This window comes from Dasypus novemcinctus, chromosome 10 (genome assembly GCF_030445035.2).
Source record: "Dasypus novemcinctus isolate mDasNov1 chromosome 10, mDasNov1.1.hap2, whole genome shotgun sequence".
In the NCBI taxonomy this organism is placed as follows: Eukaryota; Metazoa; Chordata; class Mammalia; order Cingulata; family Dasypodidae; genus Dasypus; species Dasypus novemcinctus.
This window is the reverse complement of record NC_080682.1, coordinates 100,559,342-100,703,520: the sequence shown is the minus strand read 5'-3', so window position 1 is coordinate 100,703,520 and position 144,179 is coordinate 100,559,342. Positions and strand designations below refer to the sequence as shown.

Below are 144,179 nucleotides of genomic sequence, written 5' to 3'. Positions count from 1 at the left end.
AGAGAGGGAAAAAAACAAAAAAAAAATAAAGGAGATTAGAGGAAGACTGAGTTGGACTACGGATGTTTAATGCATGTAGAAGTTTTAATTTGCTTTAATGTAAAAGTGTGGAAATGTATAAAGTAGATGGTAACAAATAGTAACAGCTAGTTTATAAATGGGATGTGACTGAAAATAGTAGTCTAAGTAAATAAATGCCAATTGATAGACTGATAGAGTATAGCCTAGGAACTGAATAGCACAGTAAACCAAGAGGTGGATGAGAATTGTGGTTGATGGTACAGATGCAAGGGTGTTCTTTGTGAGCTAAAGCAAATGTATATCACTACTATGGGGTGGTGTGAATGTGGAGGAGCATGGGAACAATACAATTGGAGTGACCTATGGACTATGGTCAGCAGTAATAATGTAATATGCTTGCATCTATGCCAAAGCTGTACTGTGTTGATAATGGGGCAGTACGGAGAATGTACACTATCTGACTGTGGTAACAATCAGATGATATTATTTTATCTGTAAATGTTCCACCACAGTGTAGTATGTTGGTAGATGAAAGCTGTTTGGGAATTCTGCACATGTGCATGATTGTTTTATAAGTTTGCAACTTCAGTCATAAAAAATATGTTTAAAAAATAATAATAGGGTGGGTTGGGGGAAAAATACACCAAATGGGAGATGAGGACTATAATTGGTAGTAAGATTTTGACAATATTCTTTGACAATCTGTAACAAATGTCTCACGACAATGCAAGGTATTGGTGAAGGGTTGATGTATGGGACCCATGTATGATGTTATGTGTTTGCTCTGTAAGTCCACAACTTTTACTATACAATTATTGTTTATGTATGTTCATATGTAAATGATATATTGATAATAATAATAATAGGGTGGGTTGGGGGAAATACTTTGATTAATAACAATAGTTTGACAATGCTCTTTAATCATTAGTTTAAAATGTTTAACAACAATGCAAGGTATTATTGATAGAGTGAGTTATGAGAGTCATATATGATGTTATGTGTGTTTGTTTTGTAAGTTCACAACTATTACTATACACTTATTGTTTATATGTGAGAAAAATAAGTTCATATTTTGTTCTCTCTGATTCCTTAGAGGCCTGAAACTCTGATTCAAAAATTCTATTTAAGCAATGGTTAAGAGCTAGAAAACTTACAAAGAACAGATATGAAGACTGATCAGTAGCCATGCATTTGTCAGGAGTTATGCTTCCAGTGTGACACCACTCACAAGAAGATTCTTCAGGTCCAATATGCTTACTTCTAGAGAAGGAACAAATAAATTAGATAAACTTAAGATCTGTAGGTAGGCAAAGATGCATCACATTAGAAAGCTGACAAGGTTGACTTGATTGAAGTGATTATACTTAAGAGTGGTTTGCCCATGTATTTCAGGAGTTGAGGAATGTTTCAACACAAGAGAGCTCAATCTTTGTGGAGGAGAAGAGAGGGCACTATCAGAGCAGCATATTTCCTCTGGAAGGAGCAGACCAAGGGTAAATAAAATGTTTCACAGGTAGAGCCATGAATAATTTCTACAACATATAATTAACTACAACTGGAGGATTCAGATAGGCAAATGGAGCTGGTTGAGAAAATTGAACAGGTTTAGGTATAGTGGAGATGAGGGAGTGTGAAAACAGGAAGGATAGTAACTCCTGGTGAAATAGTGAAGTTTTACTTTTATTCTGGATCTTATAAGGGTTACTGAAATATAGTGTAAATGAAAATGAAAGACAGATTTGATAAGGTCCAAAAATCAGATAAGGAGTCAAATGGCTCATCTAACAAAAGATCTTCTCCAATGATGCCAGACACTGGGTGGAGGTGGTAGACTGATCTAAGCAGAAAAATCCTCAATGAGTGATCTTCTTCTACAAGCATCAATAGGCCCTCAGTGAAAAGGAAGGATAAAGAGATGGTGAGATCTTCATTTGCTGCTGAAACAGCCAGTCATGAGCTTTTGACAAGGATGCAAGAATAAAGTCCTGGAAGAAGTAAGGGGTAACCCCAAATTTACCTTCTTTGCTTTGAGGTGCACAGGAAATGGAATAACAATCAGTCACAATAAATGAGGACTTAGGGTAAAAATTTCCTTTCAGATAGAGTCTTTTTCAGTCATAAGATAAAAATTAGAGAGAATTCTTGGAGTGTTTACTATTTTTATTTACATAGTATAAGAGTTCCAAAACTCAGGGGTGTAGAATTTAAACTTAGAGTGCCTGAATATAGTACGTTTGCTTTTAATCAATAACTATGTAAATCTTAGGTAAATTGCTTAGCTTCTATGAGTCTCAGTTTTCTGATCTGAAAAGTGGGTATTAACAAAATTTCATATTTCATAAGGTTTTGCTGATAATAAATAAAAAGGAGAAGGAAAAGAATAGGAAGGAGGGCTAGATAGCCAGAGGAGCCAAGTATGGTAGCACAAGGCAATAAGGGGATGAGAACATGAGATAAGACAGGAGTTAGTGGTGGTGCTAGGTAGAGATTTAATTCTATAACAGGGAATTACAGGTATTAAAGCATTTTGATTTTAATTTTGGTGTCAGACAATCCATTGTTTGCTAAGTCAGACACCTAGGCAGTCTGAGTTGCCCAAGTGGTAACTAGCCAAGTTTCAGAATGCACATGAGGCTATGTATCTCGAGGGGATTCCATCATTTAGCTGTACATTCACAATTCCTCCAGGCAGTCACAGAAATATCTCATGTGTTAGAAAACATAGAAAACAATTCTCTCAATGGTCCAGTCTCAGGGAGGGTGTGATGGGAGGTTAAGGGTTGGATGGGTTGAGGCTCAGAGATGGAGTAAGTTTATGGGTGGAATGAGAGATATGATGACTTCAGGATGAGAAGAAGAATGTGGTAAAACTCTGGAAAGGAGCAAAACTCGGGGATGAGTATCAAAGACTGAGTGAGAATGATGGACAAGATTGTTGCTATGGGGGGAGAAGTGGAGTGAGGAGGGTGGGGGCTATATGAGGGCCTCATATTTTTTAATGTAATATTTAAAAAATACATAAAGACAAAAAAATCAGCAAAAAAAAATTTAAAAAAAAGACTGAGTGAGAAAAAGAAAATAGAGGTTTAAGGATAATGCCGTCAAAGACAAATCTAGTAGTATTGGGACTGGCATTCAGAATCAGGTAAATGTGGGCCCACACATCCGTGCACATAATCCTTGTGGTATACCACTTCTCTCATAGAAAAGAACAGAAGTGCACGCTGGTCTGATTTCAAAGCCTGAATTCTGGCTTTACTGCTTGTAAGCTAGAGGGCTTTGGGGCAGATCTAGCAATATCAAGCCATCACCAGCTAGCAGAGCCGCAAGAGTCTGAAACAGCAATGTATTTCTACTTCAGGAGTATGACCAGGAGATGTGGAAGATACCTTCATTGTTTTAGGGCCATACTAACTGGCTGTGCTAATAACTGAAATGTAGATACACTATGTGTGGTAGTTAGGTCCTGGTCTAAATGCATGTATCTATTTGCTAGTCCCTTAAGGGTATGCTGGTTTTGTGCATAAGCCCACTGCTGGAAGGCACCAAAATGCAGTTGGATTGGTTAATAGTCCTCACAATCTTGTATAATATGAAATAAGTCAGAATATTTGATAGGGATGCCTAGTGCCTTAACCAGCCACTACCCTGTGGCAGATCCTCTACGGTCCCTCTTTTTTGGGTAGCCATAGGGCTGCTTTTTCATCACTTTTAGAGCTGGCTAACTTTAACTTTGGGTTCCAAGTGTCATACAGGTACTTAAGTGTTAGGGAACTATTAGGCTATACATAAAGAGTAAATCATTTCAGAATTTAGAAATAGAGATAAGAGCTCAGGAAAAAAAAAATGTGACTGCTGCAAGAGCTTACAATCTATGCCCCATTTTCCTTAAATGAAGCTTTTCCTAGAGATCACAAACTACAATTTACAGTAGAAGTTTTGTTTCATTTTACTTTCATACTTTTACCATGATTATGTTAAACAGGTATTTTATTGCAGCAGTACAGGAGCAAAACTACTTTCTCAATTATTTTATGAAAACCTAAGATTCTCAATGGAATCAGGATTATCTTTCCCCACCACCCTCTTAATAAGCAGATTAAGGTGGCCTCTGACAGATTCTTCTGTTATGATATTACTTTTTGTTGTCAAAATCATTTTTAGATTTTTACTAAATAATGGCTTTCTGGAATTAGCCTTTATAGTGAAATACTTTAGTTTAGAAAATGCTTTTACAAACTTCCCATAACCAACCATAACCACATAGACTAGTTATGTCAACTTTAAATAAGTTTATTAAATCACAGTCAGCAACCAATGAAATTTACTTTCACAGGACTTTTAATACTTTTCACATCCATTCAAGATTTGCCCCACGTATTTTTGCTTTCATGAAAACCAGTCATTTTATCTTGAGAAGATACGGTCTCTTAAATAAGCTTATCAAATTTTTAGGCATGAATTTCCTTTTATTTAGATCCATATTCATTTAAGTCTAGTCTTACACTTCAGTATTTCACTTTAGGACAGATCTACATTTTCTTCTTTAACTTAATTTCATTAAACACAAACATCTAATATATATAATGTTAATTTATTTTATTAGTATCCTATAAACCTAGGGAGATTATATCTACATCAAATAAAATAGAAACAATTGTAGTTTATACAAGAAATGTTTTATTCCTCCACAGGAGGCAAAAATTTCTTTTTTATAATATCTTAATATTGTGGACAATCTCAAAAGCATACCGATTGCTAGGCTATGAACTAAATTATACTTATTTAATTTGTTTTAATCATAATTTAGAAAAATCTTTCCAGAGCTTTCAAGGATTTTTTCTTTACTTAATATAATTTGGCAATTGGATGATTAATTACTCTCAATGCAAAGCAGTTAAAAGGTTTAAATGGGGAATTACAGGACAAGCTATGCAAACCAAGGTTTATTCTGTAACATTTCCTGTATCCCCATAATTATTTTAGTATATTTTTCTTTATTTTTAAAGAAGCTTTAGATTACACAAATTTTAAATTTAAAAAAATAGGGAATTCCCATAGATCTCACCTATTCCCCTCCCACACTTTCCCCCATTAACATCTTTCATTGGTGTGGCATATTTTTTGCAATTGTTAAGCTTTGCTACTATATATTGAAGCATTGCTACTAACCATGATTTATAGTTTACACTATGGTTTATACATTGCACTGCACAACTTTATAGGTTTTGACAAAATGTGCAAAGCTTGTATCTGTCATTGCAATGTCATGTAGAACAATTCCAAAGTCCCCCAAATGCCCCATGTTACAGCTATTCTTCCCTCTCCCTCCTCTCAGAAGCTCTGGTGAAAAGTCTTTATATCAATGTTATAAGTTCTTCTATTATTAGTACTAGAATAATAATAAGTCTATTTTAGTCCATATTTGCATCCCCACCCTTACAATTGTTCACTCCTCACATTTGGGGATTTTGAGCTGGTGATGCCTACTCTGCTTCCGTTTGAGAGGAAACTGAGATCTCATGGGGCAGGTGGAACTGTCTTGCTTGTAGTTGTAGAGACTCATTTTTTTGACATAGGCATTGTCCATTATCATCATCCTTTTGCTAGTTATCCTGGGTGAGACCAATGAACTGGAGAGTAGGTGTTGGCTGCAACTCTGCTGAGATTTAGGGCTAAACTGGCATATGAACAGCTGGAAGATTTAAGTCTCTGGGACATATATTTAAAGGGCATAGTGCTAATTATAGGTTCAAATAAAAGAGGCAGAACCATGTTTAGGAAAATTACAAATGAGTCTAACTCTGATATGTTGGGGAGATAGGATACCATATATTCCAAGGTAGGCCCACTGATAGGGTGGTGATTTCCTGTAAACTACAATATAAACTATAATCCATGTGGTGCAGCAGTGCTCCAAAAAGTATTCAACAAATGCAATGATGTGCCACAATGATGAAAGAGGCTGTTGATGGGGGAGGAGTAGGGGAGTGGGGCATGGGGGATATGGGAACCTCTTATACTTTTTAATATATTTTTTGTGATCTATGTATCTTTAAAAAAAGGACAATTTAACTAAAAAAGAGAAAAGAAAAAAGAGAACATAGAATGAAAAAAAGCAATATCAGAGGGAAAAATCAAAGAAAGGAAATAAATGAACTAAGGAGAAAAAGGAGAAAAGAAGGAAAAGAAAAACAAAGGAAGCAAAGAAAAAACAAAACAAAATAAAAACACTTATATTATTCAGCCAAAGGTGTCCTGATGTAAAGTACCAGAAATATGTTGGCTTTTATGAAGAGTATTTATTTGGAGTAAAAGTTTACAGTTGGGAAGCATCTGTGGCTCAATCAAATGAGCTCCCATCTACCATAAGGGAGGCCCTTGGTTCGCGACCTCCTTGTGAAGGCAGGCTCGCCTGCATGCTGCAGAGCACTCTCTCCAGCCCACAGATGCCACAGAGAGCCGACTCAGCAAGGTGATGCAACAACACAAAAAAGAAGGGAGACAAGTGAGAACAGAGAAGAGCCTGCAGCGAATGGACACAGAGAGCAGACAAGTTAGGCACAAGGGGGAAGGGGAAATAAAATAAATAAATACAGACACAGAAAAACGTACAGCAAATGGACACAGACAGCAGATAGCACACAAAAGCCACAAGGGGGTGGATAATAATAAAAAAAAAGCTTACAGTTACAAGGCCCTAAAGAGTCCAACTCAAAAGTTGGTTTCTCAGCAAAGTCAGTTGCTTCTTGTTGAAGCAAGATAGTTGCTGATCTCTGCAAGGGTCCAGCCTTCTCTCTCAGTACAGGCTGGCATAGGGTTTATCTCTCTTTCCAGGGCTGCAGTTTCAAAATTCTGTCCTCTTTTTTGTCACAATAAGGTTCTCTCCTCTGGAATCTTGGAGCTCTTTCTTCCTGTGTATCTTCTTCTGTGTCTTCTTGAGTGAGTGCCCATTTATATCAGCCCACCAAGAGGCAGGCAGGGACTTAGCCTGAGTAACACCCCACTGACTTGGTCAGATCAAAGCCCCAATCTTAACATAATTTAATCAAAGACATCTAGGTTGCATCTAATACAGTAAAAGGGGATCACACCCACCCAGAGAAACAGATAAGTTTACAAACATAGTCTCTCCTTTTGGAATTCATAAATAATCTCAAACTGCCATAAGAGTGAAAACAGACTTCCCTCTTAGGCCACTAAAAATGGTCTCAGGCTTTCAGGGCTTGTCATTCACCCTGCAGAGCTGTCCTCCACAGAGAGGGCAACTGGTTTTAGAGAATGAAATAAACAAATAAATAAAAAGTAAAATAAATAAATAAATAAAATCTCAGTCTATAATTCCCTGTCACAAGGTACTGGCTGGGTGCCTGACAACTCACTGGATCACTCTCAATTTCTTCTCTTCAGGACTGGTTTGTCATCTTAAAGTTCCTGGAATGTCTCTCCCTGCCCCCTATCCCTCAGGCTTGTTAGTTTTTTTTTAGGAGTTATCAGATTGAACCAGGGATCTCGTATATGTGAGGCAGGCATTCAACCACTGAGCTATACCCACTCCACCAGTTGGATGAGCTTCCGAAGGCTTTGTCTGCCTCTCCCTACCTTCCTTTCCCTCAGGAAAGTGTACTTCTAACAGTTTTCTGGCTGTCTTTTCTGGCTTCCCTCTCTGCTGGACTGTTTGACTCCTGTTAGCCCACCCTCTCACTGACACAGTTCCTCTCTCTCCCAGTGTGGATGGGTGTGACAGCCTACCTGATCAGCTCCCCCTTCCCCTCTCCCAGAAGCAGTTTAAATACTGGCTGGCATCTTATTTTTCCCCTCTCTTCTGCCCACCCTATCTCCCCTCCCCCCTTTCCCCTGTATTCCTTTGAGTTTGCTGGATGCTGGCCACACAATTGTTTGCCCTCCAGCTCCCCACAGAGTTGTCTCCTTCACCTTCCACTTGCTGGTCTGCCTATAGCTGAGATACAAAGTGGGCTCTGCTGTCCAAACTCACCGAGGAAGAAACCACTCTCTGCCCTGCTCTGGACTCTTCCTCCTCCCTAGGAGGAGGACCTCCTTTCCCCTCTCAGTTCGCTGCAGTGAGCCAGGAGTTTGACAGAGGCTATTTGCCCAGAGGGTGGGGGATGTGTGCTGTTCCCTGTCACAGGGGCAAGTAACTCATGGTTTTCATTTTGGCCTCTTAGTCTCTCTGTTCCTCTCCCTCCTATATGATGCATAGCACTCTCCTGGTCTGCAGATACCCAAAGCAGCTCTTTCAGACAGCTTTTGCCCTTCCTCCATTGTTTTTGTGAGAGAGTTGAGCCCTGCCTACCTACTTCCAGGCCTAGTAGACAGAGTTCTAAGCTAAACTTATATTTCCCTATCTTATCATACCTAGCCTTTCCTCCATAGCTCTCTCAAAGAGAAGGCCCTGGGGGAAGGATAGGTCAAGGAGTTTAGGAAAAACTTTTTTCTATATTCAGACTTTTACATGACTGTATTAGTCAGCCAAAGGGATGCTGATGCAAAATACCAGAAACTGGTTGCTTTTTATAAAGGTTATTTAGTAGAACTTACAGATACCAAGCCATGAAGCATAAGTTACTTCCCTCACCAAAGTCTATTTTCACGTGTTGAAGCAAGATGGCTACTGATGTCTACAAGGGTTCAGGCTTCCTGGGTTCCTCCCTTCCAGGGTCTTGCTTCTCTCTGGGGGCAAGGCTCCTTTCTTCCCAGGGCTTGCTACTTCCTGGGCTCAGGCTTCCTCTTTTCCTGGGGCTGGCTTCTCTTTCCTCTGTGAGTTTACTTCCCAGGGCTCCAGTTTAAGGCTTCACCATCAAACTTCAACATCAAAAACCCTCAAATCTGTCCTTTGCCATGCCTTTTGTCTGTGAGTGCCCACCCACCAAGCGGTGAGTACTTAAAGCCCTAATGATGTGACCCAATCAAAGTTCTAATCATAACTTAATCACACCCAGGTACAGACCAGATTACAAACATAATCCAGTATCTATTTTTGGAATTCATAACTATATCAAACTGCTACAATGACCTTTCCATCCTGCTTGACTTTTCTAGATTGAAGTGCCAAGATTACTCACTTACAAATATGTATGTTTGAACAAGCATATAGGCACAAATAGTCACACAGAAAGAAAAATATAAAATTCAGTAATTTGACTTAATTCTCACTCTTTTGACATGGATTGTCTTCTGGTTTTCCATCATTCCAGGCCTAAAAAATGTTATCTGGGCATCATTTGGTTAACAGATTTTTAAGCAAGGGCTTTTAAGCAAGGTATATATATTCAAGAGGCTATGCTTTAAATGTTTTGGTTTTAATTCAGTTTAGGCATCCCTCCTCCCAGGCACTTTCTTTTCAGTTTTCTGTCCAATGCTGCCCAGCTGTCCTTGGGGCTTTCTAATTATTTTTTTTTGTCTTTATTTTTTTAATATTACATTAAAAAAATATGAGGTCCCCATATACCTCCCACCCCCCTCACCCCACTCCTCCCCCCATAACAACAATCTCCTCCATCATCATGAGACATTCAGTGCATTTGGACACTGAATGAGACATTCTGAGCACCGCTGCACTTCATGGTCAATGGTCCACAGCAAAGCCCACACTCTCCCACAGTCCACCCAGTGGGCCATGGGAGGACATACAATGTCCAGTAACTGTCCCTGCAGCACCACCCAAGACAACTCCAAGTCCTGAAAACACCCCCACATGTCATCTCTTCCTCCCACTCCCTACCTCCAGCAGCCACCATGGCCACTTTCTCTCCCATCCCCTTGAGAGGTGGGCTAAGGGGCTATATCCTTTTGTTCTAACTCTGCTCTAATTGACTTTAGCAGTGCTCTTTTAAAAATGAGACTTGTTTTTCTTATACCAAGGACATGAAAAAGTACAAGAAGCTGTTTTGATAAAACAGACTTTCTGCTTTGTATACCAATTATTCAGGAGAAACATTTTATGAATGTTTGATATGATGGTGATGAATGGCACAATCCAAGAAATCAAAAATACATCGGAAGCACATAATAGCAGATTTGAACAGACAGAGGAAAGAATCAGCAATGTGGATGGCAGTACAGCTGAAATCAGACAAATAGTAGAACAGATAGATAAAAAGAAAAAATCCAGCAGGGACTTAGGGATTTGGATGACAACATGAAATGCAAAACATGCATTATAGGTGCCCCAAAGGGACAAGAGAAGGGAAAGGGGACAGAAAGAGTGTTGGAGAAAATAATGGCTGAAAATTTCCTGACTCTAATGAAGGACATGGATATACATGTCAAGGAAGTGCAGCACAATATAACTCCCAACAGGCCTACACCAAGACATATACTTGGCAACTTGTCCAATGCTCATGACAAAGAGAGAATACTGAAAGCAGTAAGAGAAAAGAGATTCAACACATACAAGGGGAGCTCTATATGGTTACGTGCTGATTTCTCATCTGAAACCATGGAGGCAAGAAGACTGTGGTATGACATAGTTAAGGTGTTAAGAAAAAAAGTTCCAGTCAAGAATTCTCTATCCAAAAAAGTTGGCATTCAAAAAGGATGAATAGTTCAAAATATTCACAGATAAACAGAAATTATGAGAGTTTGTCAATAGGAAACCTGTTCTTCAAGAAATGCTAAAGGGAGTTCTGCATGTTCAAAGGAAAAAACAGGAGAGAGAGAATTGGAGGAGATTGTAAGAAGAACTAAAAAGATAAAAAGTGAAAAAAAAACAACATATGGCATAAATAAGTGTAAAGAATATGGCCAATGTAAGTAATTCCTTGACAGTAATAACAATGAATGTTAATGGATTAAACTCTCCAATCAAGAGACACAGATTGAAGAATGGATAAGGATATATTATCCATCTATATGCTGTCCACAAAAAAATGGATCTTAGACCCAGGGACACAAGAAGGCTGAAAGTGAATAGTTAGAAAACAATTTTACATGCAAACAATAACCAAAAAAGGGTGGAAGTAGCTATAGACAAAATAAACTTTAAATGCAAAACTGTTGTAAGAGACAAAGAAGGCCACTATATATCAATAAAAGGGGCAATCTATCAAGAAGAAAGAACAGTCACAAACATTTATGCATCTAACCAGGGCACCTCAAAATACATGAGGCAAACACTGAGAAAGCGAAGTGGAAAAATAGATGCCTCTACAATGACGGTGAGGGAATTGAGTACACCATTATCACCATTAGACAGGACACCTCAACAGAGAATCAGTAAAGAAATAAAGATCTTGAATAATACATTAGAGGATATGGACTTAATAAACATATACAGAACATTACACCCAAATATAGTGGGATATACACTCTTTTCAAGTGCACATGGATAATTCTCCAGGATAGACCACATACTTAGCCACAGAACAACTCTCAATGAATTCAGAAAGATTGAAATTCTACAAACTAATTTCTCTAACCACAATGGAATTGAGCTGGAAATCATCAAGGGGCAGAGAAGCAGATTAGGTACAAAGATATGGAAGTTAAATAACACACTCTTAGATAATCAGTGGATCAAGGAGGAAATTTTGAAAGAAATCAGTAACTATAGTGAAATGAATGAAAATGAGAATGCAACATATGAAATCATATTGGATGCAGCAAAAGCAGAGCTGATAGGGAAATCTATAAACATAAATGCCTATATTTAAAAAGTAGAGTGAATGACAGATACAGGCCATTATATATCCACCATAGCCTACAGAATTGAGTGAGACAGAGTATAAACTACCATGTACACTATAATCCACGCTTAGTGACAATGCTCCAAAATGTGTTCATCAATTGCATTGAATGTACCACACTAATGAAAGAAGTTGTTAATGTGGGGAAAATTGGGAGGTGTGGGGAGTGAGGGATATGGGAATCTCATAACTTTTTATGTAACATTTTATATAATCTAAGAAACTTTTAAAATAAGAAAAAAATATCTTAAAAAAAGAAGAGCTAGCTGAAGTCAAAGACCTAACTGCACACCTGGAGGAATTAGAAAAAAACAGTAAACTAAAACCAAAGTTAATAGAAAGAAGAAAATAACAAAGATTAGAGCAGAGCTACATAAAATTGAAAATACGAAAGCACCAGAATAAAAAAAACTAAACCAAAAATTGACTCTTTGAGAATATTAATAAAGTTGACAAATCCTTAGGTAGACTAACAAAGAAAAAAAGAGACAAGATGCAAATACATAAAATTTTAAAAAAGGAAGGGGATATCATGACTGATTCCTCAGAAATGAAGAGTATCATAAGAGAATACAATGGAAAATTTTATGCCAGCAAGATGAATAATTTAGAGGAAATGGAAAATTTTTTAGAAACACACAAGTAGCCTATGTTGATGAAGGAAGAAAGTGATGAATTCAACAGAATGATCATGAGTTAAGAGACTGAATTAGTTATCCAAACCCCCCCAACTAAGAAGAGTCCAGGACCAGATAGCTTCACAGGTGAATTCTGCCAAATATTCCAGAAAAAACTAACACCTCTACTGCTTAAACTCTTCCAAGAAAATAGAAGTGGAGGGAACTCTGCCTAATTCATTCTATGATGCCACCATGACCGTAATACCAAGCCAAACAAATACACTGCAAGAAAGTAACACTATAGACCAATCTTTCTAAAGAAACTAGACGCTAAATTTCTCAACAAAATACTTGCTAACTGTATTCAACAACATAGCAGATGAATTATATGCCGTGACCAGGTGAGTTTCATCCCTGGTATGCAAGAATGTTCCAACATAAGAAAATCAATCAATGTAATACACCACATAAACAGATGGAAAGAAAAAAAAACAACACATGATCATCTCTATAAATGCAGAGAAAGCATTTGACAAAATATAGCACCCTTTCCTGATAAAAAAACACTTCAAAAGGTAGTCATAGAAGAAAACTTCCATAACATGGTAAAGGGTATATATGAAAAACCCACAGCTAACATCATATTCAATGATAAAACCCTGAAAGTTTTCCCTATAAGAACTGGCACAAGACAAGATGCCCACTGTCACCACTCTTGTTGTGTTAGAAGTACTTGCTCAGAGCCTTAGGCAAGAAAAAGATAAAAGTCATCCAAATTGAAAAGGAGGAAGTCAAATTTCACTATTTACAGATGGCATGATTCTATACCTTGAAAGCCCTGAAAAATCTACAACAAAGCTTCTAGAGCTTATCAATGAATTCAGTAAAGAGACAGGTAATAAGATGAATATGCAAAAATCAATAGTATTTCTGTACACCAATAATGAGCAATCTGAGGAGGAAATAAAACAACAACAACAACTCATTTACAACAACTAAAGGAATCAAATACCTAGGAATAAATTTAACTAGCCATGTTAATGATTTGTGTGCAGAAAATTACACAACACTGCTAAAAGGAATTCAAAGAAGACCCAAATAAATGGAATAATATTCTGGCTCATGGATAGGAAGACTAAATATCATTACAATGTCTATTCTACCCAAACTGACTTACAGATCTAATGCAATCCCAATAAAAATTACAAGAGCATTTTTAAATTAAATTGGAAAAACTAACTATGAAATTTATTTGGAAGGGTAAAGGGCCCTGAATAACCAAAAACATCTTGAAAAAGAAAAATGAAATTGGAGGAAACATACTCCCTGACTTGAAAACATACCACATAGCTACAGTGGTCAAAACTGCATGGTACTGGCACAAGGATAGACATACTGACCAATGAAATCAAACTGAGAGTTCTGGTATAGATCCTCACATATGAAGTCAACTGATATTTGACAAGACCGCCAAGCCCACTCAACTGTGTGAGAATGGCCTCTTCAAAAAATGGTGCTTGGAGAACTGGATATTCTTATGCAAAAGTTTAAGAAAGGAACACCAAATTATACCTTATACAAAAATTAACTCAAGATGGGTCAAAGATCTAAATATAAGAGCCAAGATCATAAAGATCTTGGGAGATAACATAATGAAGCATCTACAAGATCTTGTATTAGGATATGGTTTTATGAACTTTATGCCCAAAGCATGAGCAACATAAGAAAAATTATATAAATAGGACTTCCTCAAAATTAAAAACATTTGCACCTCAAAGGAGTTTGTTATGGAAGTGAAAAGGCAGCCTCCTCAATGGGAGAAAATATTTGGTAACAATATATCTGATGGGTGCCTAATATCCAGCATATATAAAGAAATCTTGCACTTCAAAAATAAAGTGACAAACAGCCCATATAAAAAAAATGGGCAAGTGATTTTAGTAGACAATTCTTCAAAGAAGAAATACAAATGACTGAAAAGCACATGAAAAGATGTTCAACATCACTAGCTATTAGGGAAACACAAATAAAAACCACAATGAGATATCATCTTACATCCAGTAGACTGGAGGCAATTAAAAAAAAACAGAGGGCTACAAGTGTTGGAGAGGATGTGGAGGGGAGGGAACCATTATACACTGCTAGTGGGAATGCAGAATGGTGCAACTATTGTGGAGGATAGTCTGGTAGTTTCTCAGGAAGCTAAATATAGAACATCCATTGGATCCAGCAATCCCATTACTGAGTATATATACAGAAGAATTGAAAGCAGGGACAGGAACAGATATATGCACACCAGTGTTCATACTGGCATTATTCACAATTGCCAAAATTTGGAAACAACCCAGATGTCCATCAACAGATGAAAGGATAAGCAAACTCTAGTATAGATATGCAATGGAACATTGCTCAGCTGTAAGAAAGAATATAGTATTAACACATGGGTTAACATGGATGAATCTTGAAGGTCTTATGTTGAGTGAAGCTAGCCAGGCACTGAAGAACAAATATCACATGCCCTCACTGATATGAATTAAGTAAATTGAGCAGGCTCACAGAGCTAGAGTCTGGAGGATAAGTTTACAGGAGACAAAAAGGGAATAGAGGTTTGTGAGCCAATGCCCAAATGGGCAAAATGTGTGATAAGGTAGGCATGACAGTGGTGCTGTGATGTAATTTGGGTTATTGGGCTATTGGGCAGAGCTGGTTTGTGAGGGGGGTAGGGTGGGGATTTGCACTGTCCATGGAAGTGGGGAGAGCATCAGGGGAGGGAGCAGATGACCTCTAGATATTTGCAGGTAGGTGGTTGACACTACAACATTGGAAATCTTCTTTTGGCAGATACAGCAGGGAGGTTGTGATGGTTTGTCTAATTTGTCAACTTGGCCAGCTAATTGTTCCCAGTTTTTGGTCAAGCAAGCACTGGGATAATTGTAATATAAGGACATTTATGGGCATTAGTCATCAGTGAGTTTACTGCATAGATGACTAATTACATCTATGATCAACTTGGGAGATTGCCATCAGCAATGAGTGATGTTTTATCCAATCAGTTGAATGCCTGAAGTGATTTCAGCATTCAGAGAGAATTTCCCAGCTTGTCTTTCTCCTGGAACTCATCAAGGACCTTCATCTCCTGGAACTCATCTCCTGGAACTCATCAAGGACCTTCATTGAATTTTCTTTGGAGCCCCTGATTTGCAACTTCCCTGTGGAACATGGATTTGTGCATCCCCGTGGTAACATGAGAGAATCTTAGAAATCTCATACTATTTGCAGATTATCTCCTGTTGATTCTGTTTCCCAAAAGAAAAGAGGGTTACTGGTTTGGGTTGTTGGATGGGAGTGGGGGGGGGGGGGCGAGCATTTGGAACAGGGTGTACCTGGGGCAGACTTCTAGGGAGGATGTGAGTGTTCATCCTGTCAAAGTTGTACTTTATTTATTTTTAAAACTATCATTATTATTTCATTTTCTTATTCATTTTATCCAGTTATTTTGTTGGCTTCATTTTGAATAAAGTTTTGGATCACAGAAAGGTTACAACTGTGGCAGGGGAGGATCATTGGTGTCAGGTGTCAGTGATGGAGAATGTGCGGGAAGAGTTTCACCTGGGCCATATCTATAAGGCATATGAATGAGTTCAAATGATCATGGGGCATTGTCACGGTGGGTGGAGGTCCACACACTAACTGAAAGAATATTGAATTCCCATCCTTGGGAGTTCTGCCACATTCTCTAATGGACAGCAAGAACCCCTGAATACAGGGTCTGTGACTAGTGAAAGAGGATGGACCTTTCACTATCAAGGATGGCCCTTGATATTGATAAGTGTACTTATGAAATTTTACTCTTGAAATTGAAACTTAGCCTAGTCTTATTGGTTGCCTAAGAGTTACCTCCTGAATGCCTCCTTGTTGCTCAAATGTGGCTTCTTTCTAAGTCAAACAGCATATAAATGCATTACCTTCCTCCCCTACCCCCACCCCGGCATGGGACATGACTCCTGGGAATGAGCCTCCTTAGCACAGAAGGATTACTGGCAATGCAACTGGAAAAAGACCTTTACCAAAAGGGGGAAGGAATAAAGACAAATGAGTTTATATGACTAAGAGACTTCAAAGTGAGTTGGAAGGTCATTCCAGAAGTTACACTTATGCATATCTCAGCTGGATCTCATTGACTGCCACAGTAAATATTGCCTCAAAGAGCAGGGCTCCTGAGGGCTCTGTAGACTTCCAGACACTATAAACGACTGACAACTCAGGAATTTGGCACCTTGCCAGTGGGCCCTACCTTGAAATTTATACTCCCCAATGCGATAGAGTTGGATTCAATGTCGTTTCCCTACATATGCCTCTTCTGCCCTTCTATTTGAACCTATAGTCAATACTAGAGTTGAGGTTTATGTCCAAGAGAATTAAATCTTTGGGCTTCCCATGTGCCAGTTGGGCCCTGAATCTCAACAGAGTTGCAAAACCTACTCTCCAGTTCATTGGACTCACCCAGGACAATGAACAAGGAAATGATGATGGACAATAACCATCCCAAGGAACACAGAGAGTCTAAAACTGTAAGCAAGCTAGTCCCATCCATATGCCCATTGAGATCTAAGCCTCCTCTCAATTAGAGGTGGAGTGGGCATCACCATCCCAGAATCCTCAGGATTAGGGGATAGACTTATTGGGATTCTAGCAATGGAAGAATTTTATCGTTGATATGGAGGCAGCGGCTACCAAAGATTCTGAGGGGAGGGAGAGGGGAAAAATATGGGAGCATTTTCAGGACATTAGAATTGTCCTAAATGATATTGCAATGACAGATACCAGCCTTTATATATCTTTTCATGAGTACAAAATTGTGCAGAAGAAAGATAAAATTATAATGTAAATTATAATCCATACTTAGTGGCAATACTCCAATAAGTGTCCATCAATTGTAACAAATGTACCACACTAATGAAGGATGTTTTTAATGTGGGAAAGTATAGGAAGGGTAGGGAATGGGGCATATGGGAATCCCTTACATTTTTTATGTAACATTTATTAACCTAAGTATCTCTTTAAAAATGTTTTAAAAACCCTATTAGGTAAATGTCATGTTTGCAGTGTGGTGGGAATGAGGAAAAGTTTAGGAAAATACAATTAATGTAACCTATCGACTATAGGTAACAGCAATAGTGTAATATTTTTGCATCAATGCCAAAGATGTACAGTGTTAATTATAGGTGATTATGGAAAATATATGCCAAATGTATGCTGTGGACCATAGATATTGGTAATAGTCTGTGATGTTATGTCATAATCTGTAACAAATATTCCACAATGCTGTAGTGTGTTGGTGAAGAGCTGTTGTATGGGAATTCTACACATGTGCATGATTGATTTGTAAGTTCCCAAATTCTGTAATTTATATATATATATATGCAGCTAAAAAATAAAATAAAATAAATCTTAAAAAATACATATTAAAATAAAAAATATTTATAATACCAACTCCAAAGAGACAGGTATTATCCCCATTTTACATTTGAAGAAACATATTGTAACAGAGTTGAAATACCATGCTCAAGGTCACACAGTGAGTACTTGGTTTAGTGGGCTTGCAAATCCAAACCTTGGGAGCATCAAAGACCATGTCTTGCTACATGTCCTGAAGTCTGATGTTCCACAGACCCACGAGCATCTGATTATGGTACACCAAGAGATAAAATATGTCTCTTTAGTTTTGCCTTCTCTCCTATCTAAGGAATGAGATATGAGATTGGGAAGGGTTTGGAGTTCAGAACAAGTCATTCAGGTCGTAATGTAAACTAGACTAGAAAAAACTCGGCATCTAATTTTTATGGAATAGCCATTTGTTCATTTTTAAAGTTAATTTAGAACCTCCAAATACTGTAAGGAGATCATAGTTTGCTGGAAATTTATAGCCAGGCTAAGCAGTAGTCCGTAGTGTCTGAGACCAAGATATTTATTCCTCCCTCCCCTAGGGACCATTAATATATATTTGGCATCCTGAGAATAGCAGCAAAGTTCAGTGAGGCCAAATATAGGGAATTAAAGCAGGGCTTGGGCTCCAGGGATCCTGACTCAATTAAAAGTTCTGCTCTTCTTCTCAGTCCCCTCTGGATGAACCTTGACATGATAGGGAGAGGTGTGGTCAGATTGAGATTCCATTCCCATCCTTCAGGGACAAATCCTGCCATTTTCTTTCCATATTAAGGGAAATAGGAGGTCGAGAGTCCAGATCGAATTCCCTAGACCCCTGAGAGAAAGCTTATAAGTGCCAGGCCTCACACGCATTTGCAGAGCCCCAAGCTCTTATTCCCTAACACTACTCAACTCAGATAATAGCATCTTATAAAGGGGAATTTAGAAGAGGTACAGGGGGTCATCAGGAGGGGTTCCCACCTACAAGGGTGAACATTCTTGGGACCTTTGAGCTAAGTTAGATCCTTTTCCTCTAAGTCTCCAAGACTGAGAGAACTTTCTTGGAAGGAAATTTACGGTGGAGTCCACACAGAATCTTACATCCAGCAGGCTGAAGAGGCCTCTAATTCACCAGTTCCAGTACAAGATCTTTTGAGATCCAGGTAACTGTGCTGAGCACTGAGCTTACAGGAGAGCACAAGGCAGGTATGATCTCTACCCTTATGGAAATTACATTCTGTTTGGGGAAACAAGCATATGTGTGTAAAAGCTGGCATTTTGAGCACTGTAAATGTAGTCCAGAGGCAGGGTGCTCAGACTAAGGACAAGGCAGGCTGTCCTAAGAAGATATTTAAGCAATGACAAAGAAGATGACTAAGGATTAATCTGGTAAGCAAGATAGGGAGATGGTTCCCCTAAACAAGAGCTGCATAGGCCTTCTTACATTGCATTTAAGGTGTGAGGGGTGCCTCCAAACAGGGACGCCTAAGTCAAAGAGATAGTCTTGCAGTCTTAGAATCTGAGGGAAATGAGATGAGTGTCAGCAAAGATGACCCCAAATCTCAGCCCAGTCCCCACTAGCAGCTGAAATGCATCTCGCCAGTCTGGGGGGAAGTTTTCAGTTTCACGTTATAGCATGGCCTGGAGATGAAGATAAATATATATAGGGAAAACAGTTCTGTGTGTTGGAAAGCAAAGTAAGGGACAAGGGATCAAAGTCAAATCAATCTTCTCCAGGGATCCAGCCAGTACAGAGGAACAAAGACATTTTACTTGGCCCTAACAAGGTCTGTGACGTATGAGAGGTCTGTTTTTTTCACAAGAAATCACCTCTTCTCATGCCCATACTGAAAAATGGTATACATTTAGCTTCACCTGTGCATTCAAGCCTGTGAGCCCCTCCTACAATGTGGCATTAATGCTCAACCCAGAAGGGAACCACTGCGCACAGGGCTTTATTAATGGTGGGCCTCAGAGGGCATGGGAAAGGAAGATAGGCTGCCTCTCAATAATGATAACTAACACAAGAGCGAAATCATGGAAGCAGAAGAAAAATTCACTTGGCAAGTCCTGCTGATCTCTTCTTTCAAGGACTCTTCCTTTTCAGGAATAAAGCAAAACTATTATTCTCAACATGATTGCTTTGTGACAGCTTTGCTTAGTCAACCTCTTCCTCAAATTATGAAAGCCATTTGATTAGGGATAGGGGTGAAGTAGTTAAGCCTCCACCCTCTTATTATAAATCTAAAAATTGGGGAAAATACCATCTAACCTTTGCTTGCCATGTGATTTTAGCTTTTATGTCGTTATGTCTTTAGGTCTGTGAGGTTTCCAACTTTTAGATTATATGCCCTTAGAGATATTTGGGCTGAGGGAGCAGCTTGGACAAAGACAATAGTAGGTAAAGATTATAGACCTGTGGGACCCTGTGTGGTATATCCATGAAAGAACAAGTTTCACAAAGGGAAAACTGAGGAGCTTTAAAGGAGGGACTACTACAGAGACACTGGCAGGGTTAAAGAAACCAACAATGGATGATGAAGCACCCGGGACTGACATCAGCAAGCAGCTGCTATCTACAGAAGGCCTGACCAGGCAAGGGAAGGCACGGTCACCAGAACATGAGTCAGGGTATTCTTCAGGAGATGTGGTCTTTGGTAGAAGACAGAAACATTGCCAAGTATGCCTAGCAGTAAAATAACTGGGGAATAAATACCTGATCTCTTTCATCCCCTCTTCTTATCACCTTGCATTGGCTGAGCCCACCTGGAAACCAGAGGCCAGGGTAATCAGGGAGATGCAGCCCATACAGTCAGCCTCCAGGGCACAGAGCAGGGATATGGAAGGGCAAAATGGAATGACCAGAACAGAAGGTTAAGGAAGCCAAGACAGGCTCCTACCAGCTAAGCCCTCCACACCATACTACTTGGTCACTTTAATCACAGGCTGGTTCTTACGAACTCCTTTCCATCCCTTGACCTGGCCTTTTTACAGCAGCTGCCAATAATCTCTCTATGCCTATTGAGGAAATTTGTGAGAACTTAGGTGGATAAGGAGATCAGCTCATGGGGAAATCTTCTGCAGGATAAAGTCACTATAGCAAGCTTATATAGGCAGTCATCCTCTCAGCACCATGGCTCCCTGAAGAGATACTTTCTTTTTTCTTTTTTAATTATTCATTTTTAAAAATTTATTGAATTATATCACTCACACATAAGCATATATAAACAATAAGTGTACAGTAATAGTTGTGAACTTATAAAACAAACATACTTAGCATCATACAGTACTCTCATAACTGACACTGCTCTTTAGTCATTAGGGTGAGTTATGGAGAGATATTCCAAAGTTCCTTGGAGTTTAATGGATATATATATATATTTTACAGTAGCCTTACCAACTGAATAAAAAGACCTAACTGCTTAATAAGTGTCATACACTGTTAAATATTTAAATGAGATAATGCAATGTCTAAGCCACAGATGACTTGCTTAAATTTGTGAAATGAGGTTAATTTTATTTAACTAATGGGATAAAGTAATTTGCATACACTCCCACTACCGGGATCTGAAACCAGCTATGGAAAATTCCAGAACCTAAATTACTGATTACCGTACTATATTCAACCTAAATAGGCTTAATATTTAGAAGACAAAGCTTCTTACATGCTCTTACCTTCCTTTACATTCCCCTACTATACACAGGGAATACATGCTAGCATAATTCTTTAGATCCTAAAAAATACCCAACAAAACTGTTTCTGTGTCTTTTTTTTTTTTAATGTGCATCTCCCCTCTAGCCAGTCACTTCAGACTCTGAGTGAGCAAAGACATTTCTTCTTCGACCAAATATTCATCTAGGTTTCATACCTTTCTGCAACGAATAGTATGTTCTCTCTAGAGAATAATCCTCTCTGGCTTCTAGAATTTTAACCTTATATTCAGCCTCCAGGAAGGGAGAAAGCCTTTGCAAGACTGCTTTTGGGCATCAGACACATAAACTGAGATTCAATCATCAGCTTTTGCCTTTCAATAATCAATTTGATTCCACCTTCTAGAAGTTCATCTTTTTCACCAGTCCACTTCTCTGCCTCATGTTTTTGGCCTGAAGTTTAAATATAATTTCATCCAACAGTTAAGGCTGGCTCCAAGCTTAAGCCTTGATTTACCACAGAGTATATGTAGCCCCCAGGAATTGTTCTGTCCCTATATCTCTCCAATTCAGTAGGTCTCCTCTTCTTTCATAGAGTCCTCATTTGATGAAACCTTCCAACAGGCTCCTGAGAGATCCTCATAGCCTACCTGTAGAGGTAAGTTACTGAGTAGATCAAACTCCATCATTGATGCAAGAGCATTACTCTTTGAGGGTCATACGGCAAAATGATACTAATACATTTCATTCAAATATTTATTTTAGCTTATGCATGGTAAAATTATGGGCAAAATAAAATAGTAATAACATGACAGTATATGCCAAGAAAAGGAGTATTTGTATAGTATCTTACTTACTCAATGATCCTGTGACCTAAGAGTAAAATATTCTTTTCTTTCAGATAAGTTCTACTGTATTTTGGGACACAAGTGACAGTATTCATTTGTAAATAGCCATGTTCACTTTTCATAACGTCTGCTTGGTACCCAGCTCCTTCTGGCTCACTGGCATCCCAGGGCTGGAGTCCCTACACATCTGGCTCTCCATCCCCTTTGGCTCCATGTACCTGGTGGCTGTGGTGGGGAATGTGACCATTCTGGCCATGGTAAGGGTGGAGCGCAGCCTGCACCAGCCCATGTACTTCTTCCTGTGCATGTTGGCTGTCATTGACTTGGTCCTGTCAACCTCCACTATGCCCAAACTGCTGGGAATCTTCTGGTTTGGTGCTGGTGAGATTGGCCTGAATGCCTGCTTGGCTCAGATGTTCCTCATCCACTGCTTTGCCACTGTTGAATCAGGCATCTTCCTTGCCATGGCTTTTGATCGATATGTGGCCATCTGTGACCCACTACGCCACACCTCGGTTCTCACCCATGCAGTGGTGGGTCGTTTGGGGCTGGCTGCCTTGCTCCGGGGGGTATTCTACATTGGACCTCTGCCCCTGATGATCCGCCTGTGGTTACCCCTTTACAAAACCCATAAAATCTCCCACTCCTACTGTGAACATATGGCTGTGGTTACCTTGGCATGTGGTGATAGCAGAATCAACAATATCTATGGGTTGAGCGTTGGCTTTCTGGTGCTGATCTTGGACTCATTGGCTATTTCTGCCTCCTATGTGATGATTTTCAGGGCCGTGATGGGACTGGCCACTCCTGAAGCTAGGCTTAAAACCTTGGGGACATGCAGTTCTCACATCTGTGCCATCCTGATTTTCTATGTTCCAATTGCTGTTTCTTCTCTCATTCACCGATTTGGTCACCATGTGCCTCCTCCAGTCCACACCTTGCTGGCCAACTTCTATCTCCTCATTCCTCCAATCCTCAATCCAATTGTTTATGCTGTTCGTACCAAGCAGATCCAAGAGAGGCTTCTCCGAATCCTCAAGATAGAGGCTAAGGGCAGATGACACTACTTTTTTCCCTCGCAAGTATGTGCATGGAGAAGAAGGTGTTTAAATATGGTGGACTACTTCCCCCAACTGAGAACTTCAAGCAGTTCAAGATGCTAAAGACTGTGGTCTCCAAATTTTAGTTCCAAAGGAATGATAAAAAAAAGTATACGAGTCCGAATTTGAAGGGGAGAAGATATATCTAATATGTTTTATATCTAAGCATTTTTATTAAAGGATATTTGAGCCCTAAGGAAAGTAAATCAAGAATATTAACAACAACATCAGAAATACAAAAAAACAGGTAATGTGTTTTTTTGTTTTGTTTTTTGTCTTTATTTTTTTAATGTTACATTAAAAAATATGAGATTCCCACATACCCCCCACCCCTCTCAACCCCCTCCTCTCCTCATAACAACAACCTCCTCAATCATCATGAGACTTTCATTGCATTTGGTGAGTACATCTCTGAGCACTGCTGCACCTCATGGTCAATGGTCCACATCATAGCCCACACTTTCCCACAGTCCACCCAATGGGCCATGGGAGGACATACAATGTCCAGTAACTGTCCCTGCAGCACCACCAGATACTGTTTGAGTATATCCATCTATCTCAATATAATCATGTGATTCTTAAGACATCCTGCCATCCTCTGAGGTGGGTATTACTGTCCATATTTGACACATGAAGAAATAGGATAGACCACTTTTGTTTTGTAAGCTGCATAAAAGTTATTTAAGCTGTCCAGCTCAAATGTTTTGGTTGGGGTTTATAATACATTAGAGTTATATACTTTTCCCCGAGAAGTCTGTTTTCTATGCATACTTTAATGGGTAAATACTAAAAACTGGGTAGTTTTATCAAAATTACCTTTGCTACCACAAAATCTCTTTACAAGTTAAGCCCTTAACAGTTGGGATGCAGCCTAAACATATAATTTTCTTCAAGAAAGAGACTAATCAGCAAGTAGGAGGATACCAGTAATGTAAAAGAAAATAGCCTGGAGGAAATATTAATAGCTAATAAAAGATAATGATATAATATATCCATGCTCCAGCACTGCCCTTGTATTTTCCCTACAGGCCTGCTCCCATCAACTGGCCTAAAGCATGTGAGGGCTCCATGGAAAGAAAAATCTTCCCTTCCCACAGAAACCTCTCAGAACCCTGATCCATCTGTAGGATCCCTGCTCATGATGTGCTGTGTTCTTAAAATGGATCAGCCCAAAATAAGGTAAAGTTAAAAATTGTAGAATTTACAGAGATTAACACTGACTTTGTTTCCAAATTAAATATTAGCTCAAAACCTAGGATGAGGTTTACATAAAGCACTTAGCTACTCTTGATTGAAAGCTAATGGTGTAATTCTCACAACCATACACCATAAGTTAGTAAGTACTATGTCCACCTTGCAAATGTGGAAACCAAGTTTCCCAGAAGTGATAAGAGAACTGCCCACAGTCACTCAGTTTATAAGGGGTAAAACCCATAATTAAGTCCACTTAAATTTTTTTAAAACTTTAAAACTCTTAACCTTCCTGATCTTCATTTTCCTCCATTGTGAAAGAGGAATAAAAGGGCTCTTCCCCAAGGTCTGAGGTCTAACCTGTTGTGCATTTAAAATAACCAACTCAGCAGATATTTGCTGTACCTATTGTTCTCAAAACTCTGAGTGCAAAGATCAACAAAGCAGGCTTTTCTCATGGTGTCCTCTTCCACAAAAGGATGACAAAGATTAGAACTAGATTCAAGCCAAGTCTGATTGCAAACAGTATCCTCATTCCCAGAGTTCCCCACCGAATAAGGAACTAATCTAGGAACCAAGCCTTACAGGGACTTTTCAGCTATTAGGCATTTCCTCTTCCATAAACTACATAGGCAAAAATATGTTCATTATGCTAGGTTTCAGGTACACAATGAGCTGTATCATTTGGGCATGATATAAAAATAGTCAAGTACAGAGGAAAGAGCACCACATAGGAATCAGAATAAATGACTTCCAATTTTCTTTGGCTATTCCTATTAATGGAAATTGCCCTGCAATGTTGATCATTAGGGTCCCAATTATATATATATTCCTTTTCACATTATCTCCAATTCTTACTTCATCACTCCAGGATGGTTTTTAGATTCCTTAATTCTATGTCTCTCTGAGTTTGGAGGGGTCACATGTTTTTCTATGAATGGAAAACAACTATAAGCCAATTCCTCTATTTCACCCATCCCAGCCATGATTGGAGACCAGAGGAAGATGTTACGTATCAGTGCCAAATATATGATCACTAGATATCATGGTCCTCTCTGAAGGAGTGAGAAAAAGGGCAAGATCCAAGACTTAGAATTACCTCTAAAATGATTTTAAAATATCGTCTAACCATCAGGTTAAAATCCGGGGAGAGAGAAAGCTTGCAATTCTCCTTCAGGATGAAAGTTTACATTTTTCTGAATCCCAAAGAAACAGTGCTATCTGAGTAAGATACAGAATAAGACTCAGTTGATAGCACTGTTTCTTTGGGATTCAGGCCAGCAGGTAAATGCTTCTTGTCTTCATTCTCCAAAGATTGTAAAGAATGGTCATGGAATGTCATATTCCCTTAATTATAATCTTTCATGTATTTTAACTTAAATTTTGTGAAGTCTGGATGTAGTCAGGAAGAATTAAATAAGCCACCTAAGCAGAAAAGGCTAAGGTGTTTGTATAACATAAGAAACTGAGGACTCTGTAGCAGTGTTTGAATGTGCCTGTAAGGTTTCCTATAGCAGGGAATGTAATTGACTTAAATGACAGTCTAAAGTCCATTGCCATGCTCCTGCTGAGGTCACACATCCTATAAGCTGTTTCCAGTCAATAACTGGGTTGGAAAGGACCCTATGGCAGGCCCATTCTTGTAAGATAGAATATCTTTGATAGGCAATTATAACATAATTCCAGGACTCCTTACTAGGCTTGATAAAACTTTTGGAAATGCATTTCATTCTAAGACTTTCTTCCCTTCTTGTCCTTCTTTGATCCCTCACAGAGGTAAGAAAGACATTATAATCTGATGGCTCTTCCAGCCTCTTCTGGCTCCCTCTTCATTTCCCCTCACAGGCATATCCTCCAATAAATATCTCATGTCTAATCCCATCTTGGCATTCACTTCTTGAAAGTCCCAAAAGAGTGATCAGAGCAAATAGAATGTAAATGAGGATTTGGGACTGTCTAACTAATTGCCTCCATTTGATTAGTAGGTAAGGCATAAATAGTTCCTGATATGAGACAGTGGATCAGTTATAGATTTCACTAGTGATGAACTAAGAAAATTTCCCAGTGGATGGAAGTTCTGTTGCAGTTTGTGATGATTCAGACACTTAAAAGACATCAGGGAATAACAAACAAAGATGGAGTTTGTTTCTTCTAAGTATACTGATGTCCTGCAGAAGAATAATGAGATTGAGGAACATTGACAAGTGTGAGACAGGGACTCTTTAGTGACTTACAAGAGGCCCTTATCTCCTGTAAGAAAACACAATTGGGCAGCGGTTGAAGGCAAAATTGTTAGAAGCACAGTGCTCCCGAGATGTTTGGATGCTCAGCCAATAAAGTCTGTGATTCTAAGGTCAAGGCCCTGGTTGGGGAAACTTGAGACACTTAAAAATAGCATGTGTACATCTGGATGGCTGCCCTTGAGGATGTTGGTACTGTACATACCCCAAATGCTTTGGTTCTACAGAGCTGACCTACACTTCCCTTGTAAGAGGTAGCACTTTTGTGCTGGAGAGTGCTGCAGAGGCCTCTTGAGAGCTTCTATCACTCTCTCTCTTGGTTGTCAGACAAATAATTTGGGTTAAATGCAAACATACTGTTGCTGGGGACATGCAGAGCCTGATATGGGAGGAAAGTATACATCACAAGAGTTTTAAGAATTAGTTAGCTTGTATTGACAGGAGACAGCTTGATCAAGAGGGTAGGAATGTAAGACTGGCTGAACAAGAATTCATTGACTTGGGAGCACTTTCTTTGGACATGGGATTTATCACCTTGGAAAAGACCCAGGAGATGGAGAAAAGTCACTGCAAGGATGATTCTTGTAATCCTGAAAGCAATAATTGTTAATGGTCAGCAAAGTAAAAATTCTTAGGTTGCCTGGGAAGAGGTAGAGGAAGGAATAAAGAAGTTGAGGGAAATGGACATGTTGGAAGAGACATATTATGTAAGGGCAGAATATTCAGAGGATTATGTTCCATAGGTGGACCCAGAGGACACAACACTCTCCAAGGTCATCAGTAATGACCTGTTGTTATGTGTGCCAAAATAAACTAATAAGTCCAATGATGGCTTTCCTCTGTAGTCCAGAGTTGATGGTAGGAGAGATGGTCATAGACTTGGGCTCACTGATATCTATGGAGATGATAGGACTCTGGGGTAATAGAGGCCAAGTGGCAGCAATTAACTACAAGAGGCCACAAGGCTATAATTGCCGTAATAGTAAAGTCACAGAGTAAGTCCGTGGACCTTGATCCACAGTGAGCTGAAGAGATGATTAAAAGATCATTGTGTTCTAAATGGTAAATGAGATGGGTGGCCAACAGGGTTCTGTTTAACATCTATAGCAAAAAGGCAAGAACTGAGGATCAGAAGGCTGAAGGTAGTCATAAAAATAAAGTCACAATCTCTTGCTCACTTTCCATACTTGTGCCAATTTTAACATCTAGAACTCAACAAAAGAGTACCCGGGTCCTTAGGTAGAAGGATCCTGAAAAAACCATACCTACTAAATATTAAATATTATGATGATCATACCCCTCTCCTTCCATTTACTCAGATAACTGTACACTGGGGGAGGGGGGTAAGAGAACCCAGATTTAGAGGATTATTGAACATAGATTTTGAGTTCATACTGATACCCAGATATTGAAAGTGTAATCACAGAATAGGGAATGGCTGGAGCCAGGTATTAAGCAGAGCCCTGGGGAAAAGCCAGCTTTCAATGGTTCCTGGTCCCACAGAACCAGCCAGTGGTCATTTCTATAGTCACCTAGTATATAATTAGAATTAATATACTTTGTTGGTAGTTGGAATAACTGCCATATAGCATTCCTGATATGTGAAGTAAAAGCATAGTAGAGAAGACCAAATGAAACTAATAAAATAAGATAAAATAAAATGCATCCTGGGATGCATGGTAGAAAATATAGGATATATTATTTTCTATTCCAATGATAAAAGAGGGTCTGAATGTTTCTATTCACATGGGATGGACAATAATACTCAACCAGTTTGCCTCAGGACCATGTTCACTCTCCTGTACTCTGTTATAATATAACCCTAAGAGATCCGGGCTTCCTAGGCATCCCACACATTATACTGGTCAATGACATTGGGTCTTCATGGGCAAAATGAGCAAGAAGTGCTTTGTGAACTGGAGGCCTTAGTAAGACTTCAAAGGGTGGGGGATAAATACTAAGAATATTCAGGGAACTGTCCTTTCGTTGAATTTTTTAGGGGTCCAATGGTTAGGGTTACATTAGGATATTCCAACCTAAGTTAAAGAAATCACTTTGTAACCTTATCCAAATGAAGAAAGCGCAATTCCTGGACGGCCTCTTTTGGTTCTGGAGGTAACATATTCTTCACCTAGAAACACTGCTTTGGTCCATATATCAAGAGTTGAAAGTCTTCTACAGTTTTTGAGTTGGCTCAGAACAAGAAAGGGCTCTGTAGCAGGTCCAGGCTAAAGTGCAATTATCCCTGCCACTTAGGCCTTAGTCTCTGGCAGACTTAAGTATTTGAGAGGGTCATTGGTGGGAAGAATTGCAGTACAGAGTTCAGAGAACTCTAGTAGAAGCTGGTGTTTTGAAGCTAGGCTGGGTCATCTACAGATAATTGTACAACTTGTGAGAGAAATAACTTCTGGCATTTTACTAGACCCTTGTAGAAGGAGAATGTATCACACATCTAGAACTTCCCATTATGGGTTAGGGTCTGTCAGATCCACCAAATCATGAAAATCAGCCTAACAGAAGTCTATTGTAAGATGGAAATGGTTGATCCAAAATCAATCCTAGCAGAACCAGGGACACAAGTAAGTTGCATGAGCAGGTAGCCCAGATTCTCATGTCACCTACATTTACACCAGTCCCAAACACCAGATCACACCAATGGGCATATGATGAAGTCCCATACAACCAACTGTAGGGGGAAAAAGTCAGAGCTTGATTTACAGATGGGTTAGATAGATGTGACCTGAAGTTGATGACAGCTGCATTATAGGCACATGCAGGGGTGGCCTTGAAAAATAGTGGAGAAGTAAAATTTTCCCAGTGGGAAAGTGCACCTGGTCATCCAATTTCTGTGAAAGAAAAAGAATCTCAAGATAAGTGTATCACCAAATTCCTGGGTAATAGCCAAAGGCCTGCTGCCTGGTCAAGGATCTAGTCTTCTTCTCTCTAAGACAGAGATAAGGAGGCAAGTGGACGGACATGTGAGATTGGGTCCAAATAGTGAAAAGTTCTGTATTACCAGAAAGTGTCCGTCACAGAAGAGGCATTGAAAAACCTAGTAGAAAAGTGATTCTTTCAGTTGACATTAGTTAACCTTCACCAGTTGTCACCCCAAAACTAGTGCAGTAAGTACCTGAATGAAGTGGCCACAATGGCAGAATTGCAGATTATATATGGGCCCAACCATGTCAACTCCTACTGACCAAGTCTGACAGGCTACTCCTACCTCTTAATGTCCAGACTGACAGCAATGAAGACCAGTGCTAAACCCCAGATATGACGGTATTCCTCAAGAAGGTCATTTCGTGACAAAGTCAACTACATTGGATTGCTTCTATCCTGATAGGACCAGTGTTTCATACTCCCAGTGATCCATGCTTTTGCAGGTATGGGTTTGCTTTTCTTGCCCACAGAACCTTGGCCAGCACCATTATTTGAGGATTTAATGAATGCCAGTTCTATAGGCTTGGAGTCCCACATGGTATAACATATCAATAGGGGACCCTCTTCAGTTACGGATGTGCAGGATAGGGCTCATGACCATGGGATCCAATGGTAGTATCAAATACCTCTCCAATCAGAAGAACTGACCTTACAGAATGCTGTAACAGCCTTTTTAAAACAGTTGAAGCACCAGTTCAGACAACATTTCACAAAAGTAGGATACTATGATGGTTACTTTCATGTGTCAATTTGGCTAGATTACACTTTCCTGTTGGTCAAGCACTGACCTGTAGATGGATTTAAATCATCTGTCAGTTAATTGTATATCTAATTAGCCACAAATACAGTCAAAGGAGATTGTCTTCAGCAAGAAGAGTTTCCTCATCGAAATAGTTGGAGGCTTTAAAGTGAGAACTGAGAATTTCAACTGTCAGAATTTCTATCTCTACTTCAGCCAGACAGCTTCTACTGGGGAATTAAATGCCACATTCATTGCGTTTCCAACCTGTGGCCTACTCTATGGAATTTGGACTTCCCAATCCCCATGGTTGTGCGAGCCAATTCCTATAATATACCATTTAATATTTTTATACATCTCTTAGTATTTACAAATATATTTCTTGATGGTTCTGTTTCTCTGGAGAGCCCTGACTAATACCAGTCATCCTCCAGATAAAATATATGCATTAAGTCAGAGATCCTCATAAGGTACTGGGTCTCCAATAGGAAGAATACACGGGTCCAAGAACCAAGGGATGGAGCAGGAACAACCCCACATACCATCATTGTCAACGATCCACTGAAGGATTTCTGCTTTCTGTCCTTGCAACTTTGGTGCTACAGGGTTGGAGATCCTATTCTCCAAAGGGAGATCACGCTTGCCAAGGGACATAGTAAGAGTCGTAATGAGTTACAAATTATGGCTTCTGTTAGGGTATTTCAGACTCCTGTGCCCAAGGACCAACAGGAGAGAAGAGGAGTTATGCTGTCAGAAGTAACAAACCCTAATCAGCAGGAAGAAGTAGGGCTGATTTTACACAATGGGTACAGTAAAAAATGTGTGAAGCCAGGTGGCCCATATGGGCAACTCCTGGTACTCCCTTGCCCCACTGCAACTGTGTATGCATGTATGCAGCAGTCTGAAATGAGAAAGGTCTCATTCCCCTCAGGAATGAAGGTTTGGATCACCATATCAGGTAAGCCACCAAGACCTGCAGAAAGAATAGCGGGGGGGGGGGGGGGGGGTAATTTCACATAGAGGAAGAAGGTGAGGGTGAAGTTCCTCTGAGAGGCACTTCAGAGACAGGGTCTGTAGCTCATTCCACTAACCTTCCTATTCTAAGTTTCCCCTTAGCAAGAGAGTACCATGGGGGCTATGCAGGATCTGACAGCAGGGAGCACATTTGACTGAGAGTCTTAGCCACTGTGCTCTGAAATCCATTTTATTTTCACTGAGGACCCACTTCCCAAAGGTTGCTTCTAGTCAATGAATGAGTGTATGTATTAAGGCAGGCCTTTCCCTGTGAGACACAACTCTCGTCTGCCAAAACTTTCTTAGAAATGCAATGGGGTATTGTTCTAACTGACATTGCAATGACAGATACATGCCATAATACATTTTGTCAAAACCTATAAAAATGTGTGGGTTGAGAGTGTAAACTATAATATAAACTATTGGCTATGGTTTGCAGCAATGCTTCAATATGTGTTCATCAATTGTAACAAATGTACCACACTAATCAAAGATGTTGATGGGGAAATATGTGTGCAAGGGGTAGAGTATATGGGGATTCCCCTATATTTTCAATGTATCATTTGTGTAATTTAAAGCTTCTTTAAAAATTAAAAAAAATAGCAATGCAGTGAAACTAGGACCCTTTGTCTCCCTTCTTCTCTCCCTCTATCCCTTCCTAGCAGGCTTCCATCGTGATATGATGGCTCTTTCAGTCTCCCAGGATCCCTCTCTATTTTCCCTCATAGGCACTTTTTCCCCCCAGAAAATCTCTCACATGTCTAATTCCATTTTGGCCTCTGCTATTCAGAAGATCCATTCTGAAAATTATGGAGAGTTGCACTAAAAAAAACTTCAGCTTCATGTCCCAGAAGTCAGTCTTTTGAAAAGACTTAATACCTCTAATAAGTAAGGGGCCCTCAGATCTGTTTTCAAAGACGGCTCTCTCAAAGCGGTAGACTGGGGGAAAGTGTAAAATGTATACCAATTTCCATTTGGTGTAGCAGTGCTCCAAAATGTATTCACCAAATGCAATGAATGTGCCATGATGATGAAAGAGGTTGTTGATATGGGAGGAGTGGGGTGAGGCAGGCAGGGGGTATATGGGGACCTCATATTTTTTTGAATGTAACATTAGAAAAATAAAGACAAAAATATATTTAAAAAGATTAGAAATAAAATAATACTAATTAAGAAAAACTAAAATAAAGTTAAAATAAATTGGGGTATTAAAAAATGAAAAATATCATAAAACTTTGTTTTTCACATTTTGCCTTTCATCATTGTAATAGGTGTTGCCCTGTATGTAGAGTGTCAAGGCAATTTCTTTCATTCCTTCCTCACTGTCTATATCCTTTTTTAAAATTTTTAAAATTTTTTCTTTAAAAAAGTTTTAGATCACATATACAATATAGGGAACTCCCATATATCCAACATCAAACCCTTTTCCCCCTTCCTCAGCAATGATCTTTTTACATGTTCATGTTATATTTGCTGCAGCTGATGTTCAGATATTGAAACATAGCTGCCAAACATGGTTCCATTTTGTTTTACATTATGGTTTATATTTTAGACTGTACAGTTTTCTAAATTTTTAGTTACATTATGGCTTACATTATGTTTTACATTTTAGACTATACACTTTTATAAATTTTTGGTCAAAACTGCATGGTATTAACATAGACATAGTGAACAATGGAACTGAATTGAGAGGTCTGATATAGATCCTCACATAAATAGTCATCTGATATTCAACAAAGCCACCTAGCCCACTCAACTGGGGGATAATGTGCTCTTCAACAAATGGTGTTTGGAGAACTGGATACTCATATGCAAAAGAATGAAAGAGGATTACCATCTCACACCTTATACAAAAAAATCAACTCAAGATGGATCAAAGACTTCAATATAAGAGCCAAGACCATAAAAACCTTGGAAAAAATGTAGAGAAGCATCTACTAGATCTTGCAATAGGAAATGACTTCATGAACTTCACATGCAAAGCATGAGTAGCAAAAGAACAAATAGATAAATGGGACCTCCTCAAAATTAACACCTTTGGCACTTCAAAGGAGTTTGTCAAGAAAGTGAAAAGAAAGCCTACACAATGGGAGAAAATATTTGGTAGCCTTATATCAGATAGCAGACTAATATCCTGCATATATAAGTAAATCCTATATCTCAAAAATAAAAAGATAAACAGTCATATGAAAAATGGGCAAGAGATTTGAGCAGACACTTCTCCAAAGAAGAAATACAAATGGCTGAAAAGCACATTAAAAGATGTTCAAAATCACTAGCTATTAGGGAAATGCAAATCAAAACTACAAGGAGATACCATTTTACTCCCATTAGACTGGCTGCTATTAAAAAAAAAAAAAAAAACAGAAGACTACAAGTGTTGGAGAGGATGTGGAGGAATGGGAACATTCATCCACTGCTGGTGGGAATGCAGAAGGATCCAGCCATTGTGGAGAACAGTTTGGCAGTTTCTCAAAAAACTAGCTATAGAGTTGCCATATGACCCAGCAATTCCACTGTTGGATATATACCCAGAAGAACTGAAAATAAGGACACAAATGTTCATAGTGGCACTATTCAATATTGCAAAAAGTTGGAATCAACCCAAATGCCCATCAACAGTTGAATGCATAAACAAAATGTGGTAAATACATACAATGAAATACTACTCAGCTGTAAAAAGGTATAGAGTACAAACACTTGGGATAACATGGAAGAACCTTGAGGACCTTACGTTGAGTGAAGCAAGCCAGGCATTGAAGGACAAATACTACATGACCTCTCTGACATGAAATGGAAAAACCAAGCTGTCTCAGAGAGCTAAAGACCAGATGACAGGCCTACAAGAAATTGGAGGGGAGAGGAAGGTTTGAGTTGATGCCTACATGAGTGAAATCTATGATAAAGTGCTGGTAAGTAGTTGTAAAGGGATGGATAAGATGGGGGCATAGAGATACCACTGGGTGGGACTTTGCAGGCTTGACGGGGCTAGGGTTGGGGGGAGGGATCAGGTGGCCCAAGAAATTGGGGGGAGAGTTGGGGGGAAGAGATTAACTTGGGAGATTGTTAGGTGTGTGGTTGAATCTATAATGTTGAGAAAACTGTAGAAAATATAATAAGTAAGTGTTGCTTGTTTAAGGTACTTAATGGGGGCATCTGGCACAGCAGCAGGTTTCCAAGGAGTGTGTGAGTGCTCATCTTGTCATAGTGTATTCCATCACTGGGTGGAGACCCATACAATGAGTGGGATGATGTAGCCCCATCCTGAAGAGGCCTGCTGTTCTCAAACAGAGGGAAGGGTGTTTCTCGAGGACATTGGTAGCTCCCAAAGGAGGACGACAGTCTAGTGTCCAGTCCATAGTATTGTTGCAAGTATCCGTGAATCTGGTCCTTCAAGCAGTGAAGCTTTGTTGTGACTGTGAGCCCTGAGGGGATGGGGAGAGAGGAATAGAATAGATCAAAGCTGGGTAACTGGGGGACAATGGAAGTGTTCAACAAGTTCCTGCATTGACGGATATAGGACATGTTAAATTTCACCAAATACATTTGATGATTAGCTTTTCTCTTTCTTATTTTTTTCTTCTTTATTTTCTTTTAAAGGTTACATTAAAAAAATATGAAGTCCCCATATATCCCCCACCTCACCCATACCACCCCTCCCACATTAACAAACTCTTCATCATTGTGGCACATTGACTGCATCCAGCAAATACATTCTGGAGAACCACTGCAGCACATGGACAGTGGTCCACATTGTAATCCACACTCTTCCCCAGTCCACCCAGTGGGCCATGACAGGATACAGAATGTCCAGCATCCATCCCTGCAGCACAACCTAGGACAATTCCAAATCCTGAAAATGCCCCCACACCATATTTCTTCTTCCCTCTCCCAACCATCAGTAGCCACCGTGGCCACCCTCTCCACATCATTACTACAATTTCTTCCCTTACGAATCACAATAGTTCCCAGAAGAACACCAGTAAGTCCACTCTAATCCATATTCTATTCCTCCATCCTGTGGACCTGGGATGACTATGTCCAGTTCCCCTCTACATCAAGAGGGGGTTTAGATTCCACATGGATGATGGATGCAATTCTCCTGCTTGCAGCTGTAGGCACTCTTGGCTCCCTGGTGTGGTGATTGACCCTCTTCACCTCCCTGTCAGATGACCAGGTAAGTCCAAGAGACCAGAGGGTAGGGGCCGCAAGTATACTGAGGCTCAGGGTCTGGTTGTCACATGGACAGTTCAGAGATTCAGTTCTCCTGAGTATACACCAACCTAAATGCCAACCACAGGTCCGGTAAAAGTAACAGAAGAGGCATATGTAGAAAGGTTATATCTGAGTCCAATTCCAAAACACTCAGGAACACAAACTCCAAAGTAGAGCCAACTGACATGGCCCTGAACTCCAAAGCTACCTGCCTTTACCATAGAACATGGGTTTCCATCTACCTTGGCTGTCTCTGGTACCTGCTGAGGTGTGCATAAGCATCACCCTCTGATGACCTCCCAACTATTTTTTGGAGACTCTTAGCCATATAAACTCACTTGTCCTTTCCATTTCCCCCTTTTTATCCAAAGTCTAAAAGCAGTTTTGAACATTTGATATTACATGTAGGCTGAGATATTTTGCCAGTCTGAGTTGACCTCTTTGTTCATGGTCTTTTTGTAGTTACATCATCAGCTGGTACTTGGTAGTAATCCCTCGGTGCCAGGTAGGCTTATCCCTGGGAGTCATGTCCCATGCTGGGGGGAAGGCAATGCATCTACATGCTGAGTTTGGCTTAGAGAGTGGCCACATTTGAGCAACATGGAGGCTCTCAGGAGGTAACTCTTAGGCACCCAACAGCTATAAGCCTAGTTCATATTTGAGGCACACAAGCTCATAATCAGAGCCTTCAGTATCAAGAGCCCATCGTTGGATCACCCATCTTTATTGGTCTTTGCCATTGCACTTGGGGGATTGTTGTTGTTCCATTGGGGAATGTGATAGAGCTCCCCTGGTCAGGAACCCAGCACTCTCTCATCTGTCATTTCCAACTGAAACCACTATGAAAATATCCAAACCTCTCTATGTGCCCTCTATACATGCCCTGGAGAACACCCTCCCAACTGTGTGCCCCCCACCAATGACACCCCACACAAGTGCTCCTCCCCCACAATAGTTGAACCACTCTGTAGTCCAAAACTTCTTCAAAAAGAAAGCCTGATATGTTGCCAGGTTCCATTAATAGAAAAATGGAATATAGTGAAGGGTTTAAAGGTTAGATATAGAATACTTAGAAATTTAGAAAAATTAAATAAAGGAAAAATAAATTTGGGTATCAAAGAAATGAAAAAATGAAAAAGCTTTGTTTTTGACATTTTGCCTTTCATCACTGCTACAGGTGTTGTCCTGTATGTACAGTGGCAAGGCAATTTCTTCCATATCTTTTTTTTTTTAATGATATTGGAGGGACATATTTTAGACTTTTTTTTTTTTAAGATTTATTTATTTCTCTCCCCTTCCCCCCCACTCCGGTTGTCTGTTCTCTGCATCCATTTTGCTGCGTGTTCTTTGTCCGCTTCTGTTGTTGTCAGCTGCACGGGAATCTGTGTCTCTTTTTGTCATGTCATCTTGTTGTGTCAGCTCTCCGTGTGTGTGGCACCATTCCTGGGCAGGCTGCACTTTCTTTTGTGCTGGGTGGCTCTCCTTATGGGGCGCACTCCTTGTGGGTGGGGCTCCCCTACACGGGGGACACCCCTGCATGGCAGGGCACTCCTTGCGCACATCAGCAGTGCACATGGGCCAGCTCCACACAGGTCAAGGAGGCCCGGGGTTTGAACCATGGACCTCCCATGTGGTAGACAGATGCCCTAACCACTGGGCCAAGTCCGCTTCCCTCTTCCATATCTTCCTCAGTGTCCAGTTTCTACCTCCTTTCTTTCTTTTTTTCCCCTAATTATTAAGTTTCTCTTGACATAAGTTTTAGGTCACAGTAATTCACATATACAATATATGGTACTCCCACATATCAAACATCAAACCCTGTGTCCCTTTCCCAACAGTGATCTTTTTACACGTTCTTATTACATTTGCCATTGCTATTGTACAGATATTGAAATGATAGCTTTCAAACATGGTTCCATTTGGGTTTACATTATGGTTTATATTTTAGACTATACAATTTTCTAAATTTTTAGTTATCTTATGTTTTACATTATCATTTACATTTTAGCCTAAAGACTTTTATACATTTTTGGTGTAATTTAACATTACCTATATCCATCATGGCATGATCTTGTGGAACACTTCTATTGCCCCATAAGTTACCCTGATTCCACGTATTCAACACCTCTTTCCCCCTCCCCTCAGGGCCCACCATGACAATCAATCTTCATTACTTGAGGGGCCATATTCAGAGATACTTGCAAAAATGCTGAGGGCTTGACATACTTGACTGCCCTAACCCATTGGGAGCCACCGATTCTCTCAAGAAATACAATTCCCTCTGTTTGAGAACATCAGTCCTTCCCAGGATGCGGGTATACCTTCACTCTCATTGTATGGGTCTCCACTTAATGTATAATCCACTATGACAAAATGAGCACTCAAACACTCCCCAGAAGCTTGTCCTGGGTCAGATGACCCCCCCCCACTTAAGCATCCCAAACAGGCAACCTTCCATATTACATTCTCTAAAGAGTTTTCTCTGCACCACAATTTCAACCACATACCTGACAATCTCCCACGATGAAATGTTCCCCCCATCCTCTCCCCAATTTTTGTGCAATCTGACCCAACCTCCCATCCCTAGCCCCCCCTAAAGCCCACGCAGCCCCACCCAAATTTATCCATATGCCCCCATTTTATCCCTTCCCTGTACTAAAACTTACCTCCAGCTTATCATAGATTTCACCCAAGTAGCTGTTAGCTCACAACCTTCCTCCACCCTCCAACTACCTTAAAGTTTATCATCTAGTCTCTAGCTCTCTGAGACAGCATAGTTTGCATATTTCATATCAGAGAGGTTATGTAGTATTTGTCCTTCAAAGCCTGTGTTACTTCACTCAACATAAGGTTCTCAAGATTCATCCATGTTATCACATGCATTTGTACTGTATTTGTTCTTATAGCTAAGTAGTATTCCATTGTATGTATATGCCACATTTTATTTATTCATTCACCTGTTGGTGGGCATTTGGGTTGATTCCAACTTTTGGCAATAGAGAATAATGCTGCTATGAACATTGGTGTGCATATATCAGTTTGTGTCCTTGTTTCCAGATCTTCTGGGTATATACCCAGCAGTGGAATTGCTGGTTCATATGGCAAATCTATAGCTAGTTTTTTGAGAAAGCACCAAACTGTCCTCCAGAATGGCTGGATCCTTCTGCATTCCCACCAGCAGTGGATGAGGGCTCCTATTCCTCCACATCCTCTCCAACAATTGTAGTCTTCTGATTTTTTTGATAGCTGCCAGTCTTATGGGAGTAAGATGGTATCTTATTGTTGTTTTGATTTGCATTTCTCTAGTAGCTAGGGACTTTGAGCATTTTTTTCATGTGTCTTTTAGCCTTTTGTATATCATCTTTGGAGAAGTGTCTGTTCAAATCTTTTTCCCATTTTTTAAATTGGCTGTTTGTCTTTTTATTTTCAAGATTTAGGAGTTCTTCTTATTTTATTTTATTCTATTTTATTTATGCATTTTTAAAAAAATATTACAATAAAGGCAGGAAGAGATGAGTGGTGAAGGCGTCTTTGGGACATGGAGCTGCCCTGGATGGTGCTTCAGAGGTAATCACCGGACATTGTAAATCCTCACAGGGCCCACTGGATGGAATGGAGGAGAGTATGGGCCATGATGTGAACCATTGTCTATGAGGTGCAGAGGTGCCCAAAGATGTACTTACCAAATCCAATGGATGTGTCATGATGATGGGAACGAGTGTTGTTGGGGGGGGAGAGGGGGGGTGGGGGGGTGGGGTTGAATGGGACCTCACATATATATTTTTAATGTAATATTATTACAAAGTCAATGAAAAAAAATAAAAAATAAAAAAAATAAAAAATAAAAAACTATGAGGTCCCCATTCACCCCCACCGTCCCCACCCCACCACTCCCCCGACAATAACACTCTCTCCCATCATCATGACACTTCCATTACATTTGGTGAGTACCTCTCTGGGCATCGCTGCACCCTGTGGCCTGTGGTCCACACCATAGCCCACAGTCTCCCATGTTCCATCCAGTGGGCCATGGGAGGACATACAATGTCTCTGGCAATTGTCCCTACAGCACCACTCAGTACAACTCCAAGCCCTGAAAATGCCTTCACATCTCATCTCGCCCTCCCTCCCTGCACCCAGCAGCCACCATGGCCACTTTTTCCACACTAATGCCACATTTTCTCGATTATTAACCACAATAGTTCATGAACAGTACATCATTAAGTCCACTCTAATCCTTACTGTATTCCTCCTTCCTGTGGACCTTGGCTTGGTTGTGTCCATTCCACATCTATGTCAAGAGGGGGCTTAGATTCCACATGGATACTGGATGCAATCCTCCTGCTTTCAGTTGTAGGCACTCTAGGCTCCATGGTGTGGTGGTTGATATTCTTCAACTCCATGTTAGCTGAGTGGGGTAAGTCCAATAAATCAGAGTGTAGGAGTTGAAGTCTGTTGAGGCTCAGGGCCTGGCTATCACATTGTCAGTCCATAGATTCAAATCCCCTAGATATATCTTAAATCCCAGCACCAACTACAATTCCAGTAAAGTAGCATGAAAGGCTTGTGAAAAGAGATCCCATCTGAGTCCAGCTCCATCACGCAGAAACACCAGCTCCAAAGCAGGGCCAACTGACATGGCAGTGAACTCCATCTGCCATGACCATAGAACCTGTGGGTCTCTTTAGCCCTCAAAAGAACCAATACCTGGGGTTGTATCTACTTTATCTGTCTCTGAGACTCTGCTCAGGTGTGCATAAGGGCAATCCTTCTGACAACCTCCAGACTGTTTTTTAGAGACTCATAGCCATATAAACTCATTTGTCCTTTCCATTTTCCCCTTACTTTAAGTCAAACAGCATTTTTAACTCCTGTTATTATATGTAGACAGGGATATTCTGCTGGACCACGGTGAACCTTTAATTCAATGTCATTTTCTAGTTACGTCATCAGCTGGTACTTGGTAGTGATCCCTCGGTGCCAGGGAGGCTCATCCCTGGGTGTCATGTCCCACACTGGGTGGAAGGCATTGCATTTACATGCTGAGTTTGGCTTTGAGACTGGCCACATTTGAGTAACATGGAGGCTGTCAGGAGGGAACTCTTAGGCACAGTGCTGCTCTAGGCCTTGTTCTTATTTCAGGTGTATAGGCTCACAAGCATAGTCATTAGTATCAGGGGCTCACTGTTGGATCCTCATTCCTTCCTGGTCCTTGCCATTGCACCTGGGGGACTGCTGCTGCTCCCCTAGGGACCACGACAGAGCCCCCCCCAGCCAGGAACCCAGTACTCCCCCAGCTGTTGTTTTTAATTGTTTCCACTATGAGTATATCCAAACATTTCCATGCACCCTGGACACATGCCCTGTATAACTCCCTGTCAACCATATGTCCCCTGTCAATAACATCCCGTACCAGTATTCCTCCACTGCCATTGTTGAAGCACTCTGTGATCCAAAACTTCCTGAAAAGTGAAGCCCAATATAATGTCAGGTTCCCTTAATAGTAAAATGGAATATAGCGATGAGTTTAAAGGTTAGATATAGAATACATATTGATTCGGAAAAATTCTACATCCTATCTTTTTCTTTTCTTTTTTCCCTAATTATTGAGCTTCTCTTCACAAGAGCCTCAGATCACAGTAATTCATATATACAATATACAGTACTCCCACATATCCATTATAAAACCTTTTCCCTTCCACAGCAATAATCTTTTAACTTATTCATATCATATTTACTGAAACTGATGTACAGATACTGAGACAATAGCTTTCAAACAAGGTAACATTTGTGTTCACATTGTGGTTTATACTTTAGGCTATACAGTTTTCTAAATTTTTTAGTTATCCTAGGTTTACATTATGGTTTACATTATTAGTCTGTAGTCCCCTATATGTTTTTGGTGTAATATTACATGTTTTATATCCATCCTTGTGTACTCTTGTGAAACACTTCTTTTGCCCTCTCATTTACTTTGGTTCCATCTATTCAATATCTATTTCCCCCTCCCCTTGGGGCCCACAGTGACAGTCAATCTTCATTTCTTGAGGAGCCATGTTCAGAGATACTTGCAACAGTGTTGAGGGCTTGACTTGCTCAACCGCCCTAATGCCCTGGGAGCCACCATTTGTCTTGAGAGATACAGTTCCCTCTATTTGATGGCATTAGTCCTCCCCAGGTTGTGGGTCTAACTTCACTCTCATTATATGGGTCTCTACCCAATGGTATAACCCACTCTGGCAAAATGAGCATTCACATATTCCCTGGGAGTCTGTCCTCCGTCAGATTATCCCCTTTGAATATCTTAAACAGGTAACTTTCCTAATTATATTTTGAAAAGGTATTCTCAGCATTATACTCTCAACCAACACCTGACAATCTCCTATGTTCGTGTGTTGGCCCACCCTCTCCCCAATTTCTTGGGCAATATTACCCATCCACCCATCCCTAGACTCCTCAAACCCGCAAAGCCCCACCCAAAGGTAACTCTATGCCCCCATTTTATCCCTTCCTTGTACACATACTTACCTCTGGCTTATCATAGATTTCACCCATGTAGGTGTCAGCTTACATCTTTCCTCTACCCCCCCAATTTCCTGTAAGCCTATCTTCCAGTCTCTAGCTCTCTGAGGCAGCTTCCTTATTTCATATCATTGAGGTCATGTAGTATTTGTCCTTCAATGCCTGGGTTGCTTCACTCAACATAAGGGTCTCAAGATTCATCCATGTTATCACATGTGTTTGTAGTGTATTTGTTCTTAAAGCCGAGTAGTATTACATTGTATGTATATACCACATTTTATTGATCCACTCATCTGTTTATGGGCATTTGGGTCAATTCCAGCTTTTAGCGATAGTGAACAATGCTGCTACGAACATTGGTGTGCATATATTTGTTTGTGTCCCTGCCTTCAGTTCTGCTAGGTATATATCCAGCAGTGGAATTGCTGGGTCATATGGAAAATCTATGGTTAGTTTTTTGAGAAACTGCCAAACTATCCTCCAGAATGGTTGGATCCTTCTGCATTCCCACCAGCAGTGGATGAGTGTTCCCATTTCTTCACATCCTCTCCAGCATTTGTATTCTTCTGTTCTTTTCATAGTTGCCAATCTTATGGGAGTAAGATGGTATCTCATTGTAGTTTTGATTCGCATTTCCCAGATTGCTAAAGATTTGGAGCTTTTTTTCATGTGCTTTTTAGCCATTTGTATTTCTTCTTTGGACAAGTGTCTGTTTAAATCTTTTTCCTATTTTTCAAATGGGTTGTTTATCTTTTTATTTTCAAGATATAGGAATTCTTTATATATGCAAATTATAAGTCTCTTATCGGATATATGGTTGCCAAATATTTTCTCCCATTGTGTAGGTTCCCTTTTTACTTTCTTGACAAATTCCTTTGAGGTGCAGAAGGCTTTAATTTTGAGGAAGTCCCATTTATCTATTTGTTCTTTTGCTGCTCATGCTTTTGGTGTGAAGTTCATGAAGCCATTTCCTATTACAAGGTCCTGTAGATGCCTCCCTATTTGCTTTCCAAGGTCTTATGGCCTTGGCTCTTATATTTATGTCTTTGATCCATCTTGAGTTGATTTTTGTATAAGGTGTAAGTGGTAATCCTCTTTCATTCTTTTAATATGGATATCCAATTCTCCAGGCATCATCTGTTGAAGACGCCATTCTCTCCCACTTGAGAGTGTTTGCTGGCCTTGTCAAATACCATAAAATTGTATATATGAGGATCTATATCAGAACTCTCAATTCAGTTCCATTGGTCAGTGTGTCTATCCTTGTGCCAATACCATGCTGTTTTCACTACTGTAGCTTTGTAGTATGTTTTGAAGTCAGAAAGTGTGATTCTTCCAATTTCATTTTTCTTTTTCAATATGTCTTTGGCTTTTTGGGGCCTCTTTCCTTTCCAAATAAATTTCATAGTTAGTTTCTCTAGTTTATTAAAGAATGCTGTGTTGATTTTTATTGAGATTGCATTGAATCTTTAGATCGGTTTGGGTAGGATAGACATCTTAATAATATTTAGTCTTCCTATCCATGTACAGGGAATATTCTTCCATTTGTTTAGGTCTTCTTTGATTTCCTTGAACTGTGTTGTGTAGTTTTCTGTGTATAAGTCTTTTACCTCTTTAGTTAAATTTATTCCTAGGTATTTGATTTTTTTACTTAATATTGTGAATGATATTTGATTCCTGATTTCCTCCTTAGGTTGCTCATTGTTGGTGTACAGAAATGCTACTGATTTTTGCACATTGATCTTATAACCTGCGACTTTACTAAACTCATTTATAAGTTCTAGAAGCTTTGTTGTAGACCTCTCAGGGTTTTCTATGTATAGGATTATATCATCAGCAAATAATGAAATTTTGACTTCTTCCTTTCCAATTTGAATTCCTTTTATATCTGGTTCTTGCCTCAGTGCTCAAGCAAGTACTTCTAAGACAATGTTAAATAGAAGGGGAGAGAGTGGGCATCCTTGTCTTGTTCCTGACTTTAGAGGGAAGGATTTTAGGATTTCTCCATTGTAAACGATGTTGGCTGTGGGTTTTTCATATATACTCTTTATCATGTTCAAAAATTTCCTTGTATTCCGATCTTTTGGAGTGTTTTTATCAAGAAAATGTGCTGTATATTGTCAAATGCTTTTTCTGCATCTATAGATATAATCATGTGACTTTTTCCCTTCAATCTGTTTATATGGTGTATTACATTGATTGATTTTCTTATGTTGAACCATCCTTGCATACCTGGAATGAATCCCACTTGGTCGTGGTGTATAATTCGTTTAATGTGTTGTTGAATACGATTACCAAGTATTTTGTTAAGTATTTTTGCATCTAGGTTCATTAAAGAAATTGGTCTGTTATTTTCCTTTCTTGTGGTGTCTTTGTTTGGCTTTGGTACTAGGGTAATGTTGGCATCATAGAATGAGTTAGGCAATGTTCCTTCTGTTTTGATTTTTTGGAAGAGTTTCAGCAGGATTGGTGTTAGTTCTTTTCGGAATGTTTTGTAGAATTCACCTGTGAAGCCATCTGGCCCTGGGCTCTTCTTAGTTGGGAGGTTTTTAATGACTGATTCTATCTCTTTACTTGCGATTGGTTTGTTGAAATCTTCAATTTCTTCTTTCATCAATATAGGCTGCTTATGTATTTCAAGGAATTTGTCCATTTCCTTTGAATTGTCATTTTTGTTGGAATACAGTTTTTCAAAGTATCCTCTTATGATAGTCTTTATTTCTGTGGGGTCAGTCGTGATATCTCCTTTCTCATTTCTTATTTTGTGTATTTGTATCTTCTTTCTTTTTTTCTTTGTTAGACTTGCTAAAGGTTTGTCAATTTTATTGATCTTCTCAAAGAACCAGCTCTTGGTCTTGTTTATCTTTTCAAGTGCTTTCTTATTTTCTATTTCATTTAGTTTTCCTCTGATCTTTGTTATTTCTTTCTTTCTTCTTCCTTTGGGGTTAGTTTGTTGTTTTTTTACTAATTCCTCTAAATGTGCATTTAGTTCTTCAAGTTTAGATCTTTCTTCTTTTTTGATGTATGAATTTATGGCTATAAACTTCCTTGTCAGTATTGCTTTTGCTGCATCCTGTAAGTTTGGATATGTTCTTTTATCATTTTCATTAATTTCAAGATAGTTATTAATTTCTATTTTTTAAATAAAGGGTATTTATTTGTGGTAGGAGCTTACAGATACCAGGCCATAAAGCATAAGTTACTTCCCTCACCAAGGTCTATTTTCATGTTTTGGAGCAAGATGGCTGCTGATGTCTGTGAGCATTCAAGCTTCCTGGGTTCCTCTGGGCTCAGCTCCTCTGTCTTCTCTACAAGGTCAGCTGTAGACTATCAGGTGAATGGCTCTGTCTCTCACCCTGGGGCTCTAGCTTCTGCATCAAACTCCAACATCAAAATGCCAACATTAAAAGCCCTCAACTCTGCCCCTTGCCATGCCTTTTATCTGTGAGTCCCCACCCACCAAATGATGGAACTCAATGCCCTACTGACACAAGAGGTTTACTTTGATTACTTAATCAAGTAAACCTATGAATCCAATATAATATAATATGCCCAAAGGAAAAGATCAGTTTACAAACATAATCCAATACTTCTTTTAGGAATTCATCAATAATATCAAACTGATACACATCCCCTCCCACTTTATCAGGGATTTTGCCCATATTGAGAATCAGAACACCACACTTTGCTCCCTTTCTTTCTCCTAATAATCTATCTTCCAGACTCTAGTTGTATAAGTAGGCTCAATTTTCTTGGGTCATATCACTGAGGTCATATAATATATGTGTCCTTAGTGATTGGCTTCTTTCACTCAACATAAGGTCTTAAAGATTCATCCATGTCATCCCATTGTCAATATTACATTCCTTATTTTAGCTGAGTAATATTCCATTGTATATATGTACCAAAATTTGCCTATCCATTCATCTGTTGAGGAAAACTTTTGTTGCTTCCAATTTTGGGAAATAGTGAATAATGCCACAATGGACATTGTTGTCCACACATCTGTTCAAGTCCCTACTTTCAATTCTTCTGGGTATACATCCATCACCGGCAGTTCTATAGTTAGCTTCTTTTTTTTTTTTGTCTTTATTTACTTTTTTTAATATTGCATTAAAAAAATATGAGGTCCCCTTATACCCCGCATCCCCCTCACCCCACTCCTCCCCACATAACAACAATCTTCTCCATCATCATTACACATTCATTGCATTTGGTGAATACATCTCTGAGCAACGCTGCACCTCATGGTAATGGTTCACATCATAGCCTGCACTCTCCCACGTTCCACCCAGTGAGCTATGGGAGGACATACAATGTCCGGTAACTGTCCCTGCAGCACCACCCAGAACAACTCCAAGTCCCCAAAATGCCCCCACATCTCATCTCTTCCTCCCACTCCTTACCCCCAGCAGCCACCATGGCCACTTTCTCCACACCAATTTCACATTTTCTTCAATTACTAATCACAATAGTTCATGAATAGAATACAAGTAACTCCACTCAAATCCATACTATATTCCTCCATCCTGTGGACCTTAGAATGGTTGTGTCCACTCCACATCTATATCAAGAGGGGACTTAGATTTCAGATGGGTGCTGGATGCAACCCTCCTGCTTTCAGTTGCAGGCAGTCTTAGCTCCCTGGTGTGGTGGTTGACCTTCTTCACCTCCATGTTAGATGAGTGGGGTAAGTCCAATAAACCAGAGTGTAGGAGCTGAAGTCTGTTGAGGCTCAGGGCCTGGCTATCACATGGTCATTCCAGAGATTCAGGTCCACTGGGTATATATTAAACCCCAGCACCAACTGCAGTTCCTGTAAAAGTAACAGGAGAGGCTTGTGAATAAAGATCATACCTGAGTCTAGCTCCATCACACAGAAACACAAACTCCAAAGTAGGGCCAACTGACATGGCACTGAACTCCATCTGCTTTGACCATAGAACCTGTGGGTCTCTGTAGCCCTCAGAAGAACCAGTACCCAGGGTTGTATCTACTTTATCTGTCTCTGGGACTCTGCTGAGGCGTGCATAAGGGCAAACCCTCTGATAACCTCCTGGCTCTTTTTGGAGACTCATAGCCATATAAACTCATTTGTCCTTTCCATTTCCCCTTTGATTCAGGTCAAAAAGCATTTTTAACTCCTGATATTATATGTAGAGTGAGATATTCTGCTGGTCTGAGTTGACCCTTTTATTCAAGGTCATTTTCTATTTACAACATCAGCTGGTACTTGGTAGTAATCCCTCGGGCCGGGAGTCATGTCCCACGCTGGAGGGAAGGCAACACATTTATATGCTGAGTTTAGCTTCAAGACTGGCCACATTTGAGCAACACAGAGGCTCTCAGGAGGTAATTCTTCTTAGGCACCCTGCAGCTCTAGGCCTTGTTCTTATTTCAGGTGCACAGGCTCACAAGCATAGTCATTAGTATCAAGGGCTCATTGTTGGACCTTCATTCTTTTTTGGTCTTTGCCATTGCACTTGGGGGATTGTTGTTGTTCCTTTAGGGACTGTGGGAGAGCTCCCCTGGCTAGGAACTCAACCCTCCCTCAGTTGTTGTTTTTAATTGTATTCACTATGAAAATATCCGAATATTTTTATGTACCCTGGATATATGCTTTGTAGAACTCCCTGCCAACCATGTGTCCCCTGTCAATAACATCCCACACCAGTATTCCTCCCCTGCCATTGTTGAACCTCTCCGTGATCCAAAACATCCTGAAAAGTGAAGCTCAACATATTGCCAGGGTCCATTAATAGTAAAATGGAATATAGTGATGAGTTTAAAGGTTAGATATTGAATACATATTAATTTGGAAAAATAAGGTAAAAATAAATTGGGGTATCAAAAAATTTAAAAATGCAAAAGCTTTGTTTTTGATGTTTTGCCTTCCATCACTGCAATAAGTGTTGCCCTGTATGCAAATTGGCAAGGCAACTACTTATGTCTTTTCCTCAGTGTCTACATCCTATTTTTTTCTTTTCTTTTTTCTAATTATTAAGCTTATTGTCACAAGAGTTTTAGATCACAGTAGTTCATATAAACAATATACAGTACTCCCACATATCCAACATAAAACCTTTTCCCTTCCGCAGCAATTATCTTTTTACATATTCATATTATATTTACTGAAACTAATGTACAGATATTGAGACAATATCTTTCAAACAAGGTAACATTTGTGTTTACATTGTGGTTTATATTTTAGACTATACAATTTTCTAAATTTCTAGTTATCTTATATTTTACATTTTAGCCTATCTGCCCGTATATATATTTTTGATGTAATTTAACATGTCTTATATCCATCCTTGCATACTCTTGTGGAACACTTCTATTGTCCACACTGTTACAGTGGTTCCATCTATTCAATACCTCTTTCCCCCTCCCCTCAGGGCCCACAGTGACAGTCAGTCTTCATTGCTTAAATGGCCATATTCAGAGATACTTGCGACAGTGTTGAGGGCTTGACATGCTCAACTGCCCTAATGCATTGGGAGCCACCATTTCCTGAGAGATACAATTCCCTCTATTTGAGGGCATCAGTCCTCCCCAGGATGTGGGTATACCTTCAATCTCATTATATGGGTTTCTATCCAATGATAAAACCCACTTTGGCAAAATGAGCATTCACATATTCCCTGTCCTGCATCAGATTATCCCCTTTAAGCATCTTAAACAGGCAACCTTCCTTATTATATTTTTGAAAAATTTTCTCAGCATTATACTCTCAACCAAATACCTGACAATCTCCTATGTTCGTATGTTGTCCCACCCTGCCCCCAAGCCCACAAAGGCCCACCCAAAGGTAACCCTATCCCCCATTTTATCCCTTTCTTGTACCAATTCTTACCTCGAGCTTATCATAGATTTCACCCATGTAGGTGTCAGCTTACATCCTTCCTCTACCCCCCAATTTCCTGTAAGCCTATCATCCAGTCTCTAGCTCTCTGAGGCAGCTTGGTTTACTTATTTCATATCATCAAGGTCATGTAGTATTTGCCCTTCAATGCCTGGGTTGCTTCACTCAACATAAGGTTCTCAAGATTCATCCATGTTATCACGTGTGTTTGTCGTGTATTCATTCTTAAAGCCAAGTAGTATTCCATTGTATGTATGTACCACATTTTATTTATCCATTCATCTGTTGTTGGGAATTTGGGTTGATTCCAACTTTTTGCAATAGTGAAGAATGCTGCTATGATCATTGGTGTGCATATATCAGTTTGTGTCCTTGTTTTCAGTTCTACTGAAAGTACTATATACTCAGCAGTGGAATTGCTGGTTCATATGGAAAATCTATGGTTAGTTTTTTGAGAAAGCACCAAACTGTCCTCCAGAATGGCTGGATCCTTCTGCATTCCCACCAGCAGTGGATGAGTGTTCCCATTTCTTCACATCCTCTCCAGCATTTGTATTCTTCTGTTTTTTTCATAGCTGCCAATCTTATGGGAGTAAGATGGTATCTCATTGTAGTTTTGATTCGCATTTCCCTGATAGCTAAAGATTTGGAGCTTTTTTTCATGTGCTTTTTAGCTATTTGTATTTCTTCATGGAGAAGTGTTTGTTTAAATCACTTTCCCACTTTTTAAATGGGTTGTTTATCTTTTTATTTTCAAGATATAGGAGTTCTTTGTATATGCCAGTTATAAGTCTCCTATTTGATATATGGTTACCAAATATTTTCTCCCATTGTGTAGACTCTCTTTTCACTTTCCTGACAAACTCCTTTGAGGTGCAGAAGGCTTTAACTTTGAGGAAGTCCCATTTATCTATTTGTTCTTTTGCTTCTCATGCTTTTGGTGTGAAGTTCATGAAGCCATTTCTTATTACAAGTTCTTGTAAATGCTTCCCTACACTGCTTTCCAAAGTCTTTATGGCCTTGGCTCTTATATTTAGGTCTTTTATCCATCTTGAATTGATTTTTGTATAAGGTGTGAGATGGCATTCCTCTTTCATTCTTTTACATATGGATATCCATTTCTCCAGGAACCATTTGTTGAATAGGCCACTCTCTCCCAGTTGAGAGGTTTTGGTGGCTTTATCGAATATTATATGACTATATATATGAGGATCTATATCAGCACTCTCAATTCAGTTCCATTGATCTGTGTGTCTCTCCTTGTGCCAATACCATGCTGTTTTCACTAATGTAGCTTTGTAGCATTTTTTGAAGTCAGGTAGTGTGATTCCTCCAATTTCGTTTTTCTTTTTCAATATGTCTTTGGCTATTTGGGGTCTCTTTCCTTTCCAAATAAATTTCATAGCTAGTTTTTCTAGTTCCTTAAAGAATGCTGTGTTGATTTTTATTGGGATTGCATTGAATCTTTAGATCAGTTTTGTTAAGGTAGACATCTTAATAATATTTAGTCTTCCTATTCATGAACAGGGAATATTCTTCCATTTATTTTAGGTCTTCTTTGATTTCCTTGAACAGTCTTGTGTAGTTCTCTATGTATACACTTTTTACATCTTTAGTTAAATTTATTTCTAGGTATTGGATTTTTTAATTTATTATTGTAAATGCTATTTGTTTCTTGATTTCCTCCTGAGCTTGCTCATTATTGGTGTACAGAAATGCTACAGATTTTTGTGCATCGATCTTATAACCTGCGACTTTAGTAAACTCATTTATGAGTTCTAGAAACTTTGTTGTAGATCTCTCAGGGTTTTCTATGTATAGGATCATGTCATCTGTAAACAATGAAATTTGGCTTCTTCCTTTCCAATTTGAATACCTTTTATATCTGGTTCTTTCCTCAGTGCTTGAGCAAGTACTACTTAGACAATGTTAAATAGAAGAGGTGATAGTGGGCATCCTTGTCTTTTTCCTGATCTTAGAGGGAAGGATTTTAGGATTTCACCATTGTAAACGATGTTGGCTGTGGGTTTTTCATATATACTCTTTATCATGTTCAGAAAATTTCCTTGTATTCCAATCTTTGGCAGTGTTTTTATCAAGAAAGTGTGCTGTATTTTGTCAAGTGCTTTTCCTGCATCTGTAGATACAATCATGTGATTTTTCCCTTCAATTTGTTTATATGGTGTATTACACGTGTTGATTTTGTTATATTGAACCATCCTTGCATACCCAGAATGAATCCCACTTGGTCATGGTGTATAATTTGTTTAAGGTGTTTTTGAATATGGTTAGCAAGTATTTTGTTGAGTATTTTTGCGTCTAGGTTCGTTAGAGAAATTGGTCTGTAATTTTCCTTTCTTGTGGTGTGTTTGTTTGACTTTGGTACTAGGGTAATGTTGGCATCATAGAATGAATCAGGTAATATTCCTTCTGTTTTGATTTCACATTTAAAGTCTATTTTGTCTGATATTAATATAGCTACTCCTGCCTTTTTTTAGTTATTGTTTGCTTGTAAGACTGTTTTCCAGCCCTTCACTTTCAACCTCCATGAATCCTTGGGTCTAAGATGTGTTTCTTGTAGACAGCATATAGTTGGGTCATATTTCCTTATCCAATCTTCCAGTCTGAATCTTTTGACAGCTGAGTTTAATCCATTGACATTCACTGTTATTACTTTCAAGGAATTATTTCTGTTAGCCATATTTTGTCTGGACTTGTGTTTGTCATATTTTGTTTGTTTTTTTCCTTCTCTTTCTGTCTTTTTTGTTGCTCTTACACTCTCATCCAACTCTGCCTCTCCTGCTTTTTTCTTTCTTCCTGCAGAACTCCCTTAATATTTCTTGAAGAGCAGGGTTCTTGTTGGCATACTCTTTCAATTTCTGTTTATCTGTGAATATTTTGAACTCTCCGTTATTTCTGAATGCTAGTTTAGCTGGGTAGAGTATTCTTAGTTGGGAGTTTTTTCTTGCATTGTGTTTCCTGGACATGTGCATACATCTCTCTCAGTAGATTTGGGAAATTTTCAGCCATTATTTCCTCCAACACCCCTCCTGTCCCCTTTCCCTTCTCTTCTTCTTCTGGGATGCCTATAATATGTATGTTTTTGCATTTTGCATTGTCATTCAGGTCCCTAAGTCCTAGCTGGTTTTTTCCTAGCTTTTTATTGATCAGTTCTGCTATCTGTTTGATTTCAGATGTACTGTCCTCACGTTGCTAATTTCCTGCTCTTCCTCTTCTAATCTGCTGCTCTTTGCTGAGAGTGTATTTTTGATTTTTTGAACTGTGGTATTCAACACCATAATATCTGTTGTATTTGTGCATATGTCTGCAATTTTCTCTCCAAGTGTTTTCTTCATATTGTTAATCTCTTCCTTTACTTCATTAAGTTGGTCTCTAATATATGTCTTGAGATCTTTAATTACTTGTCCAATGTTCTGCTCCCCTTCCTGGTTTTTAGTTTGTTCATTGTATTCAGCCATGTTTTCCTGATTATTGGTTTGGTTTGTAGTTTTTTATTGCTGTATGGTCATCATTTTATTTTGATGGGTTTAATCAGTTCCTTAGCTTCTTTGTCTAGTCTTGGGGATTAATTAGTTATTGTTCATGCATAATTGTTATATCTTTTCTTTGTCACTTTGTTCTTCTTACTCTATTTTCTTGTTGCTGGCTAAGTTCACTTTGAAGGAAAATATTAGGGCCAGGGAAAGCAAAATGTGTAAGAAAAGAAAATCTATAGAGTAGTATTGTTAATAAATGTTAACAGAGCAACAATGTGAGATCTCGGAGAATGGGTATTAGACTCATCTAAGTTGTGTAGAGTTATAGCAGTAAGTAGAGTACCTCTAATGAGACAGTCAACTGAATTAGGAATAAGTATGAATTAAAAATCCAGTGTTTTCATGAGAGAGGGAAAGAGAAAAGAAAGACAATAATATTAAGAGTGGATAAAAGACAGAAAACAGAACAAAAGTATTAGAAATTAAAAGTCAGACAATTTGGGGGCTAAAGAAAGTGAGGTAGAATGTAAGAGAACAGCAGATGATGGATGATAGCAATATGTGGGGAAAGGGGATAGTGTAGGTGGCCAAAATCAATTCGCACAGAAAAGCAGAAGTGGAGGATGAGGAAACACAGCCAGTGTGAAGTGCTCCCTGCAGCACCTATTATATAAATAAAATAAAATGAAATAAGAAGAAAATGAGAGAAAAGAAAAAAAGAGATGCCATCTTGCCGAGACTATTGATAAGTAAGAACAGAGAAGGAAATAATAAAACTATTATCGGAAACTGGAAGAAAGGTGATCCATGTTTTAATGTTGCAGAGAACTTAGCTAGATTGATGCTTGATGGTATATGGAAGGCAGAATTTCAAAATCATGATCCTGGATATTTAGCTGAAGAGCTTTTCAAAGTAAACTTGGATAATGTTGCTTGTCTTCTCCTTGCAGCCTATAGAAATATACTAGAGGAAAGAGATAAGGTGATAACTGAATTGTTGGGCACAAAGAAACTGAATGCAGAAATTCCAAGCCTTGGGAAATCATGCCCCCAGATGATAGTGCCCCATTTGAGGAAGTAACTAAACTTATAAACTGTTAAGCCAGGATTGATAATGTAGTTATCCAGGAAAGACTGTGGAAGGCCTTACTGTCTGATGAATTGAACCCCTGTTTCCTATAGGCTAAACCAACATATTTTTGTGTGAGAACTGTGTGAACAAAACCACTATCAGTCTGGACTAAAAGGGACATGGAAAGGAGAGACGAAAGGAAAATAACTTTAAGAGGAAAATCATGGAAGCAGAGGTCTAGAATTAAGACAGCTCCTCGGGCCCAGAGAGGAACACACCCATGTGTACAGAAAGGGTAAATTTGCCCTGGCAGGTGAAGGGGGTGGATGTTCCAACATGCTGTTCAGGGAAAATTTTGCCAACCCAGGCTACAGAGAGGGTAGAGCACATTCCCCAAGGTTTGGGGAGAGCGAGGTCACTACATCAGCATTCTGAGATGGCTGGGCCTGTTCCCCGTAGATGAGGAAAGGCCAGGTCACCACCTCACTGTTCAGAAAAGGTTGGGCCTATATGCCAGAGATCAGGGAGCATTTGTCACATCCTCCCTGTACTAAGGGGTTTGAAACTGTACCCCAGAGATTGGGGAAAGTGTGGCCATCACTCCAATGTTCTTGGAGGGTGAGGCTCGGAGGTTGGTAGCCACCCATAACTTTGATGAGTGTGGAAGCAAGAAAATGGCCATTGGACAAGCCTGTGGAAAGCGTGGGTCTCCATAAGGCCCCATGAAGGAGGAGAAACCATCATCTTAAGAATGACTCTCAGACTTCGAAATCTAATGGAATATGGCCTGCAGGTTTTTGGAACTGTTAGGGAGCAGTGACTCATGTTTCCCTCCCAAATTTTCTTTATGGTAATTGCAAATGTTTATCCTATTTCTGTCCCTTTCTATATTGGAAGCAGATAAATTGTTTTGTTAAGTTTAACAGATCTATAGCCAGGGCGGACTTTACCCCAGGAAAAACTGTATTTCTATAAACTGACTGTGATATGATTTTGTACTTAACATTGCTACTGAAATAATTTTTTTTTAATATTGTAATATCTTTCGGACATTCAGAGGGTGGAATGTGGCAGTTTGAGATCATTTATGAATCCCCAAAAGAGAGACTATGTTTGTAAACTAATCTATTCCTTTGGGTGTGATATCCTTTGATTGTATTAGATTCATATGTGATGTCTTTGATAAAATTATGTTAAGATTAGGGCTTTGATTTGACCACATTTGTAGGGCATGACTCAAGTACTGCTTCCGTGCGCACTCAAGAAGACACATACAAGAAGTTACAGGAAGAGAGAGAGCTCCATAGATGCCAGAGAAAAGAACTTCCTCTCCCCTTACTTTTTAATGTAGGACTGTTGGGAAAGCAGTAAACTTGAGATTAAAGATAACTAAGGGGTTCAGATGGGCACATAACCATATTAGGCAGCCAAGGGGAATCTGATGCAAAGTACCAGAAATCTGTTGGCTTTTATAAAGAGCATTTATTTGGGGTAGAAGCTTACAGTTACCAGGCCATAAAGTTACTTCCCTCACCAAAGTCTGTTGCCATGCATTGGAGCAAGACGGCTGCTGATGTCTGCAAGGGTTCAGACTTCCTCTACTTCTTAAGGTTCTGTGGTGCCAGCTTTTTTCAATAGCAGCTATAGGCTGGGATAAGTCTCATTTCTCTCTGAGGGTTCATTTCTCTCTGGACTCAGCTGCTTTGCTTTTTCCACAAGGTCAGCTGCAGACAATCAGGCTAATGGCTCTTCTCTCTTCCCAGGACCTCTGCCATGTCCAGCGGAGCCTTTCTACTTGCTCACATATTTGCTTCTCTGTGTGTTTACTTCCAGGGGCTCTAATACCAAACTTCCAGCTAATTCCTCTGCCTTGTCATTTTCTCTGTGAGTCCTCACCCACCAACAGGGCAGGGACTCAACATCCTACTGATATGGCCCACTCAATGCCCTAATCATATTTTGATCAAGTAAAAGTGAAACCTTTGAAGACAGTATGATCTAATATGCCCAGAGGGACAGACCAGTTTACAAACATAATTCAATATCTAATTTTGGAATTAATAAACAATCCCAAACAGCTACACCAAATTAAAGAGCTTCTGCTAGTTTTTCCCTAACCAATCTGGCACAGCTCTTACTTCAATCAGCAGCTTAAAACTCTTCCAAGTCTAATTTAAGTAGAAGGTGAGGAAAAGCAATTGGTCAGAGTTAGTCCCTGACTGGCTGGAGCCAATGAGATTCTGGAGCCCATTAAACCAGATTTAAAGCAGCTATTGAGGGCTGGTGTTGCTTTTTTTAAATTGGGAGACCCCTATATATAGTCATCATTAATCACAGTACAGTAATTTACCCTCCAACATCTATTTCAGGCTTCTTAAAGAAAAAAAGGTAATCACAATTGTCAGAAATGGACTAGAATCAAAACTTGAAAAGGAAAAATATCAAAATATTGTAAAATATACTTCACTCTGTATGAAAAACAATAAATATTTCCTTTCTTATAGAGGAAGGTCCAAGTCATATCACTTTTCCTGTGAGCAGAAGCCACTACTACTCTCTTTCCAGTATCTTCTTACTAGACCTGTCTCCCTCCAGAAGCACATTAGAGCAAAACAAGGCCGTGAAACTAGTGACCATTCAGCTACTTCATGGTCTCAAATGTCCTTCTAGGTGTCATCACTTGATGTTAAAATTCATGCTTCTTGGCTTCTCCTAAGAATTTTTCTCATCAATCTGTCCTTTAAATTTGCCAAATGAGAACATTTGTAGTGCAATTATCATTCTTACCCTACTAACACAACTTAATGAGAAGACTGCTTATGCTTCCAGGAGAATATACACCAGTTTATTATTCTCACCAGCAGTTGGCATCACCTAAGATGCATTAGAAATGCAAATTCTTAGGCCCCACCCAAGAGCTTCCAAATCAGAAACTATGAATTGGAAACTGCTGGGATGGGGCCCAGTAATCTGTCTTTAAAAAAAACATCCAGGTGATTCCAATGCATGAAAAAGTTTAAGAGCCACTACTTTACATAAATTAAGTCAGAATCTCTAGGAGTGGGTATTGCTTTTGTGAAGGTATTACATTTGTAAAGCTCTCCAGGTCATTTCAGTGTGCAGGCAATGAGAGTCACTGCCTTAATTACTCATAGACTCAGTTACCATGTCTGTGCAAATTAAAGATGATTCCTTAATCTTTATTCTAGACCTCCCTCATTAACTCAGACTAATTTCCAGCTAGCTCTGTATAACCAGAGTCAATATTTATAGAGAATTAATTATGTAGGGTCAAGTTCAAAGTGATTTACAACTCAGCACCTCCTTGAATCCTTTGAGGAAGCTATTTCCATACCCCTTTTACAGAAGAGGAAAGGGAGCTTTTAAATATTAAATTACTCCCTCAAAATAAAACATGTAATAAGCAGCCAAATTCAGATATAAGAATATGATTTGCTTAGTGGTCACTACACTATATTATAGCCTGTGCCATTTCTAGCAGCTAATCACTAAACAGAATCAGCTACCTTGAAAAGTGACATGGCCTAGTGATAGGCACAGATACAGAATTAGAGACTTTTGGGAATTATAAGGAGAGCTAGGATTCCCAAGAAATATAGGAAATCTTGGTAGGAGGATGTCATTGAACATAAGCATTATTTGTGCTTTAACCTGAAGTGACATCTGTGTGGTGCTATAAAGTCTACTGCTGGAGAAAGTTGATACTGATGAGTCTTGAGGGGCATGGGGGGTGTGGTTGAAGGGAGTAAACCCTCAAATTTTCCCTGATTGTAGTATGGACTTTCCCATTGTTACTGCCATGCATATAATCATAGCTCTTCTTGTTTGAAGAAATCATGAAACATATAATAAAAATAAACATAAGTGTAAAATGCAAGCAATATTAAGGCCAGATAAATACATAAATACATAAATAAATAAATAAATAATGTGATACAATGTAATCAGATATTATAGCAAAAATACATCCACCTTCTCAATTTTGATTCTAGTTTTTCATTCAGACATGTAAATCAGAAAGAGACAAAACCATTGGAACTAAAATATGAAATAAATTTGGAAAATAAAATTAAATGCTTACTTAAAAATATATTTCTTTATTGCTTAATGTTCAAGCAATGGAAACCCCAGGGAAGAATTTATGTATGGAGATTAAAGTAATAGTCTTGGCAGATAGCCAAAGACTTTAAGTAATCAATGTATCTGTAGATTTGAACCCCCACTTCAAGAGACTTATTAAACTGATCCAACTCTAAGGAGTTATTCTGCTCACATTTTCTGTAACAAAGAAACACTTTTGTGAAGAATCACTTAGATTCTTCATTAGTTGGTATTGTGGCTGTTTCTCGATGGTACAAAATGAAAATTTTTCCTTGTAGGATGTCAGTAAGGGTACAGGATCCTTGTGAAATCTAGCTTAAATAAAAAGGGCTGTGAGATTGAAATGGGACTTGTGTATCAATACTTACCTGCATGCATACATGTTTGCACACACAAACACACCTGTACCCATGCACCTTACATTTGCCTTTGAATGTAGATGACTCAACTCATCTGAACAAAACTTTGACTGACTGAATTAAAGTCTTAATTCCATAGTCCCTACCAACATTATAACTTTGGAGTTGCAATGTCTGCAGGCAATAGCATATTTCCACTACTAACTAAAGTCCATTCACTCGTTGATTAAACCATCTCTTATTTTCTACTTACACTTTCTTGAGCCGTCCAGAACATGCCCCTGGCCAATTTGAGTGGCAGATTTCCATTTATGAAAAGACTATTAAACTGATCAAAACAGGCTGGAGTTTAAAACTATCATTTTTAATTTTCTTATACATTGTATTTGGTTATTTTGTTGGCTTCATTTTTGGAGAAATTTTGGATTGCAGATGTATTACAACTATGACAGGGGAGGAGCATTGGTGCAAGGTATCAGTGATGGGGATACATGGGAGGAGGCTCACCTAGGGCATATCTGTAAGGCATATAAATGTGTTCAAGTATTTACTGGGCATTGTCATGGTAGGTGGAAATTCACACAATAACCTAAAGAATATTGAAATCCCACTTTCGGGAGCTCTGTCACATTCTCTAGTGGAACAGCAAGAATCCACCAAGAACAGGGCAATGGCTAGTGAAGGAGGATGGTCCATTGATGGGCCCTTGATATTGATGACTGCACTTATGAACCTTTACTTTTGAAATAGAAATTTAGGCTAGTAGTATAGGGTGCCTAAGAGATACCTCCTGAGAGCCTCTCTACTTCTCAACTGTGGCCTCTCTCTAAGCCAAACTCAGCATATGAATGCATTACCTTCCCCCCAGTGTGGGACATGACTCCTATCCATCTGCACCATTGGATCTAAGCCCCATCTCAATCAGAGGTGAAGTGGGCCTCACCATACCAGAATCCTCAGGATTGATGAATGAATGATGGACTAGAGTAGACTTACTGGCATTCTACTACAGATTTATTATGATTCTAGCAATGGAAGAATTTTGTGGCAGACAGAGTAAACTACAATGTAAACTGTAATCCATGCTTAGTGGCAATGCTCCAAAATGTGTTCATCAATTTTATGAAATGTACCACACTAATTAAGGATGTTGTTAATGTGGGAAAAAAATGAGAGGGATAGGGAACAGGGCATATGGGAATTCCCTATATTTTTTATGTAATAGTTATGTAATCTAAATATCTTTAAAAAAAATAAATACATATTAAATAAAAGAAGAGAGAGGGCACAAAAAGGATATATGCCAGAATATTAAATATTAAATCAGAATGAAACTTTATTGTTTAAAACTTCCAAGGACAATTGTTAAAAATGAATATAGTTATTTCATCTTTGTGATTCTCCCCATGCCCATAGCTTCTTTTTGTGACACAGTGAATAAAAAAAGCTACTGAATACAGATTCATATATCATGTCATCAGCTAGAGCATGGTCCTAAATTCTTCTTGCCTGAATTCTGGGACTTAATGTGAACCTTTGATGACAACAGCATTGATTATAAAATACAATGCTGGGGGTGGGGTGGGATGGGATCCCACCTTTGAGCAACTCCAAAGGGGCACAGGACTGTGAGGGGGAGGGGAATGGATCAGTGAGCCCAGGATGGAAATTTCCTACCTGATATTTTTCTTTTTCTTCATTCAGCATTTGTGGAGTCCTTCTCCAATCTCTATCATCCTCCAAAATGCTAAGTAAGTAGGATTTGTCATTGTATTTGCTGAATCTCTGGGGATGTTTTTTCAGGGGATGTATTATGTTGCCATGTTGATGATATCACTCTGAAGAACTTTCCAAGATCAGGGGTCGGCATGGCCAAGCGTTGATCACAGCTTTTTGATTAGCAACTTTGGTTTGCTCTGAAGGCAACTATTGTTCCTACTCACCTTGAACCTGAAGAGCCCTTGCAGCATTGCATGTGATGCAGGGGTAGTAGTGATGAACTCCCTCAGCTTTTGTTTATCTGGGAATGTCTTACTTTCTCCCTCAGTTTTGAAAGAAAATTCTTGCCAGATATAAAATTCATGGCAAAGGGAATAGGTAAACTATTCCAGTTGGGAAGTCAATTCTTTAGTAGTCTGGCTATCATTAGAAATGGTAGCCCTTCTGTTTCAGTCTGCCAGCTGCTGTGATAAATACCACACAGTGGATTCACTTAAACAATGGGAATTTATTGGCTCATGGTTTTGATGCTAGGAGAAGTCCAAAGTCAAGGCATTATCAAGGCAATGGTTTATCCCCAAAGTCTGTAATAATCTGGTGCTGGCTGCCAGAAATCCTTTGGTTTTCTTTGCTTGTAATTTCAGCCTTGCATCCCATGGTGATGGTTTCTCCATTTTCTTCTGGTTCTGTTGACTTCTGGCTTCCAGCTCTTCCCTGTGGTTTCTTTTTCCTCTGTCTGAATTTCTTTTCCTTATAAAGAACTCCTTTAATCCAGATAAGGGCCCAATCTTATTCAGTTGTGGCACACCTTAATTTAAATAACATCTTCAAGAGATCCTCAAAGAAGACGAGCAGATGCTGCCCCTGCCACAACAAGCAGATGCCACAAACCAGCAGATGTCACAGTCTGCAGGGAGCGGATGTGGCTCAGGCCATTGGGTACCTGCCTCTCATGTGGGAGGTCCTGGGTTAGGTTCCTGGTGCATCCTGGAGAGGTGAGCAAACAATGAGCAGACAGATGAGAGAACCATCTGGGGGAGGGGAAAAATAAAGTAAATAAATAAATCTTCAAAAAAATTAAAGTAGCACTGTCTCCATAAAAAGCACAATAGTTAATCACTGGCAAAGTCAGAGACAAACTGCTGATGTTAACAATTACAACTGACTTAAGTGGTACATTAGGTGACATTCACCAATATTGGCAGTCAAGGAAGAAAACAAATGTCAATGATGGAAGGTAGCTATATATCTATGCTATATCAAAACAAGGTGGGTTAGCATACAGGAAAAATGTAAATGGAGAGCGGAAATTAATAGTTCTAGAGAAACAAGACAATAACAATACCTAAAAACACACCAACACCTTTACTCTCCCTGTCCCAGATAAAGGTGCTACCAATAATTTTTTAAAAACTGTCTTTCACTGTCAAGAGGGCACTCATGAACTAAGAAATGTAGTAGACCATCAAAATTTTCCAAACATGCTCACATATACTTATTTTTTGTTCAAAGATTTTTACAACCATAATATTAGTGTAACTTCATGCTACATTTTAAAAAAATCCATCAGTGTAACATCCTAAGTATTATCAATTCTTTCTTCTTCACCCCAAAGAGCTACTGAAAATTACAGGGAAACTATTTGACATAAATAATATTGCTTGATTTATAAAATTCTTTCCTAAAGAAAGAATCTACAGCTGCAGAAGCTTGAAAATGATTTACAAAAATTGTTAAATCACTTAAAAATTGTTTGACAATATTCACTTCTTGTTGTAGACCCCCACTGTACACACAAGTATAAACACTGCTTCCTAGGGAAACAAAAGAGGAAACATATAATAGGAGAGCTGAAAAGTCTGGACATTTCCTTTCCAATTGATATTAAAGGCAATGTCTTTAAGACACTTCACTGAAAGGACTATCATATTTTCAATACAAGAATGCCGTCTCCAAAGTTTTTTGAAAAATTAAAAAAACTATATAGCTGCATTAATCAAAAAGTACTTATTTTGTACAATACTATGATAATACCCTAGAATTTCTTTTTAAAAATTGAAAGAATAGGCAACAAGTATCAAAGAAGGACTGTTATCTGGAGTCTATATAGAAGCTCTTTGGACTTTCTTATTACACTAAAACAATGGTGCTCTTAGGATTTACATTATTGTACTCTCCAATACAAAGTTTATGGGGTGTGTTAAAGTATACAGTACACCATTTTCATACATGTACAACACTGGTGAAGAAAGTGTCTTAAGCACTAATACTGGATGTAGGCTCTGGTTTTACCAGTTGCATATTCTACAACTATTATATAAGTAAAAATCTCTCTTGTGATCCTAGAAAGTGATTGAAGGGCAAACTGATGTGGTAGCTTTCTTCTGCCTCTTAAAAGGGCACCACCACAGAAAATCCATTTAAGATGTTGATAGGTTTAACAAAGTTGGAACATTGGCATTGCTGAATTGGGCAATAGTTCTTCAGACCTGGCTCAGGGCTACAATTCATTTAGTATTTTAGAGCACCTGACTTGATGTCTTTTTGCAGGCCTTCCCAGGTCTGGAGTTTTTCTATCATTTGCCATACTAGATCACAAAAAATATCACTACCATTTTTTATTTTGCAGAAGATTCTAAGAATGCACAGTTTTCCATTGTCTTGCTAGATTTTGACCTTGCTCCTTTCCTATGACTCTTTCATCCTCCAAGTCACACTTATTACCAAATACAATCACTGGAACAGCACCAGTATCTTTTACTCAAAGAAGCTGTTCTCTCAGATCTTTTAAATTATTAAATATGGACTGTGCTGATGGGATAAACTAATGCAAAGCCTTGTCCATTTCATGTACCAATCCTTCATTGCTGTAGTATCCAAAGATTTCAAGCATACACTCTTGTGCATCTATTTCACCTTGCTTTCTATAAGAATCTTCTATTGTAGGATTATATTTTTTAAAAATTCCTTGAACAAACTGCATGGTCAGAGCAGTCTTTCCAATGCCTCCTAGCTTATGCTTATGCATGGTGAGAGGTTGTCAAAATCTAGTACCTCCTCCTTTCAGCGGTCTGTGTAACCAGAGTTTCCCGCTGCCTCATGCTCCCTCCTGGTCACTGCTCCTGGCACCACAGCTGTACTCCCACTGCCATTGCCACTCTGGCTGGTTACATGCCTTATACTTATTATTATTTTTTGAATAATAAACTTCTTTTTTAGAGAAGTTTTAGAATTACAGAAAAATTACACCACAAGTATTGGAAGTTCTCATATAATTCCCCCCCATACCTACACATATAGTTTCCTCATTTATTAACATCTTACATTAGTGTGGTACATTTGTTACAACTGATGAACCAATATTGAAGCATTGCTCCTAACAGAAGTCTACAGTTTACATTATGACTTACACTTCATACTGTACAGCTTTATAGCACTTGAAATGTATAATGCATTGTATTCCATATTGTTTTTTCATATAGAACAGCTTCACTGTACTAAAAATGTCCTATGTTTCACTCAATCATCCCTATCCCTCCGCTCTGCACCCCTGACAACCACTATCTTTGTATCAATGTCACAAGCTCTTTCGTTAACATAAGATAACTACAATAACAATAAATCTACTTTGGTCCATGGACACACTCTTCCTTTATGCTTGTTCATTACTCTTTTTGGAGAGATTTGGGGTGATGTCTACTCTGACTGCTTCAGGCTGAGAGAGGACTTAGATATTATGGGGTAGATGGAAGGAACTGTTTTGCTTGCAGTTGTCGGTACTCCTTGTTTTTCAGCATAGGACTTGACCAGCATCATCATTTTTTTGGTGTCCAGGGCAAGCCCAAAGAACTGGAGCATAGGAGTTGGCTGCAACTCTGCTGGCATTCAGGACTCAACTGGCATATGAACAATCCAAAGACTTAAGTCTCTGAGAGATATATTTACAAAATACAGTAAAAATTATAGGTTCAAATAAAAGGAATAGGAGAATCACGATTTGGGAAGTTATAAATGAGTCCAGCTATGTTATATTGGTAAAGTAGATTATCATATATATTCCCGAATAGACACCAAAGTGTTGTTGAGTTCATGAAGCTGCCTGCCATGCCTATGGTGTCAAGATGTCACTGTAGTCCTCAGGAACACTTAAAAAATTTTTTTAAAAATTTTATTTATTTCTTTCTCTCCCCTTCCCCACCATTGTCTGCTCTCTGTGTCCATTTGTTGTGTGTTCTGTGTCCGCTTGCGTTATCTGGTGGCACTGGGAAACTGTGTCTTTTCTTTTATTGTGTAATCTTGCTGTGCCAGCTCTCCATGTGTGTGGTGTCACTCCTAGGCAGGCTGCACTTTTTTCATGCAGGGAGGCTCACCTTGTGGGGTGCACTCTTTGCAGGTGGGACTCCCCTATGTGGGGGCACCCCTGCATGACATGGCACTCTTTGCGTGCCGCAGCAGTGTGCATAGATCAGCATACCACAGGAGTCAGGAGGCCCTGGGGATCAAACCCTGGACCCTCCATATGGTAGATGGATGCTCTATCAGTTGAGCCATGTCCACTTCCTTCAGGAACACTTTTGTTTGAGTCTTTGCTAACTGTAACAGTGAAATCTGCCTGAGACCTGCATAACATAACTTACAGAATGACTTGCTGACTCACTCTGACATCTCTTAGCTATAAAAATCTTTTTATTTAATGTTTCCCCCTTTTGGTCAAGGTAGGTTCAGGAAAATATATGCTTTCAATTGAAAAGAAAATGACAGAAGTCATCATAATTTGGGTATTATAAGAAGAATGTGAATTAAAATATCTCAGCTTTTGAAAATTCTTCACCTTTCCCTCATCAAAACAAAGAAATAGTAATATGACAAAATGAATGTCTAAAACAAGAATTTGTAGATTAAAAAAAAATCTTCACACCAGAAACGAAAATCCTCATAAGATAAATGAACAAAAATCAGGAAGCTATAAAATAAAATTTGACCAGACTCAGTAAATTGAAGAAAAGGACAAAAATCATGTCTAGACTTAAATCTTTTGGCTGTCCATGTACCAGCTGGGTCCTGAATCTCAATGGAGTTGCAACACCTACTCTCCAGTTCATTGGTTTCACCCAGGACAATTAACAAGGAGGTGGTGATGGACAACTTCTGTACCAAAGAACCGAGAGAGTCTAGAACTGCAAGCAAGAGAGTCCCATACATTGGCTTCTTGGGATTACAGCCCTATCTCAATGAAAGGTGGAGTGAACATCACTATCCCAGAATTCTCAGGATCGGGGAATGAATTATTGACTAAAGCAGACTTACTGGGTATTCTACTATAGACTTATTGTGATTCTAGCAATGGAAAAAATTATATCATTGATGTGGAGACAGTGGTCACTGGAGGTACTGAGGGCAGGGAAAGGGAAAAACAGGTATAATATGGGTGCATTTTAGGGACTTGGAAATTGTCCTGAATGAAACTGCAATGTCAGATGCAGGCCATTATATATTTTGCCATAACCTACAGAATTGTGTGGGAGAGAGTGTAAACTACAATGTAAACTTTAATCGATGTTTAGTGGCAATGCTCCAAAATTTGTTCATCAATTGCAATGAATGTACCTCACTAATGAAGGATGTTAATGTGGAAAAGTGTGGGAGGTGTAGGGAGAAGGGGCAAATGGGAATCCCCTATATTTTTTATGTGACATTTGTGTAATCTAAGTATCTTTTAATTTAAAAAAATAATGTCTAGAAATGAAAGCTAAATTACAATTCACTCCAGAGGGAAGAGACTCAACTTAAAATTTTGTAAGACACACTGAAGATAAAATAAAAAATACCAAGATGGGAAAACAAAGAGTTTGGGGGTAGTGGAACGATTGTGAATCCCCCTTTTTAAAATGTAACATTTTATTTACACTAAGTGTCTTAAAAATATATTAAAAAAGAGAGTTATAGATGATCAGAGATAAAGTTATAGAATATAAGAAAGGCAAAAAAAATCCAAGATATATATGTATAATTCCTGGAGAAGATTAGCAAAATGATGGAAACTTAGGTGATCTCATATACAGTTTAAAAGGACATACTCGATACCTGGAAAAATCTGAAATTATCAACTCAGACCTATTTTGCTGAGACTATTAAACAGTGTGAAAAAGGAAAATTTCCTTTTGGTCTCTAGGCAAAGAAATCCAGTCATTTACAAGTAAAAGAAAATGAATTTATCATTAACACTTACTGATAACAACATAAAAAATCTATAACAGTAGAGCAACATAAAAAAAAAAAAAGGAAAGGAAGTGTGAGTAAAAAATTTACATCCAGCCAACTTGTCTTTCTTTATTAAGAACATAAAAAATGGTGCTAAACACAAAAGAACAGAATATTCCCTTCCTGAGGAATCCTAATAGAGAACAACTTTGATAGAACCAAAAGATGACTGCTGAAATGTTGACAAAAGTACTGCCAGAGAGTACTGAATATATGTAATTGTTACCTAAGACCAAAAAACGTGAAGCAAAGGTAGAAGAATGCTAAGCAAATGGTATATTATCTGACCAAGTGGAAAGAGTGCAAATCAAAATGAGAGAAGAGAGACAAAAGAGAAAGTAACAATTAACTCATTGTCATATAAGTGATAGTCAGGAATCAAAATATTTCACTTAAAGCTGACGAACAATATAGTAGAAGACTTAAAAAAAAAAAAGGAAAAGGGGAATGAAGGGATTTATTGTAAGATTTTAGTACAATGATACTACATAGAATAAAAACACAAACTACCCTAATACCAAAAGAAATACAAAGGTAGAAGAAAACAGAGCATATACAGATATATGGTAATTATAAACATGAAATAACATAATATAGTTGAGCACAAACATCAGTCATATCAATAATATAAATTTGTCTAACACACCTATTAAAATAAAAATCATTTTTCAGACCAGCTCACAGTGCAAAATCTAACCCCAATGGAACAGCAACAATCCCCCAAGTGCAATGGCAAACACCAATAAAGAACAACAGTCCAACAATGAGCCCTTGATAATGATGACTTTGCTTATGAGCCTGTGTGCCTGAAATATGAACTAGGCCTAGAGCTTCAGGTTGCCTAAGACTTACCTCCTTAGAACCTCCATGTTGCTCAAATGTGGCCAATCTCCAAGCCAAACTCAGCATGTAAATGCATTACCTTCCCCACAGCATGGGACATGACTCCTGGGGATGAGCCTCCCTTGCATCAAGGAATTACTACCAAGCACCAGCTGATGATGTAACTAGAAAAGAACCTTGAATAAAAGGGTCAACTCAGACCAGCAGAATATATCAGCCTACATGTAATATCAGGTGTTAAAAACTGCTTTTTAAGAAGAGCCCAGGGCCAGATGGCTTCACAGGTGAATTCTACAAAACATTCCGGAAAGAACTGACACCAATCCTGCTGAAACTATTCCAAAACATTGAAACGGAAAGAACATTACCCAATTCCTTCTATGATGCCAACATTACCCTAGTACCAAAGCCAAACAAAGACATCACAAGAAAGGAAAATTACAGACCAATTTCTCTAATGAACCTAGACGCAAAAATACTTAACAAAATACTTGCTAATCGTATTCAACAACACATTAAACGTATTATACACCACGACCAAGTGGGATTCATCCCAGGTATGCAAGGATGGTTCAACATAAGAAAATCAATCAACGTAATACACCATATAAACAGATTGAAGGAAAAAATCACATGATTATATCTATTGATGCAGAAAAAGCATTTGACAAAATACAGCACCCTTTCTTGATAAAAACACTCCAAAAGATTGGAATACAAGAGAATTTTTTGAACATGATAAAGAGTATATATGAAAAACCTAAAGCCAATATTGTTTACAATGGAGAAATCCTAGACTCCTTCCCTCTAAACTCAGGAACAAGACAAGGATGCCCACTGTCTCCGCTTCTATTTAATATTGTCTTAGAAGTACTTGCACGAGCACTGAGGCAAGAACCAGAAATAAAAGGCATTCAAATTGGAAAGGAAGAAGTCAAAATTTCATTATTTGCAGATGACATGATCCTATACATAGAAAACCCTGAGAGATCTACAACGAAGATTCTAGAACTCATAAATGAGTTTAGTAAAGTCGCAGGATATAAGATCAATGCGCAAAAATCAGTAGCATTTCTGTACACCAATAATGAGCAAGATCAGGAGGAAATCAAGAAACAAATACCATTCACAATAGTAAATAAAAAAATCAAATACTTAGGAATAAATTTAACTAAAGAGGTAAAGAACTTATACAACGAGAATTATACAAGATTGTTCAAGGAAATCAAAGAAGACCTAAATAAATGGAAGACTATTCCTTGTTCATGGATAGGAAGACTGAACATTATTAAGATGTCTATCCTACCAAAACTGATCTACACATTCAAAGCAATCCCAATAAAAATCAACGCAGCCTTCTTTAAGGAACTAGAAAAACTAACTATGAAATTTATTTGGAAAGGAAAGAGACCCCGAATAGCCAAAGACATACTGAAAAAGAAAAACGAAATTGGAGGAATCACACTACCTGACTTCAAAACATACTATAAAGCTACGGTGGTGAAAACAGCATGGTATTGGCATACGGAGAGACACATAGACCAATGGAATCGAATTGAAAGCTCTGATATAGAACCTCACATATACAGCCACATAATATTCGATAAAGCCACCAAACCCTCTCAATTGGGAGAGAGTGGCCTATTCAACAAATGGTGTCTGGAGAACTGGATAGCCATATGTAGAAGAATGAAAGAAGATTACCATCTCACACCTTATACAAAGATCAACTCAAGATGGATCAAAGACCTAAATATAAGAGCCAAGACCATTAAAACCTTAGAAAGCAGTGTAGGGAAACATCTACAGGACCTTGTAATAGGAAATGGATTTATGAATATCTCACCAAAAGCACGAGCAGCAAAAGAACTAATAGATAAATGGGACTTCCTCAAAATTAAAGCCTTCTGCACCTCAAAGGAGTTTGTCAAGAAAGTAAAAAGGGAGCCCACACAGTGGGAGAAAATATTTGGCAATCATATATCTGATAAGAAACTTATAACTTGCATATATAAAGAACTCCTATATCTTGAAAATAAAAAGATAAACAACCCATTTAAAAAATGGGAAAAAGACTTAAACAGACACTTCTCCGAAGAAGAAATACAAATGGCAAGAAAGCACATGAAAAAATGTTCCAAATCTCTAGCTATCAGGGAAATGCAAATCAAAACTACAATGAGATACCATCTTACACCCATAAGATTGGCAGCTATGAAAAAAACAGAAGAATACAAGTGCTGGAGAGGATGTGAAGGAAGGGGAACACTCATCCACTGCTGGTGGGAATGCGGAAGGATCCAACCATTCTGGAGGACAGTATGGCGGTTTCTCAAAAAACTAGCCATAGATTTGCCATATGACCCAGCAATACCACTGCTGGGTATATACCCAGCAGAACTGAAAACAAGGACACAAACCGATATATGTACACCAATGTTCATAGCAGCATTGTTCACTATTGCCAAAAGTTGGAATCAACCCAAATGCCCATCAACAGATGAGTGGATCAATAAAATGTGGTATATACACACAATGGAATACTACTCGGCTGTAAGAACAAACACACTACAAACACATGTGATAACATGGATGAATCTTGAGAACCTTATGTTGAGTGAAGCAACCCAGACATTGAAGGACAAATACTACATGACCTCAATGATATGAAATAAACAAGCTGCCCTAGATAGCAAGAGACTGAACGATAGGCTTACAGGAAATTGGAGGGTGGAGGAAGGATATGAGCCGATGTCTGCAGGGGGGGAATTTAAGACGAGATGGTGGTAAGTATGAACACAAAGAAGAGATAAAATGGGGGCAAGGGGTTGCCTTTGGTTGGGGCTTTACGGGTTTGAGGGTGGCTGGGGAGGGATGGTTGGGTAACGTTGCCCAAAAGTGGGGGGAGGGAGGGGGAGCATACGAACACAGGAGAGGGTCAGGAGGTGGTAGAGAGTAAAATGCCGAGAAAATCATATCAAAATATAATAAAGAGGGTTACCTGTTTAGAATGCTCGGAGGGGAGGGTCTGATGCAGGACGGGCTCCTGGGGAATGCCTAAATGCTCATTCTGCCAGAGTGGGTGACACCATGGGGTAAAATCCCAAGTAGTGAGAGTGGGGGTGGACCCACATCCTGGGGAGGACTAATGCCACCAAATAGAGGGAACTGTATCCCTCGAGAGAAAGGGTGGCTCCCAGGGCATTGGGGCAGTTGAGCAAGTTAGGCCCTGAACACTATTCCATCTATTTCTGGAAGTGGCTCCTCAGGAAACGAAGGTTGGCTGTCACTGTGGGCACCAAGGTGGAAGGGAAAATGGACGTTAAATGTGTGGAACCAAAGTAAAAGGGGGGCAAGAGAGGAGTTTTTTGAGAGTACACAAGGATGGATATAAAACATGTAATATTACACCATAACATATAGGAGATGACAGACTGATAATGTAAACCATAATGTAAAACATAGGATAACTAAAAATGTAAAGAACTGTGTATCCTAAAGTATGCACCATAATGTAAGCACAGATATTACCTTGTTAGAAAGCTAATATCTCAGACTCTGTACATCACCTTAAGTAAATATGATGTGAAAAGGGTGTAAGAGTATCGCTGTGGAAGGAAAAAGGTTTTGTGGTGGATGTATGGGAGTGCTGTATATTATATATATGCATTGCTGTGGTCTAGGACTCCTGTGAAGAAATGCTGAATAATTAGGGGGGGGGGGGAAGGAAAAAAAAAAAAAAAAAAGGAAAGGATGTGGAATTTTTTCAAGTCAACATTCTTTATCTAAGTTCTTTATCTAACTTTATCCAAGTTCTTTATCCATCCTTTAAACCCATCGCTATATACCATTCCCTAGTAAGGGACCATGACATTATATTGGGCTTCAAATTTCGGGGAGTTCTGGACCACAGAGTGTTTCAACAATGGCAATGGAGGGATACTGGTATGGGATACCAATGACAGGTGATATATGGCTGACAGGGAGCTGTACAGAACATATGTCCAGGGGGCATGGTAATGATTGGATATACTCATAGTGGCAACAATTAAAAACCACAGCAGGGGGGGTACTGGGTTCCTGGCCAGTGGTGCTCTGCCGCGGTCCCTAGGGGAGCAGCGACAGTCTCCCAGGTACAGCGGTGGGGACCTGGAGGGAGTGAGGGTTCAACAGTGAGCCCCTGATGCTAATGACTATGCTTGTGAGCTGATAAACCTAAAATAAGAACAAGGCCTAGAGCAACATTGTGCCTGGGAATTTCCTCCTGTCAGCCTTCATGTTACTCAAATGTGGCCAGTCTCGAAGCCAAACTCAGCATGTAAATGCAATGCCTTCCCTCCAGCGTGGGACATGACACCCGGGGACGAGCCTCCCTGGCAACGAGGGACCACTATCAAATACCAACTGATGATGCAACTGGAAAAGGACCTTATACGGAAGGTTCAATGCGGATCAGCAGAATATCCATGTCTACATAAAATAACATGACTTTAAAATGCTGTTTGACCTAAAGTAAGGGGGAAATGGAAAGGAGAAATGAGTTTATATGGCTACGAGTTTCTAAAAAAGAGTCTGGAGGCTGGCAGAAGGATTGCCCTCATGCACAACTGAGCAGAGTCAGAGAGACAGATAAAGCAGATACAACCCCCAGATATTGGTTCCTTTGAAGGCTAAAGAGACCCATGAGAGTTATGGCCATGGCCGATGGGGTTAACTACCAGGGCAGATGGCCCCTCTTTGGAAATGGTGTTTATATGTGATGAATCTGGACTCAGATGGGATCTCCCTTCATAAGACTTTCATGCTAATGTGCTGGAGGTGCAGTTAACGTTGGGATTTAAGATATATTTAGGGGATTTGAATCTCTGGACTGACAATGTGATAGCCAGGTCCTGAGCCTCAACAGACTCCAGCACCTACAATCTGATTTATTGGACTTACCACACTCAGCTAAGATGGAGTTGAAGAAGGACAATCACCACACCATGGAGCCTAGAGTGATTACAACTGAAAATGGGAGGATTGCATCCAGCATCCATGTGGAATTTGAGCCTCCTCTTGACATAGAGGTGCAATGGACACAACCAATCCAATGTCCACATAGAAGAGGTGGTATTGGATTGAGAAAAGTGGACATGGTGGATGATGGGTATGGGGAAAGGCAGGAAGAGATGAGAGGTGGAGGTGTCTTTGGGACATGGAGCTGCCCTGGATGGTGCTTCAGAGGCAATCACCGGACATTGTAAATCCTCACAGGGCCCACTGGATGGAATGGAGGAGAGTATGGGCCATGATGTGGACCATTGACTATGAGGTGCAGAGGTGCCCAAAGATGTACTTACCAAATCCAATGGATGTGTCATGATGATGGGAACGAGTGTTGTTGGGGGGGGAGAGGGGGGGTGGGGGAGCGGGGTTGAATGGGACCTCACATATATATTTTTGATGTAATATTATTACAAAGTCAATAAAAAAAAAAAAAGAAAAAAAAAAACAAAAAAAAAAAACTGCTTTTTGACCTTGAATAAAAGGGGGAAATGGAAAGGACAAATGAGTTTATTTGGCTATGAGTCTACATAAAAAGAGTTGGGAGGTCATCAGAGGGGTCGCGCATATGCAAGCTTCAGCAGGGTCCCAGAGACAGCCCAAGTAAATACAAAGCCCAGGTACTAGTTCTCCTGAGGACTACAGAGACCCATAAGTTCTATGGTCATGGCAGGTGGCTCTGGAGTTCAGTGCCATGTCAGTTGGCCCTACTTTGGGGTTTGTGTTCCTGAGTGTGATGGAGTTGGACTCAGATGTAACTTTTCTACACATACCTCTTCTGTTACTTTTACCAGAACTGTGGTTGGTGCTGGGGTTGGGGTACACTCAGGAGACCTGAATCTCTGGACTGTTCATGTGACAGCCAGGCCCTGAGTCTCAGCAGACTTCCAACTCCTACCCTCTGGTTTATTGGACTTACCCCAGCCAGCTAACAGGGAGGTGAAATAGGTCAACCACCACACCAGGGAACCAAGAGTGCCTACAACTGCAAGCAGGAGAATTGCATTCATCATCCTGTGGAATCTAAGCTTCCTCTCAGTATAGATGTGGAGTGGACATAACCATGCCAGGATCCACAGGATGGAGGAATAGAGTATGGATTAGAGTGGACTTACTGATATTCTACTACGGAACTATTGTGATTAGTAATGGAAGAAATTGTAGCATTGATGTGGAGAAAGTGGCCTTGGTAGCTGCTGAGGGTAGAGAGAGAGAAGAAGAAATATGATGTAGGGGCATTTTCAGGACTTGGAGTTATCCTGGGTGGTATTCTGGGGACAGATGCTGGACATTGTATGTCCTGCCATGGCCCACTGGGTGGACTGAGGGAGAGTGTAAACTACAGTGTAAACCATTGTCATGTGGTGCAGCAGCACTCCAAAATGTATTCACCAAATGCAGTGGATGTCCCACGATGATGAAGGAGGTTGTTGATGTGGGAGAAGTGCGGTGAGGGAGGTGGGGTGTTAAGAGGCTTCATATTTTTTTAATGCAACAATTAAAAAATAGAGGAAACACACACACACACAAGGGAACAACAACAAAAAAAGAAAGGCTAAAAGGAAGGGATGTAGAAAGCATTCTATGCAAATGTAAATACAATTGTGATGCTGATATCAGACCAGGTAGCTTCCAGACTAAAATACCTCAAAATAATATAAAAAGTACATATAAAACGCTAAAGACTTTAATTCATAATGAAGATATGTGTTATAAATATCTATGCAGCAGATAACATACCAACCCCCTTTATACAAAAAAAACTTTAGGAGATAGATGAGGAAATAGAAATAGATTAATAGCAGAAGTCATTATCATAGTACTCCTTATTTAAGAAATGTCAAGTGGGAGAAATTAATAGCTATAAAAAATTAAACAATATGACTAATAACTTTGTATTCTGATACAGAGAATATACATTCACTATTGGAACATCCATGAAGTGATGATATATAATAATAATGTCAATAAGTTCCATAGAGATGAAATGATTTTAAAAATTATTAATGGAACTGGAAATCAAAAAAAATATTTTTAAAAGATTCTTTCATCTGGAAATTTTAAAACTCTAATAAACAACTCTTAGGTGAAAAAGAAGAAGAAACTGAAATTACAGAATTTTAAAAATAAACATATACTTAAAACACTCACACCAGAATATATGTAATAAAATGAAATCAGTAGTCAGAGAAAAATTATAACTTAATACTTATATAATAAAATAAATAAAGGCAATTTATAACTTGAACAGGTTAGAAGCATAACAAATTAAACCAAAATGAAATTTAAAAATAGTGTAGAAATAATATATAAAATTTTAAAAAGAGAGCTATTAAATAAAAATTCTGGTTCTCTGGCACAATAAGCAGAATGAAGAACACTCTAGCTAATCTAATGAAGGGGAAAAGAAAGATGGCATAAATATACAAAATAAGAAAAGCCAAGAGTGAATAACCACTAAAACTGATGAAATAACATAAAAATAACTCTGCCCAACTCTGCAGATAAATTTGAAAGCCTGAATAAATTTGATACAATAGAGTACAATATGATTTAAAACAATGCAAAATTGACCTCAGTAGAGGTAGAAAGCATAAACAGAGAGATGTCCACTAAGGAAATAATATTTTATCTAAAAATGACTCCCCAAAAAAATACTATGCTCAGAATATTTTGTAGTGGTATCATAGAGAAAAAACTCGCAGAGAAAAAACTCGCAGAGAAAGGAGAAAAACATCTATTTTTTTCCTTATGAATCAAGTATAAAACTGATGGCTGAACCTGATAAAGACTGCACAAAAAGGAAAAACTAAAGATTATCCCCCTTTTACATATTGATACAAAAATACTAAGTAAAATATATGCAAACAGAATCTAACCACATTAAGTAAATACACCATGGCCAAGTGGGATTTATTCCATAAACATAAGTGTGGTTCAAAATTAAGAAAGCCTTTAATTTAAATCACCATATTAATAGATCAAAGGAGAAAAATTTGATTCTCTCCAGAGATGTTAAAAAGTCTCTTTGGACCCATAGTTTCTATGCTCATGGCAGATGGAATTCAATGCCATGTCAGCTGACTACTTTGGAGTTTGTGTACCTGAGTGGGATGGAGTTGGACTCAGATGTAATCTTTGTTCACAAGCCTCTCCCGTTACTTTTACTGGAACTGTGGCTGGCACTGAGGTTTAGTGTATAATCAGGGGACCTGAATCTCTGGACTGTCCTTGTGATAGCCAGACCCTGAGCCTCAACAGATTTGCAACTTCTACCCTCTGGTTTATTGGACTTACCCCAGCCAGCTAACATGGAGGTGAAGAAGGTCAACCACCACACCAGGGAGCCAAGAATGCCTACAACTGAAAGCAGGAGACAGGAAGCAGACTTGGCCCAATGGATAGGATATCCGACTACCACATAGGAGGTTTGCGGTTCAAACCTTGGACCTCCTTGACCTGTGTGGAGCTGGCCCATGCGCAGTGCTGATGTGCACAAGGAGTGCCCTGCCATGCAGGGGTGTCCCCCGTGTAGGGGAGCCCCATGCACAAGGAGTGCACCCTGTAAGGAGAGCCGCCCAGTGCTAAAGAAAGTACAGCCTGCCCAAGAATGGCGCCACACACGGAGAGCTGACAGAAGATGACACAACAAAAAGAAACACAGATTCCTGGTGCTGCTGATAAAAATAGAAGTGGTCACAGAAGAACACATAGTGAATGGACACAGAGAGCAGACAACTGGGGAGAGGAGGGGAGAGAAATAAAAAATAAATCTTAAAAGAAAAACAAAACAAAAAAAAAGCAGAATCGCATCCATCATCCATGTGGAATCTAAGCCCCCTCTCAATATAGATGTGGAGTGGACATAACCATTCCTGGGTCCACAAGATGGAGGAATAGAGTACAGATTAGAGTGGACTTACTGATATTCTATTCATGAAGTATTGTGATTAGTAATCAAAGAAAATGTAGTATTGATGTGGAGAAAGTGGCCATGGTAGCTGCTGAGGGTATGGAGTGGGAAGAGGAGATGTGATGTGGGGGCATTTTCAGGACTTGGAGTTGTCCTGGGTGGTACTGCAAGGACAGTTATTGGACATTGTATGTCCTCCCATGGCCCACTGGGTGGACTGGAGTAGAGTGTAAACTATAATGTGAATCATTGACCATGTGGTACAGCAGTGCTCAAAGATATATTCACCAAGTGCAATGAGTCCCATGATTATATAGGAGATTTTTGTTATGGGAGGAGTGCGGTGAGGGGGTGGGGGTATATGTAACATTAAAAAAAATAAAGAGAAAAAAGTCTCTTTGACATTATTGTACACAAGAACACTCAATAAAATTAGAATTGTTTATAATTGATGCATCTACTTCATTCTTAAAACCTGTATCTCAATTAAAGGATAAAGAGTCAAGCCCTCCCATGAAGATCAGGACCAAGGCAAGAATGCCCATTGCCTGAGACTGTGTTTTCTCAGAAGCAGATTCTGAGTCAAGGACTTCTAACTTTTGTGCTGAGGTCTATACACTTCTCCAGTTTGAAAATTTGTCTCTCTATTCCTTGGCCTGCCCTACATTCTTTTTATCTTATCTATTAGAACAGTATTTTATAACACACTGTCATATATATCATAGATATGAGAAATATTTAGCCCACCATGAGCACCCAGGCAGAGTTGAGGAACTGAACTGAAAGTGAACTTTGAAAGATTAACTATCACTGTGGATATTTCTCCCACAAAGTGTAATATATTTATTATTGCCAGAATTTGAAGCCTTACTCTCTTAATTACTAGCTTTGTGACCTTCCATGTACCTCAGTTTCATCTGTAAAATGTATGTGTAATGACATCTACTTCAGAAGGTTGTGAGAATCGAATGAGATAGTTTTTGAAAAGAATTTATCAGGGTGCCTGACACAGAAGTTTTCATAAATCTAACCTATCTTGGGTTTCTTATTTTCCTTTCTCTTTATACTTAGCTCAACTCCTCTTCGGCCACTGAGCAATGCCTTCTGCGATCTGGAAAGCCTCTAGAGCCATAGCACAGAGAAAAAGCCAGTTACAGTGTTTGGCTGCTAGGCAGAGGGCAAAGGAAACCTGGTGCCCAGGGAGAAGACAGGAAGATAGAATATCTAAAGGGGGGAAAAAGGCTCCCAGTGGGAGTTCTTTGAAAGTGACAATACTCACCTTGGCTCTATGTTGCTCACCACTGATCTCCTCTCCCCTCCTGCTCCTCTTGAAGGGTCTTATAATAAAGCTCCCTTTCTTTTCAGTGAAAGAAATGTGTACTGCAGGAATAGATGCATCTGAGAAAATTGGATAAAGAAAACTCCAAGGATGTAGGTAACTGACTTGGGGACTGGGAGGTGATGAGCTGATGGACTCTCAAGGCCAGGGTCACCCCAGAAAGGAGGATATCAGGCCCCAACCCAATTTACAAAGTGCCAGTCAAGTCCAGTGGGCACTACTGAGGCTAAGATATTTTTCTGGAATTGATAGGAGGATTGGAGAAATAGAAGAGGGGACTTAGAATACATGGCTGCTTTCTCTCAAAACAAAGAGGAAAAGGGCTAAGTCCAAATGTGGGATGGTAGAGAGACAATTTTTAGGGACCAAGGAAGTTTATAGAAAAGAAACCAGATAGTAGGGCTGATTGGGACCACATTTGCTTGACTATAAAGTTGAGTCACTCATCTAGGGGCATGAGGTCATCATAATCGGAAACAGAAAGACTAGATTTAGAAGATTTGTTAGTGATTTCACCAGAAAAAGTAATTTCAGTTTAAATTATGCATTCCCCATCTTTTAAATGGGAATGAAAAGCCCTCAAAAAATTCTATGACTTAGTTACTGGACTGTAAGTGACTTATCCAAGATTGTCTTCAAGGACTGACCCTCCAGGACTCTGTGTGACAATCTCTGCAGGGGTGAAGGCAGAGGCAGGTGCTGGACTGAAAAGATGTCTTAGGAGAGTGTGGCCAGAACTTTCTGAACAGCAGTATGCTTCAAAAAGCAGGAAGCAAAGGTATATGTATCTTGATTTGGGTAGTGGATGTGATCAGGTATTCACTTCACAAAACTTTATAAAGTTGTACACTTGAGGCTTTTCCATTTTACAGTGTATACTTAAGTAAAAAATACCAAGAAATGAAAGAGTGGGCAGTTATGTTAAATGTTTTGCAGAGGTCAAGTAAAATAAAGAACTAAAAGAAGTCATTGCATTAACAATAGGTCACTGATAAAGACTATTGTTGATTTTAGCAAGATAACTTTAGGTAGCAATTGGTTGAAGAGTGAAATAAGAATTTTTTAAAAAAGGATGATGAATCAAACCAAATTATCTTGGTTTTTGAAAAGACTAATAAAATATGTAAATCTATTGCAGTGCTAATCAAGAAGAATAAAAAGAAAGAGAAAAAGAAACCTGAAGGGAATTAAAGGTATGATTAGGTAGAGGTTGCCAGGGATGGAGAAGGGAGGGGTGGTACAAGTCATGAGCCGAGGCAATCTTTAGGAAAAAAAAGTGAATTTATTCAGAGAAGCCAGGAGAGGAAGATCCTGTATCACAGGTGAATGGGAGGGGAGGCATTCTGGTTCCTTGGATGCTTTTGCTCTTTCTTTGAGAATAATGCACATCCTTGTGTTTGCGGCATCCAGAAGACATACAGCAGTCTTAAGAATACCCTGATATGTATCTTTTTTCCAATCTTCACTACCATCCTATTCTGAAAGCCTTTCCCTTGTCTTCTCATGATCTACCACTTAAGGTGTCTCACTCAGTGACTACATACAGCAAGGTTCTTTTAATCAGACCATGATGTGGAGCTCAAACCGTATTCATTATATTCCATTATAAGGCATCTTTCATTTTAGGGCATTGCTTATTTCAATAAAGACCTCAATTTTCAAACATAGCCAAGGGCAGGTTAGTCTCAAGTCTTGGCAAGTAGGTATCCTTCATTTAAGTTTGCCTGGACACCTGGGAAACAGTTTTTGGGCTATGTGTGACTACTGTAAAGTCAGCCCAAGTCACAGAATTGGTGTGGTGACCCACCAGGCTAATGGGGCCTTTGAAAGACACAATAGGGCAGTGAAGGTTTGAGGAAGGAGATGATCAATTGTACTTACTATGATATGGTCTGCACCTGGGGACTTGAGTCCAAGTCTGGGATCAGGCTACATGTCCAGGGTCCTTCCCCAGAAACTGAAATGATCTGATATTATGGTGGTCGTAGAAAAACAGTTGCAGCGGAGATATGGCCTAAGGACAGAGTTATTTGTCATACTCATTTTCATTCCATCCTTAATTCCATTTCAAATAGGTAACAGTTGTTATGTGACAGCAGAGGTGTGAACTACCCTGGCTTTTTTATTAGTTATGGATTGTGTGCAAATGTAAGGAGTCCTTCTGACAGTAATAACAAAGAAAAAACAACAAACAAAAGCAAAAAACCCTAATCTTGAGAACTTCCTTATAATGAAACAGATTGAATAACTGCATCACTGTCAAGATTATAAGAAACTTGAGTTCTTCTATCTTGACTGTGTATGGCTACTGAATGAGACACCTTCAGTAACTTTTCAGTGATTGCGGGAGGACAAGGGATAGGCTTCAGACAATGCAGGGCTGAGACACTTTTTAAATACTTAGCCTCCAAGTCAAACTGATCCAGTTGAGTATGCTGTTTGGAACAATCTAGGATGATGGGATTAAGCAAGGGGAAATACTCTCAAATATTCCTAAGAGATAGGGACCTATCTCCATGTTAACTAATGAGCAAATTAAGGCTAAGAGGATTTAAATAACTTGACAAGGTAAAACAGCTAGCAAGTGACAAAGTAGGATTTTCAGTTTTGAGAATCTGTATCAAGAACCACTGCTCTTAGCCACTTTCCTATCCTGCCTCCTGATGCTATAGGACCAATAAATATTTTTGGCTGTACATAGAAGTATGTAGGATTTCTATGCCATATTTAAGGAAAGAGAAATTAGATTCCTTAAAGAAGTTTAACCAATGTCCCCAACACTGAGTGATACCATCAGAGGAAGAAGACCCTACAGTGTTCTCAGATGGGTGAAGAAATGTGCACATGACAGAATACCAAATGAAATCATAGAAACCATCCATCCCAAGGAGAAAATAACTAAAGCAGGGGTTCTTAACCTTTTTTGTTTCACAGACCCTTTTGCCAGTCAGGTAAAAACCAAAGACCCTTCCTCAGAATGTAGCAGCAGACATTTTATGGCACACCCACACCAACACGTCCCCACAGGAATGTTTTTTTGAATTTTCAATTCCTGATTAAGGAACCCCCGATTAAGAGTCCCCTGATTAAGAACCCCCAAACTAAAGGGATACCACACAGGGATGAAATGGTAGTTCAATGTTGACCCCTTATATTTGGGTTTGACCTAACAGATTATAACATATTATATGTTATGGTAATACATGAATGCAACAGATTAGAGGGTAAGTGCAGTGATAAATAGACATTGATGTGTTGGATGTCAATTCCTAGCAGTGCAAAGAAGTAGCTCTCTGTCTAATCAATATTGACTAAGGTCCCTAGCATCTAAAAAAATGTTTGCCAGTATTCATAGTTGTTGCTTTGACTATTAATCTGGGGCTAGATGGCTACAACTGGGGGTCAAAGGTGTTAATAAGATCTATCAAGACTTGGATTCAAATTTTAAATTTACCACCTACTTGCTATACAAACTTAGTAAAAGAATTTAATCTCATTTTAATTATACCAATTACCTTGTATGAAAGGGATGTTTGTCCTGTTTTACAAATGGAGAAAAACACTCAGATTGTGAATACCAATTTTTCAGCACAGTATTGGACATACTATGTTCACTAAGGAATGTTTTCTTTTGTAAAGAAACCATCTTAGACGCCTGAAATATTTTTGGCAAATTATCATGAAGAGGGAGTTAGCCACATTGAAGAATCACAAAAATTCTATTGGGGGGGGGGGGGTATTTATAAGGTAGCCCAAAACTTTTATTTGTCCTTATCTAGTCTATTAATTGAACCTAAAGCAATAGAAAATCCAGGTTGAAATGTTGAGAAGGTAGAGATTATCTGCTATGAAAACTGGTAATAAGTCTTCTAATTATCTTACTTTCCTGAATCTATTCAATTTATTTCTTCAGCCAGAAGAATGTGTCCTTCATGTTTTTTCTAGGTAAAAAGATACTGAAGGGGATGCAAAATGTGACATGGCTGACCTCAAGAAGTTTTATTTCATTCAACAATTACTATTAGGAACTGAGAATATAAAGATAAAAGACAAATTCTGTCCTCTGTTCATTCACTGTGTAAATATTTTACTATAAAGAATAGAGATATATTTTAATGGACTTGTGTACCAAACTATGGATCACACATTTGGTATAAGGGAGTGAACAAGAGACACACACTTAAGTGCATACAACAAACTAATAGGGAGGGTGGAAAGTGGCAACACTTACTACACTGTATTAGAATATCAATTTAGGTCCCTCAGAGGTCAGCATGTGAGGTGCTAAGGAAGCTTGAAGGACAGGTTCCTAACTTAATATGGGTTTGAGATGCAGGAGATAGAACAGGCTTCCCAAAGGAGGTAACCCTTGAAGGATGAAAAGAAATAAGGAAAAGAAGTGGAGAAGGTTATCGGTTTTGATACCATAGTCCACTTGCTAAGAATACAATCAGGCTTTCCCAAAACCACAGCTGGGAACAAGTCCTATAGAACTGCATCTTTTTCTTACATCACTTTGTGCATTAACAGGAAAGTAGTCTTAAACTTGTGATGCTGGGACTACCCTTCAACCACACAATGGAAAATCCTGATACTTTCTTCCTTGTGGGTATCCCAGGGCTGCCGTCCTCACATCCTTGGCTGGCTATCTCACTGAGTGCCATGTACACTGTGGCCCTGCTAGCAAACTTCCTCATTGTAACTGTAATCTGGATGGATTCTAATTGCCAAGGGCCAATGTACTACTTCCTGTGTGTTCTGTCAACTGTAGACATTATTATGGCTTCCTCTGTTGTGCCCAAAATGGTGAACATCTTCTACTCAGGAGACAATTACATCAGCTTTAATGCTTGTTTCGCTCAGATGTATTTTGTTCATGGAGCCACAGCTGTGGAAACAGGGCTGCTGCTGGCTATGGCTTTTGACCGCTATGTAGCCATCTGCAAGCCCCTATACTACATGAGTATCCTCACACCTCATGTGATGCAGGGAATAACTGTAGCCATTACCATCAGAGCCATCATATTCATGACTCCACTGACTTGGATGGTGAGTCACCAATCTTTCTGTGGCTCCAATGTGGTCCTGCATTCCTACTGTGAGCACATAGCTGTGGCCAAGTTGGCATGTGCCAACCCCATGCCCAGCACTCTCTATAGTCTTATTGGTTCCTCCATTATTGTGGGCTCTGATGTCGCCTTCATTGGTGCTTCCTATAAACTGATCCTCCAGGCAGCATTTAGCCTCGCCTCGAAGAATGCTCGACTGAAAGCACTGAGTACATGTGGTTCCCACATGGGGGTTATGGCTCTGTACTACCTACCTGGGATGGCATCCATTTATGTGGCCTGGCTAGGACAGGACACAGTGCCCTTGCACACACAAGTGGTGCTAGCTGACTTGTACCTCATCATCCCACCTACCTTAAACCCCATCATCTATGGCCTGAAGATCAAACAAATACGGGAGCGAATATGGGGTTTGCTGATGTGATGGCTCTCTGAACACTGCAACCTGGGCTGGTGAACACAAAATCTGTTCAGACTTTGAGCATTCCAGCCAGCTGCAAAGGTGCATTACAGATCTGTGAAACTGGTTTAGTCTACCTGGAAATTGTAGGAATTCTAAGATTAGGTTGTAAAGGGTATTCTTGCATCACTTTTCAACTCTTAGCAAGCAAATGAAATTTTTATTTTCTACCATCATTTTAACCAATGACTATCTTAATGAGATACGATTGAGAAGGGATGGGGATTTTTCTTTCGTTAACTTCTGACCTATATTTCCAGCCTAATATCCTACCTGTCCCTTTGCATGAGGAAAGAAATTGTTTGGTCCCCGCGTAACTGGCTACTTTTCTCAGAACTGCCCCCTCCTCATGTGATTATACAGGACCTGGCCTCAAGCCCACTGATGAATCCACATGTTCACTCTTGGACTAAAGTCCTTTTACATTAAAAATTGTAACCAGTTTGTTTGAAAAGATATAAACTTGGGATTGCTGATGGTGACTACTTTCCAACACACAGGCTTGGATAAAGAAACCTGGTCCACAGAAGAGAAGCTGATTAGTGAGACTGAATGAAGACTTTTGAGTTTTGGTATCTGGTTTCAATTCTTTCTGAACACCCAGGTACATTTCTGTTATTAAGTTCTGTAAGATACCCCTAAACCCTTTTACCCTTCTTTTGTCAAGTTCCTTTCTACTGATGGGGGGAGGGGGCCATATTAATTCAGAAAGTACTGAAGTGAAATAATAAAAGGACAGCACTTACCATATTTGATATATTGCATGTACTGAGAAAATATATACAATTAGTGATAAATTTCTAATTCCATAATTCTAAGGGGGTATTTCTAGGTACTATTAAAACTGAACTCTTGTGAACATGAGCACTCACCTGATAATGCTTTCACACAGATCTTTTTAACAACATGGCATCCATGACTGTTGCTAGTATTGGACTTGTTTACCTACCCATGGTATCAGTGGAGTAAGACTCACCCTCAAAAAATGTGATAATGGTGCACTGAGGTCCAAAATAGCAATAAGAAAAAAACCTCTCCTCCCTTGCAACCCTTTAACAAAACAAGATCCTGAGGTAGTTAAGAGTAGTTGATAAGATTCCCATTTTTAAAATGCACATTATTCTTTCTCCATATTCAACCCCTAAGAATTGATTATAACCATTAATTCAAAGAATATTCGATGCACTAAATAATCTGGTTATTAGACAAATGTATATTCCAAAAGAAAAATTTGTCAGCATTTCCAGGAGAGGTTAGTCCTGTCAGATTTGTTTTATTCATACTAGTATTCTCTGCATTTCACTGGGATTCACTGTTGGAACTCGAATATTTATTGAACCACATTTCTCAAAGTGACCTGGTTCCCAAGCGACATGGCTAGCTACCCCTAAACAGAAAATCTTGTGTTTCTCACAATACACTCAGATAAAGCCCCTGCCCTATCAATGAAGCAGTGTGTGCTTATTTAACCAGTACCTGGCACCCGGTCAGTAAGTGGCCTCTTTCACTGTTTGGAATTTTAAGAGATTATTACCACTCCTACTGGAAAAAATGGAGATTAGATTTCCTGTGGCGAGAGAAGGGGCAGAGGGTTATTGGCTCTAGGATTTGCCTATTTTTGCAGGATGCAATCATTTTCCCTTTTAGAATCCTCTCCCCTCCAAGGCTCAGGCAGTGTACCACTTGGTTTCTTGCTGGTAAAACAAGGATGGGCAAAGCTCATTCCTCCTTTGCAACGAATGGTAGTCTACGGAGAGTCAGAAGTGCCACCCTTGGCATCACATGGAGCAGTGCAGGCACTCTGTTCTCGACATGGCTCCCTGCCTCTTTTCCTTCTGGACCAGTCTTGAAGATCATAGTAAAAAAAATTATTCATCAAATTAGTTTTAGAACAGGATTATAATTAAATATTCTCTAGTTTTTCATATCCTGATGAGGCATGAAGAGCTTATTTTTGTTTTGATCCTAGGCATAGGAATGCAAGTTCTCTTATTTGACAAACATATATAAAATGCTAGACTGAGGCTACAATGGTGAAGGACACAAGTACTTGTTTTCTTGGGCTTATCAGAAGGGAAGTATGAGCAACCAACCTAGAGAAAGGGTGCTCATACACCTAAGAATGCCAATTTTCTTACCTGGAGATCTTAAAAATCAATGTGAAATAAACAAGCTTAACCTTGTAATTCTTCTAAGAAGTAATGACAGCCCCAAATCAACTTATAGATGTCAAACACATACACACACATACACTGTTATAAATGAGGCCATTCCATTTCTTAATTCATTGCAGGTTTAAATGACTTTCACATTTGCTAATCCTTTTTTCTGTGAACTTTCCAAGATTTGCCCAAAAATATCAACAGTACAAGAACAACACTGATTTGACCCCCAGCCCCTTCTGCTAAGTGTCTATGGACATGACTGGAATTGCTTCCTAAGGATCTGTTTCTCAGCACTACAAAACAATCTCCTGGGGAGTCCACCCCACAAAGACATTGTCCCACTAACATAGATCAGCTCAACCCTTTACCAGGACCAGGTCTGTGACTTTTCAATTTATTCCCATCCAGCAACTTCTCCCCTTCTACTCCTTATGCTCAAGGAGCAACTTGGAAGCACGGTGGACAGAATAAGTTTATTTCTCCATTTTGGCTTGTTTTACCTCCTTCATATGTAAACAGCAAACACAATTAAAGGAGAAAAACTATATTTACTACTATTTATTACAAATAATTAGAAGTTACTCTGTTTCAGCCTATGCCTAATCTAGCATCTCCTTTGCTGTCCATCTTAGCCTAATAATCACTACCTTTAAGCTTAAGCTACAACAGAGATTGCATTATATAGCATCATGGAGAAAATATATGTCGTATATACTATAGCCTCTTGCAATTAAGCCAAACAAATAATTCCTATGATTTTTCTATTTTTATTTTTTTCATTTTTCTTTTCTTTTTCTCCCCCATATGACTTTTAGCCATAATCAGTCCACAAAATATTCTTAAGACCCACAGTGAGTAACTTTTGTACAATCTTCCTTTCCCCATACAACAATCACTATAAGGTCAATATCCTAAACAGAGATACTTACATTCCCTTTAACCACAATATATGGCTGCAAACCCAGCTTTTGGGGTCTAGTTCTATTCTTTCTCCCCATACTTCCTTCCCCCTATTCCTCCTTCTGTCATAGAATCAGAGAACAGCAAGGCAGGGAGAATATTATGTAGTGGCCAGAACCATGAAGATAACTTTGCTGACCTCAATAGATCCAAGCTCTAGCCCAACCAGCTTGTGGGTGAGTGGGCCTTCCTAGTTATTTTTCTGTTTTCATTATCTTCATTCTGTACTCTGAGGTACAGTCCTCATTCTAACCCATAGAGAAATGCACAAAATCAGATATGCAACATATAACTAAGGCCCAGAGTTTGCTGTTGGCTTGGGCACTGTCTAAGGTGCTCTAGACTGTCAGGAGAGGCCCTAAGAAACAAAGGCACTGCTGTGAAGAGGCTGGCTCTAAGATGGGGAGATGGGAAGGTTACTACATACAAATCCATGGTTTGCCTACCTCTATCCTTGAAAAAGGAGCAAGAGAATAGGATCAATTTGTGATCCTCATAACAACCCTGTGAGGTAGGGGAGCATGCAAATATTATACCCACTTTTCCAATGAGGAAACAAAACCTTTCAGATGTGTGAGACATTTGAGATGTAAAGATAATTAATGATATGTAGATACATGACTTGAAAAGTATTTGTCAATCTTGTTTCATTTGAATATGAAAAATGCTTTATATTCTTATTTCAACAGCTTTGTGAAAAATAACTTGCTGCTAGGCCACTTCAGTTTCCTAATTCATGAAGTGAAAGTAAAAGATAATATGGTTTTTTGATCCTGCCACTTAGACAAAAAGGGTTAGGATGCAGGTCTCCTTAGTCTGGGATAAAGTGATTTGTCCAGCTTGTGCTAGATTTTTTGCTGTACTCCATTACTCTAGTCAGGCCAGAGAGTTAAAGTCAAATATGGTCTGCTCAGCAGCAGCAAAGCCTCAGATGAAGCATTCTTTGACTGCGATCAGCAGCAGCTCTGGATATGGACAGTAATTTTTGGTTGTTAGTAAAGCTCTACACAAAAGGACTTCTAAAGGTAATGTCCACTTGGCCATCCTTACTGACTTTTACTATGTCACTGAATAGGGACGGGGAAGAGGATCATGACCTACAGAACAGATAAAGTCCTGATCCTTACAATAAATTACCTTAGGACTACTCAGATCCTCACCGTCAGCCCTGTCATGCTCCGCCTTAGGGATGCAAGCCTGCCTCAGCTTGTTTACAAGAGGTTTAGTGACAAACTTACACCCACAGCGAGACTACTGGCTAGGCAGAGGAATGCCTAGACTCTTAAGCTCTGCACAGTTCAAGGGGACATTTGTCAGTATCTGGGTCCTTCAAGACCCCTGCAGGCCAGGCGACATTCCAAAGTCTCTGGCTAGGATGGTGACTCCTAGTCCTCCCCTTCCAGGGAGCAGATGGCCAGAGGAGTGGTGTTATTGGCTCCAATGCTGTAGCAAGGACTAAAATAGGGCAGGAGGGGTCCAGGGAAGGGGTAATGGGGGAAAGTGAAAATGTGGGAGCTGTTGTCTGTCACATTGTAGAAGGAGATATCATGGGCCTCGTAATCCAGGAAGACACCCACCCGGCTTGGAGGTACTGGCAGAGACAGGAGAGGGTACTCATCCGTGCCTGCCCGGTACTCATTTCCCTTCCTCAGTCTTATCACCCAGAATCCATAGTGAGGGGATAAGTAAACCACTTCCTTGCGGTCTACGTTTTCCTTACACACTCCCAGCCCCCATTCCGACCTGTTTCCCACCTCTACCTCCCAGTAGTGCCGGCCCGAGGAAATGCACTGACTGCCCAGGACAATATTGTAGCGGTAAAATCTCTCAGGATTATCTGGCAGTTTCTGCTTGGTATCACCATAATGCACGCTTTTTCTGTCCTCAGATACAATCAGGCGAGAGTAGGCAGTGTCTGGATCCAGGCGCACATCATCTAAGGAGAAAAGCTACTGGTTGGTAACAGTGACACAGGGTGAGGAGTGGGGAGGGTTGGTATGGGTGAGGTCTCTAATAAATACAGCCACAGATTTCTCAATGATAGGTGGGAGCAGGGTTAGGTGGGACATCCTAAAGACACTGAAATATTTTATTTCTCTGGGTGGGGGTGGAGGGTGGAGGGGTGCATCAACATTTCCTTCAGCATGTATTACCTGTATAAGTCTTCAGGAGCGCCCTTAGTCCAGGCACACGGCACTCTGTCTTCAGCTCCAGGGACACTGGTTCTGGCTGCTGCAGGCACCAAGACTTGCTGCTGGTAGAGAAGGGGATAAGTCTTGGGGCCTGAAGTCCTCGCTCTGCCATATGGGACTTCCCTTAGTACAGGAAAGAGGGCTTGGCCAGGGACCTGGTTAGTGAGGTACCCCGTCTCAGCACCTCCAGGGAAAATTGAGGTGTGATCATTAGGTGACTGATCCCATTCATAGCAGAGATGAGAACATGTACACTCCCATGCTGTGGGAAGGGTTAGAGGTGACTTTCCTATCTGGAGAGGTAAAGGTATGCCACAAAGGAATAGGGCCAAGACTCAAAGCATAGAGAGCTAATGGAAACACAGGGCAGCCTTTTATTCCCTTGGGCAATCTCCTTGAAACCACATACTTTCTAACTTTACATGACATTCTTACTGGTAATACCAGAAATGAATCTGACCAAGTACCAAGAAGGAAAAGGAAAGATGAACAAAGCTTCTCTAGCCACCACCAGGTGAGAGGGAGAAGACTGGCCCAGCACCTGGTTTCTTGCATACACTGAGTTTATATTTCTTTTCCACTTCTGGCTATAGTCAGGTCTCACCCTCCCTTATAGGGCTGCCTAGAGGCTCTGAGGCTGGAAACATACCTGTTTAAGACTTCCTGAATACCCTAGGAGGAAAAAATACAGCGCATGAGAAAAATATTGTGTCTGGGAGGGACCAGATAGAAAGCCCTGGGGGAGCTTTCTCTCTGGGAAAGGGAGGCAGAAACCAAGGCTGGAGAGAAGGTGTGCAGAGATACACGAGGGAAGTCTATGGAAGGGGAGCAGAGCATGCTGGGGTTTTTTTCTGGACTGGCAGACTTGAGGCTCTCTCTCAAAACAGGAGGGTGTGATTCCACAATTGCCTGAGCAGTGTGTTATCTTCAAGGCTACAATGGGCCAGACTGTCCACCCAACCAGGGGTAGGAGAGGAGCAGGTATTAGCTGGGGATATATGGGACTCATTCTGGCAGCACAGAGTGCTGACAGGCCCCTATGAAGACTAACTCATCCTCTCTCTTGGGCTCCCAAGCTATCTTCAGCCCTCACTCATGGTTCCCAGGAAAGCCTGCTACTCACCTGCAGCATCCACTGGATAGGTCTCTGCGACCTCTCTTCCAGCTCTGCAATCATCCTCCACAGGATCCGGCTCTGCTGGACTAGTGCAGTATGACTCATTTCCAGTTTCTGCATGGTCTCCCCCTCCTCCTGCTCTAGGCTAGCCAGAACTGCAGCTGCCTCTACCTCCAGCTGCTGATCCTCTGGCTGTTGTCTGTTCAGCAATCGTCGATATTTCTCAAACTCCCACATGATACTCTGCTTTCGGGTTTCTATCTGTATCTGCAGAGCCAACCTCGGGAAATTAGCATATTATTAGTGTCAGGGTCACCCAGGATTGAGGACACTGGCATGTGCACACACACATTCTGGAATGTTGTGGTACCAACAACTCCTGGAAAAAATAAAGGATACTGTTTTTCCTATCCTTCTGTTCCTGGGGATGCTCCTGGATTCCTGTGACTACTTTTACAGTCCAGGACATTATCTTGGTACTGTATGCTACAGAATATTTTCCATTTTCATAATAATAACCAGATATGTTAAACTTAAGTGTCTAAGGCAGTGTAATTGAACTGTGCTGTTAAATGGTTTTGCTTCCATATTGTATAAACTCAAGGTACTGTTTTTAGATCAACTCAATATTATCCACTGTTGATCAGAAGTTCTGATAGAGGGAGGCAGTATATCTCAGTGGTTGAGTGCTGACTTTCCACATACAAGGTGTCCTGGGTTCAATCCCCAGTACTCCAAAAATAAAAAATAAAAATAAAAATAAAAAGGTCTAATGGATTGTTAGTTATGCGCCTCATATTAATTTCAGAGGTGATTTTCCAATATTATTTTAATTATTGTACTCTTACCAAATATGGACAAATAGGTACAGTAGATCAGAAACGATGCATTGCTAAGAATTACACAAATCACAACACTGTAAGTTAATGTATATGCAAGGCATGTTCTTTTCCTTTCTCATGTATGAGAAAACCCAGAGGTAATCCCTACATTATGACCAAGAAACTGGAATTGAGACGCTCCACAGCCTGCCGAAGGCCACACACCCAGTAAAGAGAAAGCTGGTATTAGAACTCAGAGCTCCCTGACTTCAAACCCCCCATTCTGTCTCTCAGACAGATGAGGATGCCACCATGGGCAAACTGCAGGACAACATAAATTCTTTTCCCCAGGGGGTAACTTGCCTTCCAACTGGCAGTTCGTTTCTTCTCGCCAACTTCCAGCTTCCAGGCCTCCTCTTGCTCTTTCCTCAGATGTTCCAGAGCCTCATGAAGTTTCCACTGCAAGAGATAAAAACCTGAAAAGGCCACCTCAGGCATCCTGGGCTGATAATGAGGCTTCCTAGCATTGGTGGGTGATGAGAAAGCCAATGTCCCTTAGGCAATGAGTGAGAAGGAATTCTAGAAGAAAAGGAATGTCATGGAGGAGAGGATTTCTGCCCAGATAACATCCAAGGTAGCTTTCTGAGTTGAGAATAATTTCCCACATCTCTAAGTTTCTGAAAAGTAGAAGGACCATTTCCAACACTGTAGAAACTACTTTAGACTTTCCTAGCCATGCCCATTTTTTATCTTTATTTGCCTTATCATCCCAAGGTCTTCTAGAACCTTGTGGTTTAAATGGGTCAGCAGTATCAGTAGCACTTGGAAGCTTGATACAAATGCAGAATTTCAGACTTCACCCGGACATACTGAATTAGAATCTGAATTTTAGGAAAAATCCCTGGGTGTTCATATGTACATTAAAGGCTAAGAAGCACTTTCCTAGAACTCTATTGCAAAGCATCAAGTATTCTGATAATACTAATCATTTAGGAAGGACTTACCAAATGCCAGACATTGCTTAGGCTTTAAACATGCATTTAACAGTCACAATTCCATGAGATTGGCATTATCCCTGTTTTAAAGATATGAAAATTGAGGTTTAGAGAGTGAGCTCCCTAAAGCTGTTCAGCTAGTAAATGGTTGGGTTGGGATATGAACTCAGCTCCTGCACTATGTTATATTGCCTCCCTATTCCAACAGTCTAAAACAAAATGACAAAGCAATAATGCTAAGTACATATCTAGAATTTTTTAGAAATTCTTCTCTTACAAAGAAGAGCTAATTCAGGGCATTTGTATTATATTCCTGCCTTCTTACCTCAACTCCAAAAAAGAGAACTAAAATCAGTACTAAATCATTTGATCACAGCATCATTGGAGTAATTAATGATTTTGATCAAGTCATGCCATCACGGACATGTGAGGAAAGAGGAAGAGGAAGGCCTGGAAGCTGGAAGTTGACAAGGGTAGCTATAAAATTGGCCTAGGTGGCTCAGGGGAAGTGTTCAGTATGTAATTTGTGGCCTCTAAGGAGCAGTGGGTGCTTCAGAGATCACTTGTCAAAAAATAAAAGGGCTTAGAGAAGAGAAAGAACATTGTCTAAAGGACAACAGGACCAGTTTTAAACTTTGTTCATCCTGAAACTAATTTACTCTCAAGTCAGAAGGGACCTTAGAATAGCAGATTAATTCATTTCACTCAATTCTAAGTGACTTACCCAAGGTACCTTTCAGCTCTAAAATCAATAATTATGATCTCATTTTGGAGCCTCAGTTTTCCCCACAAAATGAGAGAGTTAAAGTGAATCATCCAAAGTCAAATGACTACTTTCTGGCATTGCTAGGAGGAATTTCCAAGTTCTGATAGGTGCAGTTTTGGTTACATATGTAACCGTCTCAAACCCAAATGCATTCAAGGTACCGAGAACTAAAACACAACTGGTCTTCAAATTTCCAGTACTGAAATGATCTTCAGGCTAGGCATTTAACCATGCTGGAGCAAGGGATGGGGTGTGCATAAAGTGGGAGAGAAGGGAGTCAAAGAAGACCATAAAGGCCAGGAAGGGCAGAGCTCAGTGTATCAGATCTCAGCGATCTGTAGTTGTGAGGGACCAAAGGAATTAGTTCTCTTTTAGCCTCTGGACCCCCAGTAAAGTATATGATCTGGAGAATGCCAAATGAGGGGCAGGGGAGAAGCTGAGGTGGCTTTCTCTCACCTTATATTCCCAGGCAACATCCTCCATGGGTACGACACTGTGGGCCTCATGCTCTAGGGACTGACCGCAGGCCTCACAGATCATCAGGCTGTCCTCTTTGCAGAACACGTTTCGCCATTTCCCGTGGAGCTCACACATCTCACCCTTCAGCCCCATTCCTGGACATAGCCCTAGCAGACGGACTTTTTCCACAACACTGGCCAGCTGCCAATTAGGCCGCAAGTTCCTAGGCTGGACAGGAGCCCGACAGAGGGGACAGGTGTAAGCCCAGTTTTGGGATTGTCCTGGGACCTCCCAGAGTCTGGAGAGACAGCCGTGGCAGAAGCTGTGGCCGCAGTCAATGCTCACAGGCTCCCTGAGGAAGGTCATGCAAATGGGACAGGCCACATCTTCCACAACTGCTTCTACCAGTGCCGCAGGATCCATTGTTCCTTCTTGTACCCTCCTCAGGACATGAATAAAACCAGTAAGAAGTCGTTAAGGCTGAGAAGAGGAAAAGAAAAACAAATAAGAGAAAAAGGTAACAAAGAGCAGAGAGACAAGGAAAAGGAATAATCAATGACTGAAAAAACAACTTCTTCCATTATTGACCTTATTAATAAACTCTAGCCTTCCCAACTGAAATTGTGACTGGGCCACATGACTTATACCACAGTGGGGATATCTGCAGATGTCTGAGAGTGGAGATTGATTGTTCTCCGTTTTCATTTATTTGGTCATCTCTGACTCTCCTCAGGGTTCGCTCCACCAATCCCATTCCCAATCCACCTCAATGATGCTCTCCAAATCAAGACTGTTTCCCTCGAACTTGAGTAAAGTCACATACAATGTGGAGTTTCAGTATCCAAAACTGAGGCCAGAAATAACTCTAGCATCACTTTCTGGTATGTTTACATGTACATTTACATACTTAAGATGCAGAAACAGTAGATACTTCAAGATGCAAGAAGCCCATTACCTAGATGCATTATTTTATTGTGCTGCACACTGCAGTATAAAGTCCAAGGAAAACAACAGTACTTTCTCCACACCATGTAAATGCCTGCCCCCTTTTCCAGCCATGAACATTGTTATTATTTAAGGAGCCAAAATGCTCTCCTCAGCCTTCAGTAATATGTTAGAAGCAGAGATGAACTAACACTTCTTAAGATAAAAACAAAGGACATCTAATGATAATCAAACCCTTATTGATGAAGTCACTACTCTGGGAAATAACCTTAGGTTCTTCCAGGGCAACACATGGGCACAGAACTTCCATGGTCAATGCCAGGCTCTTGATTCACCTGGAAATATTTCTTTATTCACTTGGAAAGTTTGTCTTACAGCTAGAGTCTGTAATGGGAGAAGCCAGGTTGGTCTCAGTCACTTCTGTATCCTCTGCGCCTAGAACAGTACCTGTTATGTAGTTAGTGCTGAATATTTATTTATTGAATGAATAAACGGCTAGACATAGGAAATAGTTCCTAAGACCACAATACTTTTATAACTTGTTAGGTAACTGAGAGTCTATTATTCACTAATAATAATGGCTAGCATTCCTCAAGCACTTACACAACATGCCAGGCACTGTTTCTGAACAGTAAATGTGGATTAACTCAGTTTATTTTACAACCCTAGATAGAACCATTATTGTTTTCATTTTACAGATGTTTTGTTTTGGGCTCCACCACTCTATCACAGGTAAATTAAGGTGCTTATCAGCTGATGTTAAGACAGGGTGGTTATCCTAGATTAGCTGAGTGTGGCCCAAGATAATCACAGAAGTCCTTAAAAATGAAAGAGGGAGGCAGAAGAATTTAGAGTCCAAGATAGAGATAGAGAAGTAACCACAGTAATAGTGTTACAGGTGAGAAGCACTGGACCCACCATTGCTAGCTTTGAAGCTGAAGGAAGGAACACTGAACCAGGGAAAGTGAGCAGATTCTAGAAGCTGAAAAGACAAGGAAAGAGATTTTCTTCTGAAGCCTCCAGAAAGAACATAGCGCTGACAACATCTTGATTTTAGCCCAGTAAAACACCGTTGGACTTCTAAACTACAGAACTGTGTGATAATAAATTTGTGTTGTTTTACAGCAGTAAATTCGGAGTAATTTTTTTATGGCAACAACAGAAAACTAACATACATCCCTTCTGAGACCCTCAATAAAATAATAAAAGAACAGCAGAGAGACTAGGAAGGAGATCATCAGTGCACACATGATTTATCAGCTTTCTGTTGAGAAATAAAACAGCAAAATAACTACTGACTGGGAATGCAAAAAGAACTAGAGCAGAGAGTGGATCTACAGGTAAAATCTAGACTCTAGACTCTGTTATATATATCATGGAGGGAAGAAGCAAGAATAGAGAGCAACTAAGAGCAAAAGGAAAAAGGAGACCAAAAGAATTGATGGGGGAAGGTAGAGGAGAGAGAGAAAAAATGGCAGTATCAACCTAGCAAATTTAATATCCTAGAAAGAGAACAGGTAAATGGGAAAAAAGTAATTTCAGTAACCAGTTGGAGAAACCCTCTTGAACCTGAAGGAGTAAGAACAGAGACTAAAAGCACAGGGACTGACAGATGAAGTTCTTACACTGGCAGAATTCTAATGAACCCTCCCAAATTTCCTTCTTTCTCTGTCCTTCTTAGTTAGCAAACAGCAGCCCAGCATTTCACACTGAGGCAAAAAAAAAAAAAAAAAAAAAAATTCTAGGACTACATTCTCTCAAGAAGGAAGTACTTGGGAAGAATCAGGGTTAATCTCTAGTATGTCCTGGGCTGTGGCATTTCAGGGCCCCTCAAACAGGCTTTCTAAATGTTTACCTTAAAGGGACCCTACTAACTGACAAACATCACCAGAGCAGAAAAACCTATATCGGCAAAATAGGAAAATCAATCTGGTTCCCAGTTCTTAAATATAAACAGACAACCACACAGGACCAGCTATGTCAAGCAAGCCGGAAGCACAAAAGACAAAGACCAAGATAAATACAAGTAACCCCCAAAAATAAGGAACAGAATGAAACAAAAGAAATAATTAATTTTCTTCAGATTCAAGATTCAAGAAGATACTGTACCTATAAAACAAGAACAGACTGTTGAGAAACAATCTGAGAAAAGAGAAAAAGCACTTGGAATTTAAATGCAAGTTTGTAAAAAAAAAAAAAAAAAGAAAAATTGGAAGGAAAAAATGAAGGAAATCTTCCTTAACATAGAACAAAGTGAAATGAGAAAACTAGACTAGAGAGAGCAAGTAAGAAAACAAGAGAGAAGAGAAGACAGAGTGTTCAGGACAAAAATCCTTGTAGGAGGACACGTTTAAAACAAATGGTTCAAATTGGGACAAGAATTTAGTAGACTTCTAGAATGTCTTCAAGAACAGACTGGATTTCAAGCAAAGGAGAGAAACTTTTATGGTTATAAGGTAAGCACTGCTTAGTGGTTTTAAAGTCAATCTATCATCAAAACAAGGAAGAGTTTGCTTTTACATTTTAAGGACTGAAATTTTCCAGAATTTTCCTTCTCCCACTCTCCTAGACAATGATTTTGCCATTTTCCTCTCTTCTCAAATCAATACCCCTTTCTCTATTGTCACTTGCTGTCGATGATCTTACTACATATTTCACAGAAATAATCAAGAGAATGGCAATAGGTTCTCACTGCCACATCTACTAACCCACCTTCCTTTGTACCCATATACTTTGTTTTCCTTTCTGTTCCCACAGATGAACTCTCCATCTTCTGATCTCAGACCAAACTTCTCCAGTTGTTCACTGGATGCCTCCTCCTCTCACCTTTTCAAGAACAGTTGTCTCTCCTCTCTCCTGCAGCTCACATTTTCCCTCTACTAGATCATTTCCATCAGCATTCAAAATGCTAAAATGGCTCCCAGCTCAAATAAAAACCCTTCCTTGGCCACATAACCCTCTTTAGTTGTTTCTTTTGACCATAAAGCTCCTGAAAGAGCTGTCTATAATTAATATCTACTCATCCTCCTCTCTTTTCATTCTTTCTTGAATTCACGCTAAGACTTTGGCCCATCTTTACACCAACACAATTCTCTTCACATTCACCAGTGAGCATCACTTTGTTCAAGCCAATGGTCAAGTCTCCCCCTTACCTTCCCTGACCTATCACCATCATTTTTTTTTTAAAGATTTATTTTTTTAATGTATTCTCCCCCCCTCCCCCATTGGCTGCTCGGTGTCCATTTGCTGTGTGTTCTTCTGTGTTCTCTTGCATTCTTGTCAGCGACACCAGGAATCTGTGTCTCTTTTTGTTGCATCATCTTGCTGCATCAGCTCTGTGTGTGCGGCACCACTCTTAGGTAGGCTGAACTTTTCTTTGCACGGGGCGGCTCTCCGTGCAGAGCATACTCCTTGCACGTGGGGCTCCCCTATGAGGGGGACACCCCTGCATGGCACGGCACTCCTTGCGCACATCAGCACTGCATGTGGGCCAGCTCACCACACAGGTCAGGAGGCACTGGATATGAACCCTAGACCTCCTGTATGGTAGGCGGATGCTCTATCAGTTGAACCAAATCTGCTTCCCTATCATCATCATTAGATGAAGGTGATCCCTCTTGGTTCTACAGGTCCTCTTCCTACTCACTGGCTGCTCCTTTTCAGTTTCCTTTGCTGGTTCTGCCCTTCTCCCTTTGGATCTTATCTGTATCTATACTCCCTCTGGAGGCAATCCCATCCCATTTCACCTTTATTTTTATTTTTTTTTAAAGATTACTTTTTATTTATTTCTCCCTCCTACCTCCCTCCCCCCAGTTGTCTGCTGTCTGTGTCCATTCGCTGTGTGTTCTTCTGTGACCGCTTCTATGCTTATCAGTGGCATGGGGAATCTGTGTTTCTTCTTGTTGCGTCATCTTGCTGTGTCAGCTCTCCATATGTGTGGCGCCATTCTTGGGCAGGCTGCACTTGCTTTCGCGCTGGGCAGCTCTCCTTACAGGGTGCACTCCTTGCACGTGGGGCTTCCCTATGCGGGGGACACCCCTGCGTGGCAAGGCACTCCTTGTGCACATCAGTACTGAGCATGGACCAGCTCCACATGGGTCAAGGAGGCCCGGGGTCTGAACTGTGGATTTCCCATGTGGTAGACGGATGCCCTATCCATTGGGCCAAGTCCGCTTCCCCCATTTCACCTTTAAATACCATCTACATATTAACTACATATTGATGATTTCCACATTTATGTCCCCAGTCTGGATCTCTCCTTTAAAATTAAGACTCATATCCTCACACATACTCAACATGTCCATGGGATGTCTAACTGACATTTCAACCTTAACATGTCAAAACCAAACTCCTATGTTCCCTCCCTCTTCCTCTCTTTAGTGTTCATCTCAGAAAATGGTAAATCCATTTTTCCAGCTACTCAGTCCAAATCTTAGTAGTCTTTATGTGTTAGATTTTTTTTAATATTCCATATCAAATCCATCAGCAACTCTTACCAGGTCTACCTTCGAAACATATCCAGAATCCAAACCCTACATCACTATTCCTCTAGTCAAAGCCGCTTTCCAAGTAAAAGCTAAATCCTTACAATATAACACATTATCTGTGCTCCTGCTACCCCTGACCTCATCAGCCCTCTCTCTCTCTCTGGTTCACTTTGCTACAGCCACTGGTCTTACTGTTCCTCAAACATACCCAGCACATTCCCATCTTAAGACACTCTTCCCTCCATCTAAAATACTGTTTTTACCAGGTTAGCCTGCCCTGATCTCCCTATAAAAAATAACAGCTTCTTAAGATTTTGCTCTTTGCATAGCACGTAACATCACTTGACACGATGTATTTGTTTGTCATCTTATTTTCCATACAATAAGCTTCATAAGGATAAGGACAGTGCCACGACTATATCCCCAGTGCCTAGAACAGTGTCTCAAATATGTGTTGAATACATGAGAATCAAATCAGATGATAGGAGCTTGGAAGTGGAAGAATTGTCAATATCCTCATTTAATATAGCGGGATACCATGAGCCCAAAGTTGATAGCTCAAAAACTAGAGGTTGAAATCTAATTTGAAATCTAATATTTAAAGCTACAAGGGCGATCAGAAAAACTAAAATAGGGCAATAAAACATTCAGGAAAATGTGGCAGTAGAAAAATGAGTTAAAGACGATAGATCAAAAAAATACAGAAGCTTATTTAAGTTTTAGGTCATAAAAAAGATCTAAAGATAGAAAAGTTACAAGTGGATTTGGGAACACGTGACTGTTGCTCTTTAAGATAAACCCTGCGTTTTTATACATAAATTACTTTGACAAGACAAATAATTAAATGTTTATAATCGCTTCAATTACATTACATTAGCCTGAATGCAGCGTCTCTCAGGTCGCTGCGCTCTGGGCAGGGCAGGGCAGTGAGCCCGGTCACCAGGGCTTTAGCGGGGAGGGGCGGGGCCTGGAAGAGGCACCAAGGGAGGAACCTGGGTGGGAAGTGGGGGAGGGAGGAGGTGACCTCCGGGGTTCGGGAGCAGCAGAGGGGGCTGTCTCCCCACTTCCCGCCTCAGCCCGCACCAGCGCTACGCGGCGGAAACCTAAAGAAGACGCGCCGAGTTCCCATAGTGTCAGAAGCGGCGGGTCCCGCCAGCGTAGCACCTACCCGCCTGCCCAGGAGCGCGGAAAGGCCGTGGAAGGTGCAGGCCGCGGACACATCCCCCGCCCCTTCCGCAGGACTCCGAGGCCCCGCCCACAGGACCGGAGCCAATGCCGCCTACAGGCTGCGTCTTCCTGAGCACAGCCAATCAGAGACAGGGATCGGGCCAACGCTAGCTAATCGGCGATGGGGACGCTCTCCTGTCGGCGTGGCGTTTAGTTTTCTCTGCTTTGTCAGATTTTCTGAGCCTTACCTCCCCTTGGAACCCCTTAAACTGTGAAATGACCCTGGTGTCATAGCCGAATGGCCTTTCCTGGAGGATAGGGCCAAGGGCTGAGATTCCCCAAAGGGCTGCCAGGACCCTGCATTTAGGAGAGGCCCAGCGGGTTTTCAGCGCCTCATGCATCTCTGTTTGACCAGTGGCTTCTGCAAATTGATCTTACTTCTTTTAAGCCATAGTCCTGGACCTTATGCTGTTCATTTGCCAGTTTTCTAGGATATTAGGCGGGTCTGGTTCTGTGACCGGCTTCGAGCTCAGGACTGGGCACATGTGCAGTGGACTCCACAACGGTATTTTGCAGTTCCCGAGGGTTTCCAAATCTCTCATGCTCCGGGCTGCAGTTTCTAGGTTCTTGTAAAACCCCCCCTGACAGATTTATTGGTGAACAATTATTCAGTTCTTTGGCAGGCATCTTCTCACCACTTCTACTACACCCTATCTTTAAAAGTAGGGCAGGGAGAGGGAAGAAGAGATGTGATGTAGGGGCATTTTGGGGACTTGGAGTTGTCCTAAATGATATTGCAGGAATAGATGCTGGACATTATATATGCTGCCATAATGGACTGAATGGACTGGGGGAGAGTGTAAATTGTAACCCATGTGGTGGAGCCATGCTCCAAAATGTAGTCACCAAATGCAATGAATGTGGCACAATGATGAAAGAGATTGTTGATGTGGGAGGGGTAAGGTGGGGTATATGGGAACCTCATATTTTTTAATGTAACATTTTTTGTGATCTATGTATCTTCAAAAAATATAATAAAATATTTTTAAACAAAAAGTAGGTACTGGAGCTGGTGGAATAAAGGTGGAACCCTGGTCACAAACTGTCCTTAACAAACAAAAATTTTTGAACACCTAACCTCCCCACCCAAGCAATGTGCACACACATGCATAAGAACACACATAAACTGCTATTTAAGGCAGAAATGTGAGTTATTCTCTTTTCTCCTAGGGTCTTGTCCTTTTTCTGATATTTAGGTATTATACACTGAATAAACAAGTGAAGGCAAATCCTCCTCAAATGAAAAATAATCAGGAAAGCTTCAAACTGAAACTGAGTTCCAAATGACATCTTCTTTCTTGGGCCTGACGCTGTATATCCTCATGACAATATTTGGGCCCTGTTCATGTTTGAAATTTTGAAGAGTCAGGGTGTTTTAGATTGCTAGGCTGCTGAAACGCAATATCAGAAATGGGTGGGCTTTTTAAATAGGGATTTATTAGTTTGTTAAGCTTACAGTTCTGAGGCTTGGAAAATATCCAAATCAAGGCATGGTCAGGTGATGCTTTCTCCCTGAAGAAAGGTAGCTGGGGAGCCTGGAGTCTTCTGTCACATGGCAAGGCACATGGCAACATCTGCTGGTCTCTCCCTTATCCTCCAGGTGTCGGTTTGATTTCAGTTTCTTGGTTCTGTAGGTTCCATTCTCAGCTTCTGAGGGTGTCTCTCTGTGTATCTGTCTGTATTCATCCCATTTATAAAGGACTCCAGTAAGAGGATTGTAACAGTTTGATATGGTTATCAATTCCAAAAATAGATATTGGATTATGTTTGTAATCTGGTCTGTACCTGGCATGATTAAGTTATAATTAGGGCTTTGATTGGGCCACCAAAGTGTGGGGACTCTCAGATAAAAGGCATAACAAAGGAAGGTTTGTGATGTTGGAATTTTGATGTTGGAGTTTGATGCTGAAGCCTTAAACTGGAGCCCCGAGAAGTAAAGCTCACAGAGGAAACAGAAGCAAGCCCTGGGAAGAGAGGAACCCTGAATCCAAAGAGAAGCAAGACCCTGAAAGAGAGGAACCCAGGAAACCTGAACCCTTGCAGATGTCGGAAGCCATCTTGCTCCAACATGTGAAAGTAGACTTTGGTGAGGGAGGTAACTTAAGCTTTATGGCCTGATATCTGTAAGCTCCTACCCCAAATGAATACCCTTTATAAAATCCAATCAATTTCTGGTATTTTGCATCAGCACCCCTTTGACTGACTAATACAGAATTTGGTACTGAGTAGTGGGAAGTGCTTTTGCAATTACCAAAATGTCGGGATGGTTTTTTAAATGGGTAAGGGGTATTTTTGGAGAAATTGTGGTATGCTTGATGGAAAAGACCTAGATCACTTTGAAGAGACTGTTGATAGAATATGGATGCTAAAGAGACTTTTTATCATGCCTTAGAAGCAAATGATGAAACTATTATTAGAAACTGGAGGAAAGGCAATCCATGTTTTAAAGTTGCAGAGAACTTAGCAAGATTAACTCTTGGTGTTTTATGAAGGGCAGAATTTGAAAATGGTGAGCCTGGGCATTTAGCTGAAGATATTTCCAAAGTAAACCCAGAGAATGTGGCTTGGCTTCTGCTTGCAGCTTATAGCAAAATGCTAGATGAGAGAGGTATACTGAGAACTGAAATGCAAGGCACAAAGAACACAGAAACTAATTCTGGAAATTCCAAGCCTCTGGAAATCAAACTCCCAGAAGCAAGTGCCCCATTGGAGGGCTTAACTAAACTTGGAACTTGTAAATTGTATTGAAGATGCAGTTAGGTCAGAAAGACTTGTGGAAAGTCTTATTGCCTAATATTAGGCTTGGACCCCTGCTTCCTGCATGCTAAACCAGCAGACTTTTTGAGAGAGATGTATGAACAAAACCTCTGTCAGCTTGGACTAAAAGTGATATGGAAAAGAGAGAATGAAGGTGAAATAGTTTTAAGAGGAAAACTATGGAAGCTGAGATCTGGAATTGGGACATCACCTTGGGCCAAGAGAGGAACCTCACCCAAGTATACAGAGAGGGTGAGTTTGCTCCAGCAGTTGAAGAGGGTGAATGTTCCTGTCTGATATTCTGGGACAGTTTTTTTGCCCCAAGGTACAGAGAGGGTGGTGCACATTCCACAAGGATTCGGGTGGTTAAGGTCAGCACCCTATAGGCCTGCGAGGGGTAGACCTGCTCCTCAAAGGTTAGGGAAGGCCAGGTGGCCAACTCATTGCTCTGAGAGGGTTGAGCCTTTATGCCAAAGGTTAGGCGGAATGTTTTCTTCACATCACTATACTAGGGGCATTAAGAGTCTAACCCAAAGATTGGGTAAGGTGTGGCAATCACCCCAACACTCTTGGAGGGTGAGGTCTGGAGCTTGATCAACACTGAGATGCTTGATGAGCAACAGAATGGCTGTTGCGCAAGCCTGTGGAAAGGGTGGGTGGGTTTACATAAGGCCCCAAGGAGAAGAAACCATCATCTTAAGAATGATTCTCAGACTGAAATCAAATGGAGGATTCCCTGCAGATTTATTGAACTGTAGCGCACCCATGACTCATGTTTCCCTCCCAATTTCTCCTTACTGTAATAAAAATGCTTATCCTTTGTCCATTGCATATTGGAAACAGATAAATTATTTTGTAAGTTTCAGAGGTTTATAGCAGACAGGACTTTACCCCAAGACAAACTGTATTTCCTTAAATTGACTGTGATATGATTTAGTACTTGCATTGTTACAGACTTTTTTTTTTCAAATATTGTAATGTCTTTTTGGAATTCAGAGGCTGGAGTGTAGCAGTTTGATATGGTTATGAATTCCAAAAATAGACGTTGGATTATATTTGTAAACTGGTCTGTACCTGGAAGTGATTAGGGCTTTGATTGGGCCATATCATTAGGGCATTGAGTTCCCACCAAGGGGTGGGCACTCACAGATAAAAGGCATGGTAAAGGACAGAGTTGAGGGTTTTTGATGTTGGAATTTTGATGTTGGAGTTTGATGCTGAAACCTTAAACATAAGCCCCGCGAAGTAAGCTCACTGAGGAAACAGAAGCAAACCCTGGGAAGAGAGAACCCTGAACCCAGAGAGAAGCAAGACCCTGGAAGAGAGGAACCCCAGAAACCTGAACTCTTGCAAACATCAGCAGCCATCTTGCTCCAACACATGAAAACAGACTTTGGTGAGGGAAGTAACTCATGGTCTGACAGCTGTAAGCTCCTTCCCAAATAAATACCCTTTGTGAAAGCCAACAAATTTCTGATATTTTGTGTCAGCACTCCTTTGGCTGATTAATACAAGGAAGAAGACTCACCCTGGATCACACCTTAACTGAAATATCCTAACCAAAGGTCCCACCTACAATAGATTCACACCCATAGGAATGGATTAGCTCTAAGCATGATTTTTCTGTAATCTATAAAACCCTCAAACTATTAAATAACACAGAAACCTAGAAAATAACTTAAACAAATTAGGCCATGAGCAATAAAAAAGAAACAAAGAAAAAAAAAAAAAGAAACAAAAAGGTAGTTGAGGTCTGAACTAGACTATCTGATAAGCTTCACCTGGGCCTGGAGAAATGACTGGCCTTAGAGAATAGTGAATGAATGATTGAAAACAGAAGCTTTAAACATTTTAGAGCATCGGTCATTTCCGACACCTTGTGCTAGGTGCTAGGGTCACAACTATGAGCCACACAGTTACTGTCCTTAAGGAGCTCAAGAGCAAGTTGTATATACTTCTCTGGAGCTTCAGTGAAATTTAAAACAGTTAATGGAGAGGTCTTTTGTGTGTGTTTGTGATTTGTTCCTAACCAAGACTCACTCACTCACAAAGGTCCTAAAAACATGGTACTTTAGGGTTGATAGGGTTGGGAGTTTGTGTCCAGCAGGAACATTCAGGTTGTTTGGAAGACAGATCACTTCACCTCCCAGGCATAGATGCTCTCCTCCTGGCCTCCTTTAAAGTGCCTAGTTGTCTGTTAGGCTCTGTCTTGGACACATTCCATAGCTGTAGCTCCAAACATCTACCCTAGATCCAAGACAGACCAGGGCAACAGGATGAGTGGCTAACTGTGGGAGTATACCTATCTGTGCTCTGGGGGGAACTGTAGCACCAAATAGAATCAAGGACTGGGAAGGGGTTGGTGGGAAGGGAAGGAGGTTTGGGGATTGAGGAAGAAAGGCTAAGAAGGACTAGGCAGATGGTAGATATCTGTGAGACCTGACTTTATGGAAGGAGACTAGGGACTGAGCCAGTGTATGTCATATAACTGCCCTTCCTAAAAGACTCTCAATACCTCCCCCCTTTTTCTCTCTCTCTCTGAGGAAGTATGAACCATATCCTCACTAAGTGTTTCTTTTTTTTTTTTTTTTTTTAAAGCAGATATCAGGGATTGAACCCTGGCTCTCATGCATGGGAAGCAGGCACTCAAAGCCCTGAGCTGTGACCACTCCCCTAACTAAGTTTTAAACAGCTTAAATTTGGGTAGAGCAGCCAGAGGGACAACCTGATAGGGGTGGGCCCTGAGGAAGCATGATGCCATACCCAGGGTCAGTTTCTGTCAGATGGTGGTGGGGGAAGAAGGATGGTAAGGTAAGCATGTTAAAGAGTTTTGAAAGAGGGTGTTTGACAGGATATTGAAGCTCTGCTGGATTGGGAAAGAATTCATGCTAGGTGTGGGCTTACAGATAAGGGAAAAGTAGAGCAGCCAACAGACTTTTGGTTATACTGAGGTTCATGCCCTGAGAATAAATGAGTGGAGAAGTCAGAAGGAAGGCAATGAGTTATGGTCCATAAATGGGATGATTTCATGATTTCACATGAAATAGATCATGTGAGTCCATCCAGACTGTGAAGTGGTGGGTGAAGAGGAGTATACATGGAAGTTACTACAAATAATTATGTAAGGCCAAGAGATTGAGAGTCTAGACCAATGAATGGATTATCCACATGGCTGTCACCTAGGGTGATTATCAGACAAAGAATGACTATATTCAGTTGCTGAAGTTAGCCATGGGAGTTCACATATATGAAAATTATAAGATCCATGAAATCAAGCTCAGTTATTTATTAATGTTTGTAGCTAAACACCAAGACAATAATACAATGTTAGGTGGCTTTTCTGTGCCTCCTTTGTGCAGATATCTCCCTCTAGAACCTTCCACATCAGGCATTACAGGGCTTGGACCTAAAAATAGCTAAAATCTTTTAAACAATGCCTCAAATCTTGAGCTTAGCTTTCCCTTAGAAGCTAACATTCCCTTGTCATTTTCACATCTTAAATTATGCTCAGCTACTTTATCCAACACATATCAGAGAAAACTCTATAAAATGAGCATTAGATAATAGCATGATCCAAAATAATGTATACTAACAATTTTTAAATTCCTGAAAATGGAATAATATGAGCCTTCTCTCATTACCAATATCTTCAAAGACACTAAAGTCCACAAAATTTACTTACCCTTGTCCCCATGGAAAGTTTAAAATCAAAGAATCTCTTTTCTCCCATTTCTTTTTGCTTTTCTCAGTTATAGCCAGAGAGTTCTTGCTCAGGCATTAAGATTAAGTTTGGCTTTCTCTTCCAGCTCTGCCATTTTACATTTGAATAGTGTCAGTTCTTCAATAAGTCCAATGATGTGTTATTTTGAGACCAAATTTCTCATATAGTTCAATTTGTAAAGTTCCAGAGAAATTTTAGGGCACCATAGAACCAAAACGCTGACTAATACCAAAAGCTGGAAACCTATTTTAAGCAGAAAATGTTCTTATTAAATAATATTTAGTAGCTCACTGATGACATAGGCAAGAACATCATCAAATTACCCTGCTGGTCCACTCCAGTGGCAATACCACTATTGCCTCCACTAAGGATAATCAACTCAGAACATTTTTCCCAAACCTTGACACTAGAAGCTGCCCCTAGAATCCCTGCCTTTGCAGTCTCTGGAAAATATATTCTTCTGCACCCTTCACCAGAATGATTCCCTGTGGTTTCTGCTCTTTTATGCTCCTAACTCCTAAGTTGGCTTCTTGCAGGTATGTATGATTGGCAGCATTTGGGTCAAATCCTTTACCAATAGTTGATTGTATTATAGTACCCATCTACATTCTCCCTTCTTGGGAGGGTGATATATGATCACATCCCTTGCTTTATATCTTACAAGTGACTTCCTTGGGTCATTGGAATGGTATTGGAAAGTGTTTCAGTTCCAAACAAACTTCATGAGACATTGCATGCTCCCACCACTTTTTGTTCTTTCTTCCCTCTGCCACAATAAAGAAATGTCCCAAGAAAAGGGTTCTTCACTCAGCTTGGGTCATTGAGAAGGCATGTGGATCAGAGACCCAGCAACCCACCTGGAGCCAAGGACACAGTGTGGGAGTGAGAGATGCCTGTTGAAAGTCCCTGAGATTTTAGAGTTTTTCCAATGGTAGTGAAACTGATTAATTAGCTAGGAGGGCAAATTTCTGACTTTAACTTCATAAGGAGAAAAACATAGAAAGATTATCAAAATGCTGGGGGACCACAATGAAAGACAGATATCTACCATGGGCACAAACATTACAGCCACAAAATCTGGAAAATGCAAATAAGTCCTCAGAGCAAAAAGTGCACTTCCACAGTTTACAATAGTGTTTCTTAAGCAGAAGAGAGGTTCAATCCATATTTTCATTCATGACCACAGGTCTTAAAGAGAAATATAGTATTATCTGCAGAAGGGGGCAGAAAGGAAAATGAAGAGGGGAGAAAGGAAGGATTAATGGTTTCAAGTTCTCAGAATGTATCTTCCTTGTCAATCTGTGCCCACTGTTTGATTTCCAGAGCCTAGGAGTTAAACCTCAGGAGAATCTCTAATTAAGAATTTGAGTGACACTATGATTCTCATGCAAAATAAAAAAAAAATTCTCTTATATAAAGTCTTCATTTTGGGGAGAATGGCATAGGGGACACTTCCATTTTCTTGGACAACTTAGAAATTTGCAATATGATACAACCAGGTATTTCCTGAGGTACCACTCTTCTCCTAAATGTCATTATGCATATTTTAAAACCTCCACATTTTCCTTTCTATCTCCTCTTTTTCCTGTATGTTCCAAGCACTGCAATTCAGAATTGAGAATATATTCAGTCTACCTAGGGATACTGCATCTACTGTGTAATGAGCAGTTTGCATTATATTTAACATAAATAAATACAAAACAAAGTTTAGGGCCTAGCATTTTTCATAGTCCCTGTTACCTGCTCTTCTCTTTATATTTCTCTGAATCTATAGTAGGATTCTTAAAGACTCCTTAGTTTCTTTTGCTTAAGGACTGTCACAGCTTCCTCCTGCACTGGACTTTCTTAACTCAATGAATTTCACTTTCTAGGAGAGGTTTCCCATTTCTTTCTGCATTCATGTAATCTGGAAATTCATACTCAGCAAATTCCCAAAACTGAGCTTTGCGAGCCTAAGCCCTTAGGGTCCAGAGAGGTCTGCCATTGGCCATATAGTTCTCCCAGATTCTTCTTTTCCTCATGCAGCATTTATATTTTCTAGGACTGGTCTAAATTTTTTTATTGCCTCTTTTCTTGAGTAGTAAGATATGATTCTAATTTTCTTTAATATTCTATTAAAATCCAGAGATTTTTTCTAAACTTCTAGCACTAACACCATTTCTTCTCTACCACCTATGGGAGCAACACATTTTCTGTGTCAGAATGTATCCAGTGTTCCCTCACTATCTTCTTCTACTTGTTTCAAGCCTGTCCAATTCTTTCTCTAAAACCTCTTCTATGGTTTGCCTTGTGGTCTTTTATGGTGAGAAATATAAGTGAACTGCATATGTTCTGGGTCTACCAAAAACATCCAGTAGTTACACACATTCTGTTCACTTCCAATCCCCTAATTCAGGCACTTTTCCCCTACCTGCCATTGGCCACTAGCCCAGGCTTAGACTCAGTGTGTTATAGTCCTGTTGACTACCCCCCTTTACCTTTTCTTCAAAGCTTCATGTCATAAGTCCTCTATAAATGCCATTACTGATTTTCCAGTTTCAACCACTGCATCAGGGTGGACCTCACAGAATAATGTCTAAAGTATTCCAAGGTGACATTCTAAAGAATTCCTTTCCACTCTAGTCATACTTTCTGCATGTTCCTTGCATGGTTGAACCAGTCCTCAAAAAGAGGTTCCCAAATTCAGCTTATTGACTCCCTTGTTGCTGTACTCAGAAGGTAAATATTCAGTTTCCTGGTTGGGACACCATCATAGACAGTTCCTTTATAATTTCTGAAAGTTTCTTTCTTCTTATATAATCTTTTAGCATAGTCACTTGCTCTGACCTAGTAAAACATAGCCATCTCCCCACCCCACCCTTTTTATTCAGAATGCCAATTTGAATGTTAGGTTAAGATAACATTTTTTCTCCCTTTATATATCATTAGCCTGGCCTCTAAGGTTTTTTTTTTTTTTTTTTTAAAGATTTATTTTTATTTATTTTAATTCCCCTCCCCTTCCCCAGTTGTCTGTTTTTCTGTGTCTTTTTGCTGCGTCTTGTTTCTTTGTCCACTTCTGTTGTCGTCAGCGGCACGGGAAGTGTGGGCGGTGCCATTCCTCGGCAGGCTGCTCCCTCCTTCGCGCTGGGCGGCTCTCCTTATGGGTGCACTCCTTGCGCGTGGGGCTCCCCTACGCGGGGGACACCCCTGTGTGGCAGGGCACTCCTTGCGCGCATCAGCACTGCGCATGGGCCAGCTCCACACGGGTCAAGGAGGACCCGGGGCTTGAACCGCGGACCTCCCATGTGGTAGATGGACGCCCTAACCACTGGGCCAGAGTCCGTTTCCCCCTCTAAGGTTTTAACTGCCCTTCTAAGGAAGGTCTTCTCCTTCAAATCCTGATACCTATTTAGTTTCTCTACTACCTCTTTGAGAGCTAAAACTGTCCCATAGATATCCCTCTGTCATTTAAGACACTCTGCAATTATTTTTGTCTTCTGGTTAAGATGATTAAGCAACTGCCACTGCTGTTTGAATGACGATATGAATACCAAAGCAATGGTATTCTTGTTATAGGTTTCCTTTGATTATTTACCAGCTTAAAGATATGTGATGATTTTCTTAATACTTCCCTTCCTCTGATGGTTCAAAATGAAGTTTCTTTTTTATCTTTTTATTAATGTCATGTATTGTGCTTGAAACCATATTCCGGATCTTTGAAATCTAAACTTTGATCAGATTTTAACTAATAATTGAACCAGAGCTAATTTTTTATATATAGTTGGTGCCTTGGGAAAGATTGTGGAAAAGACATATAATTCAGTTTGCTAGAATTTAACCCTGCCTCAGTACTGGGTAGAGTTCAAAGCAGAATAAGGAACAAAATTTGTGGACACCAATATAACGCCGCTCAGTAATTCATAGCAGTTGCAACCCAAAGACCTAAAAGACCTTTGCTTTATCCCTACTTGGTTTGGGGTTAACCTACCCTAGCCCACAGAGAACTACCCCACTCTTATCATTTGACATGCTGGAGAAGCCAGGCCTGACCTCCAAATTGAATCCCTGACTCTACAAATCAAGATTCTGCTTGCCCATAAGCTAAGAATCCAAGTCTTAAGATATAACGTGTTCACTTATTCATAAAACAAAAGATCCATATATAAATAAACTCCTGGTAAGATTTCTGAATTCCAGAAAACAAAACTAAACCAAATAATCTCCAATAAGCAAAACTAACTATCTGGCATGCATCTAGACAGATCAGATAGAAAAGCAAAATCACACTGGCTAGCATTCTCTCTTCTGTTCACTGATATGTTTCCTCCACTTAAAAGAACTCCTGCCTCATAGTGGGGCATTCAATAAATATTTATGGAATGAATTAATTGGCATTAAGGAGTCAGTCATGATATACTTCTATGCTATACTTCAAGAAGTTCAATTATTTTGCCTTTTATATTTATATCTACAATCCACATGGAATGGATACTTGTGAATCATGAAAGGTAAGGTCAAACTTCATTTTTCCCATATGGATATTCAGTTGTTTTAGCACGATTCCTTAAAATTATCCACACTTCCCCTTGGCTCCATAGTGCTACCTTTATCATTAAGCAACTGCCCATATGTGAGTGAGTCTGTTCTCTGTCTCTAAATTCTGTTCATTGGCCCAATCATCTATCCCCTGCCTGCCTGAATATCACTCTGACATAGTTACTAATAAAAGTAAGTCCTGCTATTTGGCATATGAAATCTTCCAACTTGGGTCCTGTTCTTTAAGAATGTTGTGGCTAATTTCAACAACTTACAGTTTCATATTAGTTTTTTTTTGTTTTTATTTATTTTTTTAATATTACATTAAAAAATATGAGGTCCCCATATACCCACCCCGTTCACCCCACTCCTCCCTCCATAACAACAACCTCCTCCATCATCATGAGACATTCATTGCATTTGGTGAATACAACTCTGAGCACCGCTGCACCTCATGGTCAATGGTCCACATCATAGCCCACACTCTCCCACGTTCCATCCAGTGGGCCATGGGAGGACATACAATGTCCAGTAACTGTCCCTGCAGCACCACTGAAAAAGACTTAAATAAATGGAAGAAAAAATTATGTTCTTTAATTGGAATACTCAATAATGTGAAAAATTTAATTCCCCCCCAAAGTTTTACATAGATTCAAGCATTTGCAATACTATCATAAGAAGTGTTTTAGAAGATCTGATAAGCTTGAGAAAGGAGAATTTGCAGGTGTGGTAATATGAAGTATCTTTTTTTTTTTTAAATATTTATTTATTATTATTATTTTTTAATTACATTAAAAAAAATATATGAGGTCCCATTCAACCCCACCGCCCCCACCCCCCACTCCCCCCACAGCAACACTCTCTCCCATCATCGTGATACATCCATTGCACCTGGTAAGTTCATCTCTGAGCATCACTGCACCCCATAGTCAATGGTCCACATCATAGCCCAGACTCTCACGTTCCATCCAGTGGGCCCTGGGGGGATCTACAGTGTCCTGTAATTGTCCGTGAAGCACTATCCAGGACAACTCCACGTCCCGAAAACGCCTCCACATCTCATCTCTTCCTCCCGTTCCCCACACCCAGCAGCCCCCATGGCTACTGTTCCCACACCCATTTCACATTTCCTCTGTGGACATTGGATTGGTTGTGTCCATTGCACATCTATGTCAAGTGAGGGCTTAGATTCCACATGGGTACTGGATGCACTCTTCCCGCTTCTAGTTGTAGACACTCTAGGCTCCATGTTGTGCTGGTTGACCTTCTTCAACTCCATGTTAGCTGAGTGGAGTAAGTCCAATAAGTCAAAGTGTAGGAGCTGAAGTCTGTTGAGGCTCTGGGCCTGGGTGTCATATTATCAGTCCAGAGATTCAAATCCCCTACATATATCTTAAACTCAGCACCAACTACAATTCCAATAAAGTAGCATGCAAGTCTTGTGAAAAGAGATCCCCTCTGAGTCCATTTCCATCACGCAGAAACACCAGCTCCAAAGAAGGGCCATCTGTCATGGCAGTGAACCCCTTCTGCCATGACCATAGAACCCGTGGGTCTCTTTATCCCTCAAAAGAACCAATACCTGGGGTTGTATCTACCTTATCTGTCTCTTAGACTCTGTTCAGTTGTACATAGGGGTATTCCTTCTGACAACCTCCAGACTCTTTTTTAGAGACTCACAGCCTTATAATCTCATTTCTCCTTTCCATTTCCCCCTTACATTAGGTCAAACCACTTCCCGAAGTCATGTTATTATATGTAGTCAGGTATATTCTGCTGTTCCGCATTGAATCTTTAATTCAAGGTCATTTTCTAGTTGCTTCTTCAGCTGGTATGTGGTAGTGATCCCTCGGTGCCAGGGAGGCTCATCCCCGGGTGTCGTGTCCCACGCTGGGGGGAATGCATCACATCTACACGCTGAGTTTGGCTGTGAGAGTGGCCACATTTGAGTAACATGAAGGCTGTCAGGAGGAAACCCCCAGGCACAATGCTACTCTAGGCCTTGTTCTTATTGCAGGTGCATAGGCTCAAAAGTGTAGCCATTAGTATCAAGAGCCCACTGTTGGGCCCTCCTTCCTTCCTGGTTCTTGCCGTTGCAACTGGAGGATTGCCGCTGCTCTCCCAGGGCCCACAACAGTGACCCCCTGGCCAGGAGCCCAGTACCCCCCCAGGTGTTGTTTTTAATTGTTTCCACTATGAGTATATATAGACATTACCATATACCCTGGGCATATGCCCTGTATAACTCCCTGTCAACCATATATATCCTGTCAATAACATCTCATATCAGTATTCCTCCGCTGCCATTGTTGAACCACTCTGTGATCCAAAACTTCCCGTAAAGTGAATCCCAACATAATGTCAGCTTCAGAAGAGTCTTAGATCACCAAAATTCATATATACAATATACAGTATTTCCCCAGATCCACCATAAAACCTTTTCCCTTCCTCAGCAATAATCTTTTAACTTATTCATATCATATTTCCTGAAACTGATGTACAGATTCCGAAACTATAGTTTTCAAACAAGGTAACATTTGTGCTTACTATGTGGTCCATACTTTAGGTTGTACAGTTTTCTAAATTTTTTAGTTATCCTATGTTTTGTCTTATGGTTTTCATTATTAGTCTGTCGTCCCCTATATGTTTTTGGTGTAATATTAGCTGTTTTATATTCATCCTCGTGTACTCTCACATAACTCCTCTTTTGCCCCCTTATTTACCTTTGTTCTATCCATTGCACGTCCATTTTCCCCTCCCCTTAGGGCCCACAACGCCTGCCAATCTAATGCCCTGGGAGGCGTCCTTTCTCACGAGAGATACAGTTCTCTCTATTCGATGGCATTAGTCTTCCCCAGGATATGGGTCCACCCCACCCAATGGTAGAACCCACCTTGGCAAAATGAGCCTTCAGCTATTCCCTCCGGAGTCCATCCCGCATCAGACCATACCCCCTGAGCGTCCTAACAAGGTGACCCTCCTATTTATACTTTGATACGTTTTACTCAACATTTAGTTCTCAACGAACTTCTGGCACTCTCCCATGTTTGTATGTTGCCCCTCCCTCCCACCTATTTCTTGGACCATATTACCCCTCTTCCCATCCCCAGCCCCCCTCAAACCCAGAAAACCCCACCCGAAGGTAACCCCTTGCCCCCATTTTGTCCCTTCTTTGTGCTCATACTTACCCCCAGCTCATCACAGATTCCACCCCTACAGACATTAACTCACATCCTTCCTCCACCCCCCGATTTCCAGTAAGCCACTTTTCCAGACTCTAGCTCTCTGAGGCAGTTAACTTATTTCATATCATTGAGGTCATATAGTATTTGTCCTTCAATGCCTGGGTTGCTTCACTTAACATAAGATTCTCAAGGTTCATCCATGTTATCACGTGCGATTGTAGTGTATTGGTTCTTACAGCTGAGTAGTATTCCATTGTGTGTATATACCACATTTTATTGATCCACTCATCTGTTGATGGACTTTTGGATTGATTCCAACTTTTGGCGATGGTGAACAATGCTGCTATGAACATTGGTGTACATATATCGGTTTGTGTCCTTGTTTTCAGATCTGATGGGTATATACCCAGCAGTGGTATTGCTGGGTCATATGGCAAATCTATGGATAATTTTTTGAGAAACTGCCAAACTGTCCTCCAGAATGGTTGGATCCTTCTGCATTCCCACCAGCAATGGATGAGTGTTCCCCTTTCTTCACATCCTCTCCAGCATTTGTATTCTACTGTTTTTTTCATGGCTGCCAATCTTATGGGAGTAAGATGGTATCTCATTGTAGTTTTGATTTGCATTTCCCTGATAGCTAGGGATTTGGAGCATTTTTTCATGTGCTTTTTAGCCATTTGTATTTCTTCTTTGGAGAAGTGTCTGTTTAAATCTTTTTCCCATTTTTTAAATGGGTTGTTTATCTTTTTGTTTTCGAGATATATGAGTTCTTTATATATGCAAGTTATAAGTCTCTTATCAGATATATGGTTGCCAAATATTTTCTCCCATTGTGTGGGTTCCCTTTTTACTTTCTTGACAAACTCCTTTGAGGTGCAGAAGGCTTTAATTTTGAGGAAGTCCCATTTATCTATTTGTTCTTTTGCTGCTCGTGCTTTTGGTGTGATATTCATGAAGCCATTTCCTATTACAAGGTCCTGTAGATGTTTCCCTACACTGCTTTCTAAGGTCTTTATGGTCTTGGCTCTTATATTTAGGTCTTTGATCCATCTAGAGTTGATCTTTGTATAAGGTGTGAGATGGTAATCCTCTTTCATTCTTCTACATATGGCTATCCAGTTCTCCAGGCACCATTTGTTGAATAGGCCATTCTCTCCCAGTTGAGAGGGTTTGGTGGCTTTATCGAATATTATATGGCTATATACATGAGGTTCTATATCTGAACTTTCAATTCGATTCCATTGGTCTGTGTGTCTCTCCTTATGCCAGTACCATGCTGTTTTCACTACTGTAGCTTTGTAGTATGTTTTGAAGTCAGGAAGTGTGATTCCTCCTATTTCGTTTTTCTTTTTCAATATGTCTTTGGCTATTCGGGGCCTCTTTTTATTCCAAATAAATTTCATAGTTAGTTTTTCTAGTTCCTTAAAGAAGGCTCTGTTGATTTTTATTGGGATTGCATTGAATGTGTAGATCAGTTTTGGTAGGATAGACATCTTAATAATATTCAGTCTTCCTATCCATGAACAGGGAATATTCTTCCATTTATTTAGGTCTTCTTTGATTTCCTTGAACAATCTTGTATAGTTCTCGATGTATAAGTTTTTTACCTCTTTAGTTAAATTTATTCCTAAGTATTTGATTTTTTTATTTACTATTGTGAATGGTATTTGTTTCTTGATTTCCTCCTGATCTTGCTCATTATTGGTGTATAGAAATGCTACTGATTTTTGCGCATTGATCTTATAACCTGCGACTTTGCTAAACTCATTTATGAGTTCTAGGAGCTTTGTTGAAGATCTCTCAGGGTTTTCTATATATAGGATCATGTCATCTGCAAATAATGAAATTTTGACTTCTTCCCTTCCAATTTGAATGCCTTTTATATCTGGTTCTTGTCTCAGTGCTCGAGCCAGTACTTCCAAGACAATGTTAAATAGGAGCGGAGACAATGGGCATCCTTGTCTTGTTCCTGATTTTAGAGGGAAGGATTTCAGGACTTCGCCATTGTAAACAATGTTGGCTTTAGGTTTTTCATATATACTCTTTATCATGTTCAAAAAGTTTCCTTGTATTCCAATCTTTTGGAGTGCTTTTATCAGGAAGGGGTGCTGTATTTTGTCAAATGCCTTTTCTGCATCTATAGATATAATCATGTGGTTTTTTTCTCTCAATCTGTTTATATGGTGTATTACATTGATTGATTTTCTTATGTTGAACCATCCTTGCATACCTGGGATAAATCCCACTTGGTCATGGTGTATAATTCATTTAATGTGTTGTTGAATACGATTAGCAAGTATTTTGTTAAGTATTTTTGCGTCTAGGTTCATTAGAGAAATTGGTCTGTAATTTTCCTTTCTTGTGGTGTCTTTGTTTGACTTTGGTACTAGGGTAATGTTGGCATCATAGAAGGAATTAGGCAGTGTTCCTTCTGTATCGATTTTTTGGAATAGTTTCAACAGGATTGGTGTTAGTTCTTTCCGGAATGTTTTGTAGAATTCACCTGTGAAGCCGTCTGGCCCTGGGCTCTTCTTAGTTGGGAGATTTTTAATGACTGATTCTATCTCTTTGCTTGTGATTGGTTTGTTAAGATCATCAATTTCTTCTTTCGTCAGTATGGGCTGCTTATGTATTTCTAGGAATTTGTCCATTTCCTCTAAATTGTCATTTTTGTTGGAATATAGTTTTTCAAAGTATCCTCTTATGATAGTCTTTATTTCTGTGGGGTCAGTGGTGATATCACCTTTCTCATTTCTTATTTTGTGTATTTGCATCTTTTCTCTTTTTTTCTTTGTTAGTGTTGCTAAAGGTTTGTCAATTTTGTTGATCTTCTCAAAAAACCAGCTCTTGGTCTTGTTTATTTTTTCAAGTGCTTTCTTATTTTCTATTTCATTTAGTTCTGCTCTTATCTTTGTTATTTCCTTCCTTCTTCTTCCTGTTGGGTTACTTTGTTGTTGTTTTTCTAATTCCTTCAAATGTGCAGTTAATTCTTCAATTTCTGCTCTTTCTTCTTTTTTGATATATGAATTTATGGCTATAAATTTCAGTCTCAGTACCGCTTTTGCTGCATCCCATAAATTTTGGTATGTTGTGTTATCATTATCATTTGTTTCAAGGTAGTCATTGATTTCTTTTGAGATTTCCTCTTTGACCCACTGTTTTTCTAAGAGTGTGCTGTTTAATTTCCAAATTGTCGTGTGAAGTCTGGGTCTCTGTCCCTTGCAAATTTCCAGCTTGACTCCACTGTGGTCAGAGATATTGTTTTGTATGATTTCGATGTTTCTGAATTCATTAAGCCTTTCTTTGTGGCCTAGCATATGGTCAATCTTGGAGAATGTTCCATGTGCGCTTGAGAAAAATGTATATCCTGCTGTGTTTGGGTGTAATGATCTATATATGTCTATTAGATCTAGCTCTTCTAATATACTGTTCAAATGTTTTGTTTCTTTAGTGATTCTCTTTTGAGATGTTCTGTCCAGAGTTGATAGTGGTGTATTAAAATCCCCCACTATAATTGTAGATGCATCTATTCTTTCACTTAGTTTTTCCAGCGTTTGCCTCACATATTTAGAGGCGCCCTTGTTAGGAGCATAAATATTTATGATTGTTCGATCTTCTTGACAAATTGTCCCTTTCACTAAAATATAGTATCCTTCTTTATCTCTCACAATTGTTTCGCATTTAAAGTCTATTTTGTCTGATATTAATATAGCTACTCCTGCCTTTTTTTGGTTGTTGTTTGCTTGTATGATTGTTTTCCAGCCATTCACTTTCAACCTCCATGAGTCTCTGGGTCTAAGATGTGTCTCTTGTAGGCAGCATATAGATGGGTCGTATTTCCTTATCCAGTGTCCCAGTCTGAATCTTTTGATAGGTGAGTTTAATCCGTTGACATTCAGTGTTATTACGTTTAGAGAGTTATTTATGGTAGCCATATTTTGGTTGGATTTGTGTTTGTTATATTTTGTTTGTATTATTTTATTTTCCCCTTCTATTTTTGTCTTTCTTGTTGCTTTTACACTCTCCTCCATCTCTGACTGTCCTGTTTTTTCCTTTCTTCCTGCAGAATTCCCTTAAGAATTTCTTGAAGGGGAGGTTTCTTGTTGATATACTCTTTGAGTTTCTGTTTATCTGTGAATATTTTGAACTCTCCATCATTTTTGAATGCTAGCTTAGCTGGATAGAGTATTCTTGGTTGGAGATTTTTTTCCTTTAGTACCTTTACTATATCATACCACTGCCTTCTTGCCTCCATCGTTTCAGATGAGAAATCAGCACTTAATCTTATGGAGTTTCCCTTGTATGTGATGGTTTTCTTTTCTCTTGCTGCTTTTAGAATTTTTTCTTTGTCTTGAGCATTGGATAATTTGACAAGTATATGTCTTGGGGTGGGCCTGTTGGGGTTTATGACCAGTGGAGTGCGCTGTGCTTCTTGGATATGTACATCTGTCTCTTTCAGTAGATTTGGGAAGTTTTCATTCATTATTTCCTGCAACTGAAGTATCTTGATACAGGGGTTTATTTGGGATTATCTGGGCCCTAAATGAAATCACACCTGTCCCTATAAGAGGGAGGCAGGTGGAGACTTGACACCGAAGAAGAAGGCAATGTGACAACTGATGATAAATGTTAAGCTGCTACTTTGAAGGTGGAGGAAGGGGCCACCAGCCAAAGAATGAAAGGAATTCAGCTCTAGAGGCTGGAAAAGGCAAGGAAATGGATTTTCCCCTAGAACTTGATTTTAGCCCAGTGAAACTAGTTTTGGACTTCTGGTCTCAGAACTGAAAGGGAATGAATGCATGTTGTTTGAAGCCATAAAGTTTGTGCTAATTTTTTCAGTAGCTGTAGGAAGGCAAATATTTGAGCATATCCTTAGCCATAGTTCCCCTTTATTAAAACTCTCTTTATACTGAATCATTTTTCTCTTCTTTTTTGTGAAAAATTTTGAAACAAAAATATAGGTGTATGTTATTCTTTTAAAATTCATGCCATGATCCACCTTACTCATTAAGGGTCTATTCATATTACTGGAACAAGTGGAAAATGAATACTTAATAAAGTTCCTGTGCAAAACTTCCATTCCAAACTTATGCCAGCTTGCTGCTTGATGTTGCTACAGAGAATTAATTAAACATGCCTCAGTTGAAGTGGTAGAGCTGTGAGTTACAAATGAACATCACCAGAAAGGTCAAACATTTTTTTCCTTAAAGGTAGATGAAAAAGGCTTTGTAAACTGTGCCCCCTTTAAACATATGCCTTTGTGTCCAACTTTCTTGCCTTCACAACTATAGGAGGATCGGCTCTGCTCAGAAGTATTGAAAAATAATTAATCTCATAATGCTGAATGTTGTAAATGAAATAAAGAGAAAAAGAGTAAAGTGGTCTCACTTAGATAAGGGTTCAAGATAGGTTTTGCAGAAAAGGATATTTAAACAGAGGCCTGAAGGCTAAGAATCAGTCAGATGAACATGGAGTAGAATGAGTATTCTGACCTTAGGGAAAAACATATGAATGCAGAAGGGCAAAAAAAGAGCATGCACACTGAAGTGATGGGATAATTTTGTTGCATCTGGAACTTGAGTGCAGAAAAGGATGTCTAATGGTTAGAAGTGGGCATGGAGAGGTGCACTGGGATATCTAATGGAGGGCTATCAACCTTTTATTTTAAAGGCAATGGGAAAGTGCTGTGAACTGATTTGTGTGTTTGGAAGTTCTCACTGGCAGGAATGTAGACGGTGAGTTGGTAGGAAGGATCTATGTAGAGGCTGACCCGTGAACATGTTATCCTAGTAATCTAGGCAAGAGCCTATTTTTGTTTGGACTGGAGTAAAAGCAGAGGAGATGGAAAAAAAATTGCTATATTCACAAAATAGGTAGGGGAAGCAGGGAGTGCTGTGACCTTGGTGTCTCCTGTCTGGAAGTGCCCGAAGGGCCCCCTATGGAGCTGGTGGAGCTGAGTGCTCAGTAGAGCAGCAGGCAAGGAAGGTGCCGTGGCCCTGACAAAGTGGTGGGTGATGAGGTGACTGTCCTTTCTGGGGTGCTTGCCTGCCTTTTGGTGCTGACCCTCGCTTGAGTCTCAACACACACTGCTGAGGGGGCAAACCCACTGCCCCGGCCACTGGGGAACCTGATTCCAGCACATCCCAGCAAAACCATGGCAGCCATCAGAGGGGAAGCCCCAGGAGCCGAGGCCTCCAACCTGAGACACAAGTCAAGCTGCCCTCTCAGAGCCTGACATGAAGCTCCCAGCCACACTGCCCTAGTGCTCTGACTGGAATTCATCAATGATTCAGAGCAGATGGCCAGGGCTTGGCCCCATGACACCATTAGTTCCTTGTAAAAGACCCAGTTTTCTGGTCAAGAACAGCAGGTGCAATTCATCTACCAAGGGCAACTTCTAGGAAATGATACCCAGATCCTAGACAGCCTTCACCTCCCCCCCAACAGCATTCTCCACTGCAACCTGTCCACACAGATTGGTTCCCCTCTTCCCACCTGCCCCCTGGGGTCAGGGCCAGACCCGTTTGGCTTCTGGTGCTGCTACTGCTCTGGCACTGCCACATCCAGTACTGGTCCTCATTTCCCCTGACTGCCACTCTAGGTCTGGCCAGCTCCACCCTGCTCCCTGGTCTCTTGGTCTTTGCCATGTACCACCTGTAGTGCCTCCTAGGGATCTTGGCAGTGTTGCTGGCCCCTCTGGACCTTGTTTCCCACTACACAGTGGGAGCTGCTACCTGCCCAACCTTTCTCCAGCCTGACTCTTCCCTCTGCCCAGGGGTCCAGCCCTGAGGCACCAAGGACTCCAGGGGCTGGCGTAGGCCCCTCCCTGTGGCCTCAGTGGCTCTTGGCCACCTCCTGAGGCTGCTGGCCCTCAGCCCCCACAGAAGTTGGCTCCTCAGCATCAGCTGGTGGCTGTCGCTATCTCGGCCCTAGGCAGAGCCAGGCACCCCTGGGCTGGTCTTAGTTTTCCAACTGAGGATACAGCCAAATCTCCTGGATAGCTCCTTGGGCTGATTTGGAGACCCAAGGACTAAGTGGGAAGCTATTGAAGGTTAGCTGGGAAGGAGGTTCAGAGAGTTTCTCTACTAACTTTATCCTGCAGACATTTAATAGGGTTCAAACTCTTCAAAATGCACAATTTAAAAACTATGCCTATAGCTATCCTTCAGGTATTGCTGTTTCACTCCTTTTCTTCACATACAAAATTCTTAAAAGTTTCTTACATTCATTTTCTCCATTTCTTCCACCTACTCACTCCTCACTCAGCTGCATTCAAGATTCTAGCCTTGCCAACCCACTTCAACAATTCTTCTCAAGGGAACCAGTCTTCCAATCCTGACCTGCTTGATCTCAGCCTTCTGTATTGTTGACCATTTTGTTTCTGAACCTTTATTTTCCTCTGACTGTTGTAGCACTATCTCAACTGGATTTCCTCCTACTGCACTGGCTCTTCCACTTTGGTCTAATAATAAGGAGCACAAACATTCACTGGAGAATTGCTAGCATCTCATTTACTTTTCATATCGAATGGAGGTAGTAGGAAGTGGTTGGATTGGGAATTGTCAACTCTCATTTCTGGAGGTACAGGAGAGTTGACCAATGGCACAGAAAGGATGTGCTTACTTGAGAGGGATAGAGGGAGAGCTAAGGGGCAGCGTAGTGCAGTGGAAGGAACTCAGATTTGGGGATCAGTTAAGTCCTTGGTCTTTGAAGCGTCATCAGAAAGCCATTGCTCAGGGTGGGCCAGGAGGCTGCAACTTCACGATATAACCACAAGGGGGCAGTAGCAGGAAGAGAGAGGCAGCCTCCGAGCCCAGCTCTGGGTGCCATTGGGTACAGCGTTCTGCTGTGCGCTCCTGCCTCCATCCAGCAGCGCCTTCTCTTCGGCTTCTCTCATTCTTCTTCGCCCACAGGGTTTCCCATCCCCCTAGTCTCCTGGCTTGGCCTCAGAAGAATAGAAAGAGAGCGCAGATTTGGCGTCAGGGCTCACCTCTCCTTGGGCGCCCGGGCGGTGTATTGGTCCCAGGAAACCCCGGTTCATGCTTCACCACCCCTCAAGCTCCCTAGGGTCCCCAGAGAAGCTTTACATAGGAGGCCACCCGGAGAGGACGCTTTGGTGGTGAGCGAACCAGGCTCAGCCCAGGGAGTAGAGGCAAGGGGCTGCTCACGCTGACGTTGGGAAGTTTGCCGAGGAGGCCGGGCTGGGGGGGGCGCACTGCGTAGGACAGCTCAGGCAGCCTGGTTGCTTAGACAGGCAGAGATCCTTTCTGCGTGCACCCTACCCAGATTACAGAGACCAGGATCCCCATTCTTGCTCACTGATCTATCCAAGGAGGAATTTCTTCAAACCCTTCTGACACCAATGCAAGATTTTCTTACCCCCTTTGTCAGGACAAGAATCCCCAATTCCAGCTTCCCACTCTTCACTGAAGAAATAAGGCAAGGGGAATGAATTTACTGGGGGAGGAAATGGGGTGTGTTTGTACGCGTGCGTGCACGTGTGTGCAGTGGGGGTGATTGGTAATGCAGAAGGAAACTGGGAAGCTGGGTTGGAAACTTAAGTTGGAACTTAAGTGAAGGGCCTTGAATGCCAGAGTCTGGGATTTGGATTTTATCCTAAAGGCTATGGAAGTCACCTGTAACTTGCTAAAGAGGTTCCTGACATGTCCAATTTTGCTATTTAGATAGCATTGTGGAAGGTGGACTGGAATCGACTGGGTTTGGAGGCAGGGAAGCTAGCTAGGAAACTTTTTTCACAATCGGGGGGAGGTTATAGTGAGGTGTGTGTTTATTGGGGGTGTGGGTAGGTTGAGTCAAATAAGAGAAAAGGCCAGGATAGATGAATTGGAACAGCTAAGTCACACGCAGAGGCGAAAGAACAGAGAATCAGGATATCTGCTTATGACTGGGTTGCCCAGTGGTTGCATTCCCTGAAGGAAGGGAGCCAGGAACAGGTTTGGACAGAGTCCTGTTTGGGGCATGATGAGTGAGGCCTGGAGCCGATCCGGGAAGCAGTATCAGAGAGATAGTAGGTTGTAAGGGTCTGGCTCTTAGGAGAGAGATTTAGAACAGCGGTCTGCATAGAGAAAGCTGGTTGATGAATGGGGTGTAGTGTGATCACCTGGGGAGCAAGTGGAGAAGGGGTGTGCCTGAGGGTGCAGGACCTCCTGGCACAGTGCTGATTTTCTTTCCATGTGTCAGCTGCATCTGGTTTCTGTCATGCCACAGCCAAGCACAATCTGGGACTGATTCTTCTGGGGGCCAGATTCTAGTCTATGTTGGGACCTGGAAATGAGAGTTCTACCTCCCTCCCCCCAAAGCTTTCCCCAAATTTCTCTGATAAAAAGAATCCCTTGGGGCAGGGGAAGGGAATTCCTGTTAAAACAGATTTCCAGGCCCCAGATTTCCAGAATTTCCCCTGGAAATTTTGGAGCCCAGAATAGAACTTGGGGGGGGGGGGGTTTCAACAACTACCCCAGATGATTCTTATCAGGGATGTTTGAGAAATGCTGCTTAGGTCTAAACCAAAATCTGTATCTCTTGGAATCCTGTCCCAGAAAGAGTCCCTTCCTTCCCCCCATTCCACCCCATATGAACCATGAACCTGCTTTGGTCTGAGCCTCTTAATTCTGGGTCCAAACTAGCTCTACACCCAACATGAACCCAGAGAGCTAGGGTCGGTGTGGAAGGTTCTGCACAAGCCTGGCTACTCTCTTGGAGAAGTGGTTGAAAGCAATGCCCCTGCAGCATCAGCTCTGTTGTACCTGTTCTCCAAGCGGGCCCTCACCCAGAGACTGATGGAACAGCGATAGATTCTGCTTGTGTAGCACTGGAACCTTTGAGCATAGGGGCAATGCTCAGGGTGTCCAGGCAGGTGTGTATAAGGAGAATCAGAGCAGAGAGAGGCTGGGTTCAAAATTACTAGATGGAATTAATTTGTCTGCTTTCTACTGTCACTACACCAAGGCCTTTTCCTTAGAGGTCCTATCTCAACTCTGAATCTAGACTGAATGAAATTCTTCCTCTTTCCTTTCATAGATACTGGATTTAGGATGCAGAAGCCCCAAATCTTGATTCCCATCATGGCTACTCAAAATGAAACTCTGGTCCACCCAGCATACTTCCTGCTGGTGGGCATCCCTGGCTTGGAGCCTAACATACACTTTTGGCTGGCCTTCCCGCTGTGTTTTATGTATGCCCTGGCCACCCTGGGCAACCTGGCCATTGTCCTCATCATCCGCGTGGAAAGGCGCCTGCACGAGCCCATGTACCTCTTCCTGGCCATGCTCTCTACCATTGATCTAGTCCTCTCCTCTGTCACCATGCCCAAGATGGCCAGCCTCTTTCTGACAGGCATCCAGGAGATCGGGTTTAATGTTTGCCTGGCACAGATGTTCTTTATCCATGCCCTTTCAGCCATGGAGTCAGCCATCCTTCTGGCCATGGCTTTTGATCGCTTTGTGGCCATCTGCCACCCTCTACGCCATGCTTCTGTACTCCCAGGACCCACTGTGGCCAAGATTGGACTAGCCTCCCTGGGCAGGGGATTTGTACTCTTCTTCCCACTGCCCTTCATACTGAAACGGCTGTCATACTGTCGAACGCATACTGTAACACACTCCTTCTGTTTGCACCAAGATATTATGAAACTGTCCTGCACTGATACCACAGTCAATGTAGTCTATGGACTGTTCATCATCCTCTCAGTCATGGGTGTGGACTCCCTCTTCATCGGCTTCTCCTACGTCCTCATTCTCCGGGCTGTGTTGGAGCTGTCTTCTCGGGGGGCAGCACTCAAGGCTTTCAACACCTGCATCTCCCATCTCTGTGCAGTCTTGGTCTTCTATGTCCCCCTCATTGGGCTCTCGGTGGTGCACAGGCTGGGTGGCCCTACCTCCCTGCTTCATGTAGTAATGGCTAATGTCTATCTGCTGCTACCACCCGTGGTCAACCCTATCGTCTATGGAGCTAAGACCAAGGAGATCCGTTCACGAATCCTCCATATGTTCTCACAAGATTGCAGGTGAGCAGGATAACCTTCCCAGGGTCCTCAGTCTCTACCAAATATGGGAGGATTAGGATCCTGTGTGACGTCTTAGTGATTGGAACATCCAACCTCCTGGGCTGTCTGCTTCTAATTATCTAAATAAGCCTTAGATTCCTGTCTCCATCCTGTGCCAATACAAAAGAACTGATGATCCAGTCTGGATAGGCCATCCAGGAGAAAGATCTACGAATGATGTTTGCATGTATTTTCTCTCTATTTTGGTTGCCTTGCATCTTCTCTCCCAAATAGAAAATACAGTCTTTTCTATATGTATAGAATGGAAGGATGTAATTGCCCAAACCTCATGATTCATTCATAATGTATCATTTTAATTATTCTTGCTCCCATATGTCCATGGTAGTGGATCCAAAGCTGGGATTGACAGTCAGTAGCAGGTTCTCTTAAAGGACATATGAGTGCCACACCTCAATGGCTGCCATAGGCTCTGCCCTTGGAAGTTTTTTAATCATGTAAGACCTACGGTATAGGGATTAAGTATTTTCTGCCTCTAGCTCTGGGTATATTTAATTTAATTTATTTTTTAGCAATTTCACTGAGGTATAATTAAGATACAACAAACTGTACACATTTAAGTGTACAATTTGATAAGTTTTGACATGTATATATATCCATGAAACCAATCACAATAATGAGTATATTAATCACCTCCAAAAGCTTTGTTGTGCCCCTTTGAAATCTGTCCCTCCTGTCTCTACCATCCACCTCTCTTTCAATCTTTAGGCAAACATGAATATGTTTTATATCACTATATTCATTTGCATTACCTAGAATTTTATATAAATTGGGGGAGGGTCGACTTCTTTTACAAAGCACAATTATTTTGAGATCCATCCATCTTGTAGAATATGTAAATAGTTCAATCCTTTTTATTGCTGAGTAATATTGCATTGTATAATTATATTATAGTTTGTTTATCCTTTCTTCTGTTGATGTTTCCAGTGTTTTGCTATTACAAATAAAGCTGCTATGAAGATTTGTGTGAAGGTTTTTTTTTTAAACCTTTACTTTTTTATCCCTTGTTTTAATACTTAGGAGTGAAATGGCTGGATTATATCATAGGTGTATGTTTAACTTTTAAGCAGCTAAACTCTTCTAAACTGGTTGCATCATGTTACATTCCCACCAACAGTGGATGAGAATACCTGTTCTCTACGTTCTTGCAAACATATGGTATGCTCAGGCTTTTTCATTTTAGCCATTTTAGTAGGTGTGTAGTGGTTTCTTGCTTTGTTTTCAATTAATAGTTCCCTAATGGATAATGATGTTAGTTATCACTTCATGTGCTTATTTGCAATCTGTAAATCTTTGGCATTTTTCTTTTTGGGTTGTTTGTTTCGTTATTATTGAACTTATCTTTTTAAAATATATTTTACCAATGAGTCCTTTATCAACAATAGAATTTGGAATTCTATCTTCCTACCCCATCTCCAATCTGTGGCTTGGTTTTTAATCCTCTCAACAGTTAGCATTTTTTAATTTGATGAAGTCTGATTTATCAATGAGAAGTCTTGAAATCAGGCAATGTTAACCCTCCAACTTTATTCCTCATTTTCAGTTTGTTTGACTATTTGTATTTCTTTGTGAATTTGAAGCAGTTTTTCAATTTCAGCAAAACAGCCATCTGGAATTTTGATAGGAATTGTTTTGAATCTATAAGTAATCTAAAGAGAATTGACTCATGAACAAGGGATCTCTGTCTCTCTTTTTAGGTTTTCTTTAATTTTTTTCAGCAACATTTTAGTTTTTATAGTGCATAGATTTTTCACATCTTAGATTTGTTGCTAAGTATTTTATATTTTTGATGTTACTATAAATGCTATTATTTATTTAATTAAAATTTATGATTGTTCATTGCTAGTATAGAGAACTATACTTGATTTATCAATATTGATCTTTTATCCTGCAACCTTGCTAAACTCAGTTCATATTTCTAGAAGCATTTTTCATATATCATTGAATTTTCTATTTAGAGGATGATATTGTCTGTCCCTAAAAACACTCAATGTAGATGACTTTATTTGTTTTTCTTGCCTTTCCACATCTAGAAACTCCAGGAAATTGAGCATAAAAAGGTAAGTGCATTCCTGGCTTGATCAGGGAAAACCTTTAGTCTTTCACTGTTAAGTGTGATGTCAGTTGTTTATTTATGGTAGATGCCACTTGTCAGGTTGAGGAAATTCCCTTCTATGGTTGCCTTGCAGAGAGTTTTTAAGAGGAATGTATGCTGGATTTTTGTCAAAAGTTTTTTCAGCATGGAGGTGATCATGTTTTTTCAATTTTAGTTTTTAATTTGATTAATTACTATGATTGATTTTATAATGTTATACCAACCCTGTGTTCCTGGGATAATGTTCATTTGGCCCTGATATATTATCCTTTTTTTTTTAGAGATTTATTTATTTATTTCCACCCCCCACCCCCACCCCGGTTGTTTGTTCTCTGTGTCTATTTGCTGTGTCTTCTTTGTCTGCTTCTGTTGTTGTCAGCGGCATGGGAATCTGTGTTTCTTTTTGTTGCGTCATCTTGTTGTGTCAGTTCTCCGTGTGTGCGGCCACCATTCCTGGGCAGGCTGCACTTTCTTTCACGCTGGGTGGTTCTCCTTATGGGGCACACTCCTTGCGCGTGGGGCTCCTCTACGCGGGGGACGCCCCTGCGTGACAGGGCACTCCTTGTGCTCATCTGCTGTGTGCATGGGCCAGCTGCACATGGGTCAAGGAGGCCCGGGGTTTGAACTGCGGACCTCCCATGTGGTAGACAGATGCCCTAACCACTGGGCCAAGTCTGCCTCCTATATTATACATTTTATGTATTTCAGGATTAAATGTGCTGTAATATATATTTTTAAAGAATATTTGCATTTATTTTAATGAGGGATATTGTTCTGTAGTTTTCTTCTCTTGCAATCTCTTTGTCTGGTTTTAGTGTCGGGGTATTGGTAGCTTCAGAGAATGAATAGAGAAATATTCTCCCCTTTTGAGTTTTTTTAGAAGAGTTTGTACAGAATTGATATTACTTCCCTTGTAAATGTTTGCAGAATTCAAGAGTAATGCCATTTGGTCCTGGAGTTTACGTTGTAGAAAGAATTTTAACGACAAATTCAATTTTTTTTTAACAAATCAATTTTATTGATACATATTAATAAAGTGTAAATCCATTCAAATTGTATAATCAATTATATTTGGTATAATCACATAGTTGTGCATTCATCATTTCAATAATTTTTAGAGCATTTCATTGTTCCAATAAAAATAATAATAATAATAAATAAATAAAAATCAACCAACAAAGAAAACTCATCACCTCTCAATCTCTCTATGCTTCCCTTGCTGTACCTAGTTATTTTTTTCCTTCTCTCTAGTATATTCGTATTTATATTTTGTAAAAACATTCTTATAAATGCAATATCCCCCACATTCATATTTCACATGAGCTTTCACTATATTATAAAGTCCCATGTTGCATTTTTTAGCTTTCTAGTAATACACAAGTCCTTAGACTTTCCCTTTCAACCACTCTCATATCCATGTAATAGCTCTGCTAGTCACACCATGATGTGCTTTCACCATTTCCATTCATTTCCAATGATTTACAAACAACTTTTTAACCAATTCTGTACAGATTAACCTTCAGCTTTCTATTCTCTACTTTCATTCTATTTTCTGGTGACCTATATTCTAATGATTATTTCTTTGAGTTTACATAATATATTTAGTTCATAATAGCACAATCATACAGTATTTGTGCTTTTGTGTCTGACTTGCTTCACTCAACATAACATCCTCCAGGTTCATCCATGTTGTCATATGCTTCACGACTTCATTTCTTCTTACTCATAACATTCCATCGTGTGTATACACCACAATTTGTTTATCCATTCATCACTTGATGGACACCTGGGTTGTTTCCAACTTTTGACAATTGTGAATAACACCACTGTGAACATCAGTGTGCAGATGTCTATTCATGTCACTGCTCTCAGTTCTCCTGGTATAGACGTAGTAATGGTATTCCTGGGTCATGTGGCAAGTCTATATTCACCCTTCTCAGGAACTGAGAAACAGGTCATCACAGTGGCTATACCATTCTACATTCCCACCAATAGTGAATTAGTGATCCTGTCTCTTCATATCATCTTCAACATTTATAGTGTTCCAAATTTTTAATAGTGGCTAGTCTAATAGGTGTGCAATGATATCTCATTGCAGTTTTGATTTGCAATTTGCTAATCACTAGTGATGTTGAACATTTTTTTCATGTGTTTCTTTGCCATTTGTATTTCTTCTTTGGACTGTTATCTTTTCCAGTCTTTTGCCCATTTTTTAGTTAGGTACTTTGTCTTTTATTGTTGAGTTATATGATCTCTTTGTATATCATGGATATTAAATGCTTATCATATATGTGATTGTCAAATATTTTCTCCCATTGAGTCAGCTGCCTTTTCACATTTTTGATAAAGTCCTTTGAGGTGCAAAAGTGTTTACTTTTGAGGAGATCCCATTTATCTATTTTTTCTTTTGTTACTTGTGCTTTGGATGTAAGTTTTAAGAAACTACCAAGTACCACAAGACCTTGAGGATGTTTTTCTACATTTCCTTCTAGGAGTTTTATGGTTGTTGCTTTTATTATTAAATCCCTGATCTATTTTCAGTTAATGTTTTGTATAAGGTGTGAGATAGGTGTCCTCTTTCTTTCGTTTGGATATTGCTACCCAGTTCTCCCAGCATTTTTAAAATGGATTGTTCTGGACCAACTTGATGGGCTTAACAGCTTTGTCAAAAATCACTTGCGTGTTGATGTGAGAGTTGATTTCTGAGTTTGATTTGGTTCCTTTGGTCAATCTGCTTATCTTAATGACAGTACTATGCTGTTTTTATCACTCTAGCTAAGTAATATGCTTTGAAATCAGGAAGTGAGAGCCCTCCAACTTTGTTCTTTTTTAGGGCATTTCTGGTTATTTTGGGCCCCTTACACATTCAAATAAATTTGATTATTGACTTTTCCATTTTTGCAAAAAGCCTTTTGGGATTTTTATTGGAATTGCATGAATCTCTAAATCAGTTTAGGTAGAATTGATATCTTCATAATATTTAGTACTCCAATCTTTGAATGTGGAATATTCTTCCATTTATTTGAGTCTTCTTCGGTTTCTTTTATCAACATTTTGTAGTTTTCTGAACACATGTCCTTCATGTCCTTGGTTAAGATGATTCCTAAATATTTAATTTTTTTAGTTCCTTGTATAAATGGATGTATTTCTGATTTCCTCCTCAGATTGCACATCAGTCGTGTATAAAAACTCTATTGATTTTTGCATATTTATCTTGTATGCTGCCACTTTGCTGAATTCCTCTATTAGTTCTAGTTAAGTTTGTTGTAGATCCTCTAGATTGATGTAGAAAAGGCATTTGACAAAATACAGCACAATTTCTTGATAAAAACAGTCCAAAAGATAGGAATAAAAGGAAACTTTCTAAATATGATAAGGTTCATATATGAAAAACCTACAGCTTGCAGTGCAGTCAATGGAGAAAGACTAGAAGCTTTCCTATTGAGATTAGGAACAAGACAAGGATGTTCCCAAGTATGTTCTATATTAATAATGTTTTATGTGTACCTAAAAGCAGTTGTTTTCTGCTCTTGTTGAATGGCGTAGAGTGTTAAATGAACTTAGGTCAAGCTGGTTGATAGGCCTGTTCTTGTCTTTTATATCATTACTGATCTTCTGCGTAACTGTTCTATCAACTTTTGAGAGAGGGATATTGAAATCTTTGACTATAATTTTGAATTTGTCTATTAATTATTCTAGTTTTTTACTCTATGAATCAGGTTTTGCTTCAACCATTTGAAGTGTATTAATAAGTACATAAATATTTGCTTTTTAAAAATGTACCCTTTGTGCTTTAACCTTTTATTCTTAATAATATTATTTCCTCTGAAACCTATATTAATTAGTATTAATAAAGACACTCTAGCTTTCATATGATAAGCGTAATCATGATATTCTTTTTCCATTTATTTACTTTTTACCAATATGTAATTTTTAAATTTTTTGAAAACATACATAGATCACACAAAATGTTACATAATAAAGTAAGAGGTTCCCATATACCCCCACTCCCCATGCCCACCCCCACTTCTTCCACATTAACAACCTCTTTCATCACTGTGGCACATTCATTGCATTTGATGAATACATTTTGGAGCACTGCTGCACAGCATGGATTATAGTTTATGTTGTAGTTTACACTCTCTCCCAGTCCATTCAGTGGGTTATGGCAGCAGGATATATAATGTCCTGCATCTGTCCCTGCAATATCATCCAGGACAACTTCAAGTCCCGAAAACACTCCCATATCACACTTCTTCCCTCTCCCTGCCCTCAGCAGCAACCATGGTTTCACCTATTTATTTCCTTTCCCTCAGGGCTCATTCACCTTCATTGCTTGATGCCTAGTGTCTTGTAGACCATTATTTCACATGTATTGTCCATTACTTGATCTCTTCATGTTGGCTGAAAGTAGAAGAAGTCCTGTGGTATATGTTTTTTTTTTAATATATATATTTTTAAAAATATACTTAGATTACTCAAAATTGTACACAAAAAGTGTAAGAGGTTCTCATATGCATCACTCCCCATACCTCCCACTCTTCCCCACAGTAACAACTTCTTTCATTAATGTGGTACATTCACTACAATTGATAAACACATCTGGAGCATTACCACTAAGCATGGATTAGAGTTTACATTGTAGTTTACCCTTCCCACTCAATTCTGTTAGGTTATGGCAGGATATGTAACAGCCTGTATCTGTTGTTGCAATGTCATTCAGGACAATTCCAAGTTCTGAAAATGCCCCCATATCACATCTCTTTTTCCTCTTCCTGCCTTCAGCACCTCCAGTGGCCATTGTCTCCACATCAATAACATAATTTCTTCCATTGCTAGAATCACAGTAAGTCTACAGTAGAATACCAGGAAGTCCACTCTAGTCCATATTTTATTCCCCAATCCTGAGGATTCTGGGATGGTTATGCTCACTCCACCTCTAATTGAGAGTGGACCTTGATTCCATAAAACTGATGGATGGGTCTCTTCCTTGCATTTGTAGACTCTCTTGGTTCCTTGATATGGTGGTTGTCCATCCTCACCTCTTTGTTAGTTGTCCTGGGTGAACCCAATAAGCTGGAGAGCAGGCTTTGAAACTCCCCTGAGGCTCAAGGCTCAGCTGGCATATGGATGGACCAAAGATTCTCTTCTCTTGGATGTACATCTACCAATTCCAACATCAATGACAGGTTCAAAAAGAAGGAACAGAAAAGGCATGTGTAGAGAAGTCACAACTGAGTCCAACTCTGTCACACTCAGGAACACAAACTCTAAAGTAGCGTCCACTGGCAAGGCACCAAACTCCGGAGCTAACTGCCCTGACCATAGAATCTGGGTGTTTCCAGAGTGCTCAGGAACCCCACTATTTGGGGTAGTATCTACTTTGGCAGTTTGTGAGATACTGCTGAGATGTGGATAATTGTTACCTCTGGGATGACCCCCAACTCACTTTGAAGTCTCTTAGCCATGTAAACTCATTTGTATTTACCTTCCCCCTTTTATTCAAGGTCTTTTCCCAGTTGCATTGCTCGTTGGTGCTTGATATTAATCTCTTGGTGCCAGGGAGGCTTAACCCCTGCAGTAAGGTTCCATGCTGGGGGGAAGGTAATGCATTTATATGCTGAGTTTGGCTTAGAGAGAGACTACATTTGAGTATCTTGGAGGCTCTCAGAAGGTAACTCTTAGGCACCCTACAGCCCTAGGCTAATTTGAAATTTCAAGAGCAAAGTCTCATAAATCATCAATATCACGGGCCCATCAATGGACCATCCTTCTTCTCTAGTCATTGCTCCTGTACTTGGGGGATTGTTGCTGTTCCATTAGAGAGTATGGCAGAACTTCTGGGGTATATATTTTTTAAAAGTCTTCTTATTATCTAAGGCTATGGGAAATTGAGGGAGACCATAGAATTACATTGTTGGGCTGTAATCTCTGCAGGCACTAGGAGCTCTTGTTATTTGTATTTTTGATGTGAACTGAGTTGGAATGGCCTGATTTAACATTGGTTTACTTTTGCAGATCTTTTGTTAACATGCCCTGTATTGTGAATGTAAAACTTTTAATGCAAACTGATCAGTGAAAAATAAGAAGGGGAAACCAAATATAAATCATTTTGCTGTATTTATAGACATGGTTTAAACTTATTTAAAAAAGTAAGATATTTAGTTTCACATTCAAATTGTTTCCCTCACTATTTTTGCCCTAAAGAGAGAAACCAGATGGCACTAGTCTTATATGGTTGGTGTGGGGATAGGGTTAAGGAAACCACGCTCTCCTTCCTCAACCAGAAATTCAGTAACCCAAGGTCAGGGAGTGGAAAGCAGAGGCAGTGTCCCTGGGGATCCTTGTCATAAGTTAGTCAGACACAGGCTTCAGAGCCTGGGAGACAAAGATGTAGCTCTAGGGCTATGAGGAAGGGAGGATGGGTTTGTTGGGTTCCAGGCTCAGAGAGCACTAGAGCAGGGGCCACCTAGGGAAAGAAGACAGGAGAGAGAGAAAGCTGCAGGATGGAAATGAACTGGTACTTAATCATGGAGTCTCCCTGTTGAGCTTATCCTGGTTTTCCTCTGGGTGAGTTCAATAAGCCTGGGGAGAAATTTGGAAAGGGCATGACCCTGCAAATGAGTTTCTTCTAGTCTTTCCTCACTAAATCCCTCTGTATAATTTCACAATGGGAGCTGGTACAAGCATCCCAGCTGACACCAGTGACCTTTTGGGAGGGATTCTGGAGACCCTGTTTACCCATGCCCTTTCTTCTTCATCCCTAAGGCATACCCTTCCAGGACACAGAAGCTAACAAGGAAATCAGAACCACAGATGGCTATAGTAAGGGCTACCTGCTGATGTACCCTCTGGGCAGCACCCTGCTCTCTAGCAGAAAGAAGCAGGAAGGAGGATGTAAAATGGAAAATAAATAGCCCTGCACTGGGGAGGCCCAAAAGAGGAGGCGGGGATAGAAAGGGCTGTACTTCAGTGCCGCCTGGCAGACTTCGTCAGGAAGAATATTGGACAACAGGGACATACATTTCTTCATTGCAGTTGAGGTGAGTGCAGAAGAACCAGGGGGATCTGTCCAGGTCTGTGGGGTTCTTGTTGCTAGGGATGCCCCATTAGACCTGCTGAATGAAAGAGACACCTGATGGTGAAGAACTACAAGCACAGGGGTGGAGTGTGGGGTATGTGAAGGAGGTTCCTGACTCAAAGATAGACGGCATCAGCACTGAAGGGAATCTTGCAGGTATTAGAATGTACCTCATCCTAGTTTTCAAGCAATTTCCAAGTGACCAGTTTACTGGAGTGCCCATCTGTAGCCTGACAGGGCTTGGCATGAATGAATATGAATAGGAGCAGAGAATAGACTGGGTTGGGGCTGGGTTGTGGTTGGACTGTGGTTTGCAATGTGAAAAGAGCCAGTACCCAGGCAGTCAGTGTTGCTCGAGCTCAGTCTGTGATTGAGATCAGACTGCAGCTGGGGTTGGGGTGGGGTCTCTGATCGGAGTTGGGGCTCATTCTAAACTCTGCATCAGGAGACGGGTTGTGGCTGAGATGGAAACTTAGCAATCCTTCTGGGGCCCTGACCATGGCTCAGTCTGCATGCAGTACAGTTTTTAGTCCAGTAACAAAATGGATTAGTGTCAAATTGGGACTTCCCCTGCCTTGCACTCTTTACCCATCACACTGTACTACTCACAGCTTTCCAAAAAAGGTATGTTCTCTTTCTCTTTGGGCCTTTGCATTTGCCAGAGTGCATTTCAAAAAACAAATTAGATTAGGTCCATTGCTTAAATTCCCCCAAATTTCAGAATTAAATCAAAGCTCCTTGCCATGGTCTGCAAGTCACTACCTGGTTTGGCTCCTGCTTACTCACTGACCTCATCTTCTAAAACTCATTTGTGGCTCCTATGATCCATCCACACTGACCTTCTTTCTTCATAGCAAACCTCCAAACTCATTCCTACTCCAATACCTTTTTCTCTTGTCTCCCCTGCCAGGAGCACTCTTTCCGAAGATATTACTATGATCACATTCTCTCATCACATCTCTCTCCACTGACCCCCTATCTCACATATGGAAGCCCCACCTTTGTTCTCTATCTATCACCCTATTGTGTTGTCTTTTAAGCACTTACCTTTATCTGAAACTTCCTAGCTTATGTATTATAACTGTTTGTGACCCCTCCTGGTGTGTGGCTCCATGAAAGCAATGACCTTGTCTGTCATTCACTGCTTTATCTCCAGCTTTTGACATATACTAGGCACACAATACATTTTTGTTGACTAACTTAATGCTCTTCTTTCTATATCCTCCAGCCCTGCTGTTTACCTCTGATTGGTCTTAGTGTCTAGGCACAGGCATCACCTCTTCAGGGAAGCCTTCCTGTCTTGCCTACTTAGGGAGCTGTTGTGCTTCCTTGCTTCTCAAGTCCTTGACTTCCTCTTATTATAGCACTGGTAACAATGTACTGTAAAGACTCCATATTTGTCTCAATTTCTCCCCACCCCTGGGGGTTGGAGGTGTGCCTGCCTTTCAGTATCTCTAGTACTTAGCACCAAGTCTGGCTCACAGTGGTCAATCAATAATTGTTGATAAAATGAGTATATCCATAAAGCTTCTATTTTGTGTACCAGATTAGGCTTTCCCTCTGCACCACACTTCCCTGCAGGCAGACATCAGCCAAAGCAGCTCCAACATCGTGATCACTAGGTCAGGGTCAGTGGGTCTGTGGGACTCAGGAAGTGGAGGGGAGAATCCTGAACCTGAGTTCTGTCTGAGGTGATTTTGGGGGCCAGGCTGACTTTGAATGATTGAGGATTGCTGAGAACCTCATTCTTTTTATGAGTTGGAAATCTCATCTTTCCTCTTCTCCATTCCAAAAAGAATGACCAAGCCCTACGAGCATTCATTTACTTTGTTAAGTCAATTGAAGCAAGGCGTGTGAGGGGAAGGTATGCAGACAGTTAGGGGCTGTTATTTTCTGGGCTACCCACCCTTCCAGAGTGTCAGGAAAAGGATCCCTATTCTATGAATCAGTCTGATGAGCTTCTGTAGTCCCTGCCAGCTGGAACATTGCCCCTGAGGTCTACCTTTTCTTTCTGGGCTTGAGAGAATGGGCCAAAGGCTTTCACATAAGTCAGGGATTCTTTTCAAGGACATTCTCTTCCAGGTGTTCCCCACCTCACTGGGGTGAGAGTGAGGGGTCAGAGGCCCTCACCCCTCTGTCACTACTCTAGGCATGAAATATTCTGTGTGTTATCCAGATTATCCCTTTTTCATCCCCTCTTCGTTCCCCTCTGAATCTAAGTGGGGAAAGCTGGATGCTAGAAGGATCCGAAGGATCACGGGTCGTTATAATTTTTTACCCATTCTTAGGGAGACTTGGAGAGGGGCAGGGCAGTAGCCTGGCATATTGAAAACCCCATGGGTTTGATATTAAGGGCTTTAACTAACCCTCAGCATCCTGACCTGTGAAATGGAATTAATAAAACCTGCCTTACAGGTTGAGGAAAGGGTTTAATCAGATAAGAAGGAAGTATTTGGTAGAAGACAATGCTTTAAAAAAATTATTGTAACATATTACAAATCAAAACTTCCCATTTTAACCACTACAAATCAGTTGTATTCATTACTTTTGCAATATTGTACTATCACTTCTGACATCCATTACCCAAACATTTTTATCTCTTCAAACAGAAACTCTGTGCCCGTCAAGCCATAACTTCCTGTATCCCTCAATCTGCCCTTCTCTGTGCCCTGGTAACCAGTAGTCCACTGTCTGTCTCTTTGAATTTGCTTATAGTAGGTGGCTCATATAAGCAAGATCATGTAGAATTTGCCTTTTTGTGCCTGTCTTATTTCTTTTAGTATGTCTTCAAGACTCATCCTTGAGGATAAAACTTTTCAATATCTACTGAAAGTTCTGTCCAGGTCACAGTCAGAGGAGTTGGGACTGAGGGAGAAAAAGAGTATCCCAAGGCCCAAGTCCAGAAGGATCATTTTTACTGCCCTACTGGATTCCCTTCGAGGATGTATATGGGCCAAGTGCCCTACTTACTGTGCCTTTGGGAAGATTCTTGGGAAGATTTCATTAGAGCTTTCAGAAAGTTTAGCACAATGAAAGGCAGCCTAGAATGAGAGGAAAGTGTACAAGATGATCAACCCTTGGGACCTCAGTTTTGTCATCCACAATACATAATAATCCTATCATTCAGGGTAGTTCTTGGAAGTGAAGATAATCTTCGTACAATGTGTGGTATTTTGTGAAACTCGATGATCTCTGAACATCACAAAAGCAACAGAATCAGGATCAGGGGTAACCTCATTGTTCTTTTGGGTCAAGAGAGATACGGTGTATCACACTTGTCTACTTCCCTGCCTTCTTTTCCATGTGTCTCTGGAAAAAAGGAGGGCAGAGAGTTCTGGGAAAGCGTATGAGAATGACCTGGTCCTGGGACTGAGCTTGCACTTCCCGGGGGGAAGGAAAGAAGAAAATTAAGGACTTCAAAATGGATCTTCACTCTACACAGCTGGAGGCTCCTGCTCTCCCATCTCCAAGAAAGAGCTAAGAAACAGTTCTTAGTATTCAAGAAACATCCCTGGGTCTTGCTAAGATAGCGTGACTTTTACAGAGAAAATCTCAAGCACTGGTCTACTCTCGGGGGACAGGACAATAATTGCAGGCTTTCTAAAATTAACGAAATGAAACAAAACAAAACAAAAAACCTTTTCTAGCTTAATATCCTCGATTGTGTTTTAATTTCATATAAAGTGATTTATTTCCAACTTCCTCCAGAGCTCCAAGCCAGCTTTCTCAAAGTGCATTTGATCTGGAGAAAGTGGCCACCAAAGTTGCTGAGGGCAGGGAGAGGGAGGAAGAGATGAGATGTGGGGACATTTTTGGGACTTGGAGTTGTCCTAAATGATATTGCAGGGACACATGCTGGACATTATATATCCTGCCATAACCCACTGAATATACTGGGGGAGTGTGTAAATTACAATGTAAACCATAATCCATGCAGTGCAGCAGTGCTCCAAAATGTATTCCCTAAATGCAATGAATGTACCACAATGATGAAATAGGTTGTTGATATGGGAGGAGTGGGGGTGGGGTGGGGGGGATGGGCTATGTGGGAACCTCTTATATTTTTTAATGTAACATTTTTTGGACCTTTAAAAAAAAGACAATTTAATTTTAAAAAAATCTATGTACCTTTAAAAAAAAGACAATTTAATTTAAAAAAATTTAAATGGTACTAATTAGGGAGAGCTGCCCAAGCTGGTGCGGCTGCAAGGAAGCCATCCATTACCTCTGTCTTCCTCCTAGAAGGACTGCGGGAGAGTGGGATGCTTCAGGGCTGGAAAGTCATAAAGAAGATACTTTAGCCTTCTGGCTGGGGATGAAATTGGTTTTTCTCTGATCCAGCTCCCTTACCATTCCTTCATTTCTCTCCTACTCCAGTCTTTTGAGATCCAGCCTGATATGTTATCTCCAGGGACAGGCTGCCTGGACGCTTCCATTCCAGGCTGGCTGCCTCTTACTGTTTGTGATTTCTGGTAGCCCCATATCCATGCCAAGTCTTTGACAATGTGAGAGGAGGACTGCTAGTGTGTGTCCAAATCTGCCTGTTGTGGTGCAGTGGTGGTTAAGATGAAAATCAGGGAAGTGAAAAGTTCTAGAAACTTCATAAATTTTCAGGCTCCTTGTTCCCCATTTAAAAATAAATGGAAACATGAACAGAAAAAATATATATATACTCTGAGCACTATGAGCCGTCTTAACAACACTCTCTGACAGTCCTTATCTCATACGATTCTCACAGCAGCACCATGAGGTTATTATTATCCTCTGCATTTTTTTAGAGCCATGACTTGCATTCCTAGTCAATGGCTCTGCTCATTACATCTCTCTATCCTTAAGGACAATAGGGTTGCATATGCCAAGCCACGACTCTTTCCCAATATGCTTCTTAAGCAGCACATTCTTGCTTTGGGAAAGACCCTACTATACCATGTTTGCTCATGTGGAATTTCAAGCTGATGTGATTTCCTGACCTTACAGCGCACCAGATCCTTCTTGCTGAACTCTCCAGGTGAGGGATGCTAGGTCACCTGCTCTCTTGGGCACAGACTCTGCTCCACATTCACCTTGCATTTATTTATTATTTATTTATTTATTTTTTGTCTTTTTTAAAAATATTACATTAAAAAAAATATGAGGTCCCCATATAGCCCCCACCCCCCTCACCCCACTCCTCCCACATCAACAACCTCTTTCATCATCATGGCACATTCATTGCATTTGGTGAATACATTTTGGAGCACTACTGCACCACATGGATAGTGGTTTACATTGTAGTTTAGAGCCCTGACTTAGCTGCCCTGTTCTTCATGTATCCACTCATGCCCTCTGGCTGCTGGGGTAAGGAAGGTCTTTTTTGTTTGAGCCTAAGCACTATTTATCTAGGTTTACGAATATTCTGCTCTTACAGTTTTTCACCCTTCTAAAAAATTTCTATAGTTTAAGTGACTGGCAAATCTTTCTACCTGCTTGGATACATTATCCTAATTAAATGCTCAATGGATTCTTTCAGTGATAGAATTCATTACCATTTTAAATAAGCATTAATTGGGCACTAATTAATAAATATGATTCAGTCCCTGCCATTAAAAGAGTTCATAATTTTGGGTAAGACAAATAGATTAATACTTATGGTTCAAAAGGCAAACAAACTTCTTTGGGAGAACATAGGAAGAAACAATTAAACCCATGCGAAAGGGGCTTAGGAAAAGAATCATAGGAGGGAGACACTAAGCCAGGCTGTAAAAGATGAGTAAGATTTTGCCCAGTGGGAAGTCAAGGAGGGAGATCTGGGAGGAACAGGTTTTCTTGACAAAAGAATAGGATGTAAGAAAGACACGGAGGCATGAAAATCAAAGCTACATTTATGAAACAGCAAATATTCCCCTGAGGCTGGAGGATGGGGGTCATGGTGAGGAGAGGCGAGAGAGATACCAGGGTCAGTCCTGCCAGATGAGCCTTTTATCATATCCTAATAAGTTTAGTCTTTACTTTCGAATCAATTTAACTGTCAAAATGTAGAAAGAAACAGTTTTTGGGCCAGTGACCCAAATTTGATTATGGAAGTTGTGTGAATGAGGATGGTCTACACTAGAGGCATGGTAGTTCAAATAGAGCATATAGTTTGCTTCACTATTTAGGCCACTGTAATAGAGAAAGGTAACATTGGAGAAAACCAGTTAAAAAAAATATATCATTTCTTGCCTACTTACTATGTAACAGCCTGTGTTAAATGCTTTACGTTCATCATCACATTTAATCATTGCATAGACCCCCTATTAGGCAGGTACTATTATCCTCATTTTAAAGATGAGGATACTCAGGCTTAAAAAGGTGAAATAACTTGCTTGATATCATACACAGCTAAAAAAACTTGCAAACTGAGATTTGAATGCACAACTAATTTTAAAGCTCATACTCTTATCAGCTATATAACACTGAAATAGAAAAAGGGCTTCATTTTTTTTTTTTTTTTTTTTTGATATGGAGGAGCTTGATATGCTTGAGAAATACCTACATTGACCCTTTTAGGAAGACTTTAAAATCATGAGTGTGGTCATAAAATCTAATCTAGGACTTTCTAAGTAAATTTAGGAGTCAATAATTCACACATGGATGAATTTACTGAGGGAGGCGAGATGGACTGAAGAGAGAGTAGAGAACAAGCAAAGCCCTGAGGATTAAATTCTCAGAGCATTATCATTTAAGGGTCAAATGGAGGAGGGTAAAGATTCAGAAAGGAGATCAAGAACTAATGATCAGAGAGAGATGAGGAGCAGAAGAAAGGGGAGGGGGGAAATTTAAGTAGGAGGGAACTGCTCACTGTGTCACATGTGACAGAGGGGTCAACAAAGGTAAAACGAGGGGCACTGATGACTTGGCCTCTTTGCTTGAAGTTCCTGGTTAAATCTTTCTTCTCTACCTTATCCTTTCTCTCTCCAATGGTTTGAATTAAACTTCTGTCATTCTGTCCTAAAACTTATGCTCTTAACATCTTCCCTTTGAACTCTATGTCTGGTCTGAGGGAGACTCTGAATCACAGCTCAATGGTGGAACAAAGATAATTGACACATCCGAGCCCAATGGTCTACGTCACTCCAGATGCTGGCCACGAATTCACCACACACTCAGTTGCTTTCTGATAATTCATGCAGGAACTCCTTACATCAGCTTCAAGGGCCAGATTTTAAGAATATAATCTTCACTTTTTTTTTCCCTAAGATAAAACTATCTTAAATATACCCTAAAATTTGGTGGCATGATTTCCATTATGGGAAAAAGAGATAGCTCCCCAATTATAGGTGAACATATTTCTCATATACAATGTGTGTGCAAATCTAAATACAACAAAGTATGTGACCTAATAAGTAGCAGGAGCACATGAATCTTTGCTTATGGATAAAAGAGAGATTGGGATGAAGATCGTTATTTTCCTAATTGTTTCAACAGAAGGATATGACCTGAGATAATTGAGGTCTGGCATTTCCTCCCTTAGCAGTCTTTTCTTACAGCCATCACTTGTGTAGCCAGGTACAGGGACACTTGGCCTCTGCCCAAGGATTAGTTATTCCTCCAGCACTTCCAATACCATCATCTCTCGGGTTAGTCATCTAACTGTGCCAATCTCACCCTTTTAGACTAAGTCCCCTAGAAATAGAGCCTGAGATGGCCATTCTTGTTCATATATATTGAGGGAGTGCTGTCATGACAAGAGGAGTGTGAGAAGTAGGATAAGGAGGGGGAAGTAAGTTAAGCAAGGCTGTGGTTTCAGCTAGAGCCCAGCTTCAGCTGGTTTCCCAGGAAGCTCTGAAGCAAAGATCACATCACAGAGTTGGAGGCAAGGGGCCTGGCTTTTTGCACCCCCATGATAGGCAGCCATTGGCCTCTAGATGCTCCTAGGGAGTGAGGTAGTGTAATTTCCTGGTGAGATGCCTTTTATTTGACCAAGGAGAATTCTCTGGAGAAAGGGTGGATTTGTGATCCCTTAGCATCCATCACCCACCCCAGATGAGAGATGGGTGAACTGGCTTGGTGAAGGGATCTATGTGTACTATCAACAGCATCCACTCCTCATTGTTCCTTTTCTGGTATAAGCTGGGTCATCTGTACAAGTGTCAGACTTGGGTGAGTATTTGGGCAAGACTGAAATCTAGAGTTAGACTTCAGAATGAATTTTGCTTCAGATTTTTATTGGATTAGTGGTCATTATAATCAAGTACATGTTATTAAGTTCTAGATTAAGACTGAAAGAGCTGTTAGGGTTAAGTATTAGGTGAATGTTAAAGTTAGGGCTTAGGCTCAAGTTGGGACTCTTAGGACTAGTGATGATGTTAGGTTTCAATTTTAATCTGAATAATACTAATGGTATTTGCATTTGGATGGACTTAGTCTTAAAGATATTCTAATGATATAAATTAGAATTACAGGTGATATTAAGCATAAGGGTGCATAAAGTTAGGATAGGACAGAAACAGTGATAGGACTTTTTGTCACCTAAGCCTGATGTGTTCTGAATATATACCTTTTCTTTGGTGAACCAAGAGATTTAAAATATGCATAGAATTTTTGCCTTAGTATTTCAGCTACCAGAATTGACTTTAGAGGGAGGGTTAATAAGTAGGACTGGGTGAATGTATGTCTGGGCCATGAGTAATGAAGGATGATAAAGTTAAGTTCAGAATAGGATAAGAGTTTGGAAAGGCAATGAAATTAGAGTTAGGCCAGAGAATGGAACATAAGGATGGAGGAAATGAGGTGTGGGATTCTGGATGATCTCACAATGCTTATCTTTACCTTTCAGCCTTTACCTGCCAGACCTTCATCACAGTTCAGGTTCTTCACCATGGTGGGCACCAACGGCAATGGCAATGCCACATATTTCATCCTAATAGGTCTCCCAGGCTTGGAGGAGGCACAGTTCTGGCTGGCCTTCCCATTGTGCTCCCTCTACATTATTGCTGTGCTTGGTAACTTGACTATCATCTACATTGTGCGGACTGAGCACAGCCTACATGAGCCCATGTATATTTTCCTTTGTATGCTTTCTGGCCTTGACATCCTCATTTCCACCTCATCCATGCCTAAAATGATGGCCATCTTCTGGTTCAATTCCACTACCATACAGTTTGATGCTTGTCTGCTCCAGATGTTTGCCATCCACTCCCTATCTGGCATGGAGTCCACGGTACTGCTGGCCATGGCCTTCGACCGCTATGTGGCCATCTGCCACCCATTACGCCATTCCTCAGTGCTCACATTGCCTCGTGTTGTCAAGATTGGCATGGCTGCTGTAGTACGGGGTGCTGCACTTATGGCGCCCCTTCCAGTCTTCATCAAACGGCTGCCCTTCTGCCATTCCAACATCCTCTCACATTCCTATTGCCTACACCAAGATGTCATGAAGCTGGCCTGTGCTGACATCCATGTCAATGTCATCTATGGCCTCATTGTTATCATCTCTGCCATTGGCCTGGACTCACTTCTCATCTCTTTCTCATATCTGCTTATCCTTAAGACTGTGTTGGGCTTGACACGTGAAGCCCAAGCAAAGGCATTTGGCACTTGTGCCTCTCACGTGTGTGCTGTTTTCATATTCTATGTACCTTTCATTGGATTGTCTATGGTGCACCGTTTTGACAAGCGACAGGACTCCCTCCTGCCCGTCATCATGGCCAACACCTACCTGCTCATTCCTCCTGTGCTCAACCCTATTGTCTACGGAGTGAAGACAAAGGAAATCCGGCAGCGCATCCTTCGTCTTCTCCACGTCACCACCCACACTTCAGATCCTTAGGTGCCAGCGCTCACACTTTTCCTTTCAAATTCTCTGATTCAGATTTTAATATCAGCATTTTGGAAGACACTATTACAGAAAAACACCTTCTCTAATAAAAAATACAACTCAGATTCTTCAAAGATGAAACTGGATGGATAATATCTATGTGGAAAGGGCAGCAGAACTACATAGTCTCAATTCTCATCTTTCAAGATTATTTTTCCTTCTCTTTATATAAATAATAAAACACTAAGGTGGTTATTGTTATTATTCTCATTTAATCATCCAGTCTTACTATCTAAATTTTTTTCACTGATAGTCCACAGCATGCTTAGGTAAGGGTGGCACATCCAAAGAACATTTACCAAAGGTTTAGGCATGAAAAAGTAGAAATAAGCACAAGAGTATAATAAAACCAGATAATTTTGTTTAAATCTTATGACTTCCTCAGAACTCCCAACTATTTTGAACCTTTGTACAGCCATGTACCTGAATTTCCTTTTTAATAATGACCTCTACAGCAAAGAAATCTTTATTCTTATTTTCTAGGCACTATCCCTTTCAAGCAAGAAATTCAAGTAACAAGTCCTATTCAAACATATGATCTTATATGAGAATAAATTAATTTCTCTTTTTAATCTTTTGGTTTTATTTGAATGAAAGATTCAGAAAACAGCCATGATTAAATTAGGTCTGGGAACTTATGGGAAGAACATCAGAGACTCAAAAAGTGGATAAAATGTTGATAACCAATGTTTGATCAGGAGTCAGAGTCATTCAAGGGAACCATGGTAATAACACCTGGGTCCTTCTTCTGAGATAAAATTTACACCATTTCTTTTGTTCTTATACATGTAGCCAACATAGGGAGATAACATTAATTAGCTGAGCTCAAGCCACATGATCATCCCCTACTGCATCAGAGTGAGATGAAAAGAATCTGTTTCCTTCATTTTCACTAGTATTGGAAATCCTATATATAACATAAACCAGAAGGAAAATATATGATTTTAGGAAAGGTCAGTGGTCTACATAATA

The 144,179-nt window shown here is 40.2% G+C and overlaps 5 protein-coding genes and 1 pseudogene across 11 annotated transcripts; 5 read left to right on the top strand and 1 right to left on the bottom strand.

The window, feature by feature from the left end:
- The first annotated feature begins 22,379 nt into the window (after positions 1–22,379).
- On the top strand, positions 22,380–23,333 carry OR52M1 (olfactory receptor family 52 subfamily M member 1). Its single transcript, XM_004476947.2, has one exon. It carries the CDS (start codon positions 22,380–22,382, stop codon positions 23,331–23,333), a length of 954 nt encoding a protein of 317 aa, XP_004477004.1.
- A 36,129-nt stretch (positions 23,334–59,462) lies between these two features.
- Positions 59,463–98,962, bottom strand: TRIM68 (tripartite motif containing 68). Of its 7 annotated transcripts, none has more exons than XR_011649954.1 (10): positions 98,874–98,962; positions 92,271–92,753; positions 90,417–90,512; positions 89,239–89,499; positions 88,765–88,787; positions 88,077–88,177; positions 87,684–87,859; positions 77,210–84,643; positions 66,981–67,147; positions 59,463–60,898 (listed from the first exon to the last, which is right to left on the bottom strand). XR_011649954.1 is itself a non-coding variant. In XM_071218229.1 (8 exons), exons 2-8 carry the CDS (start codon positions 92,694–92,696, stop codon positions 84,518–84,520), a joined length of 1,209 nt encoding a protein of 402 aa, XP_071074330.1. In that variant the 5' UTR covers positions 92,697–92,753; positions 98,874–98,962; the 3' UTR covers positions 73,488–84,517. The 7 variants fall into 7 exon arrangements, 5 of the variants coding, with proteins under 5 accessions (XP_071074330.1, XP_004476996.2, XP_071074329.1 ...); XR_011649955.1 differs by having other exon boundaries at positions 59,463–60,854; XM_071218229.1 differs by lacking the exons at positions 59,463–60,898; positions 66,981–67,147 and having other exon boundaries at positions 73,488–84,643.
- On the top strand, positions 73,494–82,762 carry OR52I2 (olfactory receptor family 52 subfamily I member 2). The gene has a single exon (XM_058305830.2). The coding sequence runs from the start codon at positions 81,821–81,823 to the stop codon at positions 82,760–82,762; it is 942 nt and encodes a 313-aa protein (XP_058161813.1). The 5' UTR covers positions 73,494–81,820.
- Positions 98,963–109,890: 10,928 nt separating the features above from the next.
- Positions 109,891–119,773, top strand: LOC101418005 (transmembrane and ubiquitin-like domain-containing protein 1 pseudogene; annotated as a pseudogene).
- A 3,392-nt stretch (positions 119,774–123,165) lies between these two features.
- Positions 123,166–124,140, top strand: OR51D1 (olfactory receptor family 51 subfamily D member 1). The gene has a single exon (XM_004476946.1). It carries the CDS (start codon positions 123,166–123,168, stop codon positions 124,138–124,140), a length of 975 nt encoding a protein of 324 aa, XP_004477003.1.
- Positions 124,141–142,098: 17,958 nt separating this feature from the next.
- On the top strand, positions 142,099–143,402 carry LOC101412777 (olfactory receptor 51E1). The gene has a single exon (XM_004476938.5). The coding sequence runs from the start codon at positions 142,107–142,109 to the stop codon at positions 143,157–143,159; it is 1,053 nt and encodes a 350-aa protein (XP_004476995.2). The 5' UTR covers positions 142,099–142,106; the 3' UTR covers positions 143,160–143,402.
- The last annotated feature ends 777 nt before the right edge of the window (positions 143,403–144,179 follow it).

Bases quoted from the DNA above. Each gene is read 5' to 3' on its own strand.
- LOC101412777 (XM_004476938.5), top strand. From the start codon at position 142,107: ATGGAGGAAATGAGGTGTGGGATTCTGGATGATCTCACAATGCTTATC.
- TRIM68 (XM_004476939.5), bottom strand. From the start codon at position 92,696: ATGGATCCTGCGGCACTGGTAGAAGCAGTTGTGGAAGATGTGGCCTGT. The intron at 89,500-90,416 runs GCAAGTTACCCC...TTGGCTCTGCAG, and splicing joins AACGAACTGCCAGTTGGAAG to ATACAGATAGAAACCCGAAA. The intron at 88,788-89,238 runs GTGAGTAGCAGG...TTTTCCTCCTAG, and splicing joins CTATCCAGTGGATGCTGCAG to GGTATTCAGGAAGTCTTAAA.
- OR52M1 (XM_004476947.2), top strand. From the start codon at position 22,380: ATGTTCACTTTTCATAACGTCTGCTTGGTACCCAGCTCCTTCTGGCTC.
- OR52I2 (XM_058305830.2), top strand. From the start codon at position 81,821: ATGCTGGGACTACCCTTCAACCACACAATGGAAAATCCTGATACTTTC.
- OR51D1 (XM_004476946.1), top strand. From the start codon at position 123,166: ATGCAGAAGCCCCAAATCTTGATTCCCATCATGGCTACTCAAAATGAA.